This window comes from Ahaetulla prasina, chromosome 1 (assembly GCF_028640845.1).
Source record: "Ahaetulla prasina isolate Xishuangbanna chromosome 1, ASM2864084v1, whole genome shotgun sequence".
NCBI lineage: Eukaryota > Metazoa > Chordata > Lepidosauria > Squamata > Colubridae > Ahaetulla > Ahaetulla prasina.
In genome coordinates, this window is record NC_080539.1 from 244064566 (window position 1) to 244178648 (window position 114083).

Here is a 114083-nt window from a genome sequence, read left to right on the forward strand (position 1 = left end):
TTCCAGTTTTATACAGAACCCTGAAATGCTCTGACTTTACTCTTGACTAGAGAAATACAACAATCAACAGTATAAATAATTTCTATTTCCCTATTTCAACCCTGAGATAACATATAAGATTGCCATGCAAAATCAGGCAAAAAAATAATTAAGAGAAATTGAACGTGCCTGAGTATGGATAGCCAAAAATGGCTGAGGCTCTGAAATATCCATTTGCTTTGGAATGTAAATGCCACGTCAGCTATTGTACTATCCTTTTTTTAGATTTTGTAAGAAAAGTTTGTAATTCTTAAATCCTTTTTAGATAATTTTGTTTTATTTGCAAATATACATGAATACATGTGTATATATGTATTTGCATTGCATTTGTATTTTATGCTGTTATTTCAAAGTTTATATTATCCAGATTGCTAATTTTAATTTCTTGTTGTTGCATATGTGTAGCCTAAACAAACCCGTTAGCATATTTTTATTTAATATTGCCTTTTAGTCAGTTATTTTTTGGTCTATATGTACTTTCCTTAACAATCCTGACATAGTCAATTTAGTTTTGGATATTTAGAATAGAATGGAATAGAATAGAATAGAATAGAATAGAATAGAATAGAATAGAATAGAATAGAATAGAATTTTTATTGGCCAAGTGTGATTGGACACACAAGGAATTTGTCTTGGTGCATATGCTCTCAGTGTACATAAAAGAAAAGATACGTTCATCAAGGTACAACATTTACAACACAATTGATGGTCAATATATCAATATAAATCATAAGGATTGCCAGCAACAAGTTATAGTCATACAGTCATAAATGGAAAGAGATTGGTGATGGGAACTATGAGAAGATTAATAGTAGGCAGATTTAGTAAATAGTTTGACAGTGTTGATGGAATTATTTGTTTAGCAGAGTGATGGCCTTCGGGAAAAAACTGTTCTTGTGTCTAGTTGTTCTGGTGTGCAGTGCTCTATAGCGTCGTTTTGAGGGTAGTAGTTGAAACAGTTTATGTCCAGGATGCGAGGGGTCTGTAAATATTTTCACGGCCCTCTTCTTGATTCGTGCAGTATACAGGTTGGTAGCAATTATTTTTTCTGCAGTTCTAATTATCCTCTGAAATCTGTGTTTTTCTTGTTGGGTTGCAGAACCGAACCAGACAGTTATAGAGGTGCAAATGACAGACTCAATAATTCCTCTATAGAACTGAATCAGCAGCTCCTTGGGCAGTTTGAGCTTACTGAGTTGGCGCAGAAAGAACATTCTTTGTTGTCCTTTTTTAATGATGTTTTTGATGTTAGCTGTCCATTTGAGATCTTGCGATATGATAGAACCTAGAAATTTGAAGGTTTCTACTGTTGATACTGTGTTGTCTAGTATTGTGAGAGGTGGAAGTATGGAAGGGTTTCTCCTAAAGTCTACCACCATTTCTACGGTTTTGAGTGTGTTCAGTTCCAGATTGTTTTGGTTGCACCACAAGGCTAGTCGTTCGACCTCTTGTCTATATGCGGATTCGTCATTGTCTCGAATGAGACCAATCACTGTTGTGTCATCTGCGAACTTCAGTAGCTTAACAGATGGATCATTGGAGATGCAGTCATTGGTATACAGAGAGAAGAGAAGTGGGGAGAGCACACAGCCTTGGGGGGCCCCTGTGCTAATTATACAGGTATTTGATGTGATTTTGCTTAGCTTCACCTGCTGCTTCCTGTTTGTTAGGAATTTGAATATCAATTCTCTTGTACTGGCTAATGACCACAGTAAAATCAAGTAAGTAAATATAAACCCCCTATGCCATCCCACAGGTGTTCAGATGGCTTAAAATTAATACTTTAATATCAGGATTTGTGGCTGCAGCAGTTTTGTTTTAAATAAAATGTAGGCTTGATTTTAACTAACTTTTGTTGAAATAACATTAAAGAATAAGGAGACTTCAAGAATATAATGTTGCAGGGATTTCTTTTTTCATTGCATTACACAACTGCCATATGTTTATTACCTAATTTAAGACAGAACTACTGTCTGTGTTTCAATTAACATTAAGGCTTCAGAGATTCTAGGATGATGGTTCCAAACTTCACTTCTGATCAGGGCTCCAAAGCAGAGAACATGTCAATAAGTACAGTGGTAGAGCTTGTTCCTTATTAAAAATGACAAAGATTTCAGGGTTATGAATATCATCAACCACACTATCGTAGAGTTTCATACTGCTTGCATTAATTAATGGTGGCGCTACATAACGCCGATTGCCCCTTGTGTATGACCCTGTTACAACTTCTGCTTCAAACATACAGATCAAATGGTCCATTTCACATTTTTCTCTGGTATCTGCTATAAGTTTCCGGGGGTTCTTTTTAAAATATATGCCAGCTCCATATTTCTGATCTGAAAAACAACACAAAATGTAGGTTGTTTTGCCATATTTTTATTATTATAGCAATATAAAGTAGTAGCTGCAGTATCTTTCGTCTTTCAACCATATACTAGGTAGAATCATAAGGACTAATTCGACTGCAGTAAACAAATTTAGGAACCATGCTGAAAATAACCACTAAAATAATCACACATAACAATTAGAAATAGAGTACCGATAATTAAAGCTGAGGTTGGAAAGGTGGGTCTCATTAATTCTCAGGCTAGGACAGGAGGCATTATGTAATTGTATTTTGGCCAACAAACAATAAACTAATCTGCTAATTCAAATGGGCAAGAGGTAGAAGCCTAGAGTTTATATGGTACTCTGGAACATAGATATATGGTATGCAGTGGGGAATCAGCTACTATGATTCTTGCTTACCCTCTAGTTTCTAATCTTTCTGGGAATCTTCTATCTAGAATACCTGAGAAATGAATTAAGAGTTAAATGTCTGATAGTCTGTAATTTACTGCCAAGTCTGAATATTAAGCCCAAGGGGACACAAGAGAGGCACCACAATCTATAGTCCTGTTGGTTTAGGTTCCTTACACTTAAGAATGAAAACTCCAGTTTCTCATCAGTATAGAAATTAAAATTTAAGAACCAGTTGTAAAATACTAACTTTTAAGATACATTTGTGTTGTTTCAAAGATATTCAATTTGTACATAAATAAGGTATTTAACATGCTGGAAAATATTCTGCCTTTCTTACAGCATTACAACGACATATGTGGTTTACCTTGTGAAGATGAGTAAGTTTTCTGAAATCCAGTTTTGCACACCAGGCTACAATACTGAGCAGGGACATGATGGTACAATCTATGACATACAGGCATTCCAGTATTTCTTCCTTCTATTTTCCTTTTTACCCTTTGGAAAGCAGATTCTAAAAGAGGGTTATGTATTTTCTCTATCTGTAATAAAAAGGAACAGTAAGGATGTGCACTGTTTATTACCAGTAGCAAAATGAGTATGAGTGTAATTCCCCTGCCAACTAGCAGAAACTGCCTATTCCAGCAAACCTTTCCTCACATGAGAGATGCTGCCTGGTATGTGTCTCCAGGATTCTGGAGGAAATCCAGGTACTTGAATCAAAGAAATATTTCATTCCAGGATTATCTGTTTTCTGTCCAAATAAATCAATGTTCAACCAAGATTTTGTTCCAGAATATGGATTTGTTTTCTGTGAAATATTAAGCCTGTCTATTTTTCCATTTACAATAGGAATTAGGTCACTGTTTGTTAGTTGTTATCTTTTTCAGATTTGTCATAAATATATTAGTTTTATTTTGGAATTCTGTAGCCTCTTCTGAAATCTAGCTTGAACTCATGATTTATAGGAGACTGACATCATCTTATGATTTGCTCTGAGTGATACATTTTCTATTCCTCCCAAGGCTGGTGTTTGATTAAACACACACATGGAAAGGCCTGGCAAGCTTTATGAGTTGACACATACATACAAACATACACACATACATAAGCTACAGTTGTATCAGGCTTACAATTCGTTCCAAAGTTTCCATGAGCAGGGAATCCTCAGTTTAAAGGATGCTCCTGATAATGGAAGGGAGAAGAAGGCAAGTTATGCTAACTCCTACAGGCCAATATGACTCCATAAAAGCTTTGAGACCAGAGCTGTATGGAAGATCAGGTTTGGAGCTGCAAAATGGGAAATCAACAAGTCAGCTGGATTAAATAATCTTAAATCCCTCAGATGGATTAAATAATCTCCCCCACCCCCACCCCTTCATGGAAGGCTAACCCAAGATCCAAAGTTGACATTGTTAGCATTGAACAGTCAGCTGCTTCACAGAAAGGGAGAAGTGACAACCAGTTAATGTCCATTTTAACTTGCAGTTTGGGTCATATAGAGGCTTTGTGTCAAGGAAGCCCTGTCAATTGATTTCAATCTTGTTTATGTTTTGGTTAATTTGATACATCTATAATGCAACACAATCTTCTCCTAGCATTATTTTGCCATTCACCTTTAGAACCTGGAGGCCGGCTTTTTCAAGTTGTTTTTCTTTGTCCTTAAATTCTTGAAGGTAAGACTCTATTGGGGTGATTTGATAAAAGCATCTGTTTGCCATCTCTAGATCCCCTTCCTGATGAAGATGGCTCTCCAAAGATCCTGAATGCAAATAACACATTGCTTAATAAAATTTAAATCAAGATTTAAACCAAAATAAAATTTTAACCAAGATTTAAACCAGACTGCAAAATAAACTGAAAACTTAAAAGGAATGGGATGATGCTCTTTAATTCCATTTGTTCTATAAAAGGGAAAAAATTAAATATAGAATAATACTCTGCCATAACTTGCCCTAAAAATTTTTGTGCTAGCATAAAAAGATGATAAAATACAATTTTAAAAAATAAAGCCATAATAACCACCATAATACCAACATCAACTGTTGAAAATAAGAGAATAAAAATTTAGAGTATATGTACATCCCCCCACTCCCACCCCACACACATTCAAACCAAAAAAACATTTTAAACACGCTTTATTTTGCATTTCTCACTAAGGATATCTGTGAAAATGATATTTCTAAGATGAAATAAGGAAAAAATAGTTAATTTAGCCAACACATGACTAAAATATTTTTTTTTTGTTTACTATGTTGTTTCAAAGCTCTGCTCCCCTGCAGATTCCAGTGATAGGATAAAAGATGTATAAATTTTATTAGAATTTGCAATATGAAACTTGGTAGCTGACAACAAAGATTAACTAATACTCTAACACTGCACTGGTTTATATGATTTAACAAAATAGGGACATGAAGCCATCCTCTGGCTTTCTGAAAAAGATGGTTGCGTGATTTTCTCAGAGCAGAACATGTTCAGACTATCATTGTACAATTCTGCTATTTTAATTTATCTGACATGGATTTCTGTTACTTTCTACATTATATGAATAAAGTCATGATATACACATTTAAAGGTACAACTTATGTCTGTGCAGTTTTGCCTCAGCATTCTGCCCATCCACTGTTTGCTTTTTTTAACCAAGCATTAGGCAATTCAGAGTGAAATGCTTTAACAAAGCTCCTTTTAAGTTCAGTGAAGAGTACATAAATTTCTAAAACTGCTGTTTCTAAAGACTAGAAGTCTGCTTTTAAATTAAACCAAGATTTTCAGTGAATTATTCTGTGAATTATTCTGTCAATTGTTAAATGTTAGATTACTTTCTGTTATCAATGGAATATGCTTATAGATGCAAATACGTACCATCCATCTTAAGAGGTTCTTGCTTGGCTGTTGACTGCAGCATGAATTCAATTGCAAAGGCTGCATCAATCACAGCTCGGGGAGACCCTTCGATCTCTAGGGCTGTCTCTGCTCCACTTACACTCTCCAGGATGGTAATGCCAAAATGCTGCTGGAGATGAGACAGTTCAAGAGGCTGGACACTGCTCAAGTTTAAAATGTTGTGGTTTCTTATAACAATCCGTCCAGTTTCCTCAACCAATATGATATCTCTGAGCCACTGTCCTGCTTTCTCCAAAATATCATGGCTGCGTCCTATCAGTTCCACAAAAGGCCCATTTCTTTCAAAACCTGGACTGGTTTGGACATCAGTCTGTAGCTCTGCTTAAAAAAAGAAAGAAAGAAAAATTTGCACCGCTGAATGATTGCATCCAAATGGGTGCAATCCATGGGGAAAAAATTATGCTTGCAGGTGACAGGAAAGGATAGTTAGGAATAGGACGAGAGAGTTCCAAAAAAGTGATGACCATTTGGAACCACAAGAAGGAATCAGAATGACCAGAACATTGAGATAATTTGGTCATAAAGAGAGAATGATTAAGAATCAATTGCGAAACAGATGTGGGGAGAAAAAAATGAATTGGTCAAAAGGAATGGGAACCCTTTAGATGAAATAGATCAGGGCTGTCAAACTCCCAGCCCACGGGCCGGATGCGTCACATGCTGGCCACGTCCATGTCTGGTTTAGCGGGGTGGGGAGCCCCAATATGTCACATGACACCACCAGGACGACGTGAGTTTGACACCCCTGAAGTAGATTAAATTCTCAAAAACAAGTGAAAAGCTTAAAGAACAACAGGCAATATACGAAGTGGGGTGTCGTTATAATTTTGAGATATTTAATATGATTTTATACAATAAATATTGTACAATTTCTGCAATTTTAAAGACACAATTACCCAGGAGTTTTCACTGAGAAAAATCTTGCTTTTACCTAGACAAGATTATATAAGATTAAGAATTGAGAGTTTTTAAGGTTTTCCAGCTTTTAAAATCTAAAGAAAATTCCCCCTTCCTGAAATGCTTCCTCCCTCCTATCTTGATTAATTGCTTCCCCCCTCCCCTGGGCCTTTTTTTATCCCACCACCGTTCAGTTTCTCCTTCTAGATAGATAGTTCTCACAGCATATACAACTTCTTAAATCATTGGTTGCTGACTAAGCCACAGTTAGTGGGGTTCACCTTCCATATTAAACCAAAACCCAGCATTTACAAACACAATACACAGGATCACCATCATTGTCAAAAGCAATGATACTGATGATGAGTAAGTGGGATATACTGAATCATAAATCGCTGTCAACAAAATTGTTTAGTTCAAAGTTGTTGAGCTCCCTGCTCTTAATGTTTCAATCATTGGACAGGGTCTTGACAAAGAATCTATTTCAGGTCATTAAACTTAATTAAGGCAAGAGTTCCCATAAATTTTAAGCCTCCAATTTATTTTTACCCATTGTGTCAATATTGCTGCAATCCATCTTTTCTTCTAATTTGTTCTTCACTGACATCAGCTTGGCACAGAAAGCCTTTAAAAGGGGGGGAAATAATGATTAATCAGCATATGATTACTAGTTAGGAATTATTATTTTTTGCTCATATAATACCATGGACATTACAGCAAATGGCAATTAGAATAATAATCACTTTTAAATAGGATGTTCTCCCCAATATTGAATGTTTGGAATAGATTGGAAACTCAGTTGGTGAAGTCATGTTTATGGACACAAACATAAAGAATAAGAAGATACAACTGAAGTTAACAGTTTAGCTGACATTTACAATAGACGACTGATTTAAGGTCCCAGAAAGTTGTGATATGTCATTCGTACTAACTAGTAAATGAAATAGTTATTCTCTGTGGATTTTTAACAGTTTCCTTGGCTGAGATTTTGGGATAACTCAACAAGAAATTCAACTAGTAGGGAAAAGTCTAGAACTCATGCCGACTTCAAAGGATTATGGCAGACTGGTTACAATAAGATATATTGCAATTTCTTTTGAAATTGCATTTCTTTAGCAATGTGCAAAATATTGTTCAGGAAGTTATTTTTCTTTGGGTAGGTACTTCCTTTATTATTAAGACTTTTTCTCCATGCTTGGGCTATTAACTGCTTGATTGTTTTTATATAATCAAAGAATGAAAAGGATCTCTAAAATGATTTAATCCAGTTTCTGGCCAATGCAGGAAATCCTATATTACAAATCGCTAAATTCTTAACCAGCATTTTTTAGTGAATGCTGCTAGTGAAGAAGGGATCCTCACTTTCTAAAGCAAGGTATTTTGCATTCAACAAGCTGTCAGAAAAATAATTTGGGGTTCCAACTCAAACCAGGACTGTGCAAGAGTAAATAAAATTGAGATCCAAACAGTTGTGAGGAAAGAATAAATATTTATTCCTAAAAGCAAAAAAAATTTGCATTTAGGGGCAGGCTGCAGAGAAATGGGGTATAAACGCAGATTTTTATAGGGGGAACTTGTCTGGGGTGTGGAAGTGTCTGCATGCTGATTCTAGGGTGACACTTGAGGAGCATGTGTCTGTGTAGGTATGAATTCTTGTGAACATACAGTTCCGCAGGGAGACCTAATTTAATTAACTCTATTTGTGTTTGCAGGGGATGCGGTGGCTCATTGGCTAAGACACTGAGCTTGTTGATCGAAAGGTCAGCAGTTCAGCAGTTCGAATCCCTAGTGCTGCATAACGGGGTGAGCTCCTGTTACTTGTCCCAGCTTCTGCCAACCTAGCAGTTCGAAAGCACATAAAAAATGCAAGTAGAAAAATAGGGACCACCTTTGGTGGGAAGGTAACAGCGTTGCTGTTGCCTTTGGCATTTAGTCATGCCGGCCACATGACCACGGGGATGTCTTCGGACAGCGCTGGCTCTTGGGCTTTGAAACGGAGATGAGCACCGCCCCCTAGAGTCAGAAACAACTAGCACATATGTGTGAGGGGAACCTTTACCTTATTTGTGTTTGCAGACCTTAACCTTTGAAATGGGGATTAGGTTTTATTTGGAGGTTTGAGGAAGTTTGGCTAAAGTATTTTTCCCCGTTTGTTATTTTCACTTGATTAATTTAGTTTCAGCTTGATTGTCAATTATCTAGTGAAGACACTGATTCTCAGTCGATTGTGGATTCTGTTAAAGTTTTAAGGAAAGATGGAAACAGTATAAAGAATAAAGTAAATTTGGATATAAAACTTCTCACAAAGTCTATACTTTTTTAGTGCTTTCTTCTTATTTGAGCTACAAATTTATAACCTAACTTTGAAGAAAAAGAAAACAAAGAATTCAAAAATCAGAAAATGGTTATTACACCATAACATAATTATCCTTTCTTCAAGCTTGAAGGTTTCCTCATAGATTTGGCATCTGAGACACTCCCTTTTCTGTTAACCCACCTTAATATAGTTAAACTTTTCCTAATCTGTCTGAAAATGGTACATATGGCTAAAGAGTAGAGACAGAATAAACTAATCATTTGGGTTCAAGTGTAAATTTCAAAGCTTCCAGCCGAACACTGGGCGGCACTTTGTCTGGGATTATATGAGTATTCCTATCCTGGGCAGGGAGTTGGACATCCAAGGTATTTTCCAAGTCTCTGATTCTATGATATTCATAGGATTTAAGTGTCTTCAAAAAAACAACAACCAACCACCTCCTACAAAAAACAAAAATATTAGCAGATATCAATATTTTCAAGGGCTATGCAAATCGTGCCAATAACTATCTTTTCCAGAGCAATGAAAAGCAACTCTCTATCTCCTAATAGTTTCACTCGCAATAGTGCAAGGAGAGTAACTTGAATCTCATGGGTAATACTGACTGATAATACCGTATGCCTTCCTAAGGCCCTGTAATCTACTTGCAAGGTGTTATACGCCATATAAGGAGTGTGCTATAGTTTTCACTCAGATCCTCCAAAAAGGCGGGAAAATACTTGAATCTCATTGGCTAAGCTGTGTGGCAGCCCTCTATATAAAGAAGACACTGCCAGACTAGCACTCTGTTGGGTTGTACTGGTCTACTAATAAAGAGCTGTTGTTACTGAAAGAGCTGTGCCCGTCTCTTCCATCATCGGATCCAACACAAGGAATATTCAATAGCTTACTTCATAAGCATCGATGTTGTCCAGAGATATCACAATGTAGACATCCAGCTTCTTTCCAGTTTGTTCCTCTGCGAAGTGCATGATTTCTTCCACCATAATTTCCGCCACCTCATTACTTGATAAATGTAAATCTTGAATTCCAAGAGGAGGAAAAGCAATGGATGGCAACTGCTGTTCCCGAGTCTTAGAAAGCCCTTTAGCAATGGCTGTTTTTAATACCTGCCAGAAAGAAATTAAATTATATATAAGTTGATTTTCTCCCAAATTTATACGAATGAAATGTTGTAAAACAAATAGGAAATAACTATCACCTCTTGCCTGCTGCCTTCAATGTAAGATGGCCAAGCCGCATGGACCATATGTTCACAATCGAGATTGAATCCTTTGGTGTATATGAAATTGGGCCTCTCTGATGGAAGTTTTTGTAACTCAGAGAGAAATTGTTCCTGCATAGCTGGACCTGCCTTTTCCAAAACTGCTCTTGAAACCATGCCTTGAAAAAGATCATCTTGCAGAGTCACAGAATTAATAATTATAGCAGCCTGGAAGAGAGCAATGTAAATGAGCCGGTGAATGGCGCAGGCTGGTAAGGCCTGTTATTAAGAACAGCCTGTTATTAAGAACACAAAGCCTGCAATTACTGCAGGTTCGAGCCTGGCCCAAGGTTGACTCAGCCTTCCATCCTTTATAAGGTAGGTAAAATGAGGACCCAGATTGTTGGGGGGGCAATAAGTTGACTTTGTAAAAATATACAAATAGAATGAGACTATTGCCTTATACACTGTAAGCCGCCCTGAGTCTTCGGAGAAGGGCAGGGTATAAATGTAAACAAAAAAAAAAAATGTGAAACTTTTCATGCCATGTTCATGCCAGGTTTCTACAGACAAGAAATTCTATACTATTCCATCAGCGGCAAGAAATCTTAATAAGCTCCCCGTTTTCATAAGGAGAGGATGTATATCTACAAGAAAGGTTCTGTAAGGTTCAGGGACTTCTAGTAATAATTTGAGGCATGCACAGAGGGATATAAATGCAAATTAAAAAAAAATCTCAGGATATATTCAAACAGACTATCCTGTTGAATAAGTAGCAACAAATTTAATGTTGGATATGGCCCATTTTCAGTAGAGCTGCAACATGTCTAGTGGTTTTCTGCATTGGAATAAAAAAGAATAATATTCTTGGCATGCCAATACATCTACAAGACACATTATAATCCACAAGACTTACTTGCTGTTTTTCTATATCCCCTTTTTTGATCTGCAGGCAGAGTTCATTGACTGTGATAGAATCAGTAATACCTGACTGAGGCACAATATCATTAACCCCCAGAAGATCTTCACAGGCCCTTTTCATGACATCAGCTGTGGTCTCATCAATGTTTACAAGGTGGATTTCTTGCAAGTAGCCAAATAACGGAGCAAGTTGAACGAAGTTCCTGATTGTCTGTACAATCACTTGAGCGCACCAATCCTGAGGAAAATTGAAGATCCCTGAACTCAGCGCAGGAATGGCCACAGACTTGATATTGTTTTCTGGAGCATTCACATATTTCAGAACATTTATTATGGCAGCTTCCAACTTGAGACAACATTCCTCCTTCTGATCTTCTGACCACCTTGGACCTACCGCATGGATAACCTGCTTACACGGCAGTCTTCCTCCGCTGGTGACCACAATCTGGCCAGCACTGAGTGGACCATTCTTTTCAATAAAAAGTTTGCACTGCTCTTCAATTTCTGGCCCACCGGCTTTCAGGAGAGCAAATGCCAGACCTCCAAAATGGTGCAGGTATTCATTGGCTGCATTCACCAAAGCATCAGCCTCGTGTCTCGTGAGATCATCTACCCAAACGGAAACCTCCACTCCTTCCTTCAGGCTTTTCCTATATACTTCCATGGGATTCCTTATGCTCTTAAGGACACAGATACAGCCAAACTTCTTTTGAAGCAGGCTGCACAAGTAATTTTCTCTCCTCTTAAGAACTGCATAAATGCTGTTACTGATGGGAATTGATAGCATTTCCTCATCCACCGGGATCCTAATTTCTAGGGAGATAAATGGAAATTAACCTTTGGTGGGTTGTGCATATGTGTACATAGATTCCCACTGTTCATTTTTGAAGATTTTACTCCTTCCTGACCCAGGAAAGAAAACTACTTGCCAGTATATCATTTCTGCAGAATGCCATCTTTCCCTAACATAAATTACCCAGTGATCTTGTGACATTAAGCATTCCCATTTGTTTGCTATTGATACAAAGGAAGTCAGCTGAATGCCAGCAATGGAATTTGTGCCTGGAATGAGAAGGGATGTTTATAATGCCAAGAGCAGATGGATACTCTGTTCATATCTCTTAAACAGGGAGCTCCTTATCCCTCAAATCTATAGAGTCAAAAAGAGGATCAAAAATATCAAGGAGAATCAACCTTAATGTACTTGCTATAAAATGGGGAGCCAAGTACAGATATTTTAGATTGCAAAGATTCCGTAACCTATTCCCTTTTTCTCTGCAACACATCTGCATATTGACACTTTCTGAGATCCTAGCTTTCTTGATTACCGTTTAGAGGTTGAGACACCCTAACAAAACGGTACAAAACTGCTTAACAGCTATCACATGTGAATTAGAGATCTAGAAGAAAAGCAATTATGGATACATTCAGGGCTCTGTTTATATTTGGCAGTACATGTGTGATGTTGTACATACAACTTGATGATGCAGGACGGAAATTTTTAGTATGAAGATCTTGAGTACAGAAACCCTGAGAGAAATTATAAGGACCCTCAGTGAAAATTGTATGACTAAAAGACACAAAGACTATTTACCTGCATTGGCTTTTTTAGTATTCTCAGAACTGGAAGTCTGTGAAAATAATAGTAGAGCAATCAGAATTAGCCTCTCCTAATGTCTAAACTAGAGACATGACATTAATGTTTATGAATGTGATCTTTATTTGCAAATCCTCAGTTTAATAATTTCTCTTCTGAAACAATACACTAAAAGGAGACAAAGATTTTACAATCTCTTGTACAAACCATATGCTAAATTAACATATTTATTTATAAGTAACCCCGACTGAATTTAATGAGATTTATTTTCAGAATGTACACAGGGCGATTCTTTCTTTTTCTTTCTTTCTTTCTTTCTTTCTTTCTTTCTTTCTTTCTTTCTTTCTTTTCTTTCTTTCTTTCTCTTTCTTTCTTTCTTTCTCTCTCTCTCTCTCTCTCTCTTTTTTCTTTCTTTTCTTTTCTTTTCTTTTTTCTTTCCCACCCAGGGTCACTTGGTTGAGATTGATAAAATAAGTAAGTAATACCTTTTATTTTATCTCTATCTTCTGTCAGTCTATCACTATGTTTATTATCTATCTATTTATCTATCTATCTATTATCTATAATTTATCATCTATCTATATCTAATCTTCATTTCTGTTATAAACGAGGATAAAATACAATCAGAAAAAAATTACACTCATTTCAATAATACTGAAACTTGCAAGATAAAAAAATAACTAAAAGTTAGCATTACTAACACAGTACTATAATATTAAAACACTGAGTTATATGTTAAAAAATGTTTCCCAATACTACAAACTAAAGGGAGGCTCTGAAACTCAGAAAAGGGTGTAAAACAGATAAATAATAAAAACAAAAAAGGAATTTGAAGTAAGTTTACTCATTTTCAGTAGCCTTCATTATCTATTTTGAATTTTCATTGCTACCAGACAAAATCTAGCAACATTGTTTGTAATAAACAGTTCCTTATATGAGACACAATGAAGAAGAAAACTTTCATCATGACTTATAACACAATAGAGAAAATGTAAATTTTTCCACTACACTGGCAATAGGGGAATATAAACGCATGCGTGCGATGGTCTTGACAGCATTTCTGCTACGACGTGAACAAGTTCTTGTGCGAAATCTTCCAATAATAAGAGAAGAAGGTAAAATCGCAAATCACCAGGACCGGATGGATTCAAATCACCAGGACCGGATGGATTACACCCCAAGGTTCTGAAGGAACTGGCAGACGAGATCTCAGAACCACTGAACTATATCTTTCAAAGATCCTGGAGCACAGGGGAACTGCCAAAGGACTAGAAAAGAGCTAATATAGTTCCCATCTTCAAAAAAGGGAAAAAAACAGATCCAGGAAACTACAGACCTATCAGCCTAACCTCAATACTAGGGAAGATTCTGGAAAAGATAATCAAGCAACAAATCACTGAACACCTAAAAGTAAACAAAATAATAACCAAAAGCCAACATGGGTTTGTCAAAAACAGATCATGCCAGACTAATCTTATTGCATTCTTTGACAAAGTGACAAAATTAGTGGACCAGAGGAGTGCTGTCGATATAATTTATTTGGACTTCATAAAGCATTTGATAAAGTAGACCATAACCTACTACTAGATAAAGTAGAAAAATGTGGGTTAGGCAGCACCACCACCAGATGGATTCGTAACCGGCTGACCAACCGCACTCAATGTGTAGCCCTCAACAGAACTACATCCACATGGAGGGAAGTATGCAGTGGAGTACCCCAAGGCTCTGTTTTAGGCCCAGTACTCTTCAACATCTTCATCAATGACTTGGACAAGGGGATAGATGGGGAACTCATCAAATTTGCAGATGATACCAAGCTGGCAGGAATAGCCAACACTCCAGAAGATAGGCTCAAGTTACAGAAGGATCTTGACAGACTTGAACATTGGGTGCTATCTAACAAAATGAAATTCAACAGTGAAAAAAGTAAGGTTCTACATTTAGGCAAAAAAAACCAAAATGCACAGGTACCGTATATGTGGTACCTTGCTCAATAGTAGTACCTGTGAGAGGGATCTTGGAGTCCTAGTGGACAACCATTTAGATATGAGCCAGCAGTGTGCAGCAGCTGGCAAAAAAGCCAACACAGTTCTGGGCTGCATAAACAGAGGGATAGAATCAAGATCACGTGAAGTGTTAGTGCCACTTTATAATACCTTGGTAAGGCCACATTTGGAATACTGCATTCAGTTTTGGTCGCTGCAATGTAAAAAAGATGCTGACACTCTAGAAAGAGTGCAGAGAAGAGCAACAAAGATGATTAGGGGACTGGAGACTAAAACATATGAAGAACGGTTGCAGGAACTGGGTATGTCTAGTTTAATGAAAAGAAGGACTAGGGGAGACATGATAGCAGTGTTCCAATATCTCAGGGGTTGCCACAAAGAAGAGGGAGTCGGGCTGTTCTCCAAAGCACCTGAGGGTAGAACAAGAAGCAATGGGTGGGAACTGATCAAGGAAAGAAGCAACTTAGAACTAAGGAGAAATTTCCTGATAGTTAGAACAATTAATAAGTGGATCGACTTGCCTGCAGAAGTTGTGAATGCTCCAACACTGGAAATTTTTAAGAAAATGTTGGATAACCATCTGACTGAGATGGTGTAGGGTTTCCTGCCTGGGCAGGGGGTTGGACTAGAAGGCCTCCAAGGTCCCTTCCAACTCTGTTGTTATTATTATTATTCTTAGAAAGGCAAGGGGGGAGAGAGAGAGAGAGAGAGAGAGAGAGGGAGGGAGGGAGGGAGAGAGAGTCTTTTGAAAGATTACATGTTTCTTTAAGCATTTTTGCAACACTGGAAAAAGCACTGCACACTTCAACAAACACGTGTAACTCAATTGTATATAGAAATGTTTTATCATTTTTACACTTTCTTGCCATCCTCCATCTTTGCTCCAAGTAACTATATAGTCCCGAAGAGGTTATTGAGCCTGAAGAGGTAATTAAAACTCAATCAAGGAAAAGCAATATGAAGAAGCAAATTCTTCAGATTGCTTCTCCATGACTAAGTTTTAATAACCTGTTCAGGATTTAGGAACTCCTCTACCCATCCACATGTATCAGCTTATAGTTTTACCACCAAACCTTTCAGAGATAACACTAATATTTATGCTAGTTACGATAGGTAGCTGCAGAGGTGGGTTTCAACAGGTTCTGACCAGTTCTGCAGAACCGGTAGCGGAATTTTTTAATAGTTCAGAGAACCGTTAAATACCACCTCTGACTGGCCCCACCCCCATCTATTCTCTGCCTCCCGAGTCCCAGCTGATCAGGAGGAAATGGGGATTTTGCAGTAACCTTCCCCTGGAATGGGCCGTGATAGCTCAGACTGTTAGAAGCCTGTTATTAGAACACAGCAGCCTGCAATTACTGCAGGTTCAAGCCCAGCCCGAGATTGACTCAGCCTTCCATCCTTTATAAGGTAGGTAAAATGAGGACCCAGATTGTTGGGGGGGGGGCAATAAGTTGACTTTGTAAATATACAAATAGAATGAGACTGTTGCCTTATACACTGTAAGCCGCCCTGAGTCTTCGGAGAAGGGCGGGATATAAATGTAAATTAAAAAAAAATAAAAATGGGGAGGGAATGGAGATTTTACAGTATCCTTCCCCTGCCATGCCCACCAAGCCACGCCCACAGAACCGGTAGTAAAAAAAATTGAAACCCACTATTGGGTAGCTGGATATGCCAGTGATCACAAATGCCAATAAACCTCAATTTTTCTGGTTGGACATTTAATTCCAGGAGAAATCTAATGTGAATGTGTAATTGGGCCTTTTTAGTGGGAAAAAAATATTTTGGAACACCTTAACACAGTTTGATCCTTTCACACCAATTTTGCTTAAGCCTTTTCCAAGCCTATGTCCACTGGGTCTTCTTCCATTATAGGCTGGGAAAGCTCTGTTTGAAGCTTTCTTTCTATTCACTTACTAGTAATTTCATCATGTTCCCCATTTTGATCCTGTTCTTCCTGGTGGCCTCTTAGTTGTCCTTATTTTCTTCTTCCATTTCCTTGGGTTGAGAGCTAGGAACTGCCTTCAACTCACCAGCCACCTCCCTTAGAATCTTTTGGCCCAGTTACCAAGGAGATCCCTGCCAGAAACTCCATGCCATTGTCAAGTTGCTTCTTAGCATTAATTCAAGGGTGAAGAAATGTTGGGCCAGGTCTCACCAGACCATTGATGAAAGATAAAGGAGATTACAATCCAACAAATTCTGGACAACTGAAGACCTCAAATCTGGCAGAAAAAAAAATATTAGGAATACTTGGGTGTCTGTCAATTCTTTTAATCTCTATATACAGGTAGTCCTCGACTTACAACAGTTCATTTAGTGACCGTTCGAATTTACAATGCCATTGAAAATAGTGACTTCTGACCATTTTTCACATTTATGACCGTTGCAGCATCCCCATGCTTATGTGATTTGAATTCAGGTGCTTGGCAACTGGTTCAGTTATGAAAGTTGCAGTGTCCCGGGGTAATGTGATCAAATTTTGCGATCTTCTGACAAGCAAAGTCAATGGGGAAGCCAGATTCACTTAACAACCGTGTTACTAACTTAAGAACTGCAGTGATTCGCTTAACAAACGGGGCAAGAAAAGCTGTAAAATGGGGCAAAACTCACTGAATAAATTTCTCACATAGCAACATAAATTCTGGACTCATTTGTGGTCATAAATCGAGGACTACCTCTATTTTAATTAATACATTCTTAGTCTTGCCTTAACCATGAAAGCCAGCTGGGAGACTTTGAACGATTCATTCTCTCAGCAAGATTTCAGAAATGGTTTGCCTTTGCATTCTTCCTGGGGCTAAGAGCAGGTGACTGGCCCAAGGTCACCCAGCTGGCTTCATGCCTAAGGCGGAAGAACATCTCAGCAAGTCCCAGTTTCTAGCCTGATGCTTTAACTACTACACCAAAGTGGCTCTAAGACCAAGATTATTATGTCCTCATATTGTGTTTCATTCATCTGTGCTCAGACGCAGGTAGTCAGGTAGTCCTCAACTTACAGAATAGAGCCCCAAATTTATTGTTAAGTGAGAAATTTGTTAAGCGAGCTTTGTCCCATTTTGCAATTTTTCTTGACATGTTTAAGTGAATCACTGCAGTTGTTAAATTAGTCACACAGCTGACTTCTGATTTTGCTTGTCAGAAGATCGCAAAATTTGATCACATGACCCCAGGAATAGAATAGATTTTTTTTTAATTGGCCAAGTGTGATTGGACACACAAGGAATTTGTCTTGGTGCATATGCTCTCAGTATACATAAAAGAAAAGATACGTTCATCAAGGTACAACATTTACAACACAATTGATGGTCAATATATCAATATAAATCATAAGGATTGCCAGCAACAAAGTTACAGTCATACAGTCATAAGTGGAAAGAGATTGGTGATGGGAACAATGAGAAGATTAATAGTAGTGCAGATTTAGTAAATAGTTTGACAGTGTTGAGGGAATTATTTGTTTAGCAGAGTGATGGCCTTCGGGAAAAAACTGTTCCTGTGTCTAGTTGTTCTGGTATGCAGTGCTCTATAGCGTCGTTTTGAGGGTAGGAGTTGAAACAGTTTATGTCCTGGATGTGAAGGATCTGTAAATATTTTCACAGCCCTCTTCTTGATTCGTGCAGTATACAGGTCCTCAATGGAAGGCAGGTTGGTAGCAATTATTTTTTCTGCAGTTCTAATTATCCTCTGAAGTCTGTGTCTTTCTTGTTGGGTTGCAGAACCGAACCAGACAGTTATAGAGGTGCAAATGACAAACTCAATAATTCCTCTGTAGAACTGAATCAGCCGCTCCTTGGGCAGTTTGAGCTTACTGAGTTGGCGCAGAAAGAACATTCTTTGTTGTCTTTTCTTGATGATGTTTTTGATGTTAGCTGTCCATTTTAGATCTTGCGATATGATAGAACCTAGAAATTTAAAGGTTTCTACTGTTGATACTGTGTTGTCTAGTATTGTGAGAGGTGGAAGTATGGAAGGGTTTCTCCTAAAGTCTACCACCATTTCTACGGTTTTGAGTGTGTTCAGTTCCAGATTATTTTGGTTGTACCACAAGGCTAGTCGTTCGACCTCTCGTCTATATGCGGATTCGTCATTGTCTCAAATGAGACCAATCACTGTTGTGTTATCTGTGAACTTCAGTAGCTTAACAGATGGATCGTTGGAGATGCAGTCATTGGTATACAGAGAGAAGAGAAATGGGGAGAGCACACAGCCTTGGGGGGCCCCTGTGTTAATTGTACAGGTATTTGATGTGATCTTGCTTAGCTTCACCTGCTGCTTCCTGGTTGTTAGGAAGCTTGTGATCCACTTACAAGTCTGTTCCGGTACCTGTAGCTGGTTTAGCTTAGTTAGAAGAGTGTCTGGAATGATGGTATTGAATGCTGAACTAAAGTCTACAAAAAAGTCTGCATAGGTCTTTGGAGACTCAAGATGTTGTAGGATGTAGTGCAGAGCCATATTAACAGCATCATCTATTGATCTATTTGCTCGGTATGCAAATTGCAAGGGGTCTAATAGGGATCCATGATAGTTTTCAGGTAGGAAAGCACTAGCCTTTCAAAGGTTTTCATGACTACAGATGTTAAAGCAACTGGTCTGTAGTCATTCAGTTCCTTGATGGTGGGCTTCTTCGGCACTGGGATGATGGTAGAGCGTTTGAAGCAAGAAGGAACATAGCACATCTCTAGTGATTTATTGAAAATATGGGTGAAGATGGGGGCCAATTGGTCAACACAGACTTTTAAGCAAGAAGGAGTTATCTTGTCTGGGCCTGGACCTTTTCCTGGCTTTTGTCTGTGAAATAGGTTCTGCACTTCCTTTTCTGTGATCACTAGGGGTTGTGAACCCAATGAAATGGGGTCAGTTGTAGGAGGCTTGGCTGTTGTTGGTGTGTCTGAGATGGGGGTTGTGGAGATAGATGGCTGTAGTTTCCTTTCAAACCTGCAGTAAAACTCATTCAGATCATCTGCCAGTTGTTGATTACCTTCAGCCTGGGAAGGAGGTTTGCCATAGCCGGTGATATTTTTAAGAGTTTTCCACATGTTTGCTGGTTCATTTGCTGAAAACTGATTCTTTAGCTTTTCAGAGTAGCTTCTTTTTGCTGCTCTGATCTCTCTTGTTAGTGCATTTCTGGCCTGATTGTACAGCATTTTATCACCTTTTCTGTAGGCTTCCTCTTTGGAATGTCGTAGCTGCTTAAGTTTAGGTGTGAACCAAGGTTTGTTGTTACTGTAATGTATTTGAACTTAGGAGGGAAATTTGGGCGGGAACAAGCACGTTGCTGATTGGCTGATGCCTCAGCCAAAATAGTATTTAAAGAGGGGTTTTGCCTGTTGGCTTTTGCTGGGGATCACAATAAACCAAAGAGCTGTTGTCACTTGTATCGTCTCCTGCCTCTTCATTGCCCGAACATAACATTGGCGACGAAGGTGGGATGTTGAGGCAGTGAGAATAGGAAAAGAGCTGAAGGAGTAACGGACTCTCAAACCCAGCCAGTGTCAAGAGCGGATACATAGCTATGTCTAGCTATACACCGCCAGCGCCATTTGACCCAGCCAAGGAGAAATGGGGGTCGTACATGGCTCGTTTCGAGTGTTTCTTCGAAGCGAATGAACTGCAAGGAGTCTCAGATAATCGGAAGCGCACTTACTTCCTGATCCACTGCGGACCAGAAGTTTTCAATACCGCCGAATCGCTGTCGGAACCAACGCCGGTACAGTCAGTGCCATGGCAAACGCTACAGAAAACACTACGAGCACACTACGCTCCGGTGCCATCAAAGTTTGCTCAGCGTTTCGAGCTGAGGCAGAGGGTTCAGCGAGAGGGCGAATCGATAAGTGTGTACATGGCCGCGTTAAGGAAAGCCGTGAACCACTGTGAGTACAGAGACTTGGAGGACTCTTTACTAGAACAACTCATTTGTGGGGTCAGGGATATCCGACTACAGAGGCGGCTGCTGTCCAAAAGCAACCTAACCCTAGCAATAGCCCTGGATGAGGCCAGGGCACACGAGATGTCCACCAAAGCGGCGGAAACCTTACAAAAGCCAATCACACCAAATACAACACCAGTCCACAGCGAGGAAATCCAGGCTGAATCGGAGGGCAAAGAAGAGGAAGAGGTTTTCCATACTGGGAGGCCGGAGAGAGGCGACCGGGACGAGTGCGTGAGCTGCAGAGGCCAACACCAACGACAAAATTGCAGGTTCAAGGATGCAATTTGCCGGCTGTGTGAAAAGAAAGGACACATAGCTCAGGCCTTCCGAGCCCCACGACCTTCCCGCCTTAAATTCAAAACGGCAAATCAGCAGAGCGCTGGAGCAACGAAATGGCCAGGGATTGGTCCATTCAAAAGAGGCACGAAGTTGAATCAGACCACTGTAAGAGTGGGCCACACATCGACGCAACTAGAAAAGAAGATATTCACCAGGACACATATCGAAGGAGTGCCGTGTAAAATGAAGGTGGATACTGGCTCATCAATTACGATTATGTCCTGGGACACCTTCGCGAGGGACCTGCCAGACGTCGCGAAACGCCAGCTGCAAACCCAAAAGCTGAGAGTGCAAGACTACCAGGGAAACCGAATCCCGGTCCGAGGAGTCACGTCCGTCAGAGTGAAATACGGACATTTCAAGAAAACCCTGCCGATCACCATCGTAGATGGAAACCTACCCAGCTTGCTAGGCCTGGACTGGTTCAGAGCCTTGGGCATGGAAGTAACTGGGGTTCACAGTAACGGAGTCAAACTAAAGGATGAATTGCTGAAAGAGTTCGAGGACGTTTTCCAAGACTGCCTGGGCAAGTACGTGGGGACCCCCATCTCATTTAATTTGGATCCCCAGGTGGCCCCCATTAGGTTAAAGACTAGGAGGGTCCCATTCGCCCTTAAGCCCAAGATTGACAGGGAACTAGACAAACTAGTAAACCAGGGAATACTAGTCCCCATCGACCATGCAAAATGGGAGACACCAATAGTGACCCCAGTCAAACCGGATGGATCAGTCCGGATTTGCGCTGATTACAAGGCAACGCTTAAAAAAGCCTTGCAAAAGAGTGCATACCCCGTTCCCGTAGTGCAACATCTGTTGCACTCGTTAGGACAAGGACAGGTTTTCGCCAAACTCGATCTGGCTCAAGCCTACCAACAATTACCAGTAGACAATGGCACAGCCGAGGCGCAGACGATCGTAACACATCGAGGCGCCTTTAAATGCACTCGACTCCAGTTTGGAGTCAGTGTAGCCCCCAGATTATTCCAAAACCTAATGGAACGTCTGCTACAGGGTCTACCGGGGGTCGTGCCATATTTCGACGACGTACTAGTATCAGCAGAGAACTTAGATGAGTTAGGGTCAAACTACGGAAGGTCTTGGGCATTTTCAGGTCTGCGGGACTTAAGGTTAAACTTAACAAATGCCAGATAGGAGTCGAATCTGTAGAATTCCTAGGGTACCGGATAGATAGAGAAGGCATCCACCCCACTGAGAGCAAAGTGCGAGCCATTAGAAAGGCTCCGGCCCCAAAAAATAAGACTGAGCTACAGGCATTTTTAGGGCTTGTAAACTTCTATGCTGTTTTCTTGCGAAATAAGGCAACAGTAGCCGAACCGCTTCATAAACTGCTAGCGAAAAAAGCTGTTTGGACGTGGGGCAAGGTTGAGGCTAGGGCATTCGAGGGCGTTAAGAATCTCTTGTCCAGCGATAGCCTACTCATCCAGTACAATGGGACATTACCACTAGTATTAGTTTGTGATGCATCGCCCTACGGGGTAGGGGCTGTCCTCAGCCATAGGTTACCGAACGGATCGGAAGCCCCTATAGCATATTTTTCCCGCACGATGTCCGCAGTGGAAAGGAACTATAGCCAACTAGACAGAGAGGCCCTGGCCATAGTTTCGGGAGTTAAAAAATTCCACGAATACTTATTTGGGCAGCAATTCGAAATAGTAATGGACCACAGACCATTATTGGGGGACCGTCCAACACCGGTTGCGCTATCACCCAAGTTGACCCGTTGGACTATTTTCCTGGCAGCATACTCGTACAAATTGTCCCACCGCCCTGGCAAGGATCTAGGACATGCAGACACCCTAAGTAGATGCCCCCTACCAGAGACTATCGAAGACCCGACCTCAGGGACGCCCGTCTTACTAATTGACTCTCTGGACTCTGGCCCAGTCACGTCTACAGAAGTGACTAGGGCATCTTACAAAGACGTTGTCATAAGGACTGTAATCGGTTGGGTGCAGAGGGGATGGCCCGCTGCACTGGGGGATCGGTTCAAAGACTTTACAAAAAAACGTTCGGAACTGTCGGTTCAAGGGGGTTGTCTGTTATGGGGGGATAGAGTGGTTATTCCGGAGAAATTACGAGAGCATGTGCTGGAACTGTTGCATGTGGGCCACCCGGGAATTGTGAGGATGAAAAGCCTAGCGAGGAGTTATGTGTGGTGGCCACAAATGGATAGAGACATTAGCGACAGGGTAGGGAAATGCCAAGCCTGCCAAGAGTCTAGGCCACTACCCCCAACAGCCCCCATAAGGGAGTGGGAGAAACCCCAGGGTCCTTGGTCCAGAATCCATATAGATTTTGCCGGGCCATTCCATGGGCAGACCTTTTTAATCGTGGTAGATGCCTACTCGAAGTGGCTAGAAATTCTGCTCATGAAAACCACAACAGCAGAAGCCGTAATTACAGTATTGCGGCATCTCTTTGTAACACACGGGTTGCCCGATACTCTAGTGTCCGACAATAGCCCGCAATTCACGGCTACCCAATTTGAGGGGTACTTAGCGGAAGAGGGCATCCGACATGTCCTCTCAGCGCCGTTCCACCCGGCGACGAACGGACTTGCAGAACGATTCGTTCGCAGTGCCAAGGAAGCGCTATCTAGAATAAGCCCCGGTGATTGGCAAGCCAAAATCGATACCTTCCTGACGGTACAACATAGAACCCCCTGTGTGACCACAGGCCGCAGCCCATCAGAATTATTGATGGGTAGGAAACTCAGGTGCCCATTAGATCGGTTAAACCCAACATACTCCCCTGATGGGTACCAAAGTATGAAGGAAAAAACCAGAACAATGACAACAGGTGACCTAGTATGGGCACATAACTATAGTGAAGGCCCAGCGTGGCTTAAAGGAACAATTACAGGAGTAACGGGACCAAAATCATATGTAGTGGACATGGGGGATGGCCGAGTGTGGAGACGCCACATAGATCAATTACGAAAAAGAGTACAAAACAATCCAGAAACCAAACAGCCAGACCCTGACTACCCAATATTTGAACCAACAACTAACTCAACCCCGAGGCATTCGGAGGACTTATCTGAGTTTGAAGAAGTCCAGCGACGCCAACCAGCTCCTCCAGAAGACTGCAGGAACAACTCTGCCAATAATCCAGGGCCGGAGGGCCCAGAGGAGGAGCTGGGAGGAACAAACAGTCCCTCCGACCAGCTCAACTCACTCCCAGAGAATGAATTGCGCAGGTCAGAAAGTGTTAGGAGACGCCCTGTCTACCTGCGTGACTACGTGGAAAAATAACATGCAAATTCCATGCAAAAAAGTGGTACAATGCGTTCTGGGAGGAGAGGAGTGTAATGTATTTGAACTTAGGCGGGAAATTTGGGCGGGAACAAGCATGTTGCTGATTGGCTGATGCCTCAGCCAAAATAGTATTTAAAGAGGGGTTTTGCCTGTTGGGTTTTGCTGGGGATCACAATAAACCAAAGAGCTGTTGTCACTTGTATCATCTCCTGCCTCTTCATTGTCCGAACTTAACAGTTACTGTATATTCGCAAGTTCCTTGTAGGTACACATAGGTCTTCACAGAAGCTGACATATGATGTTACAGTATCTGTGAGTTCATCCAGGTCTGCAGAGGTATCTTCAAAAATATTCCAATCAGTGCAGTCAAAGCATGCCTGCAGCTTTAATTTTGACTCCTCCGTCAAGGTCTTCACTGTTTTAATTGTTGGTTTTGTGGTTTTAAGTCTTTGCCTGTAAGCAGGTACAAGGTGCACGTACAGCTGCACGTGGTAAAGACCGATAAGCATCTTTTAGTGTTGTGTAGCAATGGTCTAACGTATTATTTGCTCTAGTGGGACAATTGACATGCTGAAAGTATTTTGGTAGCTCTTTCCTTAGTTTGCCTTGTTTAGATCTCTCAAAACAATGTGAACACTGTGAACCAGTTGCCAAACATCTGAATTCAAATCACATAAACATGGAGATGCTGCAACTGGTCATAAATGTGAATCATTGTCAAACATCCGAATGTAAATCATGTAACCATGGTGATGCTGCAATGGACCCAAGTGTGAAAAACGGTCATGTCACTTTTTTTAGTGGCGTTGTATCTTTGAACTGTCACTAAACAAACTGTTGCAAGTCAGGGACTACCTGTATAGCAGTAACCATCCAAAATGGGCAAGGTGAGAAGTATAGAAGTAACCATCCCTAGTAGGACGCCCCACTTAAAAAGCCAGAGTGTTGGAAAGAAAATCCATCTGGTTCATTTCCAAGCTGGGAGAAAGACGCTGGAAATAATATGGATGCTAATTGGAAGGAAAGACTGTTTATTGGTTAACAGAACCACAGCATGCAGTTCTGGAGCAGCTGACCAAATGGTTGAATGAGTGGATGGATCTTTATATGTTTCTGTGACTTTGAGGTTTGAACTGTTCTGAGGATTGTGCAGTTAAGGGGCTTGCACGTTTTTGCTAAATGGTGGTAGGTTAATCCTAGTATATCCTAAAAGGTCATGTCCTGTCCTTCTTAATCTCATCTCCCTGGAGCTGAAGATGTTTTGTGATGAACAGATTGGCCCGGATTTCTTAAAGGGTACAAGCGTGCCTACCGTTCCTGTCCTATTGTTTCCTTTCGTTATATCCAATTAATATAGTTATTACATACTCATGCTTATATATATGCTTATATATTGTACCTATTTCATGCTTATGCTTATATATATTGTGTGACAAAATAAATAAATAAAATAAAATAAAATAAAATAAAATAAAATAAAAATAAAAATAAATTTCTAAAGATTTCTGCTGGAAGCTATTTATTTTACTATGCAAGAAATTGGGGGCTGGAGCATGTTTCTCCATTTCTCCTTTGGGGAAATATAATATTCCGCCTTTTTTAATATTCCCCAAAATATTCCATTCATTCTTGAGGGGGGAGGGGTCTTCCCACAGAGAGCCTAAAAAAAAGAAGAAGAACATACGTCACTCTTTGTGGAGGAGCGGAGCGATCTGAAAGACAACTGAAGCGAAGGGGAAAAGTTCGCTCGCTCGCTCGCTTACTTACTGGCTGCTTCTCTGTGAGACTCTTCTGAGAAACCTTCCGCGGAAAACCCAGACTGGAAACAGAGTCCTTCCTCCCCACTTTCCACTTCCCTCCCACCAGCTGGCTGCTTCTCTCTCGCTCTCTCGGGCAGGCAGCGGGAGGCGCAAAAGGCCGAAGCCGCAGCGCGACGCTGGATTACGTCGCGGCGTGCAAAGGAGGGAGGAGTTCCTCCCTTTCTGTCGCTCTCGGGCCGGATCGCTTGCGAAAGAAACGAAAGCGAAAGCTTCCTTTAAAAGCGAACGGCCGTGGTCATGGAGAGCTGCGTTGCTCCGTTGTTTGTCCAGGTTTTCCCTCCGAACAGCTTCGCAGAGAAACTGGAGGCGAAGCTGGAGATTTATTTCCAGTCCCAGAAGAAATCGGGCGGCGGCGAATGCAACGTGAGAGTGGAAGACCGCGACCTGGGCGTCTATTCTGTGCGGTTCTGGTCGGAAGAAGGTATCCTGCGGGAGCGAAAAAGGAGCGACTCGATGGGCTTCAGTGGGGATTTTTGATCTATTGTAGCTACGGAGATAAATTTCATGGTAGTTTGGGAAGGATAAGCTCCGTTAGGACTTAATAATAAAATTATTGTTGTTGAATTATAATAAAAAAATAACAGCAATAATGATACTCCGGGAAAGGCCGGTTTTCCCAATGCATACGTGATTGTCAGAAGTCTAATAAATAACTTTACTACTGGAATATTAGATCAGATCCTTTGCTAGATTGTTTCGAGGCTGTTAAAAAGCTCCGGAACGCTTTCATCTTTTCGGGAAGGATAATAGCAAAGAGTTGCGTTTACTCCGAAACTTTTTTCTTCCTCCCCCTCCCCCCCCCCAAAAAAAAGTACTTTTGATTTTCTTTTAATGTGAATCGGCAACCAGCTGTGTGGGAAATAGGGCTGGAAGAGAAGTCGGGACACTTTTTTCAAAATTGGAAACTGATCTCCGGGTAGAAATCATGCCCATCCATTTTTGGTTTGGTTTTTTTTTGAAATTCGAGATAGAGAGGCTTCGCAGCCTCCCAGTTCTGGATTTTATCATGAAGCATGTTAGGGCAACGCCATTTTGTCCCTTCCCTGGGGAAAAAAAAAACCACCTCCTGATTCAAGTCCCTGATATTTCCCTGGTATTGATTGTTGGGACACACCTTAATTTGTGATTAAAATAATCCACACTACAGGCTAGCCAGAACATGCTGAGATATAATTCTAGTTAAATCATGATGTAGAATGGTGCTGTGCATTCAGAGCCAAAATAGCAACCCCGGTTTTAAATTGTGGGGTTGTTTTCAGTACAAAACAGTTCTGATTAGGTTCAGTCTTGTCAGACACCTCCCTGCAGCTAGAGCAAGTCTACTTGGTTTACATTGGAGTTGGGGTTCAGATTAGAGATTGCAGCTCCCCGAATTCATATGGAAAAACTTTTTTCAAGGGGGTAGTGATTTGCTTTTTGCATTATTATGCAGTGGATGATCTTAATAATCGGCTGCTTTCTGATATGATAAGACTAACATTTGGGAAAGGTCCTTTAAAAAGTGTTTTTGTGTGAGAGATATCCCTTGGAGCTTTAACACAGCCACATTCTCTGGAAATGGCAGCACAGCTGCTTCAAAGGCTTTCTCTAGGAGTTTCTACAGGTGTATTCATGCATTGTCTCTCACTTGATGGCAGCCCCAGCTGAAAGGCCTGCTCCTGAATACCTAGATACAGGCAGGCAGCCGGGATGACCTTCAAAGCAACTGCTTTAACTTTGAAAGTACGTGGCTGCTAGGAGGAGGAATTATTTGCATGAGTCAGTGTGTTTTGCAAACTTACACTTTCATCTGTTTTCCAGAGGCTACAGGCTAGGGAATTTCTTTCTAAGAAGAAATCACTGAATAAGAAATCATTGAATTAACCATATTTCTCGACTGTGGCAACTTCCAAAGATTTGGATGTCAACTCCCAAACTTCTCAAAAATGGCCCTGCTGCCTGAGGAACCTTGGGAAGCCACTATGGAAGCTGCTAACTTTGGAAAGCATTGAGCTAAAGGAAAAATTGAGCGAGGTCCCAAACAAGTAAAAAAAAAAAACATTTGAAGGAGATTGTAGAGGTTGATCACCAATCAAGCTTAAACTATTTTGTGTCCTGTCCTCCCCCACCCTCCCCAAATAATGGAAATGGAAACAAATTGTATTAGGAAGTTCTAAAATTCTTGGATTAGATTGAGATTTAAAACGTGGTAGGAATTACAAAAACTTTTATGTGATGTTGCCTTATGATTGCTGCAAATTTCAACCTACATTTATTATTCAGGGGGAAAGTTGCTTGCATTTTCATGCTAGTCTTGGAGAATGAGAAAACTATGGAAAGCAACTAACTTCCCAAATACTAGTAATAAATCTATCATCCAAGTGCATTTATGGTGGAGAAGTTGGTATAATCAGCCAACCTCCTCTCCAAATGCATGGACTTATCAAATTCCCAGCCAGCATGGTTGTTGCTGGGAATTCTGAGTCTTGAAATGGAGGATCTTCAGCTTAGGGAATGTTGTAGTGGTCTATTTATCTTCTGCAGTGGTGGGATTCAAGTAATTTAACAACTGGTTCTCTGCCCTAATGATTTCTTCCAACAACCAGTTTGGCAAACTGCTCAGAAAGTTAACAACCGGTTCTCCCAAAATTGTGCAAACTGGCTGAATCCCACCACTGATCTTCTGCCTCCATAACCAATTCCTGCAGTGGTCATAGAGGCAGGGACTTATTCCTTGGGGGCCCTGAAATCATCAGGATGGAGAGAATAATCTTCTCCGCTTTTATCACAAAATTTCAAAAATGGGATTACAGGAAATTCCAGGATGCCTGGTCAAATTGTCATATACATGATTCCATTACCAAGGTGAGTTTCACCTTATATGTTTCTAAACCTGTCCTCAACATGAATCATGTCGGACAGTGATGGCTAACCTTTTTGCCGTCGTGTGCCAAAAGCGTGGGAAGCGTGGGAGGGGTCGTACGTGCATGTGCCCACACCCATAATGCAATGTCCCTGTACATGCCTTGCCCCCCCCCTGCATGCGTGCACAACCCCCCCCACTCCCCCGCGCATGTGTCCACAACCCCCCACGGCCCATTTTGGGCCTAGTAGGCCTCCCTGAAGCTTCCTGGGACCAAAAATGAGCCACGCAGGGGGGCGCACTGCACCCCCCATGCTTCCCTCCGTGCATGCATGTGCATCTCCCGCATGCGCCCCACCCCCGTGCCAGAGACCAGAAAATCAGCTGGCTGGTGGGAGGCACGCACGCACGCATGCCCAGTGGAGCTGAGCTGGGTGACAGCTCGCATGCCTAGAGAGAGGGCTCTGCGTGCCACAGGATCGCCATCATGGATGTAGGACATTGTTTCAGCATTTCTGGGGCCTGAGGAGCAGTATGCTTTAGGTGTGCAAGTTAGATTTCTATAAACTGCTATATTTCTATAACATTTCTATAAATTGTGTATCTCTGTGATTGAGTTGATACAATACGCTAATATTAACAACAATTTATTATTGTTTATATTTCTAAACTGTCCATCTTCCTCAAAGAGGGGCTTTGTGTGGGCATCCTGTTATGGTATAATAACTAAAAATATAAGCAAGACAAATATGTATTTTAATCATTCTATTTTTTTCTTAATGTGATATAGTGAAGAAGCGTGTGAAGGCCCATCGTGGACATACTATAGAAGTTGGGGGAAAAACTTTGGAGATAAAATTTTGTCCAGATTTGGAGTTGGCTATGGTTGCTGCTGCAGAAGCAGCGTTTACAAACAACGCAATGGGCTCAGTTTCGACTTCACTTTCTTCAAACTTTTTGCCTCTTCAGAATGATTTTAAAAACAAGCACGCGGAAATCTATGCAGCTGGTTATGAAAGTGGTAGAAAAAAGGTACATTTCTACTTAACTTAGAACGCTTATGTTAGTTCCCAACTGTTAGTTCCACATTACATGTGACCATAGAACATTCTGAATCTTCAATGTTGTGAGACATTGTATGTACTATAAATTAATTTTGCATAATGATGACACTTCCATCCTACCAGTTAGCAAAACCAAGCCCTAGAGTTGTTATTTGTTAGATATTGTTATTTGGTTCAAATGTATGTGTGCATGTGCATACATGTGCACATCTATGTGTTTATACATGTTAGAAGAAAATGCAGATGAACAAAAAAGTTTTAACAAATTCAAAATAGCAAAAAGTTTTTAAAGCTGTTTTTAAAATAGTTTTTATAAAAACTATAAAGTTTATGACTTCCTCCTTTTTATATATCTGCTAATTTGCAATATTTATAAACATTTAGGCCTCCTTAAAAGCCAAGTGCAAGAGAATATATCTGCCATGCTGGAAAACCTTGCTTATTAGAAGGAATACTGTATTTTTTGGAGTATAAGACGCACCTTTTTCCCCAAAAAAAGAGAGTGAAAATCTGGGTGCGATTTATACCCCAAATGTAGCCCCGCCCAGCTTCTCAAACTGAGGTTTCAGGCTGAAAAAAGCATCAGAAACGAAGCTTCAGAAAGATGCCCTCAAACAGAGCTTCAGAAAAAAACCCTCCAAACAGAGCTTCAGAAAAGAAGCCCCCAAACAGAGCTTCAGAGGTTTTTTTTCTGAAGCTGTTTCCGAGGCTTTCAGAGGCAGAAAAAAGTTTTTTCTGAAATGGAGTTTCAGAGGCACGAAAAAACCAAGGCACAGAGCTGACAACCAAGGAACTTGTTGCTAAAATTCATTTCTGGGAACAGCTGATTGGGGGTATTCCAGGAGGCCAATCCACCTGCCAATCAGCTTTTTTCTTATTTTCCTCCCAAAAACTAAGGTGCATCTTATACTCCAGTGCATCTTATACGCCGAAAAATATGGTAGATTGATACCAGAAAATGAGTAAAGTAGGATATCACTGTGAAATTCTTCACTGTAGAAAATGAACCTTTATGTAAATCTGGTGTATCATTTTTACTGTACTGGCTCACATTTCTTGTGTACTCCTCCTCTCTATTTTTAGATATTTCTTGAGGTTTCTGCCACCTTGAATACTGACTTGCTCACTAAAGAGCAGAGAAATCAGGTGATCATTGAATATCCCACCATAAAAATAGAAATTGCGTCAAGTCGTCTTGGTATTGAAAAGGTGGTGGGACACTATGAGGATATTGAAAAGTTACACTGTCATTTTGAGAAGCTCCTTAGAGACCATCGCGACAGTGAATTTTTGCAACCTAAAAAGCAGGACAATTGTGTTGAAGGAAAGGAAGATCACAACAGAAGATACAGGAGTGATTTCGAAGAACTGGCCAAGATGGAAGTTCCTTCAGGTATCTTTGAATATTTTGGACAGGCCTACAAGAAAGAAATTAAAAAAAATGAGGAGACCTTCAATGTAAAATTAGTAACAGGCAAAACTGATAATGGAATTACTTCTGTCTGGTTTTCTTCAATGGGGGTACCAAACTTTACCAAGAAAGCTCAGGAGGAGTTTGTCCAGCTTTTCCAGAAAATAGCAGGAGATCTAAAACAGGAAACAGTTCCTTTCATTGAGAGCCACACATGTGAGATGATAAAAAGCAAATGCAAACACATTATTATTAAAAAATGCAAGGACACAGCTGTTCTTCAAGGCCCCACAAAGGAAGTTTCAGATGCAAAGGCATTGTTAGATGAAATAACAGCAAAGAACTGGAATAAAAAAAATGATCCCCACTTACAGCCATCTGGTGTTGAAGTTGACGCTGCTGTATTTGCATTTCTCAAACCAAGGTTAAATCCGAAAATTGAATTAATAAACAACAGGTATTGTACTAGAATGGAGGAGCAACATTGTCAAGATGGTCACTTAACACGCATCATTTTTATGCCCCAGACGTATGCACCTTCAGATCGATCTTCAGAAGCTTCTGAGATTTTTCAGTATGAGTACCTGATACATTTAGAAAGTCCACAAAAAAAAGAAATTCCTTTGAAAGATTGGAAAAGAAAACTGAAGGATTTATTTACATATTTCCAATATCGACATCCCAAAGTAGAACTCTCTCTAAAAGAAAACTACCTTTACATTTACGGTCTTCCTGAAAACATATTGTTTGCTGAGAAGCACATCATGGAGTCTCTGAATTGTGAAGAATTTGTAGCTGTAAATAGTGAAGCAATGGCCCTGCCTGATTACAGTGTTGGAGCTGCCACAGGTACCTCCTTTGGGTCACAAAGACGTCACAAAATGCAGCAAGTTCCTTCTCGGGAGCAGCCAGTAGGGAAGGCAACGGAAGTCCAACCAGAAGAGCGCTGTTCTATCTGCCTGAATACAATCCACCAGAAAGAAGTGCTGCCCAGATGCAACTATGCATTTTGTACAATATGCGCAGAAATGGCAATGACTTACAGAAGGGTCTGCCCTGTGTGCGAGCCAGTCTCTGGGAAGCTAAAAGGAAATTATCCCACAGAGCAAACAGAGGTGGCCATAAAGTCCCCGAATAGTGAGAAATTTGTAGCTGTAAATAGTGAATCAACAGTCATTCCTGATTCCAGTGTTGGGGCTGCCACGAGCACATCCTTTGAGTCACAAAGATATCACAAAATGCAGCCGGTCCCTTCTCAGGAGCCGCCAGTGAGGAAGGCAACGGAAGTCCAACCAGAGGAGTGTTGTCCCATCTGCCTGAATACAATCCACCAGAAAGAAATGCTGCCCAAATGCAAGCACACATTTTGTGCAGCCTGCATAAGAACGGCAATGGATTACAAACCGGTCTGCCCTGTGTGCAACGTTTTCTATGGAAATATAGAAGGAAATCAGCCGCCGGGGAAAATGGACATCTACAAAACTAGAAGTTCCCTGCCTGGTTATAACAGTGTTGGAACCATCACTATTAATTATAATATATTTGACGGCATTCAGACAGTAAGTTGGAGCAACAGTATGATGTTTCTATGCCATAATTAGTCTCCCTCTTGTGTTTCAGGCTTTTTAAAAAAATATTTACATTCCAAGGAAATAATGTAATACTAATTCAGTTGGGAGTGTAAAAGCAAGAGATCTAGAAATCTTTAGAAGTCTTCTAAATATCTATTCAGAGGCTAGAATGGTGTGCATAATGACCTGCCATTATGTCCCCTCAAGAGTTGAAGATACACCAGTAGTGATGGCACATTCATGGCCAAATATTTTGAACCATAATTATCCTAGGAAAGTGGTAATGCATCTGGTGGATGGGGCTTAATCTCTCTCCCTGGGTTCGTTTCCCAATTCAGATTGCCCACTCCTTCCCTTCAATCCACTTTCCCTAACAGTCTGCCTTTTGTACCAAAGATCTTTCTTTTTTATGGGAAGGAGGTCTTCAGTCTTGGAATAGGAGCGAAAGTCTGGTTGCAGCCACTCATCATATTTGCCACATTTGCTTGAAATGGCAAAGTCTATATGGGTTCCAGATATTTTATTGAGTTCTGCTGGAGGCTGGTTTTCTATTTTTTGACAGGCAAACTTCTTGCTTATTTTGAATTAAAATAAATGTTAAGAAACAAAATTGGGAGCCTGGTGAGAATATTAATAGATACTTTGTTGGCACTAGTGTCCTTGGTGCCATGTTGGGGACACAGGGTTATTTATAGAAAACGTCAGTGCATGGCACAGTGGTTAGAATGCAGTATTGCAGGCTAACTACCCACAGCCTGGAGTTCAATCCTGACTGACTCAAGCCTTCCATCATTCCAAATTCAGCAAAATGAGGAATCAGATTGTTTGGGGGCAATATGCTGACATTTGTAAACCACTCAGAATGCTGTAAAGCACTATGGGCAGTATATAAGTCTTAAGTAGTGCTATTGCTATTTTCATAAGAAATTTTTGTAAGGTTTATAGAAATCTTCAGTAGATTAGAACCCAGATCTTTTCCTATGTCATGTTGAGAAGTTATTTTTTTGTGTCTCGAGAGATTGTCACAAGACCTACTATAGAAATCGGTAAATAAAACCAAGAGCTTAATGTATGTGAGGTTGGACACTATTACGTTCTTTTCTTGTATCTTAAATTCCTCAATGGAAGCTTCCTAACCATCCAAAAAGTTCTGAGGATGATCAGTTGGTACAAAAAGCAAACCGGCGGGGGGGGGGGGAGTGGAAATGGAATACTTAAAATGGAATGCAGTAGAGGGACAATCTGCTTGAGATTGAAGCTAAGAAAAAGTGATCTGTTAGTTTATGTCATAAATGAGGGACCTTCCCAGAAACATGGCTGGCCATTGTTGGGCATTAGATGCTGATTAATTGGACTATAGCTGAGAATGCCCTGTTTTGTAATTTGGTAAGAATGGTTAAATAGCTGGATCTGAAGCAGAAAAAGTGCTTTGGAAGGGTGGTGGTGGTAGCATGTTGCACATCTTGGCTCCTCCTTAAGGCAGCTGTCTTTCCCTAAATCAATGATGTGAACTATTTGGGCTCAACAGTGTCAAAACTTTGGAAAATGCCAAACCTGATTCTGTTGGTATGATACCTCCTCCCCCCACTCCCAGAACAAAAGAGACTGGCCTAGATGGTCACTGAACAGCAGCACATGGGAATAGCACTGAGGGTGGGTCTGAAGTAAAGGCCTGGACTTCAACTTTGGTCCTAGTGTCACTGCTGGTATTCAAAACTCACCTTGCACTGTTCTCCAAAGTATGTGAGTCTTGGGGAATGATGCAGTTGCCCTGTGCTCCGCAGGATCTGCTATGCACTGTTAAGGCAGTGTCCCTTTCTGTTGAAAGGATCCTATGAACTACCTGAAGCTGCTCTGGGTCACACAAGATCCTTAAAGTGGCTTCAGTGAATGCTGTTCCATGGCCTCTACAGCCTCAATGGAAGCTTTTTTTTGTTGTTGTTGTTTATATTTATACCCCGCCCTTCTCCGAAGACTCAGGGCGGCTTACAGTGTATAAGGCAATAGTCTCATTCTATTTGTATATTTTTTACAAAGTCAACTTATTGCCCCCCCAACAATCTGGGTCCTCATTTTACCTACCTTATAAAGGATGGAAGGCTGAGTCAACCTTGGGCCGGGCTCGAACCTGCAGTAATTGCTCTCTTCTCATATAATTTTGGGAGGCTCTGAGGCCACACAACAGCATGGCCCTCATGTTTGCCTTCTGCAAGGTCTGGAGGCTGCTTAATAATACACCCCTTTCTTGCATGGCCTCTACAGCCTTCAAGAATCACAAAGAGAACAGGGCACGACTGAGAATTAACAATAAGTACCAAGGTACAGGGGTACAATACTCAGCGTTAATTGGTTCCAGGAGGCACAATGAGTATCAAAAATGATGGGTACCAAACAGATTTTTCCCATAAGGAATAATGTAGTGAGTCATGAGGCAAGCCGACATTGATAAGTTCTAGCTTGTGCATTGAGTACCAAATAAATGATGACTACCAGGATGAAATTTTCGTATCAGAATGGGTTGTGTACCAAATTTAATGAGTTTCAAAGCAGTGGAGTAGCAAGGTACCACTGTAGTTGTCGGGAGTTAGTGAATGCTGGCATGTTTCCCCCAAGATGTCATGGCATGTTACCTTTGACATGCATTTCATAGGTTCACTATCACTCTCCTAGATTCACAGAAAGCTTTCAGCTTCAGGAAAATACGTGTTCAATTCAAGAAGAGGATGACAGCATGCACCAAGATTATGGTGCCTTCTTACTATTTATGTAACTTGAGTGCAAGATTTCCCAGGGTTGCAGTTCTACCCTGCCATTGGCAGGGAGAGCTCCTGCTCTTTTAAGAATGCAGTAACAGTGCAAGACATAGGTCCTTGTCCCTTCTGCTGCATCTTTTTGACTTCAGATCAGAATAGCTACACAATGGTTAACCTCTTACAATGAAATCTGAAACAAGCAGAGTATGTCTAATATTTCTGACTCTTTCCAAACCAGGAAAGGCATCCTCACCCAGGGAAACGTTTTCATGGAACGTCCCGCAAAGCATACTTACCTGACAACCAAGAAGGAAGAGAAATTCTGAAATTGCTGCAACGGGCCTTTGACCAAGGTTTGATTTTCACAGTGGGCCAGTCGCGAACAACTGGTGCGGATGACGTGGTTACTTGGAATGACATTCATCACAAAACTAGTATTCATGGAGGCGAAAAAAAGTAAGTTCAAATTTTTGTGGGTTTTTTTCCCAGATAAAAGAATAATAGATTTCCCCTGATAAAATTTTGCATGCAATTTTGATTATTCTGGAACTCGTCAAGTGTTGATAAAATCCATGTCAACACCAAGCTGAGTGAAGCAAATGTACCTTGGTTTTCATCACAAAGAGATATTTTGCTGTAGTGAAATAGTATAAAACAATTGTTTCCTGTTGGGTGCCTTTTAGGTAAATGGGATTACAATGCCCATGTTCTGGGAACATGAGATTTGTAAACCAGAGTATGCTAGAAATGGTTGATATAATACAAAGGTCTCCAAACTTTTAAGACTTGTGGACTTCAATTCCCAGAATTTCTCAGCCTGCCCTGAGCGGGGACTGATCTAACAGCTTGTGGCAATCAGTCTTCCCATTCAATCGTAGCAGGAATATCCTTTAACTACTCACTGGTTCTCTCCCCCTCTTTAAAGTGTTCCAAATAGGTTTTGAATGGACTGGGGTAGGTTTTGATGAAGAGCAGGGAATTCTGAATGAAGTTCTCTTCCTCAGAGCAAATCCTCTTTTTCTATCCCACATTGTCTGTGGGGAGGGGGGGATCTGGGAATAAGAAGTGCATGTAGGCAAAAGGCCTGGAAGAAGATGGCGGTGCTTTCCTTCCATGTGTTTTCTTAACCTTAAAAATCCAAGCTCCTTATGAGTTCTTCAGCCATTATTGGGCTAGAGCAAGGTTGTCAAACTCGATTTTATTGAGGGCCACATCAGGGTTGTGTTTGACCTCATGGGGTTGGCATGGCCAGCTCGATGTCACTCGTGTCGGGGGTGCCTGTGGAGGCCCGAGCGCTCTGCCAGCAAAAATGGGCTCCCAAGCTCTGTTTTCAGCTGCGATGGCCTGCAACCTTCTTGAAAACGCACGCGGCCCTCTCGAGCTCCATTTTTACTGGCAGAGGCACCGCGGGCCGGTCCTTCACTGTTTCCAGGATGGCCCTGCAGGCCAGATCAGGCCCCCGGGCAGTGGTGGGATTCAAATAATTTAACAACCGGTTCTCTGCCCTAATGATTTCTTCCAACAACCAGTTCACCAAACTGCTCAGAAAGTTAACAACCGGTTCTCCCAAAGTGGTGCGAACTGGCTGAATCCCACCACTGCTCCCGGGCCTTGAGTTTGACACCTTTGGGCTAGAGGAAGAAAATGGGCTTGCGGAGGGTAGGATTGCTGGTTTTTGCAAAAGAGGACCTTGAATCCAAGCTTCTCTCTTTAAAGCTATCTTCATTGGGGTAGAATCTGTTTTAAGATAGATAGATAGATAGATAGATAGATAGATAGATAGATAGATAGATAGATAGATAGATAGATAGATAGATAGATAGATAGATAGATAGATAGATAGATAGATAGATGAGAGATTTAAAAACCAATCTTAAAGCAATCATTGAAGCCCACCAGATACCCTTTATATTGTGTGTTTCTTAAGGAGTTATAATGGTAAATTATTTTCAGTGGAACTGTAAAAATCAGGAAGATCTTTGTGTTGTGGGGCCCTTTGTGGTCTCTGAACTTGGTGGTTTTCTTGCAAACATCTGCAAGAAAACAACCAAACTCTGGCATCAAGAACCCCACAATTCAACCCTGAGCTACCAGTTTTCTCTTCTGTTAAATCTTTGTATTAGCATTATTACATACATCGAATTATTCCTTATTCAGACATCAGTGAAATTAGATTATTTTTTCCTCAAGTATAATTTAAACTGTTAGATTATGTATTTGCTAACTAAGTACATTTTTTAAATAGTTCAATTCAGCAGTGGATAGTATTATTAAACATTTGTGTTTAGTGCTTCCTTGATTAAAGCAAATCTCTTTCTTGTCTTCTTTCTAGTTTTGGTTACCCTGATCCTAATTATCTGAAACGTGTTAGAGAAGAGCTGAAGGCAAAAGGAATTGAATGAGTATTTTTACTTCTGTGAGCAGTCCAGAACTTCTATATATATATCATTTTAATTTAGTAGGGAAGGATTAATAAAAAATAGCTTTGGCAGTATTTACCTTCTAGGATTTCAGAACAATTGTTAAATTAATGGAGTTGTATTCAGAATTATAGATGCAAATTGAAAGAATTGTTAAAAGTTTTGATTGAAATTGCCAATCCAAAAATATTACATAAAAAAACAAACTCCATTAATGTCTTCATTGCAGTTGTGTTAATGTCAAGCCTAGATATGACTATATGCATGGATAATTAGTCTTTATGATTACATTTGATATTGTTTTGAATTTCAGCTTGTAATTTCCTTTTTTAAGTCTGGGTTGGTACCTTGCCATGTTGTGAATCTTCAAAATTAAGAGAGCTGTTGTCTGTTCCTACTTTTTAGCAGACTGAATTACAGTAGAGTACGTTTAATAAGGTAAAATGTTAAAACAGGATGGTGGCTTATAAAGTTTGGCATTATTTGTGCCCTGCCTCTCTCCCCCTCCCCCCCCCCTTAAGGAAGAGTACAGTCAGGGCAGGTGAAAATCTTAATGCCTTGCTTCCCTAGTTTGTCAATTTAAATTTGCCAACTGCAGCTGCAACCAATTTTGGATCTCTCTCACACACATACACACCCTCCCCCCCACCCAGAAACCATATTTCAAAATAGAGTGGACCTGAGAGAAAATGAATATTTGAATCAGAAACCATTAAAATCAGTTTCTGTATTTTGCAATACTGTAAAATTACTACAGTATTTTCTAAAACTATTTACTCAACGGTCTCACACATGAGCTCCTGTTCTTTTCAGAGGCATTTCCTAATGCAATATCCTCCCCCTCATTTAAAGCTCTCTATTTGGAAGAAATTTTTTTTTTTTCCTTGTTATGGTAGACAGGCTTTTCTTTCCGGAGAATGACTCGAAAGCATAATCATTGATTTCCAGTTTCAGGCAATGATGTGGTATATGGCTCACTTGGTTTCAGCCAGTGTGTATGTTCCATGGCCTATTGTGAAATATGACCAAGGAACAATAAAAATCTTAATCCTGGTTGTGTGTGGAATGATTTGTTCTAGTTCAAGAGAGACTCGTTACATACAAATCGGAATTGCAACCTTCTTTCTCCATGAGCAAAATACGATTTCTATTCTTATAACCATCGTCCTGTGGAGTAGCTCGGATTAAGGGACAGCCAGAGTTCTCCAGCATCCGTGAGCTTGAACCTGAGTCTGCCAACTTTAATTTAGCACTTTAACCACGACACCACTCTCCTCCTCCAAACTTTCAAACTTTTTTTTCTCTCTGCAACGATTTAGAGAAAACATGCCTTGTTTTGATTTTGAACTGTCCAGTATATAGTCCCCAATTTACCACCATTCATTTAATAGCTCAGTAATAGGGCCGTAATAGCTCAGGCTGTTAGAAGCCTGTTATTAGAACACAGTAGCCTGCAATTACTGCAGGTTCAAGCCCGGCCCGAGGTTGACTCAGCCTTCCATCCTTTATAAGGTAGGTAAAATGAGGACCCAGATTGTTGGGGGGGCAATAAGTTGACTTTGTAAATATACAAATTTAGACTATTGCCTTATACACTGTAAGCCGCCCTGAGTCTTCGGAGAAGGGCGGGATATAAATGTAAATTTAAAAAAAAAAATGACCATTCAAGCTTACAGTGGCACTGAAAAAAATGACCAGTTCTCACACAACCACCCTAGCATCCCCCATTTGGTCAAAATGTAGTTGCAGAGTACTAGGGTCATGTGAGTGCTATTTGCAACTTCCCAGCCAGCTTCTCCTCAGCATGGCCAATTAAGGAAATGAAAACTCTGGAAGACTATCCCAACTGAACTCTGGTTTAAACCCTAAAATCTCCCCTAAAGCTGTCACATGTGGTCCAGGAATAACCATGAAGATAGAAGCACACATTTTTTTCTAGAAAACGTTTATTAGACTAAATGACAAGAGGTAATTCTTAGAAAGATTATAAATGCAGGCACTTCCATATATAGGGCAAGATAATCCTAGTTTATTAGATGTGGCATCATCCGGCAGGATGAGAGAGCTGACATCACTTTGTTATATTTCTAAATGGAGGTGAGGAAAACCAACCAGAGGCGGCAGCTCCTTTCTGGAGTTGGGAAACTGACTTTTCTGGCTCTTTTTGGCTACTACTTTCTGACTCGTGAAATTTATCAGGTAGATGTGGTTCTTTCCGGCAATTTCTGAAAACAACTACAGTTCTATGGCTACTTTGTGAGCTCCCAAGTCCTTTCAAAAAAACCACCAGCTTTCTGTAACTGACATAACCAATTTGTGGCTGTAGGGTGAATCCACTGGTTTTCAGTGTGATACAATGTTATAAAGCACAACACTTATTTTAACACCATTTGATAGTAAAATTTCTCACAAGCTGTTCTCTTCTGCATACCAAAAACAACTTAGATTAAGGATGAGATGGAAACTACTCCCAAGTTTTCTCAACTTCACAGTTGAGTGTTGGTTTCTTACTACCTTGTCAAGAAATAATAGGCATATTTGATCGGTGTTGCTAACCATTTTCCCAGAAATAAATTTTAAACATTCTTGTTCGTAACTTGCTCGTAACCAGAGGGAAATGCAGTTTTTGAGCATGCAGAAATAGGTGCTGAATGGACCTAGAAAACAAAGATACATTGGTGGAGGACATGGAAAATGGCATGAGAGCAAAGTGCAGAATTCAGAAGAATGGGTAGAGCCACCAGAAAAACAGAATTAAGAGAAAACACTGATTTGGCAGTTTCAAGCATCAGTGTCTCCCCTAGAAAAAACACCCATTGTTTTCTTTCATTTGGTGTGCAAAATGACTTTCATTAAAACTGAAAGGGACAGTCTGAAAATCTGATTAGTGTGAGTTAAGTAGACTTCAAATTATTCCTTAAGTCGCGGATTATCTATCTTCATTGTATTTATAAGATTGGAATGCTTAGTTCTACCATTTCCTTCATGAAGATTCTCTATCCAGAAAGTCTTCATGTTCTACCTTCTCTCTCTTGAACATCATTTTCTGATCTCTACTGGATTTTATTCTTATTTTATTCTTTGCTTCTCCAGAGAGGAACTAAATACTGAATTGAGATTCAAGTGACAAGTATTTTAAAAAGGTTCATACAAATTACTTGCCTTTAATGTGAGAGGAAAAGGAAAAAAATCATCTTTTGCCTATTGACTTATCTTCTAAAAGTAATTAGATATTCTGGATAAGCCTGAGAATCATGAAAGATAACAAACATCGATGGTTGATTCATGTTGTCTGTTACACTGTCATATAAGTCAAATCCACCTTTATTTTTGGATGGTGCTGTAATCAGTCCTGATCTGCCAATGCAATAATCTCCGGTCAGAACACGGGCAACATACATATATTTTCTGCCATTTTGGTCTGGAGTGGAGTATGTGTCCTGCGCAGAATAGTTTGAGTTGATAGCAAAGTAGGTCCCATTACCAATCACTGCAGCTGAAACAAAAAAAGCAAATAAGTGTCTAAATATTAAAAGATATTATTTTAAAAAACAGTGGAACAGTGGAAAGCACCAATATTAGTACTTCAGCTTTGAGTGATAAAGTTATCTAGCCAGTTATATTTCTAAAAAAGCCACCGATTGTGTTGCTTATTCAGTCGCACCACATTGGTGGGAAGGAATCTGAAACCTCATTTTAGGAAGAGCGAACAGAATACTGTCAGCAGGGAATTATAAAATTGAATTGTTACCACTACTACGTGAAAAATATAGACCTGATAACCTGGTTTTTCCATTCTCCTCAAAACTGAAAAAAGATGTTGGCGCCTTGTGTTCCCACAATCATCCACTGAGCAGAATGAGATGCTGAGCATTCAGCAGCCACATCCCTATTGACTCAGAGAGCAGAAAAGGAATACTATTTCCCCCCCAAGCTGTCAACCTGATGGACCCAAGATTCCCTTGAAGGAAAATGAAATTCTGCGTATGAACTCCTCTCACCAGATTGGTCATGTGAGCCTCTCTCTCTCTCTCTGTTGGGTTTGCACAGCTCCCAGAAAGGGGCCATTCGAACTAACCCAGTGTTTTTAATGAGAGTTTGCAGATCTTTGTAGCATTTTTCTCTAACGACAGTTTTAATACTTTCATGAAGAATCTATTTTATCATGGTATCAGCCACTTTGATTCTAAATGATGTCTTATTATAAGTTTTTGTTGAAGAAGGATGTGGCAGTATAAAGCTCTTCTCTAAGGCCTTAATCTCCACTTTTCTTTTGACAGCGCATTCCTTTCAGCAAGTATGTTTTTCTACAGGAATTAAACAAAAACAAAACCAAGCTACATTCTTCACTAAACCTTGCAAGCCGCCTCAAGGGAAGGGGAAAAGGTGCTGTTAGGCTGCTTTTTAAAGATCTTTTTGCACCTTTGAAATTGTTGTGCCTCGCGCGCCCCCCTCGCCGCAGTCGGGCCCCTCTCATCTCCTGTCAGACACTGATAGTACAGAAGAATGTCCTGGCATGCCTCCAGCCCCCAGTCCTGGCACCATGCCCGGACAGTCCGAGCAAGACGAATGGCCTGACATGCCTCCAGCCCCCAGTCCTGGCACCATGCCCGGACAAATGGAGCAGCTGGGCCCCTCCCCCACAGCATGTGAGCCTGGGGAATGTGAAGCCAGTCACGAGCTGGAATTACCAACAGCTGGGCTGGAATTACCAACAGCTGGAGGCTGGAGAGATCCACGCTTCCGGAGAATGGAGAGGCGACGTCAGCAAAAGGAAGGGAGGGGCAGGCCTGGATAAGTGCTGAGTCATGGAGCCACACCCCATGGCCTATATAAAGGATCTGCTTTCTGGCATTCTCTGAGTCAGACGAAGTCTAATCTGGATTGAAGTCACACCTTGGATTCCTGCCTGCCCCGAGAACTCTGATAGGACTTTGGCAGAGCTGCAGAGGCACGCTTGATACGGACTTCCCCGACCCGGCCGTCAGAGGAGGAGTGGGACACGACAGAAATGCAGTGCTTTATGTCATATTCCTTTATATCTGCTTGGAAGGATCTTACCATTCTTTCCAGCATAACTGCGGTTAAAGCCAGTCTGATAAATTGGCACCATTGTGGAACTGGGAGTCCCGTGGAAAAGGATCTTCTCGTTGTTTTCGTGGCCATTTTGTGTCTCTATTTGCTTTTTCTTGACTTGATAGGCTTGCCAGAGGTAAGGATTCTGCACCCTTTCGATCTACACAGATTGCAAATGTAAAATGTTGTTATTCATTTACCAGTATCATTCCCTAGCAAACAATATTGATATTCATCTCCCGTGAGTTTTATCATTCTCCCTTGGTGACTATGCTGAGATTAGAAGAAGAAAGGTTGCAATGGAGAATTGGCAAGGAGAGTCTCTTACGTGTTACTACAAAGGCTCTGTTATCCCCTGCATTGCCTTTATTCAAGAAGTGTGGGACCATATTTATTTTTATTATTTATTAAATTTCTATTACTGCCCATATTAGGGCTGTACTCTGTTAATATTAAAAAAGGTTGTACAAAAATAACCATATTATCTATAAAAGTCATTCAGATATTCACAAGCTGTGTGTCTAATATCCTCAGTAGTTCACTGCAGGCGAAATACAGGCAATCCTCCACTTACAACAGTTCATTTAGTGACCATTCAAAATTACAACTGCACTGAAAAAAGTGACATGACCATTTTTCACACTTCTGACGATTTCAGCATCCCTATGATCACAAGATCAACATTCAGATGCTTGGCAACCGATTCATATTTATGACGATTCCATTGTCCTGGGATCATGTGATCAACGTTTGCAACCTTATAAGCAAAGTGAATGGGGAAGCCAGATTCACTTAATCTTACGGGCCTCTTGTGGCTCAACAGGCTAATGCAGTCTGTTATTAACACAGCTGCCTGCAATTACAATTACTGCAGGTTCGAGTCCCACCAGGCCCATGGTTGACTCAGCCTTCCATCCTTTATAAGGTAGGTAAAATGAGGACCCAGATTGTTGGGGGGGGCAACACAAGTTGACTTTGTATATAATATACAAATGGATGAGACTATTGCCTTACACAATGTAAGCCGCCCTGAATCTTCGGAGAAGGGCGGGATATAAATTCAAATTAAAGAAAAAATAACCATGTTCCTAATTTAACAACTGCAGTGATTCACTTAACAACTGTGGCAAGAAAGGTCATAACATGCAGTGATTCACTTAACAAATGTTTCACTCAGCAACAAACCTTGGGCTTAGTCGCTGTCGTAAGTTGAGACTAGCTGTAAATGCAATTTCTTTGATGGCTTATTTTGGATTATGGAAAGGCCAGTAACATCACTGCTACCTTATCTGCTTAAGAACTTCAGAAAATGCTCCTCATGAACATCAGAGCAGCAAGATTCAGAAAATCATATTCCCTTTGGAATACATTTACTGTTGCTAAACTCAAAATGGGGAAAATGTATACAAAAGCAACCACTGTACAACTAGGTTTATTATGCCCACCATTTGGAAGTACAGAAGATGGAATTACTAAGACAGCAGCACCAGTATCAATAGTCAACATTGGTGTACTTTATGATCAGAAGACATTTGATGCCGGAGGAAGAATGTGTCAGCAAAGTTCATAGGTAAGGCTGGTAAAATGAGGACCCGGATTGTTTGGGCCAATATGCTGACATTGTAAATTGCTCAGAGAGAGCTGTAAAGCACCATATAAGTCTTAAGTGTTATTGTTACTATCTGATCTCCAGATTAAAGGCTTTTAAGATTAAATCTATTTTTAGATTGTAAAATTGTGAAGGAGTATGGACATTGACTTCAACTCAGTGACATATTTCATAGCTATTCTAGCTCTTTTCCCCTTCCTCTCTTTTACACTCCAGTGATGTAGATACAGGGTGTATCTTAATATTCTCACTGTCAGGATATTACATATTATTCTACTTAATTCTTTTCCCATGCAAAGGTATTACCAACTCTTGAGCCAATCCTGAGACAGTCAACATCATTCAAGAACTCAAAAGAGAAACCCACTGGTGTTCTACGGGTTATAAAGTTGTGGGACGCAAACACGGCCCTTTTCAGCTGTCTGACTGTGGACCAATTGCTCTCTTTGAGTGAAAACCCATCTCACAGGATTGTTGTTGTGGGGAAAATAGGAGAAGGAAAGTGTGCTGGGTTTATTTGCTTCCTTAAGTTCAGATCAAATGTCACCTTTTCAATTGTGACGTTAGGGCAGCCAATCCGGAATTTTTTTTCAATATCCTTATATTCTCCTGCTGTAGGCTGTAGTGGAACCAATTTGGCATGGCTTCCTTTCATATCTTCCCACTGTTCAGGAAGGTGTTCTAATAGTTTGCCTGCAAAAGAAAGATTTTGTTAAAGTTGTGATATAACCAGAAAATAGAACTGTGAATAAATTTGAAATCAATGGAATTTGCGATTATCTCCTCTTGTGCTAAACATTGCATTTATTGTTAAAATCTTCACAGTGGCTTGGCATCTCTGCACAGGATAACTTACTTTCATCATAACTGTCCCATCAGCACTCACAAACTAAGTAGCGTGAGTCTTAAGTGTTATTTCCAAACAACTATTTCCATCTTTTTATTTTGTTCTCCCATAAATCAGAGTTCTTTTTACTCTTTTCCTCGAATAACTGCACACCTTCCTTTTCTCTCTACTTATCGGTAAACTTAGAAGTTTCTGTTCTGCTAAGTAGAGCAATTTACAAATTGCAAATGTTTTTAGAGTACTTCCTGAGCATCCTGTTTTAAGAGCAATTTCTAGGGTAAGAAATTGTTTTGGGTCAATTAAAATTAACAGATTATTTTTCAGAAACTGGCTATTTTAGTGGACGTTAAATTTCAAAAGTCACACTCAACAGCCATCTACTCAGAGAAGCTCTCAGCCATTGCTTCCTCTCCCCATTTTTAAATACTACAAATATACCTAAAATGCTTACAATAAAATACTTTCTCAGAAATAAACATGATTCTAGAGTCTGGAAGACAAACAATCTTCTATTTATTTTTTAAAAAGAAAAAAGTTAAAAACCCTCAAATTCAGATGGAGAAGGAAGCCTGATGAGCCAAGAAAGATATTTCTAGACCTAATGAAAGTTGCAAGCATTGTTATCAACTTATTCATTGCTTCCTTCACTTTGGGGAAAGGATTCCTTTACTGTCAATTTCTACCAAAAAGTGGGTACAAGCTTAAAATTCTTGCTGGCAAATGAATGCATGGAACACTTGCTCTACACATGAATAACCCTTGCACATCCCCTATTGAATTGAGTCATGTTTTGATGCCAATCATTCAAGTGGTCTGTTCACTTTGATTAATTGGGAAAAAAAATCCATGTGATACACGCACATTCACCTATCTTGTACCCTTGCATACTTTTTAAATCCTGCGGAAAAGATTTTTGAGAGGTGACCAAAACTGTAATCTATCCACTAATCCAGCCCCAAATATTTAAGATGTACATTACCTTCATCCTTCACAACACGTTTAATTTTCATATTTTCTCCTTGGCTATTTACAATACACATCTTGTTCAAGTCGGCTATGTAGTTCTGTCCCTGAATTTGGACCTGAATTTGTTTCTTTTTGCTGATTTTAGCATCTTCTAAATCAAGGTTACTTAATGAATCAAAAGCAACAAAGACATTTCCCTTTGCACAATACTGCCACTCAACCAAAACTTGAGCAAGTTCTGCCTTGGATTTTTTTTCCTGGTCAGCTTTAAGTGCTTTTAAAAGGTTCTGAATTTCTGTGAAAGCAGTGAGGACATCCCGGGGGAAACCAGATACCAAAATAAAAGGAGGAGACTCCATCTTGTTCAGATGAATGACAATATGCAATCTTTTCTGGAGATCATTCAGTCTCTTGATTTCAGCATCAGCAAAAATGTCTATCAAGTCATCAACAATGCGATTTTCTGTCTGTTCCTTGAAAACCAATTTCCTTAGCCAGGCTTCAGCTTCTTCCACTTTTTCCCTGCTTTTGCCACATAAATCAAATGATGATGTCTCAATCTTCTTCTCCAATGCTATAAAATTTTTCTTTTTAGCAAGTGACTTCCCACCAGTTAGAAACGCTATAAGCAAAAGGGAAATTCTGTAAGTGCACACTCAATGGGAAAAAAATGGAAAAGAACATTGACAGTAAATGAAACCCACACTTTAAACTTGCCTTTAAACTTAGAAAACATAGATTCAGAAGTGGGCAATGCCTGTCCTTTTTTATTTTCCAAAATGGTGGAAAAGGATTTTTGCATATGTGGCTGAAAGACAACAACTTTAACAAGTTTCAAGTATCTAGGCAACTCTTTTCCTGCAAAGTCAGCGATTGCATCAATAATATCTTCGGCTGCTTCGTCAGGACTCCTTCTTCCCTGACCTGTATCAGATGCAACAGAGAAAAACCAACAAAATTTACTTACTGTTAGTACTTATTACAATGAGGGACTAAGATGGACAACCCATGGCCCTTCAGCTATTGGACTACAATTCTCCTTATCCCTAACAGTTGTCATTCAAGCTTGAATCAAGGATATGGAAGAATCTTACATCTGGGAGGCAACTGGTTCTTTACTTGTGAGTTACTAATATTTGCTATATAGCATTAGTCTCATATATTCCCACAAATCAACATGTGCATTTCTAAAATAGCCAATCAGTCAAGCAGAATGTTGCCTACTTCCATTATAAAATAGGCATGTACCGTGAATCTAATTCTTTGCTCACCCAAAGAACCACCTCTCTATTCTCACCCTTCACTTTTGGAAATGTCGATAAGGATCAATCACTGGCAGTACAGTCACCCTCAAAAAAAACAAAACCTCCATAGATCTACAGGAATGGGCAGATCTTCTGTAGTCAGGATCTCAGTTTTAATGATTTTCAGGATAATGATTTTCAGGATGAGAAGCCAAGGACCTTGATGCAAAATTACAATCATGTTTGGATTCAAAATAGGTGGAGGCAATGGGTGTCTACTTGGGGAAAATGTTGAAATCTAGATTGCAATCCCCAATCTATTCACAGACTTTTTTCTTATTCTAACAAAATCTTCAAATTCAACAGACATCTTTACAAACTCTGCATGCAAAATCTGTGAGATTTTTTTCTTCTCTGAGGACTTCTTTGCTTGGGCACGTGTTTACTGTGCTAGTTTTAGTCCTCTATTGTTTATTAAACGTGTTAATTGAATTACAATGTAGGATTTGTGCAGCTGTATTACTGTGCTACCCACGTAAAGAATGAACCTGATTTTCAACAATTAAGCTTCTCAAATAAGGCTGTGTTATGCAGCACGATCTAGAACAATCTGTAATGACATGACATATTGACAATACACTTCATGATGCTTCCACGTATCTAACACAAGTCACCCCTTTCTATCATGATGTATCATCATCATTTTCTCCTCTGGACCCCTCAGTTTGCTTATGATGTGCTGGGTATGGGTTCAAAAGATCACAAGAGTAGGAGTAATAGACCCCTGGTTATTAACTCTAGATCTAAAATAAAAGCCTGAAAGCAGGATGAAGGTAACAGCAAAGTCAAGTCAAATCTCTTCCATGTCAAGCTTGAACTCCCAAGGACTTCATGGACACCTTCATTAAGTTCTCTTAAGAGCAATACATGAAAAGTTTGCCATTGCATTCTTCTAGGATGTTATTTCAAATTCTAAGCATAGTCCACAGCTCTGTTATTCCCAAGAGCCTCTGATCAATCTCTACCTAACCACACCAGGGGCTGCTGCCTGCAAATGAACAGAAGTCACAAAGGAGAAATTAAGAAACAGAAGGTCAGAAATGGATCCTACTTCATTTTGAGGATGGAATGCAGGGGAATTTCATCTCCTCTGTCATGTTCACACATAGCAGAACACTGAAAATTGTCCATACGATGCTTGCTTAGCATGACAAATTCATTGCAACAGTTCACATTTTCTAACAATGAGCTAATTTAGGAAACTATCACTAGGATTCTGGATATATGTTTCTCGTTAATGACAACTTTATTCTTAAAAAGCACAAATGATTATCTGGGGAAAAAATACAAACCTGTTCCAATTACAGGGAAGGCTACAGAGGCATACTGTTTTTCTTCACATTCCTTAAGCACTTTGGAGACCTCAGTTTTGATGCTGGAGTAAGGAGCCAGGTGGATAATTTTTTTACAGGATAATTTGCCATTCTGGGTAGTTACAAATCCATTGTGAGGCTGCGAAGCTGGAAAAATATAAATGATAATTTCTCAATTAACTGTCTTTAGCATACTATATACTACAGTCATTGGAGGTACAGTATCTATAAATACATTTCTTAAGGGAAAAGCACCAACTATAAATTCTGACTGACAACAGTTCGCCCTTTGTTGCCTATTGCAAAGACATATTTGGCACATTGCTGGAAAAATTGGGTCTTTTTTTTAAAGTCAACTTGTAGAAATATAGCCCTCTCATGAGTTCTTTGGCACATGCAGACAAAATAAGGAAAACTCTTCAAGTTTTCCTCTCTTTTTCTCACTGATGGTCAAAGACTGTGAAGTGCCAGCTAGATAAGCAGTTCCTGATTGTTTCCAAAACTTGTTCCTCCATCTTCATAAATATTCTGGCATTTTGGTGGAAAGTTACCCTCAGAAGTTGAGGGAAGGTATTTGGCATTTTGGAAATGGTGCCATCAGAATGTTTATTTTGACACTAACAGTCCCTTCTTTGTCATCTAATTACAAGGAACCATAGGATCCTCTTAAACTTTACCTACGCCCATTAAGACCAACAGAAAGAGCTGAAATTAAATCCCAACAAGAGATATTGTTAGAAAACTAGACTTTGGGATTGATGCTTAGCCTGTTTGAGATGAAGCTGCAACCCTTAAAAGAGTTAAGTTTGCAGTGAAATAGTATTTCTTGAGTGTTTCTCAGCTGTCTCTAGATTTACTGACAGTAGCAAGGCCACATTTGTAACCTTCTAGCTAATATGTTATCTGCCACCTTTCCTAAGATAATCAGATTTAAAAATAATTATCCACAGCTTGATTATATCCTGTGTTTCCTGACTCAACAACACTCTACTATAACAAGAACAGCCAATTTACAGAATAGTACTGACAGATGTATTCAGAACTATGATTAAATGATCTAAGAAATACCCCGCAAACTATTGTATTTGGCAACTGAAATTCCCCAAATCCTCCATTACCTAACCGAATGGGACCTCTTGTTGCACCTTACCAAGTCTTGCACATTCTGCTTCAATTTCAGGTCCAGCAGCTTCCAAAATTGCTTTGGAGACACCTGTAAAGAAATGAAAAAGGGGGGAGGAATATGTATGAAAGTAAATAATAAACTTAAAACATAACCCTTGCTTGCTTGTAAACATTTAATAGTAAGAAAATTCCTAAGAATTTATGATGTGGGGATTGAATTAGATATTGCATTAATATATCCAACAGAATCGAGCCACAATACTCTGAAATACTGTCTCTGGTTACAAGAAAATAGTTTTAAATCAATGAATTTCATTTCTCCCTCTCATTCATTTTACACACATGCAATACATCGACAAATGTATCTTTTCTTTTATGTACACTGAGAGCATATGCACCAAGACAAATTCCTTGTGTCCAATCACACTTGCCCAATAAAGAATTCTATGCTATGCTATGCTATTCTATTCTATTCTAAAACAGACTTTTGCATATCCAAATAGCTCTTTGTCTCACCAAGAATGAGCAGTTAAGTTTATTAGGATGTTCAGAAGATGTTCATTTGAAATTCAATACCTGCTTTGGATGTAAAGTTTTCATTGGTCACATTCACAATGACATCTGTGTTTTCCACGACAATATTTCCTGTCGCTGACTGAAAGGTAATGGATCCAATCTGCATTTCATTACTCCCTGAAGCTGAGGTAGAAAGGGATCCGAAAGAACCTGTGACTGAGAAAAGAAAACATTGCGATTGAGTTATAGCAATGATATCCATGGGCTGAGCGCTGTCCTCCTATTCTTTGTAAAAGATATAAATACCTATTTCAAGATCCAGTTTTAAAAAAACTTTTTTTTCAGTACCTAAAGGAAATAAGGTCTGCACATCTGGGAAATGCTACTCTTAAAAGTGATACCTTGAACATCTTAAAATGCTACTGAACTCTGTCGATTATTCCACGGCCAGCAAAGGGTGAAATTAGAAGATCTATGATCAAGATCTAGCAAATGTCCCCCAAATTTTAATAGAGGTGCCCTCAAAAGGGCCACTGAAACTGCATATGCCGCACTGGAACAGTTCTTTGCCTAGTGAGGAAGAGGACATTTCCAAGAGTGAAAAAAATGTGGCTCATTCATATGCTGAAATAACTCAAATAAACATGATATACATCAAGGATTTGCTGAACAAGTCATTCTACTCTAGGTTGTGCATAGTAAGTTTGGTCTAGTGGTTAAGGCACCAGACTACAAAGTGGGAAAGTGTGAGTTCAAGTTCCATCTTAGGCATGAAAGCAAGCTGGGTGATTTTGGGCCAGTCACTCTCTCTCAGCCCATCTCATCTCACAGGGTTGTTGTTGTTGGGAAAAGAAGAGGAATTCACTTCCTTGAATTATTTATAAACATAATAAAGGCAGGGTACAAAAAAACAAATAAATCATACTAAGCTACAATTCACAAACTTGTATTCATAGCTGTATTTGTACACTGCATTAACTACCAAAACCAAACATATCATGTATGGCTCCACATATGTGGTGATAGCCATTCTGAAAGAAAGTTTAAAACAGAGATTCCCCCAACTTTTCCAGCTTTGCAGACGGGCAACGGGGGAAGAGAGAGGTTATGATTACAAGTGAGTGGTGGGTGAGCGCACTAACTCACATGTTTCCATGGCCCTGTTTCAAGTAGTGGGCCATGGGCCGGGAGTTGGGGACCCCCGGTATAAAACATTTTCTGTAGGTACTCCCTCTATTCTTCTAGTAGCCGTTACTGATATTATTTAAAGGAAGGCCTGTCCACATCTCTCTCATGTTACATCCCAGTTCGACCCAATACAGTTCTGGAACTCATGATAAGAAAAAGGTGGAGAAAGAAGTCTGCCCAACTGAGCCCATTCATTACCTGCCATTTCTTCATTGCTCGGTGGCACAGCCTTGAAAATATCATCAATCCCCGATCGAAAAACCTTTGTAAATGCCTAGGGGGCAAAGTTATCCACATGTTTCAAAATTATGCAAAGAAGGAACAATAACACAATGGAACAATTTCAATAATGGCACATGTCAATAATGGCACTGAAGGTAGTGAACTTTTAAATTTGCGTGTCCTGAGGAACAGTGTCATTGGATGCCCCTGGATACAATGAGTGTTTCTACTAAAAATCCAACATCTTCAATAAAATATAACAGCTGCCAGAATAGGGGGAATCCAGTAAGCTGTTAACTACCGTATATACTCGAGTATAAGCCGAGTTTTTCAGCACGTTTTTTGTGCTGAAAAACGTCCCCTCGGCTTATACTCGAGTATATACGGCTTATACTCGAGTTTTTTTTTTCTTCTTTTTTCACATTATACCGGATGGTGCAAACTTGGCGGGCTTTTGCATTAGCGCGGGGAAGCCCTGCCGGTGCAGTGAGAGGGCGGGGCGGGGGAGCCGCCAGCCTTCTCGGCTGAGGGAGGGAGGCTTTCCCTGACCGGTAGCTGCCTCATTTCCCTCCCTCGGCTTATACTCGAGTCCCCAGTTTACCCCAGTTTTTTGGGGTAAAATTGGGGACCTCGGCTTATACTCGGATCGGCTTATATTCGAGTATATATGGTATATGTTTTTATTAAAATTTACTAACATTATGGCAAAATTGCTACACACACACACACACAAAACCATAAGGCTCTGGATAAAACTGCTTGATCTGATTATCCTGAAAGACACCACTGATGTTCATCTTTGAGCAGAAGTGATGACTGAATGGAAGATACTGCCAAATATAATGAATCATATGTGCACTATTCCATAGAATGTTTAAACATGTTTAATGGGATAAACCGCATCTGATTGGATTTGTACATACTATGTCAAAAACCCTAACAAAACAAAGCATTAAGTTGGTAAGAAACCCAGTCTGGTGTAATGGTAAGAAACCAGGAGACAATGAGTTCAAGTCCCATCTTAGCCGTGAAAAACCAACTTGGTTATTTTGAACCAGTCACTCTCAGCCCAACCAACCTCACAGGGTTGTTTTTGTGGGTAAAATAGGACAAGGAAGGTAAGTTGGTTATTTGTAAAAATAGTAAAGGTGGGATAAAAACAAACTAACAACGAATTTAGCAAATCACATTGTAGCTTTGAAAGGTATGTGGTCCACCTGTGAATGTATCTGGGGAAATAGATGCCCATCCAACAGTCCAGCTTTGCTGCTGCTGCTTTTGTAATAATTATGTAGAAACATACAATTATTTTTGCAAATTAAAATTTGAAGTTTCTTAAAAACAAAGGGCAGTTTCTTATTTGGAAGAAAAGTAACATTACCTTTATATTCTCTTTATCTTTTGGATGTAGGAGAACATGAACTTTCTGAAGGGACTTGAAATTCTTTCTACTGAACGTAAGTATTTCATTAAACATACATTTAGCTACCTCATGATTTGGAAAATTAAAACCTCCAGTTCCGATGGCTGGGAATGAGATAGACTTTAACGACAACATTTCGGCCCTTTCCAGACAATTTCTCATAATATTTTTAAGTTTCTGTAAAATATAAAGCAACATTTCACAATCACGCTTTAAAAGGCCCAATATTAACAAAAGACTTAATTTAGGAGCCAGAATAGACAAGAAGTGTGCACAGATCAGCCTCATTCACACATAAAGACAGGAATATAAAAACATGGAAAGCTACATCAACTCACCATATTCAATTGCATCAAAACTATAGCTCTGATATTGAAGAATGGCTTACAAAGAAATATCTCTTTTTTTAAAATAAAAAGACGTAATGTATATTATATCAGCCCATCAATGGATGTCAACCCTCGATTTTTTTTAAAAAAGTACATTGGAAAGTATTCCACCCATGGATAAGCTGTTCCAAATTTGTCATGGTATTTTAGTTAAAAATTCGAGGGTCAGCTTATGTACAGATGGGCTTAATTCACAAGTATATACAGGTAATTTAAAAACTATATCATTGTAGATAAACCCATCTGCAGATAAGCCAAGCTTATTTTTAGGTGCATTTCAGCACCTTATTCAAGAGGCAACTGGACTTTCTGGTTTTTCTCTAAAGACGTTTCGCTTCTAATCTGAGAAGCATCTTCAGCTTCAGAGTCTAGTTGCCTCTTGAAAAAGCACCTCTCGGACTAAAATTCTTAGCTTATCTTCAAGTATATAAAGTACTCAGGAATAAGATGGACAATTTTTCATACATGCTTTGTAACTTCAGTACAAACTGACACACAAAGACTGATGTTAAAACCAAAACCGTGTAGAAGATCCATTGAGAATGTCTAGGAAAGTATTGGAAAGTTCAAGAAACTGCCTTGAATATGCATACAGAGCATAAAAGGAAATATCAGCTCCCATTATTCTTTAACCTGAATTGTTAATGTCATGTAGAGACAAATGATGATAAACAAAGATGATGAACCATCTTTTTTTTTTTTTGCTCGTGAACATTACATTCTAAGACAATTACAGCAAAATGAAGCAGTACCTTGGTTGCATTCCCTTTTCCTGCATCCCACTGTGGAACTACAACGTGGAACAAGAAAACACAGGCAAGGTTATGCCCATGGGTTTGAATTAGACAATTGCCTTGGACTCCTTGATCTTGGACCATTTGATGGAACTCATCTTGAAGCTCAACTCCAGCCTTCTGCAGCACAGCTTTTGAAAGTGGGCCTACGCCAAGCTTTAGATCTTCACCAACAGTGCTTACAATAACATCCGTCTGGAATCAAAACCACGTTAAAATTACTTCCAAGATGATTTTATGTATTACAAGATTAACTGTGTAGGAGCTAGGAATGTATATTACAGAGTATTCTTTGACCTATTATTATTAATATTAAGGTAACACAGGGAGAAAACAGTCCCTAAACAAATGAGACATCTTTGATCTACTGGAGATTCCAGCAGGGAATGGGAATAGTATGGGGAAAGGGTTGCTAATTCCTTGCAACACCCATCTCTGTGACTCATATAATAATGAATTGGTTCTGATTATTAATTCAGGAGGTTGGACGAGTGGCAGAAAAATCACTAGTACTTCCTTCCATTATCAAGGTTTAAGCATGCCTTTTCCATTAACAGAACCCATGAAACAGAGCATGGAAATTCAGTCCATATCTTTCCCCTGGATGTGAAAAGTAAAATTTCCTATTATTCATGCAGCACCTCCCTGTTCAGAGGCTTCTCTGAAAAGGCAACAGCCTTTAAAATTAGTCAAGACTAAAAGATTATTCCAGTCCTCTCCAAGATGTGCCTCCAATTCTAATCTAACCCAACAAGTCCAACTAGGCGTTGGAAAAGACGGTGTTCAGATGCCAATTTTGTTTTAGAGTTCCTCTTCAATGTGAAAGAACAGCATTTTAGAAACATAATAAATGGTTTGAAATAAAATAAAAAATATGTTCTAGCTGCATTGAAGATAATTTAAGTTTCTTTCCTAATATAAATGCTTACCGTAGCATCTTCAATGCTTTTTTCTTCTATGGTAAGTTTCAGACCTTCATCAGAAATCACTACAAGATCTTCTTCACACTCCAAAAGTTGACCGACTGATAGGGAAGACAGTGGTGTGGGCTGGGGTGGTCCACTTTTAAACACTTTGTGTAATGCATCAGAAAAAGCCTGAACTGTTTGGGGGGTCATATCTACCAAACAAATCTGTTTCAGGCTGCCATTCTTAGAAAATTCTTCTAAGGTTTCCTTAATGGCTGTTAAAATGGAATGAGTGCACTCTTTTATTGGGAATCCAAAAATCCCAGAGCTTATGGCAGGTATAGCTATGGAGCGATGACCGGATTTTTCTGCCAGTTTTAAGCTTTCCCTTACAGCTTTCTTTAATAGTTGTATACAGTTTTCTTTGTTGGCACTGGTCCACCTTGGCCCAACAGCATGAATCACCTGTTTACACGGCAAGTTCCAAGCTCCTGTGATTACTGCGCAGCCGGGCTTCAGATCTCCATGTTTCTTTATGAAATCATCACATTCATCTTGTAACCGTGGGCCAGCCGCTTTTAGCAAAGCATTGGCAAGGCCACCAATGTGCTTTAGTGTTTCATTTGATGCATTGACCACGACATCAGCTTGATAACAGGTCAGATCTCCCATACAGACCTCTATTACCACGCCATTTTTTAAGTTTACCTTGGTTTGAAGGTGTTCTACATTTCCCGCAGAACCTCCATTTTTCTCATCATCTCTTTGCAATCTGATCAAACAGCTGAATTCCATTTTTACTAGGTTAACATAGTGATGCTCTTGGTTTTTGAAAAAGTCTTTCACTCCAGGTTTATCAAACACCACATTCACAGAGTACAGCGAAGACAGCATTTGTTCCACCATCACTGCTGCCTCAGTCACTACTCCTTTGGGTCCACTCAAGACAATGTTCTTCTGTTTTGGCAGGAGTCCAAAATTAATTCTCAGGCCCTTCTTGTTTAAATCACTCCAAATCTTCCGGTTTTCCTCCTCTATAAACTGCACCATAGCCACTGACTTGGCAGGAATCACTGTGTGCATGTGGGTGTTTCTTTCAACAAAATCGGAAAGTTGCTGGTAGACATCTGCTACAACGTTTTTATAACCAGCCACAATAATTTCAGCGTCTCCATCGAAATCAACCCAGTCGTCAATTATTACACTTTCTTCAACAGAATTGTTTTGCTTCTGCAGATGCTTAATTAATTCTTTCCATTGCTTTCTGTGGATGAGTTCCTGGTCCTTCAATATAATGCGTTCATGAGTCAAGCATTTATTTATTTGTTCCTCTGCTTTTAAGAGGCCTTCTGGACAATATCCTACCAAAGCTATAGAATCATGTGTAAGTTCATAGGCGGCTTTAATTTTATTTGCCCTAAACAGGCTCCCTGACACCTTGTCAGAATCTACAAATTGCAGGAATTGAAAAATAGAAGGATGAATGTTGACCTTTTTCTCCTCTATCCTGACCATTTTCTCTAGTAAGTCACTTTTCATTTTGTAAACCTCTGTAGCTATTCCATTCAGTTGCAACTGCTTTGCTGAAGCATCGTAGCACCACTTTTGTCCAGTGTTTTCTTCACGGATATTCTCTTCTAGCAAGATCTGCTGCAGAACTTTATACTTCACTGGGGAAATTGGCAACGTTTCCTGTAATGTTTGGCCAGCCATTTCAGCATCCCTGATCAAATGTTCTACATATTCCCGCAACTCTTTCTCCACACTATTCACAGTGAATACAAAACCAGCTAGAGTAACACAATTTTTGGAGTCATCTGGCACAGCCAACACATTTTTTAACAAATTGTTTTCAATCGTCTCCCATGTTTCCGGAATGATTTTGCATTTAACTGTCCTGAATTTTGACAGGATGCGTGCAAACTCCATAGAAACTTTATCTTTCCAAGACCTAACCAATTCTTTTACGGACCTTCCTTGTTTAGCTAAGATAGCTGAGGGAGACAGTACGACTTTTGGTTGCTCACAAGTTGCCTGCGGCCATATTAATTCACAGAAGCAATTGGCCATTTCTTTCTCTATTTCTTGAATTAATTTACACTTTCCTCGTAGAAACTGCCATATATAAGCATCTAAAGGAACGCTGATTGGTTCTGGCATCTTGATCTGTGGCTTCTCCTTTCCATACAAAACTGTATCCAATGAACTGTAGAATGGATAAACCAGGACTGACTGGCCATTTAATGAGTGCTGCTTTTTCAATGCTTTCAGGGCAGCTAAAAACAAAGAAACACAAATAGAATATACTGAGGATTTGTATCAGAAGTTGCAATAGAAGCAGATACAATTCAGATTCCATGCAGTGAACAGTCAAGCCATGTACTATTTACAAAACAAACACTGATTTTTGAATTTCCTGGAACACAGCTTGGAAAATCAATTAAGGATTCCTCACCAACCAACATTTCTTTTAAAAAATCCAATCTTATTCATTTCCTCACTGCTGATATACCATATTTCTCATAATAAACTACATCTTTCTACCAGCATTTGTACGTCTTATACATCTCTCGAGGCATTTTTTCTTTATGCACAATCATCTACTTGTTCTAGTTTGTAGCTATTTGTGCAGAGCTTGCATCATTCAGTCCATTTCCCCATCAAACACAACTACTTAATATATCTTTGATAGATTTATTTTATTTATTTATTTATTATTTATTTATTAAATTTTTATACCGCCCTTCTCCCAAAGGACTCAGGGCGGTATACAGCCAAAGATAAAACACAATACATATACAATTAAAACCAACAATTAAAACCTAGCAAATTACAAAAGGCTGATAATTAAAAGTTTAAATTTAAACTTATAAAATATTTTTAAAAACCCAATAAAAACCCCAGTTTAAAATTAAAACTATTAAAACCATTATGCCAGTCCCGCTTGAATAAATAAATATGTTTTTAGCTCACGACGGAAGGTCCGAAGATCAGGCACTTGACGTAGGCCAGGGGGAAGTTCATTCCAGAGCGTCGATGCTCCAACAGAGAAGGCCCTACTCCTGGGGGCCGCCAGCCGACACTGTTTGGCAGACGGCACCCTGAGGAGACCTTCTCTGTGAGAACGTACGGGTCGGTGGGAGGCATAGGGTAACAGCAGGCGGTCTCGTAAGTACCCGGGTCCTAAGCCATGGAGCACTTTAAAAGTGGTAGCCAGAATCTTGAAGCGCACCCGAAAGACCACAGGAAGCCAGTGCAAACTATGCAGCAGTGATGTTACATGGGAGCCGCGAGCGGCTCCCGTTACTACTCGCGCAGCCGCATTCTGGACTAACTGTAGCCTCCAGGTGCATCTCAAGGGCAGCCCCATGTAGAGAGCATTGCAGTAATCCAACCGAGACGTGACCAGAGCGTGAGTGACTGTGCATAAGGCATCCCGGTCAAGGAAGGGACGCAACTGGCGGACCAAGCAAACTTGGTAAAAAGCCCTCCTGGAGACGGCCGCCAGATGTTCATCAAAGGACAGCTGTCCATCCAGGACACCCAAGTTGCGAACCACCTCCTTTGGGGCCACTAACTCGCCCCCAACAGTCAGCTGCGGCTGCAGCTGACTGTACCAGGGTGCCGGCATCCACAGCCACTCCGTCTTGGAGGGACTGAGCCTGAGTCTGTTTCTCCCCATCCAGACCCGTACGGCTTCCAGGCACCGGGACAGCACTTCGACCACTTCGTTGGGGTGGTCCAGGGTGGAAAAGTACAGCTGAGTATCATCAGCGTACAGATGATAACTCACCCCGAAACCACTGATGACCTCGCCCAGTGGCTTCATATAGATGTTGAACAGGGTAGGCGAGAAAATCGACCCCTGAGGCACCCCACAAGTGAGGCGCCTCGCGGATGACCTCTGCCCCCGTCAACACCGTCTGCGACCGGTCAGAGAGATAGGAGGAGAACCACCAATAAACGGTGCCTCCCACTCCCAATCCCTCCAATCGGTGCAGCAGGATACCATGGTCGATGGTATCAAAAGCCGCTGAGAGATCTAATAGGACGAGAGCAGAGGAGCAACCCCTGTCCCTGGCCCTCCAGAGGTCATCCACCAACGCGACCAAAGCCGTCTCCGTGCTATAACCGGGTCGGAAGCCGGACTGGAACGGGTCTAGATAGACAGCCTCATCCAGGTGTCGGGGAAGCTGCCATGCAACCACACTCTCTACAACCTTTGCCACAAAGTGAAGGTTGGAGACTGGATGGTAATTCCCCAAAATAGCTGGGTCCAGGGAAGGCTTCTTGAGGAGGGGTCTCACCACCGCCTCTTTCAAGGCGGCGGGAAAAACCCCTTCCACCAAAGAAGCATTTATAATCCCCTGGAGCCAGCCTCGTGTCACTTCCTGAGCAACCAGCACTAGCCAGGAAGGACACGGGTCCAGTAAACATGTAGTTGCATGTAACCTCCCCAGCAACCTGTCCACGTCCTTGGATAGATTAATTAAGTCACAAGTACTCATGTTTCATTCATATCATATATGTTTGATTTATTCTCTGATCAAACCAGAACCATTTATAATTATTAATTAAATGTATTAAGGATGCCTACTCTGGCAATTTACAAAATACAAATACAGAATTAAAAAAGTAAAAAACATAAAAACAAAACTTGACAGTCCAGACTTAAAAATAATCATCACAATAAAACATGATGGGGCTCCACAAAAATACTTTCCTAGGTCTGTGAATATTTATAGTTATTTCCATCTTTTATTGCTCAAACTCACTTTACCTTCATCACATATTACTCTTATATCTTTCAGCAAACAACTTTCAATTCCATCTCTGCAATCAATGTTCCATAATTCAACCCCATTTCTTTACACTGCAAACCACTTGCTTCATGAAGTAAAGCAGAGGCCAACAAAATGCACATGGTCTGTCTCACAAGTTCCAATTTTTGTCCTGTGATTTAATAATCAGTTTTGGGCTACAGCTGCTTTGTCTTCTTTGCCAATTCTGCCATTTGAAATTCTACTGATATGCACACACCAAGCCCAATGCTGTTATATGCCCAAACTTTCCACATCAGTTTTTTTTATTTCTAGCCAAGCAGTATCAAACTCTTTTTGTGTAAAAAAGACATTCTTCAAGCGGTCAAGGTCAGATGGTGTTCACATCTGCAGGAGGAGTGGCGGGAAGATATTCAAATGAACTGGGAGAACGTGGGACCATGTGACCAGCAAAGGGGTTAGGGGGGTGGGACTCTTGGGGTTTGTATAACTGGGAAAAGAATCCGGAAGTTCAGTTTTGGAATTTCACTCATCGTGTGCCAGTTTCCTCATGCTAGTAAAGTAAAATTAAAACCTGCTAGACAATCTGGCCTGAGACCTCAACCTGCCGCTCCCCCACCACCCTTGATAATCCAAGGTGAAACCCACTATGAAATCAAGAAAATCCTTGACTCTAGACTATACAGAGGTCAATTACAATATTTAGTCCACTGGAAGGGATATCCAGTATCTGAATCTACTTGGGTCAACAGTTGGAAAGTAAATGCGGACAATTTGATTAAACAATTTCACGACACTTTCCCTGACAAACCTAAAAAACCTCTTGGAGGGGGGAGAGGGGGGTAGAAGGGAAGTGTGGACCACTGACACTCTTCTTTATTAATTCTTTGTTTTCTTTCCTAGGATATAGCTTCTTTTCCAAGGGGGGACGCCTGTCAGGCCTGGAAACCATACTAGACTTTAGGGTTCCAGACGCTGCCACATTTTTCCCCTGAGGGGAAGAAGGGGGGTTGAGGGGTATGGTAACATTCTTCAAGCGGTCAAGGTCGGATGGTGTTCACATCTGCAGGAGTGGCGGGAAGATATTCGAATGAACTGGGAGAATGTGGGACCATGTGACCAGCAAAGGGGTTAGGGGGGTGGGACTCTTGGGGTTTGTATAACTGGGAAAAGAATCCAGAAGTTCAGTTTTGGAATTTCACTCATCGTGTGCCAGTTTCCTCATGCTAGTAAAGAACTCTGAAAGACAATGGCTTCTGAGTTTTTTTTATGCAGAAGAGGTTTTTCTGGAACCTTGACACCCACATCAGTTTTTTATTTCTAGTCAACAGTAGCAAACTCTTTTTGTGTAAAAATAGAACAATTACCTTGACAGTCACCAAATGTAACCAGAGCTGAATCTTCTGAGGGTAACATCTGAATATCACACACCTGTCCTCCTCCATGTTTTGGACTTTCAAAGTAGAGAGTTAGGAATTCGCTGGATGTTGCAGTTGGGATGTTCTCCACTTTGATTATATGAGTCAATTCGAGAGGTCTGGCTGTAAGTCTGTACTGCTGGAATCTGTGGCTCGTGGAACATTGCTTGAGAAAATTTGCAGCTGCTAAAAACAGAAATCAGAAGCTCTTAAATATGTGCTTCCCATTTCTGTGCACGCATAGGAACAGAGAGTTTAAACTTTCAATTACAAGTAATCCTCAACTTACAAACGCAGTTGAGCCCAACATTTCTGTTGCTAACTGAGACAGTTGTGAAGTGAATTTTGCCCCATGTTACCATCTCTCTTGCCACAGTTGTTACTAAGTGAATCTGGCTTCCTCATTGAGGTTGCTTGTCACAAGGTTGCAAAAGGTGATTGCATGATCACCTTGGGACACTGCAACCATCAGAAATATGAGTCAATAGCCAAGCATCTGAATTTTGACCGCATGACCAGGGGGATGCTGCAATGGTCATAAGCGTGAAAACCATTGCCACTGTAGTGCTGTTGCTGTTGCAGTGCCGTTGTAACTTCAAATGTCACTAAATGGACTGCTGTAAGTCAAGGACTATCTGTACAATGTTGCAACAGATCAATGTTGTACGTTTTCATAAACCCTAGCCAATCCCCAAAAGTTAAGTAAATATCAGGTTGTTATTTGTATAGAATACTTCCAGGGAATATCTCAAGTTAAAAGTTAAACTGAGAATGGAAAAACATCCTGTAAAAAAGTACACATAAACCACTTCCATACAGTTGTCAAGAATAGTACATGAAGGCATCCATGTGGTCACCAAGAGTTTGCAGGTGGCTCCCAACGTTGAAAATATCTGGGAAGACACATCTCAAACCAGCAGCCTAGACACGTTGGTTTCATAGCCTATTAAAAGCCGCCTGCATGCTTAGATCAGAAGCTTTTGTATGGAACTGAATGCTCTTTTGAGAAAAAGGGTGGAGAGATTAATTGAATAAATTAGCAGATAGTATAGTTAGTCCTCAATGTACAACCATTATAAAGCCTGCCCATTACAGTTGTAAGTCATGACCAATCCAATTTTACAATCCATTTTTTATGGTCATTAAGAGAACCATCATGATTTGTCAAGTGATTGCTGCAGTTGTTAAGCAAATGCTGCAGTCATTAAGCAAACCCATTGTTCACTGTGAAGCATTTTTGCAGAAAATTGAAAAGTAAAGGCTGGTTTTCAGGAAAAATGTCAGTTTGCGGTCACATCCCCATGGGATACTGCAATACAGACCAGTTGCCCAAAATACAGTCATGTGACTACTGGGGGCCCTTGGCTGTCAAAATTTTGACACTAGGTCATAGACTGAGGACTACCTGTACAGTGGAGCTGGAAAACAGTAGTGATGAATAGTATTTCCCTAATTATGGATGTCTTTTAAAAGAGGGAGGAAGAGCATCTGCCATCAATTCTTCTCCTTTAGAATCAGAATGCTGAATCAGCTAGGTCATTTTCTGGTACAAAAAGGCAGTTCATATTTTCTTAGCTACCTATGAGAAACCTATCTACTAAGAAGATAGCCAAATGATGTCATGGCAGCAACTTACTTTGAACACTTTTCTTTAGTCATCACTCAGATGGTTTAGCAATGTAAAAAGAATTCAGAACATAGTCCTCTCCTCCCCCATGTAAAGTATTAAAAAAGAAGATTATGCAGGGCTACCGACTGCTGGTACATGAACGAAAGAAGAAAACCTTTTGAAGTGACATTTTGAAATGAGAAAGAGTGGATTAAGCAGCATTTCAGAATCTGCAGATACCGGAGCAGAAGAGCTTGCGGTTTACAAAGTTTCTAGAAACAATTGAGTCAAGAACAAATGTTTAGATAATATGGAAATGTTCTTCAGCTTCAATGCCTCCAGAAGATTTTCATTGGTACTTGCCAGGGTAAAAAATGGTTAGCAGTGGTGGGCGTTAAAGACAAAAATGTTAAAGGACCCAGATCTAAGGGCTATGGTGCTCCTGTTAAGCAGGAGCACTATGTCTGGTCCAGCACAGACACACAGGTAGAGTCCAACTCTGAGTCACAAGTTTATTCAGATCAAGACAAAAGATGGTCCTCCCATAAGGTTGGAAAGACCCTAAACAACTTCTTCAGCATGTTTTATACTTTACTTGGTTCCATAAGCAGGAAACTGTTGTTTAACAGCAGATTAAAAAAAAGTACCAAAATATCCGTGGCCACATTCTTATAGCAATAAACATTTTTAGTAAGTTTTATTTAAGACCTTTTGTGGTTTTCCTATTAACCTTCCCCATAATGGGGAGACATGTCTTTTATTTCAGCCATTTCAATATAGGAATCAGAATCCTGATTTGTGGGGTCCAAATTCTTGTGACACCCCCCCCCCCAAATGACTCTAGGTGACAAGAACTACAGTCCAATGTATCAGAAACACATTTGACTAGGAAACAATATTGTATACCACGGGATTCTCCAAATATTATCTGAACAATAACTTTAAAGATCTTACCAGTGCTTTGCTGAAAGGTTACTACTGCAGCCTTCTTCTCATTTATCTGTTCAATATGGAAGGTACTATCTCCCGAAAGATCACTGATGTTATCTACCAGTAGTGTTAATGTGTCCAAGTGGATATTTTCTTCAACATTTTCAAGAACTACTTGTGAAGATTTTTGAGGATAGTCAAGAATATTCTTCTCAGCATGTGGGGCTTCCCCAGCTGGCCCACTTGTTAGGGTAACATTCTTTGTTTGGCAGTCTTGTTGCACTTCAAAAAGGAAAAAATAAAAAGAAGATTCAGTGCACAGGACTGATTTATATTTTTAAATTACTTAAATATACCAGGGAGCCAATTTAGTATAGTGGCTAAGTGGCTGGCCCAGAAGCTAATGAAGACTATGAGTTCTAGCTCTCCCTTAGGCATGGAAGCTGACTGGGTGGCTTTGGGCCAATTCCTCTTTCTCAGCCCAACCCACCACACAGGACTGCTGTTCTGTGGGAAAAAAATAGGGGGCAGGAGAATTAGGTATATGTTTGCAGTCCTGAATTACATCTAAAAAGGCAGCATAAAAACCCACTACTTTAATAACACTACTTTAAAATTCTATTCACTTTACTAAAGTTACATTTATTTTTTATTTTTAAATGCTTTTTCAAGCATTCCAGCTTAATTAAAATTATCTTGGTTTAAGATAATTCAGATACAGTATTGACGTAGGAGACATTAACTCAATTCTACCCATGCTTACTGGCAGCTAAAAAGCTACATCTACATGCAATTCACAGTGAATCGTCGAAGTAAATGCTGAATTTGTTGAATCTCCATTAAAGCAACCCAAGCCAGTGGCTGCACACTCAATTTGAAATAGAAAAATTCTATAGGTTGGCTATGCATTATTTGTGAAAGGACCTTCCTTTTCTTTTACCTCTTTCACTATTATTGGGAAATTATATACAGGTAGTCCTCAACTTACAACAGTTTGTTTAGTGACCATTCAAAGTTACAATGGCACTGAAAAAAGCGACTTATTGCTACTTATGACCATTGGGCATCCCCATGGTCACATAATCAAAATTCTGATGCTTGGCAACTGGCTTGTATTTTTGACAGTTGCAATCCCAGGGTCATATGATCACCTTTTGCAACCTTCTAACAAGCAATGACCATGAGGGATCCAGATTCACTGAACAACTGTGTTAGTAACTTGACAATTGCAATGAGTCACTTAACAAATTTCTCACTTAGCAACAGAAATGTTGGGCTCAATTGTGGTTATAAGTCAAGGACTATCTTTATGCTAATATTTTGGATGGACCTTTTTTCTCTGTAGTCACTTTATGTATACTGCATACTGGTATTATGAATCTTCAACCCTGCCCCCCTTTTCTTGCTTTCTTCTTTATGCCAACAAGCTCCAAACAACAAAACTCAGAAGAATTTGAACCTCTGATTAGCTGTTTTCTATTCTTTTCAAAGTCTAGATCACGGTAAAACACCTGCCCTGGTGGATCATCTGCTCCACGGCCTGTTAAAAACCAAGAACCTACTGTCATCAGCAACTGCTCCCATTTCCAAAATTCCCCTTGGTGCTAAAGTAAAATTGTCTTAATGTTTAAAAGTTGGATTTACCCATCTCTCTTGCTTGGCCTTCTTCTCTCAGAGCCTAAAAACAAAAAGTGGAGGAAAACATTAGCATGCAAACAGACTGCCTGGAACTTCAGTTGCTCTCTTTAAAGGTATGAAATTTATAAGAATTAATGTTACCTTTTTAGAAATTACTTCCTTCTTAGGTGCATTATCCTTAGCTCTGTCTGTTGTTTCATACAGGGAGACCTCCAGCTTTAGTGTTCCTTTTCCTGCCAAGTCAAGCTCATGGATCTTTTGGGACAGAACTCGTTGTCTCACTGTGTCGCAAAAATAAAGACATTACAAGAATCTTTAGAATATTTCTACTTCCAAAAACAAAGAGGCAGCAAATGCAACCTTTCTGCCATCGTGCGTAATATAAGTTACGATAATTCAGCAATCCTTTCTCTCCCTAGTTTTCCTACATCAGTACAAGTTAAGAGGTGCATTTTTAATTTAAGGTTGGCATTTTGTTTAATTTCTTTAAGCAATTTTCCAAATCTTAAATGACTAATTAAATATTAGACTTGATGAGGGTGGTACTTATAGATTTGGACTTAAAAACTATTTGTACATTGGCAAAAAGTAGTAATCTTTACAGCTTTTATCAGCATTCCAAAATCTGCTGTCTGAAGATAAAAGCACTCCAAAGTGCTTTGGAGAGATTGGAGAAGCGGAAGGGGGAGAGGGATGGAAAGGACCGTGAGGAGGGAAAATAAATGACTTTTTCCCACCAAAAACTTAATTTCCCTTACAACTTTTCCAGCAATTTCCTAGGTAGCTTTGGATGAAAAATCCAGGTCCAGTTCCAAGCCGCAAATAAAATGGAAGCTGATTGGAAAGAAAGATTCTGTTTATTGGTGAACAGAACCAACACACACACACAATTTGTGCAGTTCTGGGACAGTTAACCAAATGGAAGTTGAGAGTGGGTGGGTTTTATAACTTTTGAATTCCTATGACATCATGTAGGGGTCATGGCTGGCTCTACAGGCAAAAGGGGAAATGCAAATCCTAGGTGTTTGTCTGAGCTAATTTTGTCAACCTTTTATTTGTTGCTTATCTGAATTTCTGTCTTGACCCAGTCTTTCTGAAAGGATTACTAAATCTGCATTTCTAAAAGTTGGCATCCTCAGTTTCTGCTTGGGGCAGGGAGAGTGGGGCTCATTTCTGCCTCTCTTAAAACATTTTTTCCCCATTTCTCCTTTAGGCAAAATATTCTGAAGGGACATAACAACAACAACAACAATAATAAAAACAAGTAGAATTGGTGGGACATAATACTGGAGTCAGTAGAATTGGTTTGACTTGCTGTTTTGCTCCTGTAAGAATTGCTTTGCTAAGAATTAGAACTGCCTCTGCCATTTGTTTCTACCAGTGATCTCACTTCTATGTTATGTTTTTGGGTATCATTCCGTACTTCGTGGATAACTCAAGAAGTGGGGTTGCTAAGCACCCACCCACCCCCCTTCCTTGCTGCACTGCCAAAGAAAGGGATGGGCCAGGCAGCCAGAATTGGGTACTAAGCTAATGCCTCTGAGGGTATAAAAAGGACGCCATACTTTCCCCAAGGCGTGGCTATCTCCTCACATGCATTTATTTTATTTTATTTTATTTATTTATTCGGTCACACAGTATATATAAGCATAAGCATGAAATAACTATACAACATATAAGCATATATATAAGCATAAGTATGTATTAACTATATTAATTGGATATAATGAAAGGAAACAATAGAACAGTAACGGTAGGCACATTTGTGCTCTTATGCACGCCCCTTACAGACCTCTTAGGAATGGGGTGAAGTCAATAGTAGACAGTTTTTGGTTGAAGCTTTGGGGATTTTGGGAAGAGACCACAGAGTCAGGTAGTGTATTCCAAGTATTAACAACTCTGTTACAAAAGTCATATTTTCTGCAATCAAGATTGTATTGTATCTGTATGTTATACATATATCTGTATGTAAGCATTGTATCTGTATGTTATGGATATAATCCCACCCAGTATTTTGTTTTTGGCCATAAATAAAATCTGCTTCTTTTTGCAAGCTCGTCTTGAGTCTCTCTCTCTTTTTGGCATTTTGATGACTCAAGTACATTTTGGGACCTTACAATTCTATCCAGCCTTTTTTAATATCCCCCAAAGTATTAGATTCTCTAGGAGGGTGGATGGGTGCTGGCTTTCTACAGTAGTCAGAAGAACAGTGTTTAACTCAGCAAAACCGGCACTGTGATCCTAAAAAGTAGCACTCCAGCTTCCTCTTCGTGGGGCGTCTTTAAAACCTTCGCTCCTACAGCAAACCAGAAATTGGGGGGGGGGCGGAGGGGAGAGGGGAGTTGAAAATTCCCAAGGAATCGCATCGAGAGAGAGAGAAAAAAAGGCACTTACCTTCCTCCTGGGCAAAGCAAACCAAGATCTGCCCCCCTTGCTTCTGGATCTCGCATTCTCCACCACCCGACTTTTTGCGGCTTTGGAAGTAGCGGAGAATTTTGTTTCTCACAATTTTAGGGGGATCGGGGCTCCCCCAGGCTCCCTGCAGCAGCACAGGAAAAGAGCACATCCTCGCTCGCTCCGCCATTTTGCGGGATAGCGGCAAAGCACTTCTAGTCTAGCTGACCGTGCAACATTTTCACTTTCGTTTCCCAGGATAAACTCGATTCCCAGAGTTTCTTTACTTGTCACGTGGTCTTCGTGATAGACGGAAGTGATGACAAGGCGGCAACTGGGTGTTTGGCTTCCCTGCACCGCCACCCCACCCACCTGGGTCGTGTTTCTTTCCAGTCGGTTCGAGCGCGGTCCTCGCCCGATTTCTCCTCCTTTTCTTCCGAAACAGGTTTTGCAAGCCTGTGATAATTTCCCTGCCTTTGACATTAGGGGTGTATGAAAAAAACATAAAAAAAAAACCGCGTAGGCGCATCGATTAGAAGAAACCTTCTAGGTTTTATCTTTCATTTCCCTCTCCATTGCTTGCTTCCCGTCCTCCTCCCCCTTCCCTTTCTTTTCCTCCTGGTTAATGCCTCGTTCAGAAAGTGCTCGGTTGGAAATTCTTTGGAGTTTCGTTCTCCACTCAATCCCGAAAGGAAGCGGCAGAAAAAAAATTGTTTCGTTTGGTACCAATGCGGGCCCGGATGATCTGTCCCGACAGCAGTTACCAGGGTCAACTGGTGGATTCCCAGGATTACAGTATTATCCCCTCCTCTCCAAGGCATGCAAGCAAGCATCAATCAGGTTTCTTCCTATGATCAGGTCTTTTGAGGAGTTGAGGTTCCCATGTAAAGGAAAGTCATCCTTCGGTTGACTTCTGAAGTGCTTGAAAGTTTAGAACTCGGCTCTCCTGCCTTGATATTTTTCCAAGCACTCACATCAAGCATTTCATTGGGTAGAGAGAAGACATTAATCTGTGTTGGACTGATCCAAAGTTGTCTTCAAGTTTCCCCTGTATATGGCTGCATTTGAACAAAGGCTTAACAATGCTCCTGCGAATCTGGTGCTCACTGAGCTTGGTTGTTTGCCTTCAGATGTTTCCTTACCTAATTAGGTGACACCATCAGTGCTAGTGAGAATAGTGTGAGATTACAATTTTTAAAAACAATACAGTTCCTCTTCTCCCTTTGATTAGAAATAGAAACTGACAGAAACTAAGTCAATTTTAACCCATCTCTCAAAACTCTCAAATTAACGAATATTGCGGAGGAAGCGCTGGTAGCCAGCTATCCCAGTGCCCAGAGGTGGAAAAATAAGCAAGATAACCCTGCCAAAGTAATTTGTGTGAACATGTGTTTAAATTGATTGTTTCACTGGGCAACTGGTTATATGTATTTTTAAAACAGTTCAGTAATCAGACAAGGATGAGGGGAAGCTTAGTGGTTTAGTGGTTCAACTTGGGTCAACTCTTCCTTACACACCAGGTGCACATGTAGATAGTGGCCTTTCAAAGGTGAGCTCATCTGATAGTGAAGGAACCCACCTTAGTCATGCCCAAAACCTGCCTCACAAAACCCAGTGAGGGTCGGGCTTCACACAGGCACGTTTGTCTCCATGGATGTGGGCCTCCTAAAAATGGCTTTACAGGGCAGCAACTGGTGATCAGAAGGGGAGATGTCGGGAGTTCCATCAAGTCCAGATGTTGTCTAAATGGAAGGAAAATGCAACAGAGAAACTGCACTGCTAAACTTGTGCTGGGATAAGTTGGAAAGTGCTACTTTTGCAAAGGAGCAGAGAAACCTGCTTGCAGGTTCACTCCATGCTGGCATCGTTGAGAACTCAGTTGTGACGTATCCATTCAATGCAACTGACAAAGCATTGCCTGTCATCAAGTCCCATTCATTTTATATCTCTGATCTTCCCAACCTTTCCACAAGGAATTCAGGGCGATGTCCATAGTCCTTCACCATCAGAGCCCACCCACACAACTTGTCTTTTCTGGAGGACTGACAGTAATGGATTTGGAATTTATTAATCCTAAAGAGCCTTTTACTTTACCTGTAGGCAAATGCTTTAATATGAAGAAAGTGTGTGACCAGGAGTCCAAGCCCATTGTCTTCTGCTGTGGAATAACTCAAACTAAGGGACATCCAGAGCAGGGATGGCTTGATGGTCATGTGATCAGGTGGGTGTGGCCAACTCAATGTCACTCACATCAAGGGGTGCCTTGCCTGGCCCCTCCCCTCCCAGCCATTCCTTGTCACACCTAGCCTCAATGTATCTATAGTTCTGTAAAAATGTTCACCTTTTTTCAATTTTACTACCTACATACTATAGATGCACTTTCATGAACTACTGAAAGGAAGAAATGGCTCACATGCTTTACCCAAGAGTGTGATAGGCAACAGGCTTTTAAGGGGCTGCCAGAAAGAAGGGGGGGCAATGTCTTTTCCAAAGCACCAGAAGGCAAAACAAGAAGCAATGGATGGAAACTGAACAAAGAGAAGCAACCTAAAACTAAGGAGAAACTTCCTGACAGTGTGAACCAATATAGGTGCAGAAATATTTCAGTCATAATTTCACATATAAAATAGCCATTCGTGTAATACAACCTGCATATTGTTCAAAACAGTCATTAGTATTATGGCTGATGTTTGGCAGCAAGCCTAAAAGTCAAGATTACAAGAGTGCTTCTTTCTCTATATGTATACAAAACATCACATACCAGGAATAGCATATTAAGATGGACTTATGCAGTGGTGGGTTTGTTGTGATTGTCACCCTCCTCTCCTCAGCCGGGCCCCTCCCATCTCCAACCGGGCCTTTTATCAGACTCCGAGTCTGATAATGAAGATGAACAGCCTGTCATGCCTCCAGCCCCCGGCCCTGGCCTCATGCCCGGAGAGGATTCCAGGAGTGAACAGACAAGCCCGATAAACTTCATTCATACAGCGTGTGAGCAGGAAGCCAGCCAGGTGCTGGAATTAGTGACAGCAGATCCAGCTGAAGACAATTTAGAGTGGGTGGACCCTCGCTTCCGGAGATCTGAGAGGCGACGCCAGCAGGAGGGGTGGGGCAGGCCTGGATAAATGCTGAGTCATGGAGCCACACCCCACAGCCTATATAAAGGACCTGCTTTTGGCATTCCAACCTTGAGTCAAGCAAAGTCTTAGCTAGTTTGCTGATATCGAACTCTATCGCTGAAGTCACAACTTGGACTCCTGCCTGCCCTGATAAACCTCAAAGGAACTTGGCAAGCTGCAAAGGCTTCGTTGCCAAGTCTGTTACGGACTTCCTTGACTTGTGTGTCGGAGTGGGATTGGGACACGACAGAGTTTCAAAAATTGTGGCAGGGGAAGGATACTGCAAAATCTCCATTCCCTCCCCACTCCAGGGGAAGGTTACTTCAGAATCCCTATTCCCTTCCCACCTCACTAACCTGCTCTGAGAAAGAATCAAATTCCGCCCCTTCATTTCCCCAAATAAAATACTATGCATAAGAAAAGGCTCCCAGAAAAGCAAGGAAAAATCAAGCTGCTAACAAGGAACCTGCCTGAGGCTCAGTCCACATTCCTGCCAGCTGCATAAAGGAAACTTTGTAAGAAGAAAACACCTTCCAGTGCTTACAGATAATAGAAAGTGGAAGCCGGAAGTTTGGCTCCATTTACAAGCAGGCAGAAAACTCATTCAAGACAGGATATTTCACAATGGAAATAGCCCAAACCTTTTTAGAAACACAAAGACCATGTTGCACATACCCCAAAACTTCAAAAACATAGAACCATATAAGAATTCCTCCTCTTATCCAGTTTGTTGTTCAGCTGACCCAGAAACAAACTGCTGAATGTCACTTCACTTCTGCAAGTAAAAACCTCCTTCCAGCAGCTGCTTCTTGGCTTGTCAATTTAAAGCGACGGCATCTCTTTTTTCCCCCCTTCTTCTTTGCCAAGCTTCTTTGTCAAGTGAGCCCTGATTTTTTCCTTCTAGCCTATCAGCTGGGAATCAGGAGGCAGCAAATAGATTGGGGGCGGGGCCAGGGAGAGGTGGTATTTACCAGTTCTCCAAACTACTCAAAATTTCCACTACCGGTTCACAAGAACCAGGAAGAACTGGTAGCAACCCACCACTGATCCAGAGTTCTCCAGCATCAGTGGGCTTGAACCTGAGTCTGCCAACTTTGTTTAGCACTTTAACCACTACACCACTTTTCTCCTCCAACTTTGATTTCTCTCTGTGTAATAATTTATATAGAGAAAACACGCCTTGTTTGACCATGAACTGTCCAGTACAGATAGTCCTCAACTTACAACCACTCATTTAATGACCATTCAAGTTTACAATAGCACTGAAAAAAAGTGATGACCAGTTCTCACACAACCACCCTAGCATCCCTCATTTGGTCAAATGATCAAAATGTAGGTGTTTGCAATGTTGTGAGTACTAGGGCCATGTGACTATTATTTGCAACCTTCCCAACCAGCTTCTGACAAAGTCCATTGGAGAAACCAAATTCCCTTAACAATCATGAATCATTTAACTACTGCATTCACTTAATGACAATGGCAAAACAGGTTGTAAAATCAAGCATGATTCCTTAACAGCTGCTTTGCTTAACAGTAGAAATTCTGGTCCAAGTTGTGGTCATAACTCAAGGATTGCCTGTATTTGGCAGTTCAAGGCTAATTTTTAATTTAGGACTTGCATGGCAATTTGGTGTAGGTGTTAGGGTGTTTTCTCTGCCTAAACTACATGATTTCAGGAAAATAATCTTTGTTATGCCCTAATCAGGTTAGAAAATAAAAGGGGAGAATAATCCTGTATTCACATATACTACATACGAAAGAATTGTTGGAACAAGTGGAAGATGAAACAAATTAAGTTTTCTGTAAGGTTACAAGCTTTCCCAAACCCACTGATGATTCTCCAATGAATTTCATTAGCATGGCCAATTGAGGAAATGAAAAATCTGGAAGACTATCCGAACTGAACTGTGGTTTAAACCATAAATCTCCCTTAAAGCTAACATTCATATAGCCCAAGAATAACTGTGAAGATCAAACACATTTTTTTTTCAGAAAACATTTATTGGACTAAATGACATGAGGTAATTCTTTAAAAGATTATCAATGCAGGCACTTCCATATATAGGGCAAGATAATCCTAGTTAATAAAGGTGTGGCATCATCCGGCAGGATGAGAGAGCTGACATCACTTTGTTATATTTCTAAATGGAGGTGAGGAAAATCAACCAGAGGTGGCAGCTCCTTTCTAGAGTTGGGAAACTGACTTTTCTGGCTCTTTTTGGTTACTACTTTCTGACTCGTGAAGTTCATCAGGTAGATGTGGTTCCTTCTGGCAATGTCTGAAAACAACTACAGTTCTATGGCTACTTTGTGAGCTCCCAAGTCCTTTCAAAAATCCACCAGCTTTCTATAACTGAAATAACAAATTTGTGACTGTAGCATGAATCCACTAGTTTTAAGTGTGATACAATGCAGGGGTGAAATGCTCCTAGTTCAGATCAGATCACCCAAACCAGTAGCGATGGCGGCAGGTGGTTCAGAGAACCGGTAGCAAAAATCCCTGCCCTCCCCCATGGCCAGCTGAGCCGCACGATCACCAGAAGGTTTTTTTCTCTTTTAAAAGCATTTTTTCTTCGGCCGAAAAAATGCTTTTAAAAATAAAAAAAAAGCCTCTGATGATTACGTGGCTCAGCTGGGATTGCCAGAACCTTTTAAAAGCATTTTTTCTACAACCTCTTCAACGGAAGAGGTTGTAGAAAAAAATGCTTTTAAAAGTAAAAAAAAAAAGTTGGCCATGCCCACACATTATCCCCACCCACCACCACCAAGCCATGCCCACAGAACCGGTAGTAACAAATTTTACATTTCACCAAATACAATGTCATAAAGCATAACACTTATTTTAACACCATTTGATAATAAAATTTCTCACAAGCTGTTCTCTTCTGCATACCATAAACAATTTAGATTAAGGATGAGATGGAAACTAGTCCCAAGTTTTCTCAGCTTTACAGCTGAGTGTTGGTTTCTTATTACCTTGTCAAGAAATAATAGGCATATTTGATTGATAGGTGTTGCTAACCATTTTCCCAGAAATAATTTTTAAAATTCTTGTTCATAACTTGCTTGTAACCAGAGGGAAATGCAGTTTTTGAGCATGCAGTTTTTGAGCATGCAGAAATAGGTGCTGAATGTACCTAGAAAACAAAGATACATTGGTGGAGGACATGGAAAGTGATATGATAGCAAAGTGCAGAATTCAGAAGAATGGGTAGAGCCACCAGAAAAACAAAATTAAGAGAAAACACTGATTTGGCAGTTTCAAGCATCAGTGTCTCCCCTAGAAAAAGCACCCATTGTTTTCTTTCATTTGGTGTACAAAATGACTTTCATTGAAATTTGAAAATCTGATCAGTTAAGTAGACTTCAAACTATTCCTTAAATTGTGGATTATCTATATATCTTCATTTTATTTACAAGATTGCAAAGCTTAGTTCTACCATTTCCTTCAAGTAGGTTCTCTATCCAGAAAGTCTTCATGTTCTACCTTCTCTCTCTTGAACATCATTTTCTGATCTCTACTGGATTTTATTCTTATTTTAGTCTTTGCTTCTCCAGAGAGGAACTAAATAACGAATTGACAAGTATTTTTAATAATGAAGTAACAAGTATTTTTAAAATCTTTGTTCAAATTACTTGCCTTTAATGTGAGAGGAAAAGGAAACAAATCATCTTTTGCCTATTAACTTATCTTCTAAAAGTAATTAGATATTCTGGGTAAGCCTGAGCATCATGAAAGATAACAAATACTGATGGTTGTTTCATGTTGTTAGTTACACTGTCATATAAATCAAATCCACCTTTATGTTTGGATGGTGGTGTAATCAGTCCTGCTCCTCCAATACAAAAATCTCCGGTCAGAACACGGGCAACATACATATATTTTCTGCCATTTTGGTCTGGAGTGGAGTATGTGTCATGTGCAGAATACTCTGAGCTGACGGCAAAATAAGTCCCCTTACCAATCGTTGCAGCTGAAACCAAGAAAAAAAGGGTTTAAAACATTAAAAGATATTGAAAGCACCAATATTTTGTATTTCAGCTTTGAGTGATGAATTATAAGGTTATCTAGCCAGTTGTATTTCTAAAAATGCCATCTATTGTGTTGTTCATTCAGTCATGGAAAACTGGAGGAAAGGAATCTGAAACCTCATTTTAGGACGAGCGAACAAAACATTGACAGTCGGGAGTTATAAAACTGAGATGTCACAACTATCACTTTTGTGAAAAATAAAAACATGACAGCCTAGTTTTTCCATTCTCCTTAACTGAACTGAACTGAAAAAAGATGTTGGTGCCTTTTGTTCCCACAATCATCCACTGAACAGAATGAGATGCTGAGCATTCAGCAGCCACAACCCTATTGACTCAGAGAGCAGAAAAGGAATACTATTTTCCCCCCGAGTTGTCAACCTGATGGACCCAAGATTCCCTTGAAGGAAAATGAAATTCTGCGTATGAACTCCTCTCACCAGATTGGTCATCTGAGCCTCTTTCTCTCTCTCTCTCTTTTGAGTTTGCACAGCTCCCAGAAAGGGGCCATTCAAACCAACCCAATGTGTTTAATGAGAGTTTGCAGATCTTTGTAGCATTTTTCTCTAACGACAGTTTTAATAGTTTCATGAAGAATCTATTTTATCATGGTATCAGCCACTTTGATTCTAAATGATGTCTTCTTATAAGTTTTTGTTGAAGAAGAATGTGACAGTATAAAGCTCTTCTCTAAAGCCTTAATCTCTACTTTTCTTTTGACAGCATATTCCTTTCAGCAAGTATATTTTTCTATACGAATTAAACAAAAAACAACCCACATTCTTCACTAAACCTTGCAAGCCGCCTCAAGGGAAGGGGAAGGGGTGCTGTTAGACTGTTTTTTTAAAGATCTTTATACATTTTTGAAATATAGTGCTTTATGTCATCTGCTTGGAATGATCTTACCATTCTTTCCAGCATAACTGCGGTTAAAGCCAGTCTGATAAATTGGCACCACTGTGGAACTGGAAGTCCCATGGAAAAGGATCCTCTCATTTTTTTCATGGCCATTTTGTGTATCTATTTCCTTTTTCTTGACTTGATAGGCTCGCCAGAGGTAAGGATTCTGTACCCTTTCAATCTACACAGATTGCAAATGTAAAATGTTATTATTCATTTACCAGTATCATTCCCTAGCATACAATATCCATATTCATCTCCCTTGGGGAGTTATCATTCTCCCTTGGTGACTATGCTGAGATTAGAAATAAACAGTCTGAGAAGAAAGGTTGCAATAGAGAATTGGCAAGGAGTCTCTTACATATTACTACTTGCCAAAAAGGCCCTGTTGTCCCCTGCATTGCCTTTATTCAAGAAGTATTGGAACATATTTATTTTTATTATTTATTAAATTAACTGCCCATATCATTGCTGTACAGATATTCCTTGAGTTACGAATGTAATGGAGCCTGCCTATTCTATTTGTGCTTCGAGGATAAGTGGGAGTGAATCTCGAACCTTGAACGAGATCACTCCCTGCTTTCGCCCAGGCATTTGCTAATTTAATACGTGGTTCTTTAAGTGCACATAAGGTATCTCAGGGTGGGAAAGGCCAAGGGGGGATAGTGATAGAACAGGCCCCAAAGGCCTCCCCAACCCACTAAGATACCTCATCTTCCCACTCTCTGATGCGCCGGATTCACTTACCTTGCAAAGATCTGTCTCCTCTTTGCTGTGTTTTTTTTTTCACTTTGAGGGAGAAAAGAGTCAATGGAAGCTCCTGGGCACAAAAAGTGTTTGTGGTACCTGTCTCCTGCTTCCCCCGTTCCCCCAACTCCTTTCCACTCCCACCGGGACACTTTTTGCACAGATGGAGAGCTCACGGAGAGTGGTAGCTTCATCTGCATGCAGATCCGTCCATTTTCAAAGGTCTCATAGGTACTTATGGGGCGTTTCAAAATGGAGTGAATCCCTCCATTTTCAAAGGCCTCATAAGTGCCTATGGAGCATTTCAAAACCAAACGAATCTGTTTTCAAAGGTCTCACGGGTGTTTATGGAGCATTTCAAAACCAAACAAATCAGTTTTCAAAGGCCTCATAGGTGTTTATGGAGCATTTCAAAACCGAGCAAATCCCTCCATTTTTAAAGGGCTCATAGGTGCCTATGGGGCATTTCAAATCTGAGTGAATCCAATTTCAAAGGTTTCATTGGTTCCTATGGGACATTTCAAAAGCCTCTTAGGCATCTATGGGGCATTTCAAAATGGAGTAAATCACTCCATTTTCAAAGGCCTCATAGGTGCCTATGGAAGTTTGTAACTTGGGGTAAAGCTCACTTAATGAATGTTTTGCTTAGCAACATAAATTTTGGGCTCAATAGGTGCCTATGGGGAATTTCAAAACAGAGTATATCTTCCATTTTCAAAGGCCTCATAGGTGTCTATGGGACATTTTAAAATATTTCAATGGTCAACACTGGTGTACTTTATGATCAGAAGACATTTGATTGTGGAAGAAGAATGTGTCAGCAAGGGCTGTTAAGCTTTATGACCCAGTTCATAGGTAAATGTAGCAGACTAAGAACCATGGATGGGCTGCATCTAATGCAACGCAGACTCCAAACTAAGGAGGCCTGATGGTACAGTGATTGAAGTGCAATAATGCAGGCTAACTCTGCCCACAGCCTGGAGTTCGATCCTGATGGGATCAAGGCTGACTCAGCCTTCCATCCTTCCGAGGTTGGTAAAATGAGGACCGGATTGTTGGGGCCAATATGCTGACATTGTAAATTGCTCAGAGAGAGCTGTAAAGCACCATATAAGTCTTAAGTGTTATTGTTACTATCTGATCTCCAGATTAAAGGCATTTAAGATTAAATCTATTTTTAGATTGTAAAATTGTGAAGGAGTATGGACATTGACTTCAACTCAGTGACATATTTCTTAGCTATTCTAGCTCTTTTCTCCTTCCTCTCTTTTACACTCCAGTGATATAGATACAGGGTGTATCTTAATATTCTCACTGTCAGGATATTACACATTATTCTACTTAATTCTTTTCCCGTGCGAAGGTATTACCAACTCTTGAGCCAATCTTACAGCCAGTCAACATCACTCAAGAACTCAAAACAGAAGCCCACTGGTGTTCTATAGGATATGAAGTTGTGGAATGCAAAAGTGGCCCTTTTCAGCTGTCTGACTGTGGACCAATTGCTCTCTCTGAGTGAAAACCCATCTCACAGGATTGTTGTTGTGGGGAAAATAGGAGAAGGAAATGTGCTGGGTTTATTTGCTTCCTTAAGCTCAGATCAAATGTCACCTTTTCAATTGTGACGTTAGGGCAGCCAATCCGGAATTTTTTTTCAACATCCTTATATTCTCCTGCTGTAGGCTGTAATGGAACCAATTTGGCATGGCGTCCTTTCATATCTTCCCACTGTTCAGGAAGGCGTTCTAATAGTTTGCCTGCAAAATAAACGTTTTGCTAAAGTTGTGATATAACCAGAAAATAGAACTGTGAATAAATTTGAAATCAATGGAATTCGCGATTATCTCCCCTTGTGCTAAACATTGCATTTATTGTTAAAATCTTCACAGTGGCTTGGCATCTCTGCACAGGATAACTTTCTTTCATCATATCTGTCCCGTCAGCACTCAAAAACTAGGTAGCATGAGTCTTAAGTGTTATTTCCAAACAACTATTTCCATCTTTTCATTTTGTTCATTCATAAATCAAATTTCTTTTGACTCTTTTTCTCCAATAACTGACCACCTTCCCTTTCTTTCTGCTTATCGGTAAACTTGGAAGTTTCTGTTCTGCTCAGTAGAGCAATTTACAAATGGCAAATGTTTTTAGAGTATTTTTTGGGCATTATGTTTCAAGAGCAATTTCTAGGGTAAGAAATTGTTTTGGGTCACTTTAAAAATACTGATCAATTAAGATAATTTACATTTTTGCAAACATTAACAGATTATTTTTCAGAAACTGGCTATCTTAGGAGACATGTTCTATTTCAAAAGACATACTCAACAGCCATCTACTCTCCGATAGAGGTGCTCTCAGCCACTGCTTCCTGTCCCTATTTTTAAATACTACAAATATAGCTAAAGTATTTACAATAAAATCCAAATATTTTCTCAGGAATAAAGATGATTCTAGAGTCTGGAAGACAAATCATCTTCCTGAGCTGTGATGGCACAGTGGTTAGAATGCAGTACTGCGGGCTACTTCTGCTGACTGCTGATTGCCAGCAATCTGTCAGTTCGAATCTCACATAGGCTCAAGGTTGCCTCAGCCTTTCATCCTTCCCAGGTCAGTAAAATGAGGACCCAGGTTGTTGGGGGCAATATTCTGACTCTGTAAACCACTTATAGAGGGCTATAAAGCACTGTGAGCCTAGGTGCTATTGCTATTTATTCTTATTCTTTTTAAAGAAAAAAGTTAAAAACCCTCAAATTCAGATGGAGAAGGAATGATATGATCCAAGAAAGATGTTTATAGACCCAGTGGAAGTCACAAGCAATGTTATCAACTTATTCATTGCTTCCTTCACTTTGGGGATAGGATTCCTGTAATTTATAAAAAAAGTTCCATGTGATACACACACATTCACCTGTCTTGTACCCTTGCCCTAACCCATTTGCACACTTTTTAAATCCTGGCAAAGAAATTTTTGAGAGTTGATCAAAACAGTAATCTAGCAACTAATCCATCCCCAATTATTTAAGATGTTCATTACCTTCATCCTTCCCAACACGTTTAATTTTCATATTTTTTCCTTGGCTATCTACAACACACATCTTGTTCAAGTCAGCTGTGTAGTTCTGTCCCTGAATCTGGACCTGAATGTGTTTTTTTCTGCTGATTTTAGCATCTTCTAAATCAAGGTTACTTAATGAATCAAAAGCTATAAAGTCATTTCCGTTTGCACAATACTGCCACTCAACCAAAACTTGAGCAAGTTCTGCCTTGGATTTCTTTTCCCGGTCAGCTGCAAGTATTTTTAAGAGGTTCTCAATTTCTGTGAAAGCAGTGAGGACATCCCGGGTGACACCAGATAACAAAATAAAAGGAGGAGACTCCATCTTATTCAAATGAATGACAATATGCAATCTTTTTTGGAGATCATTCAGTCTCTTGATTTCAGCATCAGCAAACATGTCTATCAAGTCATCAACAATACAATTTTCTGTTTGTTCCTTAAAAACCAACTTCCTTAGCCAGGCTTCAGCCTCTTCCACTTTTTTCCTGTTTTCACCACATAACTCAAAAGTTGACATCTCAATCTTCTTCTCCAACACTGTAGAACTTTTCTTTTTAACAGGTGACATCCAACCAGGCAGAAAGTCTATAAGCAAAAGGGAAATTCTGTAAGTGCACACTCAACGGAAAAAATGGAAAAGACCATTAACAGTAAAGGAACCCCACACTTTAAACTTGCCTTTAAACTTAGAAAACATAGATTCAGAAGTGGCCAATGCCTGACCTTCTTTATTTTTCAAAATGGTGGAAAAGGATTTTTGCATATGTGGCTGAAAGACAACAACTTTAACAAGTTTCAAGTATCTAGGCAACTCTTTTCCTGCAAAGTAAGCAACTGCACTGATAATATCTTCAGCTGCTTCGTCAGGAGCTCTTTTTTCCTGACCTGTATGAGATGCAACAGAGAAAACCAAACATTATTGTTAGTACTTATTACAATGAGGGACTCAAAGCAAGGATAGACAACCCATGGCCCTTCAGATATCAGACTACAATTCTCATCATCCCTAACTGTTGTCATTCAAACTTGAATCAAGGATATGGAAGAATCTTACATCTGGGAGACAACTGGTTCTTTACTTGTGAGTTACTAATATTTGCTATATAGCATTACTCTAATATATTCCCACAAATCAACATGTGCATTTCTAAAATATCCAATCAATCAGTCAAGCAGAACACTGCCTACCCCCCTTATAGAATAGTTATGTACCATGAATTTACTTCTTGCCTTTCTTCCATCAATGGGGTCAAGCTTAACCTTTAGAGCAGGGGTCTCCAAACTTGGCAATTTTGAGACCTGTGGACTTCAACTTCCAGAATTCCTTAGCCACAATTTCCTGATGAGGGATGCTTGCCCAAAGAACCAACTCTCTATTTTCACACTTTGTCTTTGGAGAAGTTGATAAGGGTCAGTCACTGGCAGTACCCTCAAAAAAAGCCCTCCTCCATAGATCTACAGGAGTGGGCAGATCTTTAGTAGTCAAGACCTCAGTTTTAATGATTTTCAGGATGAGAGGCCAAGGACCTTGATGCAACATACTATCATGCAGTGTTTGGATTCAAAATAAGTGGGGGCTATGGGTGTCCACTTGAGAAAAATGTTGAAATCTAGATTGTAATCCCCAATTTTATAAGTTTATAACCCCTTTTATAAATTCACTGTGAGATTGCACAACATATGCAAGCAGTGGAGATCAGATTGCAACATCTTGGCACAGACTTTTTTGGTATTCTAACAAAATCTTCAAATTCAACAGACATCTTTACAAATTCTGCATGCAAAATCTGTGGGACTTTTTTCTTCTCTGAAAACTTCTTTGCTTGGGCATGTGTTTACCATGCTAGTTTTAGTCCTTATTTCTTAAACATGTTAATTGAATTACAGTATAGGATTTATGCAGCTGTATTACTGTGCTGTCCACATAAAGAATGAACCTGATTTTCAACAATTAAGCTTCTCAGATAAGGCTGTGTTATGCAGCATGATCCAGATCAATCTATAACGACATGAAATGTTGACAATGCACTTCATGATGCTATCACATATCTAACACAAGTCCCCCCTTTCTATTATGATGTATCATCATCATTTTCTCCTCTGGACCCCTCGGTTTGCCTATGATGTGCTGGGTATGGGTTCAAAAGATCACAAGAGTAGGAGTAGGAGAATGAAGGCAATAGCAAAGTCAAGTCAAATCTGTTCCAAGTCAAGCTTGAACTCCCAAGGACTTCATGGACACCTTCATGAATTTTTCTTAACAACAATACATGAAGAGCTTGCCATTGCATTCTTCTAGGAGGTTATTTCAATTTCTAAGCTGTTATTCCCCAAGAGCCTCTGATCAAACTCTACCTAACCACACCAGGGGCTGCTGTTTGCAAATGAACAGAAATCACGAAGGAAAAATTAAGAAGTCAATTGTAACAAAACAGGTCAAAGATGAACCCTACTTTGTTTTGAGGATGGAATACAGGGGAATTTTATCTCTTTTGTCATGTTCAAACATAGCAGAACACTGGAATTGTCAATATGATGCCATGGTGGCACAGTGGTTAGAATCCAGTACTGCAAGCTACTTCTGCTGATTGCCGGCTGACTGCAGTTTGGCAGTTCAATTCTCACTGGCTCAAGGTTGACTCAGCCTTCCATCCTGCCGAGGTTGGTAAAATGAGGACCCAGATTGTTGGGGGCAAAATACTGACTCTGTAAACCGCTTAGGGAGGGCTGTAAAGCACTGTGAAGCCGTATGTAAGTCTACATGCTATTGCTATATGATGCTAGCTTAGAATGGCAAATCCAGTTCACATTTTCTAACAATGAGCTAATTTAGGAAACTGTCACTAGGAATCAGGACATAGGTTCCTAATGAAAACTTTATTTTGGAAAAGCACAAATGATTATATGGGGAAAAAATACAAACCTGTTCCAAGTACAGGGAGGGCTACAGAGGTATACCGTTTTGCTTCACATTCCTGAAGCACTTTGGAGACCTGAGTTTTGATGCTGGAGCAAGGAGCCAGGTGGATAATTTTTTTACAGGTTAGTTTTCCATTCTGTGTGGTTACAAATCCTTTGTGAGGCTGCGAGGCTGGAAAAATGAAAATGATAACTTCTTCAGGAACTTTCTTTGGCATACAATGTACTACATTCATTGGAGGTACAGTATCTATAAATACATTTCTTAAGGGAAAAGCACCAACTATAAATTCTGTCTGATAACTGCTTCCCCTTTGTTGTTTACTGCAAAGACATATTTGGCACATTGCCAGAAAAATTGAATGTTCTTTTTAATGTCAAATTGTAGAAATATAGCCCTCTCCCGAGTTTTTTGGCACATACAAAGAAAATAAGAAAAACTCTTTATGTTTTCCTCTCTTTTTCTCACTGATGGTCAAAGACTGTGATACAGTCACAGCTAGATAAGCCGTGCCAGCTAGATAAGCAGTTTCTGACTCTTTCCAAAATCTGCTCCTTTATCTTCATAAATATTCTGGCATTCTGGTGGGAAGTTACCCTCAGAAGGTGGGGAAAGTATCTGGCATTTTGAAGATGGTGCTATCAGAATGCTTATTCTGACACCAACATCTCTTCCTTCTCATCTAATTCCAAGGAACCATAGGATCCTTTTAAATTTTATTTATGTCCAATAATGGGCTGATCAACGAGAAAGAGCTGAAAATAAATCCCAACAAGAGCTATTGTTACAAAACTAGACTTTGGGGTTGAGGCTTAGCCTGTTTGAGATGAAGCTACAACAATGGTAGGTTTCAAAACTTTTTATTACCAGTTCTGTGGGCGTGGCTTGGTGGGCATGGCATGGCTTAGTGGGCGTAGCAGGGGAAGGATACTGTAAAATCCCCATTTCCTCCCGATCAGCTGGGACTTGAGAGGCAGAGAATAGATGGGGGTGGGGCCGGTCAGAATTTTTACTACCAGTTCTCTGAACTACTCAAAATTTTCGCTACTGGTTCTCCAGAACTGGTCAGAACCTGCTGAAACCCACCACTGCAACCCTTAAAAGAGTTAGTTTGCAGTCTACTGGTATTTCTTGAGTATTCCTTAGCTGTCTCTAGATTTACTGACAATAGCAAGGCCATATTTGTAACCTTCTAGCTAGTATGTTATGTGCCACCTTTCCTAAGCTAATCAGATTTAAAAATAATTATCCACAGCTTGATTATGTCCTGTGTTTCTTGACTCAACAACACGCCCCATGAACGGCAAAAAGTCTTTGGAAATTACAAATGGTGCCAAACATAGCATCCACAATGGTAATTGGTACAAAATAAGGAATCATAAGTAGGTGAAAAAATCAATTTCAGTAACTGGATGTTTGCCTGTCAGAAAGGAATACTAAAGATCTTTAAAATTCTTTGCTATTTATGATTGATTTCTAGGACTGTTGGTCCCTTAAATGAGCCCATCTAGTTGTTAGGATACCCTTTGAAAGATGTCCTTGCTGTCACTCCCTGGTCCTTCTGGCACACAGGAGATTAATTCCCTCTACATATTGAAAATCTATAAAGATGCACTTCTTTTGCCAGGCATGCAACAGTTAATTAACATTAGTGTCAATCTTTATGGAGTACTTTTACTATAGAAATATAGACCAAGGAAGAAAATCTTACAAAGCCATTTAAATCAGCAGTTCTCAACCTGTGGATCATGACCCTGTTGGGGGTCGAATGACGATTTGTCAGGGGTCGCCTAAGACCATCGGAAATATGGGAAGTATACTTGTGAGTCGAAGAATTGCGCTCCAATGGTTGACTCCACAAGCCAGCTGCAGGCTCTTCAAATCGCTAGCCGAATTCGGCTTCAGGCGCGATGAATTAAAAAAGAGAGAAATCTTTACTCTGATGTCTCCCTCTCAAGCCAGCTGCAATCACTCCCAATCGCTAGCCTAATCTGGCTTCAGGCGCAATAAACTTAATAGGGGAGGAGTCTCCGCCTTAATGCCTCCGTCCTCAAGGCAATCGCAAGCAGTTCAGATCGCTAGCCAATACGGCTTCAGGTGCGATAAATTCAAAAAAACAGTTTGCCGCTTTTTTTCCCCTTCTGCGGTTGGGGTCGCCACATCGTGGGGAATTGTATTAAAGGGGTCACAGCACTATAAAGGTTGAGAACCACTGATTTAAATGATAGTTCATTATATGTAGCAGAAGGATCTTTTAGTATTTGACCACAATATCATAAGGCAGCCTACTGCTGATTTGTAGCTTTTTCTTTACAACAAACAAAAGCCAATTTACATAATAGTACAGGTAATCCTCCAGATACGAGGTTTCCTTCAGCAAATTTTCACCTGAACAAATTTATTCAGAAAGGGTACTTACGTTAGAAATTCAAAACTGCTATCAAAAACAGGCCTCTGTAGCCATGTGACTTGGATTCAGTCACTACTGCCGTGGCCACCATTTTTAACACTGTGTCTTGCCTGTGACTTCGGGTTACAATGCAATTTTGCAATTTCTGGAAGCCGGCAGGTTTTTTTTGTCCCTGGTCACATGGCAAAACAAGATCCGGTGATTTTTGCAGCCAGCCCAGTGCCAAGTTTGTTTTTGATTTTTTGGTCCTGCATGGAGGATCTGCTGCTGCCTGGCCTTGAGAACTAGAGTGCAAGAATTGCTCCTGTTAAGTATTTTAAAATACCATATTTTTTCTGACTATAAGATGTATTTTTTTGTCTCCCAAAAGGGGACGAAAATGTCTGTATGTCTTATAGACCAAATATTGCCGAAGCCCCGCCCACCTGCCAGCCATTTTTTCCCTCCACGCACCGTTTTCGGGCCTTTTTCAGGCCTTTTTTTGGCCCATTTTTGAGACTTTTTTCGGCCTGTTTTTGAGGCTTTTTGGTCCATTTGGGGGGCCTTTTCAGCCCGTCTTTGAAGCTTCTTTCAGCCTGTTTTTGAGGCTTTTTGCAGCCTGGTTTTTTGTTTTTGTTTTTTTTTTTGAAAAAATGGGCCACAAAAAGCCTCAAAAATGGTCCAAAAAGCCTAGAAAATGGGCCAAAAAAAGCCCAGAAACAGGCCGAAAAAATACTGGAAAAGGCTCAAAAAAAGGTAGGCCAAAAACTTTTTGTTATTATTGTCCTCTTTTAAATTTAGGTGTGTCTTATAGTCTGAAAAATACAGTATTCTTTTTCTTTTTTTTACTTTATAGTACAGTACAGTACTGTTTGTTTGTAAGCACTCTGGGAACTGTTCTGCTTCTTTTTAAGTACTGTATTTATACTTTGCAAACTAGAGTATTGTGTTTGTAAGTATCAGGTAATCCCAAGGTTACAGGGCCCCTAGTGTTTAAGAACAAGTCCCAAAACTACAAACCTTGCAGCACCACGACAGTTGTTCAACCCTGCTGGGCAAGGCCTGCGCATGCCAAAATGGAGCTGCAGAGGAGCGGGCGCGGCTGAGAGGCAGATTGCTAGATCTTTGTACAGTAAGTGACCTGGTGCGACAGGTTGGGTGGCGTGAACTTGTGGGGAGCATGAGGTATTTCAGTGGGTCAGGGAGACCTTGGGTGGTCTTAAGCAGATGCCCTGTTCCATCACTAGGCCTTCCCCACCCTGAAATACCTCAGGTGCACTTAACGAACCGTGTATTCGATTAACGAATGCATGGGTGAAAGGAGGGAGTGATCCTGTTCAAGGTACGAGATTCACTCTCATGAATCCTCAGGTTACGAATAGAATGGGCAGGCTGCATTCCATTCGTAACTCGAGGACTACCTGTACAGTTCTTTGCAAAGATAAAATTTGTTTGCATGTGCTTTGAAACTGCTTGTAGAAATGCTAGCCAGTAAATTTCCTCCAGACGTTGTGGATGCCCCATCACTGGAAGCTTTTAAGAAGAGATTGGATAGGCATTTAACAGGAATACTCTTGTTAGAGCAGTGGGTTGGACTAGATGACCTCAAGGTCTCTTCCATCTCTGTTACTATTGCAAGCCAAGAGTTCTGGAAATCTCCCTCCCCCATCTCCCTCAGTGATTGGCTAGATACTCTTTAAGTTACGGGTAATAGTGGCAGGTTGTTTTTTAAAGCAACTGCAATAGGAGAGTTCTGTAAATTACCACCACCCCCACACCACCCCCGGGCAGCTGTCTGAAGACGCTTGAGCTGAACAGTAGCAAATGTTGTTTTTTTAAACTGCAAACACAGAGTTCTGTGAGCCTGCTTGGAGACAATTTAGTTTCTCCTTCACTTCTACCAGAAACAGCTGATCAGTGGAGACAGAACCAGCTGATTGGCAGCCAGGTGGGAAGAAAGTCAGATCTTCATTCATTTAACGAGCTATTTGATTCAATGAATGAATTTGATTTTAAAAATTTGTAAAATTGGGTCTGATTAATTTGATGAATTTTTTGACTTACAAACCTAATTGGCAGGCTCCATTAGGTTCGTACCACAAGGACTACCTGTACTGATAAATGTATTCAAGACTATGATTGAACAATTTCGAAAATACCATGAAACTACTATACTATACTATACTATACTATACTATACTATACTATACTATACTATACTATACTATACTATACTATACTATACTATACTATACTATACTATACTATACTATACTATACTATACTATACTATACTATACTATACGACTAGCCTTGTGGTGCAACCAAAACAATCTGGAATTGAACACACTCAAAACCGTACAAATGTTGGTAGACTTTAGGAGAAACCCTTCCATACTTCCACCTCTCACAATACTAGACAACACAGTATCAACAGTAGAAACCTTTAAATTTCTAGGTTCTATCATATCGCAAGATCTAAAATGGACAGCCAACATCAAAAACATCATTAAAAAGGACAACAAAGAATGTTCTTTCTGCGCCAACTCAGTAAGCTCAAACTGCCCAAGGAGCTGCTGATTCAGTTCTACAGAGGAATTATTGAGTCTGTCATTTGCACCTCTATAACTGTCTGGTTCGGTTCTGCAACCCAACAAGAAAAACACAGACTTCAGAGGATAATTAGAACTGCAGAAAAAATAATTGCTACCAACCTGCCTTCCATTGAGGACCTGTATACTGCACGAATCAAGAAGAGGGCCGTGAAAATATTTACAGACCCCTCGCATCCTGGACATAAACTGTTTCAACTCCTACCCTCAAAACGACGCTATAGAGCACTGCACACCAGAACAACTAGACACAAGAACAGTTTTTTCCCGAAGGCCATCACTCTGCTAAACAAATAATTCCATCAACACTGTCAAACTATTTACTGAATCTGCACTACTATTAATCTTCTCATAGTTCCCATCACCAATCTCTTTCCACTTATGACTGTATGACTATAACTTGTTGCTGGCAATCCTTATGATTTATATTGATATACTGACCATCAATTGTGTTGTAAATGTTGTACCTTGATGAATGTATCTTTTCTTTTATGTACACTGAGAGCATATGCACCAAGACAAATTCCTTGTGTGTCCAATCACACTTGGCCAATAAAAATTCAATTCAATTCTATTCTATTCTATTCAAACTATATTTGGCAACTGAAATTCCCCAAATCCTCCATTACCTAACCAATTGGAACCTCTTGTTGCAGCTTACCAAGTCTTGCACATTCTGCTTCAATTTCAGGTCCAGCAGCTTCCAAAATTGCTTTGGAAACACCTGTAAAGAAATGAAAAAGTGGGGAGGAATATGTATTAATGTAAATAATGAACTTAAAACATAACCCTTGCTTGTTTGTAAACATTTCATAGTAAGAAAATTCTTAAGAATTTGTGAGATGGGGATTGAGTTAGATACTACATCAATATATCCAACAGAATCAAGATACAATACTCTGAAATACTGTCTCTGGTTACAAGAAAATAGTTTTAAATTCCTCAGTTATTTCAGCGAACCTTCATTTCTCCCTCTCATTCATTCACACACATGCAAACAGACATTTGCTTATCCAAATAGCTTTTTGTCTCACTAAGAATAAGCACTTAGTTTATTAGGATGTTCAGAGGATGTTCATTTGAAATTCAGTACCTGATTTGGATGTAAACTTTTCATTGGTCACATTCACAATGACATCTGTCTTTTCCATGACAATATTTCCTGTCACTGACTGGAAGGTAATGGATCCAATCTGCATTTCATTACTCCCGGAAGCTGAGGTAGAAAAGGATCCGAAGGAACCTGTGACTGAGAAAAAAAACATTACGATTGAATTATAGCACTGATATCCATGGGCTGAGCACTATCTTCCTATTTGTAAAAGAAATAAATATCTATTTCAAGATCCATTAAAAAAATTTTAATTTTTTATTCTGTATCCAAGGCAAATAAGGTCTGCACATCTGTGAAATGCTACTCTTAAAAATGGTACCTTGAACATCTTATGATGCTACTGAACTCTGCTGATTTTTCCACGGCCACCAAAGGGTGAAATTAGAAGATCTATGACATGGGTATTATATTCGATTTCATTGAGGGCCACATCAGGGTTGTGTCTGACCTTGGAGGGCTGGGGGGGAGCGTGGGACATGGCCATGGTGGGTGTGACACAGAACTCATGTTGGGGACCAAGTGCTAAGGCAGTGTTGGGGCACCCGTGGCCAAGGGCTAAAGTCTTTCCCGTGACCCTCCCTCACTCTCATTATAATCTCTCCTTCCTTCCTCCCTTCCTTCCTTTTCTTTTTCTTTCCCTCTTCATTCTCTTTTCTTCTTCCTTCCCCTCTTTCCTTCTTTTTCCTTCCTTGCTCTCTTTCCATCTTCCTTCCTTTTTCTGTCTTTCCTCTTTCCCTTTCTACTTTCCTTCTTGGATGCTCAAATGCAAAAGGGGAAAAATTTCCCCTTTCATTTTGTTATTAGTTTGTTTTGATAGCCGTCTGCCAGTGAAAACACACAGCCCATCTGAACTCCATTTTCACTAGCAGAGGCACAGTGGGGCGGTCCTTTGCTGTTTCCAGATCTAAGCACCCTGTGGGCCAGATTCGGCCCCCGGGCCTTGAGTTTGATAACCCTGAGCTATGATCAAGATCTAGCAAATGTCCCCAAAATTTTAATAGAGGTGCCCCCAAAAGGGCCACTTAAACTGCCATACTGGAACAGTTCTTTGCCCAGTGAGGAAGAAGACATTTCTAGGAGAAAAATACATGGCTCATTCATATGCTGAAATAACATTAACAGGTAAACACTATAATCAAGGACTTGCTGAACAAGTCATTCTATTCTAGTTTGTGCATCGTAAGCTTGGCCTAGTGGTTAAGGCACCAGAGTACAAAATGGGAGACTGTGAGTTCAAGTTCCACCTTAGTCATAAAAGCCAGCTGAGCAATTTTGAGCCAGTCACTCAAGAAAAGAAGAGGAGTTCACCTCCTTGAGTTATTTGTAAAAATAATAAAGGTAAGATACAAACAAATAAATAAATCGTACTAAGCTATGATTCACCAACAACATTAGCTACATTTGTACACTACATTAACTACCAAAACCAAACATATCATGCTATGGCTTTGCATGTGTGGTCATAGGCATTCTGAAATAAAATCTAAAACAGAGATTCTCCCAACTTTTCTGGCTTTGCCAACTGGCAGAATGGGGGAGGGCGAGAGAATGATTACCTGTGAGCAGCGGGCGAGTGCACATGCTCACCCACCGCTTCCACAGCCCGGTTCCAAACGGATCTGCCCAACTGAACCCATCCATTACCTGCCATTTCTTCACTGCTCGGTGGCACAGCCTGGAAAATATCATCAATCCCCGATCGAAAAACCTTTGTAAATGCCTAGGGGGCAAAGTTATCGACATGTTTCCAAAACTATGCAAAGAAGGAACAATAACACAATGGAACAATTCTTTTAACATTTCAATAATGGCACTGAGGGTAGTGAATTTGCAAATTTGGGGATCCCAAGGGACAGTGTCATTGGATGCCCCTGGATACAATGAGTGTCTCTATTAAAAATAGATGCATCCAACATTGTCAATAAAATATAACAGCTGTCAGAATAGGAAGAAGCCAGTAAGCTGTTAATTGTTTTTACTAAAATTTACTAACATTATGGCAAAATTGCTACACACACCATCACCCCCTCCCCCCAAAAAACCATGAGGCACTGGATAAAACTACTTTATTTGACTGTCCTGAAAGACATCACTGATGTTCATCTTTGAGCAGAAGTGATGACTGAATGGAAGATACTGCCAAATATGATGAGAGTCATACGTGCACTATTCCATAGAATGTTTAAACATGTTTAATGGGATAAACCGCATCTGATTGGATTTGTACATTCTATGTCACAAACCCCAACAAAACAAAACATTAAGTTTGGTAAGAAAACCAGTTTAGTGTAATGGTGAGAAACCAGGAGACAGTGAGTTCAAGTCCCATCTTAGCCGTGAAAAACCAACCTGGTTATTTTGGACCAGTCACTCTCTCTCAGCCCAACCAACCTCACAGGGTTGTTTTTGTGGGTAAAATAGGACAAGGAATGTAAATTGGTTATTTGTAAAAATAGTAAAGGTGAGATAAAAACAAACGAACAATGAATTTAGCAAATCATGTTGTAGCTTTGAAAGGTATGTGGACCACCTGTGAATGTATCCGGGGAAGTAGATGCCCATCCAACAGTCCAGCTTTGCTGCTGCTTTTGTAATAATTAGGTAGAAACATACAATTATTTTTGCAAATTAAAGTTTGAGGTTTCTTAAAAACAAAGGGCAGTTTCTTATTTGGAAGAAAAGTAACATTACCTTTATATTCTCTTTATCTTTTGGATGTAGGAGAACATGAACTTTCTGAAGGGACTTGAAATTCTTCTTTCTACTGAACGTAAGTATTTCATTAAACATACATTTAGCTACCTCATGATTTGGAAAATTAAAACCTCCAGTCCCGATGGCTGGGAATGAGATAGACTTTAACGACAACATTTCGGCCCTCTCCAGACAATTTCTCATAATATTTTTAAGTTTCTGTAAAATATAAAGCAACATTTCACAATCACACTTTAAAAGGCCCAATATTAACAAAAGACTTAATTTAGGAGGCAGAATAGACAAGAAGTATGCACAGATCAACCTCATTCACATCTAAAGACAGGGATGGGAAAAACATGGAGAGCTACATTCAACTACATCAACTCAGCATATTCAATATTATCAAAACTATAGCTCTGGTATTGAAGAATGGCTTACAAAAAACATCTCTTTTTAAAAAAATAAAAAGACAGAATTTATATTATATCAGCCCATCAATGGATAAGCCAACCCTCAAAATTTCTAACCAACATATGATGGAAAATATGCCACCCATGAATAAGCTGTTCCAAATTTGACATGATATTTTAGTTAAAAATTCGAGGGTCAGCTCATATATAGATGGGCTTAATTCAGAAGTATATACAGGTAATTTAAAGTATATACTATGATCATATATAAGAATATGTATATGAGAATAGGTAAATCCATCTGCAGATAAGCCAAACTCATTTTAGGTGCATTTTAACACCTAAAATTCTTAGCTTATCTTCAAGTATATAAAGTACTTAGGGATAAGATGGACAATTTAGCATATATGCTTTGTAACTTTAGTACAAACAAACCCACAAAAACTGATGTTAAAACCAAAACCATATAGCAGAGCCATTGAGAATGCCCAGGAAAGTATTGGCAAAGCTCAAGAAACTGCCTTGAATATGCATAAGGAGCATAAAAGGAAATATCAGCTCCCATTATTCTTTAACCTGAATTGCTAATGTCATGAAGAGACATAAGATTATAAACAAAAGTCATAAATAATCCTTCTTTTTGACTCGTGAACATTATATTATATGACAATTAAAGCAAATAAGGAAGCAAAATGAACCAGTACCTTGATTGCATTCCCTTTTCCTTTATCCCACTGTGGAACTATGACGTGGAACAAGAAAACACAGGCAAGGTTATACCCGTAGGTTGGAATCAGACAACTGCCTTGGGCTCCTTGATATTGGACTATTTGATGGAACTCAAGTTGAAGCTCATTTCCAGCCTTCTGCAGCAAAGCTTTTGAAAGTGGGCCTACGCCAAGCTTTAGATCTTCACCAATAGTGCTTACGATAACATCTGTCTGGAATCAAAGCTGTGTTAAAATTTCTTCCAAGATGATTTTATGTATTACAACATTAAGGTAACACAGGGAAAAAATAGTCCCTAAACAAATGAGACATCTTTGATTCACAGGGGGCTCCAGCAGGGAATGGAAGGGAAAATGTATTGCTAATTCCTTGCAACTCCCAACTCTGTGACTCATATCATAATGAATTGGTTCTAATTATTAATTCAAGAGGTTGGACAAGTGGCAGAAAAATCACTAGTACTTCCTTCCATTATCAAGGTTTAAGCATGCCTTTTCCATTAACAGAACCCATGAAACAGAGCATGGAAATTCAGTCCATATCCTTCACCTGGATGTGAAAAGCAGAATTTCCTATTACTCATGCACCCCTTCCTTGTTCAGAGTCTTCTCTCCAAAGGCAACAGCCTTTAAAATTAGTCAAGACTAAAAGACTATTCCAGTCTTCTCCGAGATGCGGCATTCAATTCTAATCTAACCCATCAAATCAGACTGGGTGGAGAAGATGGTGTTCAGAATTAGATGCCAATTTTATTTTAGAATTCTCCTTCAATGTGAAATATCAGCATTTTAGAAGCATAATTATAAATGGGTTTAATAAAATATGTTCTAGCTGCATAGAAGATAATTTAAGTTTCTTTGCTAATATAAATGCTTACCGTAGCATCTTCGAGGCCTTTTTCTTCTAGGATAAGTTTCAGACCTTCATCAGAAGTCACTGCAAGATCTTTACTCTTTAGAAGTTGACCGACTGATGGGGAAGACAGTGGTGTGGGCTGGGGTGGTCCACTTTTAAACACTTTGTGTAATGCATCAGAAAAAGCCTGAACTGTTTGGGGGGTCATATCTACCAAGCAAATCTGTTTCAGGCTGCCATTCTTAGAAAATTCTTCTAAGCTTTCCTTAATGGCTGTTAAAATGGAATGAGTGCACTCTTTTATTGGGAATCCAAAAATCCCAGAGCTTATGGCAGGTATAGCTATGGAACGATGACCGGATTTTTCTGCCAGTTTTAAGCTTTCCCTTACAGCTTTCTTTAATAGTTGTATACAGTTTTCTTTGTTGGCACTGGTCCACCTTGGCCCAACAGCATGAATCACCTGTTTACACGGCAAGTTCCAAGCTCCTGTGATTACTGCGCAGCCGGGCTTCAGATCTCCATGTTTCTTTATGAAATCATCACATTCATCTTGTAACCGTGGGCCAGCCACTTTTAGCAAAGCATTGGCAAGGCCACCAATGTGCTTCAGTGTTTCATTTGATGCATTAACCACGACATCAGCTTGATAACAGGTCAGATCTCCCATACAGACCTCTATCACCACGCCATTTTTTAGGTTTACCTTGGTTTGAAGGTGTTCTACATTTCCCGCAGAACCTCCATTTTTCTCATCATCTCTTTGCAATCTGATCAAACAGCTGAATTCCATTTTTACTAGGTTAACATAGTGATGCTCTTGGTTTTTGAAAAAGTCTTTCACTCCAGGTTTATCAAACACCACATTCACAGAGTACAGCGAAGACAGCATTTGTTCCACCATCACTGCTGCCTCTGTCACTACTCCTTTGGGTCCACTCAAGACAATGTTCTTCTGTTTTGGCAGGAGTCCAAAATTAATTCTCAGGCCCTTCTTGTTTAAATCACTCCAAATCTTCCGGTTTTCCTCCTCTATAAACTGCACCATAGCCACTGACTTGGCAGGAATCACGGTGTGCATGTGGGTGTTTCTTTTAATAAAATCGGAAAGTTGCTGGTAGACATCTGCTACAACGTTTGTATAACCAGCCACAATAATTTCAGCGTCTCCATCGAAATCAACCCAGTCATCAATTATTACACTTTCTTCAACAGAATTGTTTTGCTTCTGCAGACGCTTAATTAATTCTTTCCATTGCTTTCTGTGGATGAGTTCCTGGTCCTTCAATAGAATGCGTTCATGAGTCAAGTATTTCTTTATTTGTTTCTCTGCTTTTAAGAGGCCTTCTGGACAATATCCTACCAAAGCTATAGAATCATGTGTAAGTTCATAGGCGGCTTTAATTTTATTTGCCCTAAACAGGCTCCCTGACACCTTGTCAGAATCTACAAATTGCAGGAATTTAAAAATAGAAGGATGAATGTTGACCTTTTTCTCCCCTATCCTGACCATTTTCTCTAGTAAGTCACATTTCATTTTGTAAACCTCTGCAGCTATTCCATTCAGTTGCAACTGCTTTGCTGAAGCATCATAGCACCACTTCTGACCAGTGTTTTCTTCACGGATATTCTCTTCTAGCAAGATCTGCTGCAGAACTTTATACTTCACTGGGGAAATTGGCAACGTTTCCTGTAATGTTTGGCCGGCCATTTCAGCATCCTTGGTCAAATGTTCTACATATTCCCGCAACTCTTTCTCCACACTATCCACAGTCAATACAAAACCAGCTAGAGTAACACAATTTTTGGAGTCATCTGGCACAGCCAACACATTTTTTAACAAATTGTTTTCAATCGTCTCCCATGTTTCCGGAATGATTTTGCATTTAACTGTCCTGAATTTTGACAGGATGCATGCAAACTCCATAGAAACTTTATCTTTCCAAGACCTTACCAATTCTTTTATGGATGTTCTCTGTTTAGCTAAAATAGCTGAGGGAGACAGTACGACTTTTGGTTGCTCACAAGTTGCCTGGGGCCATATTAGTTCACAGAAGCAATTGGCCATTTCTTTCTCTATTTCTTGAATTAATTTACACTTTCCTCGTAGAAACTGCCATATATAAGCATCTAAAAGAACACTGATTGGTTCTGGCATCTTGATTTGTGGCTTCTCCTTTCCATACAAAACTGTATCCAATGAACTGTAGAATGGATAAACCAGGACTAACTGGCCATTTAATGAGTGCTGCTTTTTCAATGCTGTCAGGGCAGCTAAAAACAAACAAACACAAATAGAATTTGTATGAGAAGTTGCAATAGAAGCAGATACAATTCAGATTCTATGCAGTGAAGAGTCAAGTCACGTACAGTATTTACAAAACAAACACAATTTTTGAATTTCCTGGAACACAGACGGCCCGGAGCATGGGGAGGGGGAAAAAAGGGAATGATTTTGTGGGGGGGGGGGAAGCGCAGGTTTAAGTGGGGCTGTGACCTCCCACGACAAGGCAAGTTAGTCAGGCTGTGGATGCTCGTGACAAGGATAGCATGAGAGGGGTCGGAGTGCCTGTGATGAGGATAGTGCGAGTGGGTCTGTGGGCACCTGTGACAAGAATACCTCAAGTAGGGCTGCGGGCACTCGCAATGAGGCTCGCAGAAGTGAGGACGTAGGCAGGCACCAGCCAGCCAGTCACATGGCCCAGTGGTGACTACCCTCGTGGCCGGTAGTGGGCTGTAGCCCACAGCTTGGGGTCACCTGAATTAAGTCACAAGTATTGCTCATATTTCATTCACATCATACATGTTTGATTTATTCTCTGATCAAAACAGAACCATTTCATCGTGCGGGACTAGCTTAAGTATAATTTTAATTGTAATTTTAAACGGGTTTTATGTCGGTCTCTGACCGTTTTAGTTGATCTGGCCATTAAATATTTGGTTTTAATTTGCTTTTAATATTGTTATTCGTAGTTTTAACATTGCTGTAAACCGCCCTGAGTCCTTCGGGAGAAGGGCGGTAAAGAAATTAAATTATAAATAAATAAATAAAAATATTATTATTAATTAAATGTATTATGGTTGCTACTCTGGGCAATTTACAAAATCCAAATACAGAATTTAAAAAGATAAAAGCAAAAAGCAAAAACTGACAGTCCAGACTTACAAATAACCTTCCGAATAAAACATCACGGTGCTCCACAAAAATACTAACCTGGGTCTGTTAATATTTATACTTACTTCTATCATGTATCACTCATACTCAATACTTTCACATAATACTCTTATCTTTCAGCAAACAACTTTCAACTCCATTTCTGCAGTCAATGTTCCATAATTCAGCCCCATTTCTTTATTCTGCAAACCACATTTGTGCAACAAAGCAAAGATCAAAAATGCACATTGCCTGTCTCACAAGCTCCAATCTTTTTGTTCAGGGGTGTGGCCAGCGTCACAACGGGACGACGTGAATCCCAGTGCTCCGGGGAGAACGCCAAAATTCCAGCTGATTTGGGGGTCCTCAATGGACCATAGCTGTCCTGTAGGGACAGCAAAGAAGGGAGGCACCGCCCTGTGCGAACAGGGAAGTTGCAAATTCCCTGGAGCGCTGGCATTAGCCTCCAACCCAGCGGCGAAGAAGGACAGCCATTAGGAGCTGTCAAAGTCGGGGCGGCCATACAAAAGAATTGAGCAGGAGCAGTGATTTGAACGGAGTATTGTTACCGGGTGAGTGATTGGCCAACTCACAGGTAAGAAGAAAAATTCTTAAAGCTGAAAAGATTTTCCAACTTGAAATTAGCGGCTAATTGGCACGCGGAAATTCAAAGTGAAGGAAAACAAAAAGCAAAGAGGAACTCTAAGACTAAAGCCCTAAAAGAAATAACTTTCCATCTAGATTTAAAATTGGATTTGGAAGAAATTAAAAATACTAAAAGGAGAAGAAGGGGAAGCATCTTTTACTAACAAAAAGATTTAATTGAGGAAGATGGAGTAATTATCTTTGTGGATTAACAAGTGACATTTTGTTGCCAGGGTTTTGTGAATTGGAGAGAGACATTGACTGGAAAAGGGAATAACATTGCATTGCTTAGGCTACCATGGGAAAGACTGGAGGAGTGTTTATTTAAATAGCTGCAGTATAACTTCAAAAAAAGACTGGAAAGATCAAAGATTTAAATTGGAACAGCTTAAAGAAACATCTGAACTAGACATTATTTGGAAATAGAAAAGGAAAAAAAGAGACAATATTTGGACTTGAATTTGAACTATATATAAGTTAAAATAATAAATTTAAAAATCCTTAAGTTGAGAATATGGAGAGTTGGGAGGATGAATATGAGGAATTAAGTGAGATGCTTCAAATGGTGAGAGAATAGTTTAAGGGAAATAAAGAAGCAGAGAAGTGGCTAAAAAGAAAAAAAAGATGAAGAAATTATGAGGAAGAAACAAGAGGAACAAGAATATAATGCTGAAAAGGAAATAATTGAAGATAAAAACATAGATTTATTTATTTATTTATTTATTATTTAAATTTTTATACCGCCCTTCTCCCGAGGGACTCAGGGCGGTTTACAGCCAGATAAAATGACAGTACTATTACAAAATAAATACTATTAAAATACCACTAAAAAACTTATTCAAATTGGCCGCAATTAAAATTTAGCAAATAATAAAACCCATTAAAAACCCATTCAAAACCCATTTAAAACCCCTTAAAAACCCACAAATTAAAAAAACTAATCCAGTCCTGCGCAGATGAACAAATAAGTTTTAAGCTCGCGACGGAAGGTTCGGAGGTCCGGAAGTTGACGAAGTCCTGGGGGGAGTTCGTTCCAGAGGGCGGGAGCCCCCACAGAGAAGGCCCTTCCCCTGGGTGTCGCCAGACGACACTGTCTCGCTGACGGCACCCTGAGGAGTCCCTCTCTGTGAGAGCGCACGGGACGGTGAGAGGTATCCGGTAGCAGTAGGCGGTCCCGTAAGTAACCCGGCCCTATGCCATGGAGCGCTTTGAAGATGTTCACCAGAACCTTGAAGCGCACCCGGAAGGCCACAGGCAGCCAGTGCAGTCTGCGCAGGATAGGTGTCACACGGGAGCCACGAGGGGCTCCCTCTATCACCCGCGCAGCTGCATTCTGGACTAACTGAAGCCTCCGGATGCTCTTCAAGGGGAGCCCCATGTAGAGAGCATTGCAGTAATCCAGGCGAGACGTCACGAGGGCGTGAGTGACCGTGCACAGGGCATCCCGGTCTAGAAAGGGGCGCAACTGGCGCACCAGGCGAACCTGGTAAAAAGCTCTCCTGGAGACGGCCGTCAAGTGATCTTCAAAAGACAGCCGTTCATCCAGGAGGACGCCCAAGTTGCGCACCCGTTCCATCGGGGCCAATGACTCGCCCCCGACAGTCAGCTGAGGACTCAGCTGACTGTACCGAGATGCCGGCATCCACAGCCACTCTGTCTTGGAGGGATTGAGCCTGAGCCTGTTTCTCCCCATCCAGACCCGTACGGCTTCCAAGCACCGGGACAACACTTCGATAGCTTCGTTGGGGTGGCCCGGTGTGGAAAAGTACAGCTGGGTGTCATCAGCGTACAGCTGGTACCTCACACCGAAGCCACTGATGATCTCACCCAGCGGCTTCATATAGATGTTGAACAGAAGGCGAGAGGATCGACCCTGCGGCACCCCACAAGTGAGGTGTCTCGGGCCGACCTCTGCCCCTGTCAACACCGTCTGCGACCGATCGGAGAGATAGGAGGAGAACCACCGATAAACGGTGCCTCCCACTCCCAATCCCTCCAACCGACGCAGCAGGATACCATGGTCGATGGTATCAAAAGCCGCTGAGAGGTCTAATAGGACCAGGGCAGAGGAGCATCCCCTATCCCTGGCCCTCCAGAGATCATCCACCAACGCGACCAAAGCCGTCTCAGTGCTGTAACCGGGCCGGAAGCCAGACTGGAACGGGTCTAGATAGACAGTTTCATCCAGGTGCAAGGGAAACTGATATGCCACCATACTCTCTACAACCTTCGCCACGAAGGAAGGTTGGAGACCGGACGATAATTACCTAAAACAGCGGGTCAGGAAGGCTTCTTGAGGAGGGGTCTCACCACCGCCTTTTTCAAGGCGGTCGGAAAGACTCCCTCCACCAAGGAAGCGCTCATAATAGCCTGGAGCCAGCCTCGTGTCACCTCCTGAGTGGCCAGTACCAGCCAGGAGGGGCACGGGTCCAGTAAACATGTGGTGGCATTCAACCTCCCCAGCAGCCTGTCCATGTCCTCGGGAGCGACAGGGTCAAACTCATCCCATAAAATATCCCCAAGACCACCCTCAGCCGTCTCACCCGCGTCACTGCAATCTTGATCTAGACCCTCCCGAAGCTGAACGATTTTATCGTATAGATAACCGTTAAACTCCTCAGCACGTCCCTGCAACGGGTCATCCCGCTCCCCCTGATGTAAAAGGGAGCGAGTCACCCGAAACAGGGCGGCTGGGCGGTTATCTGCCGATGCAATGAGGGAGGAGGCGTAGCTACGCCTCGCTTCCCTCATTGCCACTAGGTAAGCCCTAGTATAGGACTTCACTAGTGTCCGATCAGCCTCGAACGGCTAGACCTCCAGGAACTCTCTAGGCGTCTTCTCCGCGCTTCATCCCCTCAACTCCTCGGAGAACCAAGGAGCCGGTTGGGACCTGCGCCGGGTCAGAGGCCGCAAAGGCACGACACGGTCTAAGGCCCCGCGCGGCCCGCTCCCAGGCCGCAACAAGTTCCTCAGCCGAGCCGTGAGCCAGACCGTCAGGAAATGGCCCAAGCTCCGTCTGGAACCCCTCCGGGTCCATCAGGCGCCTGGGACGGAACCAACGTATCGGCTCCGTCTCCCTGCGGTGGTGAATGGCGGTCAGAAAGTCCAGGCGAAGAAGAGAGTGGTCTGACCATGACAAAGGTTCAATGACTATTTCCTTTAAGTCCAGATCTCTCAACCACTGACCAGAGACAAAAACCAAGTCCAGAGTGCCACCCCCGATGTGAGTAGGGCCATCCACTACTTGGGTCAGGTCCAAGGCCGTCATGGAGGCCATGAACTCCCGAGCTGCCGTTGATGACGAGCCGGAAGATGGCAAGTTAAAATCCCCCATGACTAAAAGTCTGGGGGTCTCAACTGCCACTCCAGCCAGCACCTCCAAGAGCTCGGGCAGGGCAGCTGACACGCAGCAAGGAGCCAGGTACGTGATCAGCAAACCCATCTGACACCTATGGCCCCATCTCACAAGGAGGGATTCACACCCGGCAATCTGAGGTACAGTGGTCTCCCTCGGCTCTAGACTCTCTCTAATCACAACCGCCACCCCCCCACCCCTACCCTGAGCCCTCGGCTGATGGAATGCACGGAAGCCCGGCGGGCACATCTCGACAAGGGGCACTCCCCCTTCCGTGCCCAGCCAGGTTTCCGTGCGCCTATAAGGTCCGCGCCCCTGAATAAGATCGTAGATTAGGGGCCTTATTGACTACGGACCGTGCGTTGCATAACATCAGCCAAGGCCCAGGCTCTGAGGGTCTTGACCATCCGGGAACGGAAAAGGACGAGGATCGGGCGCGATCGCCTGCAAACATCGAGCGCGCCCCTAGGACGATATGATCCCCCCCTTCCGCCATATCTGCCCCTCCCACTTACCGTGCAAATCGAACCACCCTCACCAACAGGAACGTAAGTAGATGATTACACTAGGATTGACAATGGTGGAATAGAAATGGAGAGGGGAGAGGATATTTCAAAAAAGAAAAGAAAAGAAGAAAATGGAAAAAGATTGAGGGGAAAAATTAAGAGTAAAAAGAATAGATGATTACACTGGGATTGGCAGTGACAGACTAAAGAGAAGAGGAGGAAATGGGGAAATATTGAGGGGGGAAATCAAAAGAGTAAAAATTAGAGAAAGGAGGTGGAAAGGAAGATATAAGAAAGAGAAAAAGAAGATAAGGGAATGGGAGAAAGGGAGAAGAATATTAAGAAATGGAATTTTGGAGAGATTGAAAGAAAATGGTTAAAAGGAATAGAAAAATGAATAGCAGAAAAGAAATTAAAATAGTTGTAGAAATTTTAGGTAAGATGTAATTTAGAAGAAATATATAGATTATTGTAAAAGGGAAGTAAGAAAGATTGAAATGAAGTGAATGTAAGAAGTAAAAAAGAAGAAATATGCTATTTAATGCAAAATATAGAAATAGATGAAATGTGAAAGATATAATGAGATATAAGTTTTACTGTCTGAGAATACATAGAATGTGAGAGAATTATAGTGGATGGTAAAGAAATATATTTTAAATATAGAAAAGAATAAAGAAATTAATTGAAATTAAGATATAAAACTGAAAAGAAGTAAAAAAAGAAGAAGTATATTGTTTAAGAAAAATAGTCCAGCAGATGAAATGTGAAAGACAGTATGGCGCATAAGTGAAAATAATTGAAACTGAGATGTAAAATGGCATAAAATTGAAATGTTAGTAAATGATGTATCCTATTGGAAGAGAAAAATAATTATCGAATTGTGAATAAAAATTTAAAAAAAATAAGAGATGGAAGGTTGTATTAATTAAAAGGTTGTAAGGTAAAAATGGAATAAGATGAAGACAATGTTAATAATTAAAACATGAGGGGAATGCTGATAAATATACTTAATAAATGGGAAAATCTGGGTTGTCTGGACACCATAGTTAAAAATATTGAAATGAAAATGAATACAGCAATAGAGAGAGATAAGAAGAAGGAGAGCGATGGAAAGGGGGAAGGAGGGAGAGAGAAAGAAGAAAAGGAAGAGGGAGGAAGAAAGGGAGGCGAAATAAGAGTAGGAGAGAAGGTTAGATAGGGAGGAAGAATGGAAGAGGAGGAGGAGAAAGGAAGGGGAAGTAGAGAAGGAATAGGAGAGGAGAGAAGAAAGTAGGAAGGATAAAAGAAGGGAGAGGAATGAGAAGGAGAAGAAAGATTGCTGTAAAATGGAAAAGATGAAATGGAAGAAAGACAATTCCAAATATGTTTGAATATATCAGGATAAAAATTGAAATAGCTAAAAAATAATAAAAAAGAATAAATATTAGTAAAAATGGAGAAATTAGAACTGGAGGGCAAAGGAAGATGTGATTTATATAAATGAGCATGGAAATATTAAGACACAATCAAAATATGGAAAAAAATACTTTGGCAGAAATTGTAATAAAGTAAAATGTATTTGGATATGTTAAACTGTATAAGATATGATATGGCCAATACTCTGTTCATAAACTATGTATGCGTGTAGGGGAGGGGGGGAATTAAAAAATCAATAAAAACTTGTTTTTTAAAAAAGCTCCAATCTTTGTCCCGTGGTGTAATAGAAGTAATCCTCGAGTTACAAATGTAATAGAGCCTGCCAAGGTGCCTTTCAACTGTTATTTCATTTTGTATTTTCTTACCTAAATAATTGAGCTAGAGTTCCCTCACACACTTTAATAAGCATATTGCTTAAAAATGTCTGATATGGAATTATGTGTTTTTAGTTATATTACTATACAATTTTCAAATAATTTATAATTAAATAGGCCACTAAATGATGTATTACATTTACCCTTATATTGTACAGGTAATCCTCTATGAATGTCATAGTGCCTGTCAATTACCTTCGTAACTTGAGGATTCGTTTGATTGAATCATGTTAAATGAACATGATCACTCCCTGCTTTCCCCAATGCATTTGTCAATTGAATGTGCAGGTCATTAAATGCACATAAGTCATCTCAGAGTGGGGAAGAGCATGCGGGGCCTAGTGCTGGAGCAGGCCATCCAAGGCCTCCCCCAATCTACTGAGATACCTCATGCTCCCCTGGGGTCACCACAATTGCATTCCAGCCCTGCCAGGTCTCCACAGACTGGGTATGCTTTGCTAGCGTCCTGGATTCCACTTACTCCTCTCCAGCCCATTTCCCATGGATTACTTATTCTTTGAAGATCTCCAGAGCTCCAGAAGAGGCTGACCCAGGACAGAGAAGCCAAAGCATTTTATTCAGATGATGGCAAAGCTGTAAGAATGTGAAATCTAAGGAAAATTTTTGAGTAAAATACTTTGGCTCGGGGCCATGTGGCCAGTAGGCAAGGCCACAGCAGCCTCCTGCTTCAGGGATTGAGGCAGCAGCAGCAACCAATCAAGAAGGAGCTTGCTTCTTTTGTCTCATTGGGCTGAACTGCAAGCCCCTCGTTGATTGGCTGCCACACCCCAATCCCTGAAGCTGCTCATTTGAACTAGCCAGTCAGCAACAAGGAGGAGGCTGCTCAACGCCAGCCAGACTGGGCCCAAAGCCTGAAGGCCTTCATGGTAGGCCTGCACCCCCTCATGGAAGAGAAGCTGGTCTTTTATTCAGATGGGGAAAGCTGCTTTCCTTACATCTCACATTCTTACAGCTTCACGGACTTCTGAATAAAAGACTGTGGCTTCTCTGCCATGCCTCTTCTGGAGCTGTTCGAAAAGCAACTACATTAAGAATGAGGGGCCCCGCAGAGCCTCCAGCTCATGGAGGCTCATTTCAGCCTGTGTGGGCCGGGGGAGGCCTCTGGTTGCCTGAACGTGGCTTCTGGCGGGCGGACCCTTTGTCGTTGTTCGTAAGGGTGAACAATTGTCATGGTGCTGCAAGATTCATAATTTCAGGCCTTGTTAGAAAACACTAGAGGGCGCTGATCATGTAACTTTGAATGTTCACTAAGGGAATGTTCGTAACCCGGGGATTACCTGTAATCAATTTTGGGATGCTGCTGCTGTGTCTTCTCTGCTAATTCGGCCATTCGAAATTCTATTAATAGGTATACACCAAGGCCAATGCTGTTTTGTGCCCAAACTTCCCACTGTCAAGCCTGGAAACCATACTAGACTTTAGGGTTCCAGACGCTGCCACATTTTTCCCCTGAGGGGAAGAAGGGGAGTTGAGGGGTATGGTAACATTCTTCAAGCGGTCAAGGTCGGATGGTGTTCACATCTGCAGGAGGAGTGGCGGGAAGATATTCGAATGAACTGGGAGAACGTGGGACCATGTGACCAGCAAAGGGGTTAGGGGGGTGGGACTCTTGGGGTTTGTATAACTGGGAAAAGAATCCAGAAGTTCAGTTTTGGAATTTCACTCATCGTGTGCCAGTTTCCTCATGCTAGTAAAGAACTCTGAAAGACAATGGCTTCTGAGTTTTTTTTATGCAGAAGAGGTTTTTCTGAAACCTTGACACCCACATCAGTTTTTTATTTCTAGTCAACAGTAGCAAACTCTTTTTGTGTAAAAATAGAACAATTACCTTGAGAGTCACCAAATGTAACCAGAGCTGAATCTTCTGAGGGTAACATCTGAATATCAGACACTTGTCCTCCTCCATGTTTTGGACTTTCAAAGTAGAGAGTTAGGAATTCGCTGGATGTTGCAGCTGGGATGTTCTCCACTTTGATTATATGAGTCAATTCGAGAGGTCTGGCTGTAAGTCTGTACTGCTGGAATCTGTGGCTTGTGGAACATTGCTTGAGAAAATTTGCAGCTGCTAAAAACAGAAATCAGAAGCTCTTAAATATGTGCTTCCCATTTCTGTGCACGCATAGGAACAGAGAGTTTAAACTTTCAATTACAAGTAATCCTCAACTTACAAACGCAGTTGAGCCCAACATTTCTGTTGCTAACTGAGACAGTTGTGAAGTGAATTTTGCCCCATGTTACCATCTTTCTTGCCATAGTTGTTAAGAGAATCACTGCAGTTGTTAGTAACATGATGGTTAAGTTGAAACTGGCTTCCCCATTGAGGTTGTTTGTCAGAAGGTTGCAAAAGATGATTACATGGGGCACTGCAACATCAGAAATATGAGTCAATAGCCAAGCATCTGAATTTTGACCACATGACCAGGGGATGCTGCAATGGTCATAAGTGTGAAAACCAGTCATAAGTCACTTTGCAGTGCCGTTGTAACTTCAAAGGTCACTAAATGGACTGCTGTAACTCAAGGACTATCTGTACAACGTTGCAACAGATCAAGGTTGTCTGTATGTTTTCATAAACCCTGCTAATCCCAAACGTTAAGCAAATATCAGGTTGTTATTTGGATAGGATACTTCCAGGGAATACCTTGAGTTGAACGTTAAACTGGGAATGGAAAAACATCCTGTAAAAAAGTAAACGCAAACATTTCCATAAGGTTGTCAAAAATAGTATAAGAAGGTATCCATGTGGTCACCAAGAGTTGAGTTTGCAGGTGGCTCCCAGCATTGACAATATCTGGGAAGACACATCCCAAACCAACAGCCTAGATGTGTCCCTTTCATCAGTTATTTCATAGCACATTAAAAGCAGCCTGCATGCTTAGATCAGGAGCTTTTGTATGGAACTGAATGCACTTTTGAGAAAAAGGGTGAAGAGATTAATTAAATAAATTAGTAGATAGTATAGGTAGTCCTCAATGTACTACTATTATAAAGCTGCCCATTACAGTTTTAAGTCATGACCAATCCAATTTTACAATCCATTTTTTATGGTCATTAAGCGAATCATCATGATTTGTCAAGTGATTGCTGCAAATTGCTGTTGTTAAGCAAATGCTGCAGTCAATAAGCAAACCCATTGTTTACTGTGAAGCATTTTTGCAGAAAATCGAAAAATAAAGGCTGGTTTTCAGCAAAAATGTCATAGATTGTGGTCACATCCCCATGGGATAGTGCAATGTGGGCCAGTTGCCCAAAATACAGTCATGTGACTACTGGGGGCCCTTGGCTGTCAGAATTTTGACACGAGGGTATAGATCGAGGATTACCTGTACTGTGGAACTGGAAAACAGTAGTGATGAATAGTATCTCCCTAATTATCCATGTCTTTTAAAAGAAGGAGGAAGAGCATCTGCCATCAATTCTTTAGAATCAGAATGCTGAATCAGCTAGGTCAGGGGTGTCAAACTCCATTTCATTGAGGGCAGGGGTGAAATGCTCCGGGTTCGGAACGGATCGCCCAATCTGGTAGCGATGGCGACTGGTGGTTCGGAGAACCGGTAGCAAAAATCCCTGGCCCCGCCCCCTGCCGAGCCACGCCATCATCACAGGGTTTTTTTTTAACTTTTAAAAGCATTTTTTCTTCAGCCGAAAAAATGCCTTTAATAGTAAAAAAAAAGCCTTTGATGATCCCACGGCTCAGCTCGATCGTCAGAACCCTTTAAACTCTTTTTTTAACAACCTCTTCAGCCGAAGAGGTTGTAAAAAAAATGGTTTTAAAAGGCTCCTCTGGCGATCCCAGCTGAGTTGCCTGATCGCCAGAACTTTTAAAAAACATGTTTTCTACAAGCTCTTCGGCCGAAGAGGTTGTTAAAAAAAATCCTTTTAAGAGGTTCTGGGCTGCAATCAAGCAACTTCAGCTGGGATTTTAAAATCTCTTTTTCCTCTGGCGATCCCAGATGAGTTTCCTGATCATCACAGGCTTTTAAAATCATTTTTTAACAATCTCTTACAACAGCCCCTATCCCTGCCCACCCAATCGCCTCACTTACCTAATTACTGTTCCTTTTGGGCTTGCTCTGCCCTGCTTTGGCTGCTGCAATCAGTTGCATCAGCTAGCAACTGAATCTGCCTGCCTGCAATCCATCTCCTCAGTGAGCAACTCAATTTGCCTGCCTCCAATTGGGTAAGTAAACTATTAAAAAATAGTTAATTGAGGTTTTTTTTAAGGAGTTGGGGTTTTTTTTAGACAGCAATTTAAAGTTAAGAAAGTTTTAAATTTAGCTGCTTTTTATGTAAAACAGGGGTCTCCAACCTTAGTAACTTTAAATTCCTCTGGGAGTTTAAGTCCACAAGCTTTAAAGTTACTAAGGTTGGAGACCCCTGATAAAAATTATAAATAAAATAAAATAAAAAAATAAAATATTTGTGCAGCTTTCTGAGATTTGGTGTGTTTCGGTAGTGTTTCACTCTAACTACACAAACACACAAAATCTCACAAAGCTGTATGTGGCATTTTGTGTGTGTGTAAGTCGTGTTGTGTTGTGTGTGTGTAAAGTTTGAAAGTTGGTTTTTGAGCTTTTTGTGGCTGTATGAAGTTCCTGCTTGTTGTAGGGGCCATTTTGGGTGAGGTGCAGCTGCTTTTACATTGTGTGTAAGTCAGTTGTGTTGTATGTGTGTAAAGTGTGAAAGTTGGTTTTTGGTACCTCTTATTGTTTTGTATACTTTATTATTTTTATTATTTATTGTTATTGGCCACGCCCATGCAGTCATCTGACCACCAAGTCATGCCCACCAATTAAGCCACGCCTACAGAACCGATAGGAAAAAATTTTAGATTTCACCCGAGGTGAAATTTGAGGGTCGCATAAGGGTTGTGTTTGACCTTGTGGGAGAGATGCACATTGCCAGGGTGGGCATGGCCAGCTCGATGTCACTCGTATCAGTGGTGCCTGTGGTGGCCCGAGCGCTCTGCCTGTGAAAACAGAGTTGGGAGTGCCGACCACTGATTCCATAGGAATACTCTCACAGATTTGTGGGGTTCAAACTCTAGTGACCCCCAAGTGACTATGGGTGATAGGGACTGCAGTCCAACATATCAGAAGCACGCGAGTAGAAAAGTGCATTGTACAACATAGGATTCTCCAAATATTAAACATCTGAGCAATAGATCTTACCAGTGCTTTGCTGAAAGGTTACTACTGCAGCCTTCTTCTCATTTATCTGTTCAATGTGGAAGATATTATCTCCTGAAAGAGCACTGATGTTATCTACTAGTAGTGTTAATGTGTCCAGGTGAATATTTTCTTCAACATTTTCAAGAACTACTTGTGAAGATTTTTGAGGATAGTCAAGAATATCCTTCTCAGCATGTGGAGCTTCCCCAGCTGTCCCACTTGTTAGGATAACATTATTTGTTTGGCAGTCTTGTTTCACTTCTAATTTCAAAAAGGAAAAAAATAAAAAGAAGATTCAGCTGTACTGGGTTGGCTTATAAATTACTTAAATATATCAAGGAGCTAGTTGAGCCTGTGAATTCTAGCTCTCCCTTAGGCATAAAAGCTGACTGGGTAACTTTCGGCCAATCCCTCTTTTCCAGCCCAACCCACCGCACAGAATTGCTGTTCTGGGGAAAAAATAAAGGGCAGGAGAATTAGGTATGTTTGCTGTCCTGAATTATATCTAAAAAGGCAGCATTAAAATTAATAATATCACACTATTTTAAAATTGTATTCACTTTACTTAAGTTATGTTTATTTTTTTATTTTAAAATGCCAGGGTATTCTTTTTCAAACATCCCAGCTTAATTATCATTCTCCTGGTTTCTCTTTAAGATAATTCAGATATAGTACTGATGTAGGAGAGATGAACTCAATTCTACCCACAGTGATTCCCTAAAGTAAACATTCTTTGTTTGGCAGTCTTGTTGCACTTCAAAAAGGAAAAAAATAAAAAGATTCAGCTGTACTGGGTTGGCTTATAAATTACTTAAATATATCAAGGAGCTAGTTGAGCCTGTGAATTCTAGCTCTCCCTTAGGCATAAAAGCTGACTGGGTAACTTTCGGCCAATCCCTCTTTTCCAGCCCAACCCACCGCACAGAATTGCTGTTCTGGGGAAAAAATAAAGGGCAGGAGAATTAGGTATGTTTGCTGTCCTGAATTATATTTAAAAAGGCAGCATTAAAATTAATAATATCACACTATTTTAAAATTGTATTCACTTTACTTAAGTTATGTTTATTTTTTTATTTTAAAATGCCAGGGTATTCTTTTTCAAACATCCCAGCTTAATTATCATTCTCCTGGTTTCTCTTTAAGATAATTCAGATATAGTACTGATGTAGGAGAGGTGAACTCAATTCTACCCACAGTGATTCCCTAAAGTAAACATTCTTTGTTTGGCAGTCTTGTTGCACTTCAAAAAGGAAAAAAATAAAAAGATTCAGCTGCACAGGATTGATTTATATTTTTAAATTACTTAAATATACCAGGGAACCAATTTAGTATAGTGGCTAAGTGGCTGGCCCAGAAGCCAATAAAGACTATCAGCTCTAGCTCTCCCTTAGGCATGGAAGCTGACTGGGTGGCTTTGGGCCAATCCCTCTTTCTCAGCCCAACCCACCACACAGGACTGCTGTTCTGTGGGGGAAAAAATAGGGGGCAGGAGAATTAGGTATATGTCTGCAGTCCTGAATTATATCTAAAAAGGCAGCATAAAAACCCACTACTTTAATAACACTACTTTAAAATTCTATTCACTTTACTAAAGTTACATTTATTTTTTATTTTAAAATGCTTTTTCAAGCATTCCAACTTAATTATCATTCTCTTGGTTTAAGATAATTCAGATACAGTATTGACATAGGAGACATTAACTCAATTCTACCCATGCTTACTGGCAACTAAAAAGCTACATCTACATGCAATTCACAGTGAGTCATCAAAGTAAATACTGAATTTGTTGAATCTCTTTCAAAGCAACTGAAACCAGTGGCTGCACACACATTTTGAACTGGAAAAATTCTATAGGTGGGCTATGAATTGTTTGGGAAAGGACCTTCCTTTTCTCTTACATCTTTCACTGTTACTAGGAAATTGTACACGCTAATATTCTGTATGGACAATTTTTCTCTATTATCACTTTATGCATACTGTTGTAGTATTATGAATCTTCAACCCTGCCCCACTTTTCTTGCTTTCTTCTTTATGTCAACAGGCTCCAAACAACAAAACTCAGAAGAATTTGAACCTCTGATTTGCTGTTTTCTATACTTTTCAAAGTCTAGATCACTGTAAAACACCTGCCCTGGTGAATCAACTGCTCCAACAGTCATGAAACTTGAACCTGCTGTCATCAGCAACTGCTCCCATTTCCAAAATTCCCCTTGGTGCTAAAGTAAAATTGTCTCAATGTTTAAAAGTTGGATTTACCCATCTCTCTTGCTTGGCTTTCTTCTCTTAGAGCCTAAAAATAAAAAAGGGAGGGGAACATTAGCATAGTAATGTATTGCTGGAACCAGCTGATTTCTTTTTCAAGGTATGAAATCTATGAGGTTAATGTTACCGTGTCAGAAATTATTTCCTTCTTAGGTGCATTATTTTTATCTCGGTCTGTTGTTTCATACAGGGAGACTTCCAGCTTTAGTGTTCCTTTTCCTGCCAAGTCAAGCTCATGGATCTTTTGGGAGAGAACTCGTTGTCTCACTGTGTCGCAAAAATAAAGACATTACAGGAATCATTAGAACATTTCTACTTCCAAAGAGGCAGCAAATTCAATTTTTGTGCCATCATGTATAATATAGGATTCTCCAAATATTAAACATCTGAGCAATAGATCTTACCAGTGCTTTGCTGAAAGGTTACTACTGCAGCCTTCTTCTCATTTATCTGTTCAATGTGGAAGATATTATCTCCTGAAAGAGCACTGATGTTATCTACTAGTAGTGTTAATGTGTCCAGGTGAATATTTTCTTCAACATTTTCAAGAACTACTTGTGAAGATTTTTGAGGATAGTCAAGAATATCCTTCTCAGCATGTGGAGCTTCCCCAGCTGTCCCACTTGTTAGGATAACATTATTTCTTTGGCAGTCTTGTTTCACTTCTAATTTCAAAAAGGAAAAAAATAAAAAGAAGATTCAGCTGTACTGGGTTGGCTTATAAATTACTTAAATATATCAAGGAGCTAGTTGAGCCTGTGAATTCTAGCTCTCCCTTAGGCATAAAAGCTGACTAGATAACTTTGAGCCAATCCCTCTTTTCCAGCCCAACCCACCGCACAGAATTGCTGTTCTGGGGAAAAATAAAGGGCAGGAGAATTAGGTATGTTTGCTGTCCTGAATTATATCTAAAAAGGCAGCATTAAAATTAATAATATCACACTATTTTAAAATTGTATTCACTTTACTTAAGTTATGTTTATTTTTTTATTTTAAAATGCCAGGGTATTCTTTTTCAAACATCCCAGCTTAATTATCATTCTCCTGGTTTCTCTTTAAGATAATTCAGATATAGTACTGATGTAGGAGAGATGAACTCAATTCTACCCACAGTGATTCCCTAAAGTAAACATTCTTTGTTTGGCAGTCTTGTTGCACTTCAAAAAGGAAAAAATAAAAGAAGATTCAGCTGTACTGGGTTGGCTTATAAATTACTTAAATATATCAAGGAGCTAGTTGAGCCTGTGAATTCTAGCTCTCCTTAAACATAAAAGCTGACTGGGTGGCTTTGGGCCAATCCCTCTTTTCCAGCCCAACCCACCACACAGGACTGCTGTTCTGTGGGGAAAAATAAAGGGCAGGAGAATTAGGTATGTTTGCTGTCCTGAATTATATCTAAAAGGCAGCATTAAAATTAATAATATCACACTATTTTAAATAAATATTAGGCTCGATGAGGATGGTACTTCCAGATCTGGAGTTAAAAACTGTTTATTGAATGCCAAAGGGTGGTAATCTTTATAAGCATTCCGAAATTTGCGGGTCTGAAGATAAAATTTTCAGACTGCTTTGGAGATATTGGCGGAGCGGAGGGGATAGACAAGGGGAAAGTGAAGAGGGGAAATAGCGACTTTTTCTACTAAAAATTTAATTTGCAGCAATCCGGTACGTAGTAGGAAGAAGGATTGTGTTTATCTCAGCAAAACGGACACTGTGATCCTGAAAACTAGCATTCCATCCTCCCCTTCCTGTTCACGTCGTTATTTAAAATTTTTGCCGCTCTTACAGCAAACATGCAAGGATGAGAGGTAAAAATTCCCAAGGAACCCCACCGGAGAAGAATAAGAAGTTTTCTTTACCTTCCTCCTGGGCAAAGCAAACCAAGATCTGCCCCCCTTGCTCCTGGATCTCGCATTCTCCACCTCCCGACTTTTTCCGGCTTTGGAAGTAGCAGAGAATTTTGTTTCTCACAATTTGGGGCGGATCGGGGCTCCCCCAGGCTCCCTGCAGCAGCACAGGAAAAGAGCACATCCTCGCTTCCTCCACCACCAAGTGGGATAGCGGGCAAAACTCTCCGAGTCAGGCTGACCGTGCAGCATTTTCACTTTCGTTTTCCCATTATAAACTCGATTCCCAGATTTTTATTTTTATTTTTGCCACCCGATCTTTGTGATTAACCGAAGTGACAAAAGGCGGCAACTGGATATTTGGCTCCCCCACCCCCAGCCGAAGGATCCCGTTTCTTTCCAGTTAGTTCGAGCACGGCCATTTCTCCTTTTCTTCCGAAAAAGGTTTTGCAAGCCTACGATAATTCCCCCGCCTTTGACATTAGGGGTGTATGAAAAGAGCATTAAAAAAAAAAACCACGTAGGCGCATCGATTAAGAAGAAAACCGCTAGGTTTTATCTTTCATTTCTCTCTCCGTTGCTTGCTTCCAATCCTCCCGCTTTCCCTTTCTTTGGTTCGCTCAGGAACTGTTTGGCTGAATTCTTTCGAGTTTTGTTCTCCACTCAATCCCGAAACGAAAAAGCAGAAGAAATCCGTTTGGCACCAATGCGGGCCGGATTATCTGTCCAGACAGCAGTTACCAGGGTCAATCGGTGAATTCCCGAGACTATTATTCCTTCCTATCCAGTGGTGAAATCCAAATTTTTACTACCGGTTCTGTGGGCGTGGCTTGGTGGGCGTGGCAGAGGAAGGATACTACAAAATCTGTATTCCCACCCCATTCTGGGACCAGCCAGAGGTGGTATTTGCCGGTTATCCGAATTACTCAAAATTTCCGCTACCAATTTTCCAGAACCTGTCAGAACCCGCTGGATTTCACCCCTGCTCCTGTCCAAGGCATGCAAGCAAGCAAGCCTCAACCAGGTTTCCTATATGGTCAGGTCTTTCCTAACTTTCCTACATCAGTACAAGTTAAGAGGTGCATTCTTAATCTAAGGTTAGCATTTTGTTTAATTACTTTACACAATTTTCCAAATTTTAAATAAATATTAGGCTCGATGAGGATGGTACTTCCAGATCTGGAGTTAAAAACTGTTTATTGAATGCCAAAGGGTGGTAATCTTTATAAGCATTCCGAAATTTGCG

At 40.4% G+C, this 114083-nt stretch overlaps 4 protein-coding genes and 1 long non-coding RNA gene across 7 annotated transcripts; 2 read left to right on the forward strand and 3 right to left on the reverse strand.

Moving 5' to 3' along the window:
- Positions 1-1757: 1757 nt before the first annotated feature.
- Positions 1758-25637, reverse strand: PARP9 (poly(ADP-ribose) polymerase family member 9). 2 transcript variants are annotated; one of them, XM_058194740.1, is made up of 11 exons: positions 25576-25637; positions 16545-16852; positions 12616-12652; positions 11017-11834; positions 10098-10328; positions 9787-10005; positions 7129-7204; positions 5641-6003; positions 4395-4540; positions 3146-3320; positions 1758-2375 (listed from the first exon to the last, which is right to left on the reverse strand). In XM_058194740.1, exons 2-11 carry the CDS (start codon positions 16566-16568, stop codon positions 2068-2070), a joined length of 2397 nt encoding a protein of 798 aa, XP_058050723.1. In that variant the 5' UTR covers positions 16569-16852; positions 25576-25637; the 3' UTR covers positions 1758-2067. The 2 variants fall into 2 exon arrangements, with proteins under 2 accessions (XP_058050723.1, XP_058050731.1); XM_058194748.1 differs by lacking the exon at positions 25576-25637 and having other exon boundaries at positions 5641-6000; positions 16545-16918.
- Positions 25638-26072: 435 nt separating this feature from the next.
- Positions 26073-39110, forward strand: DTX3L (deltex E3 ubiquitin ligase 3L). Its single transcript, XM_058194763.1, has 5 exons — positions 26073-26417; positions 29629-29870; positions 30986-32872; positions 35876-36093; positions 37970-39110. Exons 1-5 carry the CDS (start codon positions 26234-26236, stop codon positions 38037-38039), a joined length of 2601 nt encoding a protein of 866 aa, XP_058050746.1. The 5' UTR covers positions 26073-26233; the 3' UTR covers positions 38040-39110.
- A 533-nt stretch (positions 39111-39643) lies between these two features.
- Positions 39644-68795, reverse strand: LOC131203994 (protein mono-ADP-ribosyltransferase PARP14-like). Of its 2 annotated transcripts, none has more exons than XM_058194784.1 (17): positions 68508-68795; positions 66255-66394; positions 66120-66153; positions 64500-64757; positions 61886-62122; positions 55759-58013; positions 54788-55024; positions 53713-53823; positions 52200-52275; positions 50874-51029; positions 50323-50385; positions 49152-49319; positions 47273-47479; positions 46569-47177; positions 45290-45435; positions 43119-43293; positions 39644-41553 (listed from the first exon to the last, which is right to left on the reverse strand). In XM_058194784.1, exons 1-17 carry the CDS (start codon positions 68695-68697, stop codon positions 41267-41269), a joined length of 5349 nt encoding a protein of 1782 aa, XP_058050767.1. In that variant the 5' UTR covers positions 68698-68795; the 3' UTR covers positions 39644-41266. The 2 variants fall into 2 exon arrangements, with proteins under 2 accessions (XP_058050767.1, XP_058050759.1); XM_058194776.1 differs by having other exon boundaries at positions 39646-41553; positions 53605-53823.
- On the forward strand, positions 47488-61877 carry LOC131204012 (uncharacterized). The gene is made up of 3 exons (XR_009156510.1): positions 47488-47676; positions 53635-53680; positions 60549-61877. It is a non-coding gene; the product is annotated as an uncharacterized LOC131204012 (long non-coding RNA).
- A 5620-nt stretch (positions 68796-74415) lies between the features above and the next one.
- On the reverse strand, positions 74416-113020 carry LOC131204006 (protein mono-ADP-ribosyltransferase PARP14-like). Its single transcript, XM_058194796.1, has 17 exons — positions 112850-113020; positions 111118-111257; positions 110985-111018; positions 108729-108989; positions 105386-105622; positions 94109-96360; positions 93207-93443; positions 92087-92308; positions 91040-91115; positions 89375-89530; positions 88943-89005; positions 83284-83451; positions 81039-81245; positions 80337-80945; positions 78917-79062; positions 76565-76739; positions 74416-75600 (listed from the first exon to the last, which is right to left on the reverse strand). The coding sequence occupies exons 3-17, from the start codon at positions 110986-110988 to the stop codon at positions 75314-75316; spliced, it is 5100 nt and encodes a 1699-aa protein (XP_058050779.1). The 5' UTR covers positions 110989-111018; positions 111118-111257; positions 112850-113020; the 3' UTR covers positions 74416-75313.
- Positions 113021-114083: the final 1063 nt, after the last annotated feature.

What these genes read in the sequence shown, in the direction of transcription:
- LOC131204006 (XM_058194796.1), bottom strand. An exon ending in TACATTTGGTGACTCTCAAG is followed by an intron (nt 96,361 to 105,385) that starts GTAATTGTTCTA and finishes GTTTGTTTTTAG; the next exon opens with CTGCCCTGACAGCATTGAAA. An exon ending in AAGATAAAGAGAATATAAAG is followed by an intron (nt 91,116 to 92,086) that starts GTAATGTTACTT and finishes TTTGCCCCCTAG; the next exon opens with GCATTTACAAAGGTTTTTCG.
- DTX3L (XM_058194763.1), top strand. Translation starts at nt 26,234, where the DNA reads ATGGAGAGCTGCGTTGCTCCGTTGTTTGTCCAGGTTTTCCCTCCGAAC. An exon ending in ATGAAAGTGGTAGAAAAAAG is followed by an intron (nt 29,871 to 30,985) that starts GTACATTTCTAC and finishes CTCTATTTTTAG; the next exon opens with ATATTTCTTGAGGTTTCTGC. An exon ending in TATTTGACGGCATTCAGACA is followed by an intron (nt 32,873 to 35,875) that starts GTAAGTTGGAGC and finishes TTTCCAAACCAG; the next exon opens with GAAAGGCATCCTCACCCAGG.
- PARP9 (XM_058194740.1), bottom strand. Translation starts at nt 16,568, where the DNA reads ATGGGGAACATGATGAAATTACTA. An exon ending in GGGATATAGAAAAACAGCAA is followed by an intron (nt 10,329 to 11,016) that starts GTAAGTCTTGTG and finishes GCTCTCTTCCAG; the next exon opens with GCTGCTATAATTATTAATTC. An exon ending in AACTTACTCATCTTCACAAG is followed by an intron (nt 2,376 to 3,145) that starts GTAAACCACATA and finishes GTTGTTTTTCAG; the next exon opens with ATCAGAAATATGGAGCTGGC.
- LOC131203994 (XM_058194776.1), bottom strand. Translation starts at nt 68,697, where the DNA reads ATGGCGGAGCGAGCGAGGATGTGCTCTTTTCCTGTGCTGCTGCAGGGA. An exon ending in CTTCCCTGTAATTGGAACAG is followed by an intron (nt 47,480 to 49,151) that starts GTTTGTATTTTT and finishes CATCTGATACAG; the next exon opens with GTCAGGGAAGAAGGAGTCCT. An exon ending in CTAACGTCACAATTGAAAAG is followed by an intron (nt 43,294 to 45,289) that starts GTGACATTTGAT and finishes CAATCTGTGTAG; the next exon opens with ATCGAAAGGGTGCAGAATCC.